At 52.6% G+C, this 112936-nt stretch overlaps 27 protein-coding genes and 7 non-coding genes across 34 annotated transcripts; 18 read left to right on the top strand and 16 right to left on the bottom strand.

Annotated features, from left to right (window-relative positions):
* Window positions 1-922: 922 nt before the first annotated feature.
* BZA05DRAFT_199739 (uncharacterized protein) lies at window positions 923-2801 on the bottom strand. Its single transcript, XM_051479481.1, has 2 exons — window positions 2508-2801; window positions 923-2448 (listed from the first exon to the last, which is right to left on the bottom strand). Exons 1-2 carry the CDS (start codon window positions 2629-2631, stop codon window positions 944-946), a joined length of 1629 nt encoding a protein of 542 aa, XP_051342527.1. The 5' UTR covers window positions 2632-2801; the 3' UTR covers window positions 923-943.
* Window positions 2802-3683: 882 nt separating this feature from the next.
* BZA05DRAFT_199773 (uncharacterized protein) lies at window positions 3684-5736 on the bottom strand. The gene is made up of 2 exons (XM_051479482.1): window positions 4308-5736; window positions 3684-4250 (listed from the first exon to the last, which is right to left on the bottom strand). Exons 1-2 carry the CDS (start codon window positions 5418-5420, stop codon window positions 3786-3788), a joined length of 1578 nt encoding a protein of 525 aa, XP_051342526.1. The 5' UTR covers window positions 5421-5736; the 3' UTR covers window positions 3684-3785.
* A 1356-nt stretch (window positions 5737-7092) lies between these two features.
* On the top strand, window positions 7093-7639 carry BZA05DRAFT_199733 (uncharacterized protein). Its single transcript, XM_051479480.1, has one exon. It carries the CDS (start codon window positions 7233-7235, stop codon window positions 7587-7589), a length of 357 nt encoding a protein of 118 aa, XP_051342525.1. The 5' UTR covers window positions 7093-7232; the 3' UTR covers window positions 7590-7639.
* Window positions 7640-8735: 1096 nt separating this feature from the next.
* On the top strand, window positions 8736-10247 carry BZA05DRAFT_388340 (putative autophagy protein). Its single transcript, XM_051482663.1, has one exon. The coding sequence runs from the start codon at window positions 8994-8996 to the stop codon at window positions 10020-10022; it is 1029 nt and encodes a 342-aa protein (XP_051342524.1). The 5' UTR covers window positions 8736-8993; the 3' UTR covers window positions 10023-10247.
* Window positions 10248-11430: 1183 nt separating this feature from the next.
* Window positions 11431-12967, top strand: BZA05DRAFT_471474 (uncharacterized protein). Its single transcript, XM_051487963.1, has 2 exons — window positions 11431-11780; window positions 11839-12967. The coding sequence occupies exons 1-2, from the start codon at window positions 11501-11503 to the stop codon at window positions 12771-12773; spliced, it is 1215 nt and encodes a 404-aa protein (XP_051342523.1). The 5' UTR covers window positions 11431-11500; the 3' UTR covers window positions 12774-12967.
* Window positions 12968-14369: 1402 nt separating this feature from the next.
* Window positions 14370-15711, top strand: BZA05DRAFT_388338 (uncharacterized protein). The gene is made up of 5 exons (XM_051482662.1): window positions 14370-14858; window positions 14908-14997; window positions 15052-15129; window positions 15193-15333; window positions 15395-15711. The coding sequence occupies exons 1-5, from the start codon at window positions 14595-14597 to the stop codon at window positions 15692-15694; spliced, it is 873 nt and encodes a 290-aa protein (XP_051342522.1). The 5' UTR covers window positions 14370-14594; the 3' UTR covers window positions 15695-15711.
* A 1043-nt stretch (window positions 15712-16754) lies between these two features.
* On the bottom strand, window positions 16755-16840 carry BZA05DRAFT_t62. Its single transcript has one exon. It is a non-coding gene; the product is annotated as a tRNA-Glu (tRNA).
* A 957-nt stretch (window positions 16841-17797) lies between these two features.
* On the bottom strand, window positions 17798-18829 carry BZA05DRAFT_199678 (uncharacterized protein). The gene is made up of 3 exons (XM_051479479.1): window positions 18375-18829; window positions 18019-18102; window positions 17798-17955 (listed from the first exon to the last, which is right to left on the bottom strand). The coding sequence occupies exons 1-2, from the start codon at window positions 18788-18790 to the stop codon at window positions 18084-18086; spliced, it is 435 nt and encodes a 144-aa protein (XP_051342521.1). The 5' UTR covers window positions 18791-18829; the 3' UTR covers window positions 17798-17955; window positions 18019-18083.
* A 2477-nt stretch (window positions 18830-21306) lies between these two features.
* Window positions 21307-23167, bottom strand: BZA05DRAFT_199657 (uncharacterized protein). The gene is made up of 3 exons (XM_051479478.1): window positions 22555-23167; window positions 22018-22498; window positions 21307-21949 (listed from the first exon to the last, which is right to left on the bottom strand). The coding sequence occupies exons 1-3, from the start codon at window positions 23048-23050 to the stop codon at window positions 21469-21471; spliced, it is 1458 nt and encodes a 485-aa protein (XP_051342520.1). The 5' UTR covers window positions 23051-23167; the 3' UTR covers window positions 21307-21468.
* Window positions 23168-24200: 1033 nt separating this feature from the next.
* Window positions 24201-25266, bottom strand: BZA05DRAFT_416079 (uncharacterized protein; the record flags this gene model as incomplete). The annotated part of the gene is made up of 6 exons (XM_051485358.1): window positions 24201-24300; window positions 24344-24497; window positions 24559-24594; window positions 24674-24867; window positions 25048-25153; window positions 25215-25266. 6 exons carry the CDS (start codon window positions 25264-25266, stop codon window positions 24201-24203), a joined length of 642 nt encoding a protein of 213 aa, XP_051342519.1.
* A 3129-nt stretch (window positions 25267-28395) lies between these two features.
* Window positions 28396-29376, top strand: BZA05DRAFT_471471 (uncharacterized protein; the record flags this gene model as incomplete). The annotated part of the gene is made up of 1 exon (XM_051487962.1): window positions 28396-29376. The coding sequence occupies one exon, from the start codon at window positions 28396-28398 to the stop codon at window positions 29374-29376; it is 981 nt and encodes a 326-aa protein (XP_051342518.1).
* Window positions 29377-30081: 705 nt separating this feature from the next.
* BZA05DRAFT_199605 (uncharacterized protein) lies at window positions 30082-31120 on the bottom strand. The gene is made up of 3 exons (XM_051479477.1): window positions 30981-31120; window positions 30500-30919; window positions 30082-30441 (listed from the first exon to the last, which is right to left on the bottom strand). The coding sequence occupies exons 2-3, from the start codon at window positions 30898-30900 to the stop codon at window positions 30345-30347; spliced, it is 498 nt and encodes a 165-aa protein (XP_051342517.1). The 5' UTR covers window positions 30901-30919; window positions 30981-31120; the 3' UTR covers window positions 30082-30344.
* A 2735-nt stretch (window positions 31121-33855) lies between these two features.
* Window positions 33856-35426, top strand: BZA05DRAFT_388323 (uncharacterized protein). The gene is made up of 4 exons (XM_051482661.1): window positions 33856-34113; window positions 34190-34269; window positions 34335-34586; window positions 34646-35426. Exons 1-4 carry the CDS (start codon window positions 34075-34077, stop codon window positions 35112-35114), a joined length of 840 nt encoding a protein of 279 aa, XP_051342516.1. The 5' UTR covers window positions 33856-34074; the 3' UTR covers window positions 35115-35426.
* An 11933-nt stretch (window positions 35427-47359) lies between these two features.
* Window positions 47360-49244, top strand: BZA05DRAFT_442081 (uncharacterized protein; the record flags this gene model as incomplete). Its single annotated transcript, XM_051486724.1, has 3 exons — window positions 47360-47437; window positions 48723-48948; window positions 48997-49244. The coding sequence occupies 3 exons, from the start codon at window positions 47360-47362 to the stop codon at window positions 49242-49244; spliced, it is 552 nt and encodes a 183-aa protein (XP_051342515.1).
* Window positions 49245-55939: 6695 nt separating this feature from the next.
* On the top strand, window positions 55940-56672 carry BZA05DRAFT_442079 (uncharacterized protein; the record flags this gene model as incomplete). Its single annotated transcript, XM_051486723.1, has 4 exons — window positions 55940-56272; window positions 56357-56427; window positions 56491-56541; window positions 56603-56672. The coding sequence occupies 4 exons, from the start codon at window positions 55940-55942 to the stop codon at window positions 56670-56672; spliced, it is 525 nt and encodes a 174-aa protein (XP_051342514.1).
* A 2955-nt stretch (window positions 56673-59627) lies between these two features.
* On the bottom strand, window positions 59628-60172 carry BZA05DRAFT_442077 (uncharacterized protein; the record flags this gene model as incomplete). Its single annotated transcript, XM_051486722.1, has 5 exons — window positions 59628-59767; window positions 59820-59828; window positions 59894-59974; window positions 60036-60092; window positions 60154-60172. 5 exons carry the CDS (start codon window positions 60170-60172, stop codon window positions 59628-59630), a joined length of 306 nt encoding a protein of 101 aa, XP_051342513.1.
* An 893-nt stretch (window positions 60173-61065) lies between these two features.
* Window positions 61066-61661, bottom strand: BZA05DRAFT_416072 (uncharacterized protein; the record flags this gene model as incomplete). The annotated part of the gene is made up of 4 exons (XM_051485357.1): window positions 61066-61196; window positions 61324-61419; window positions 61494-61568; window positions 61631-61661. 4 exons carry the CDS (start codon window positions 61659-61661, stop codon window positions 61066-61068), a joined length of 333 nt encoding a protein of 110 aa, XP_051342512.1.
* Window positions 61662-68601: 6940 nt separating this feature from the next.
* On the top strand, window positions 68602-68689 carry BZA05DRAFT_t78. Its single transcript has one exon. It is a non-coding gene; the product is annotated as a tRNA-Gly (tRNA).
* A 1544-nt stretch (window positions 68690-70233) lies between these two features.
* Window positions 70234-70331, top strand: BZA05DRAFT_t79. Its single transcript has one exon. It is a non-coding gene; the product is annotated as a tRNA-Asn (tRNA).
* Window positions 70332-70668: 337 nt separating this feature from the next.
* Window positions 70669-71434, bottom strand: BZA05DRAFT_442074 (uncharacterized protein; the record flags this gene model as incomplete). Its single annotated transcript, XM_051486721.1, has 4 exons — window positions 70669-70978; window positions 71037-71046; window positions 71103-71178; window positions 71243-71434. 4 exons carry the CDS (start codon window positions 71432-71434, stop codon window positions 70669-70671), a joined length of 588 nt encoding a protein of 195 aa, XP_051342511.1.
* Window positions 71435-72281: 847 nt separating this feature from the next.
* BZA05DRAFT_t61 lies at window positions 72282-72378 on the bottom strand. The gene has a single exon. It is a non-coding gene; the product is annotated as a tRNA-Asn (tRNA).
* A 764-nt stretch (window positions 72379-73142) lies between these two features.
* Window positions 73143-73229, bottom strand: BZA05DRAFT_t60. The gene has a single exon. It is a non-coding gene; the product is annotated as a tRNA-Asn (tRNA).
* A 1067-nt stretch (window positions 73230-74296) lies between these two features.
* Window positions 74297-75429, top strand: BZA05DRAFT_388313 (uncharacterized protein). Its single transcript, XM_051482660.1, has 3 exons — window positions 74297-74567; window positions 74633-75294; window positions 75363-75429. The coding sequence occupies exons 1-3, from the start codon at window positions 74528-74530 to the stop codon at window positions 75411-75413; spliced, it is 753 nt and encodes a 250-aa protein (XP_051342510.1). The 5' UTR covers window positions 74297-74527; the 3' UTR covers window positions 75414-75429.
* An 11-nt stretch (window positions 75430-75440) lies between these two features.
* BZA05DRAFT_t80 lies at window positions 75441-75536 on the top strand. The gene has a single exon. It is a non-coding gene; the product is annotated as a tRNA-Asn (tRNA).
* A 435-nt stretch (window positions 75537-75971) lies between these two features.
* On the top strand, window positions 75972-78157 carry BZA05DRAFT_471468 (uncharacterized protein; the record flags this gene model as incomplete). Its single annotated transcript, XM_051487961.1, has 2 exons — window positions 75972-76143; window positions 77498-78157. 2 exons carry the CDS (start codon window positions 75972-75974, stop codon window positions 77716-77718), a joined length of 393 nt encoding a protein of 130 aa, XP_051342509.1. The 3' UTR covers window positions 77719-78157.
* On the top strand, window positions 77061-77165 carry BZA05DRAFT_t81. Its single transcript has one exon. It is a non-coding gene; the product is annotated as a tRNA-Asn (tRNA).
* Window positions 78158-83402: 5245 nt separating the features above from the next.
* Window positions 83403-84943, bottom strand: BZA05DRAFT_416067 (uncharacterized protein; the record flags this gene model as incomplete). The annotated part of the gene is made up of 6 exons (XM_051485356.1): window positions 83403-83476; window positions 83564-83588; window positions 83692-83789; window positions 83863-84000; window positions 84406-84527; window positions 84678-84943. The coding sequence occupies 6 exons, from the start codon at window positions 84941-84943 to the stop codon at window positions 83403-83405; spliced, it is 723 nt and encodes a 240-aa protein (XP_051342508.1).
* A 555-nt stretch (window positions 84944-85498) lies between these two features.
* On the bottom strand, window positions 85499-86501 carry BZA05DRAFT_388308 (uncharacterized protein). The gene is made up of 3 exons (XM_051482659.1): window positions 86176-86501; window positions 85952-86124; window positions 85499-85893 (listed from the first exon to the last, which is right to left on the bottom strand). Exons 1-3 carry the CDS (start codon window positions 86372-86374, stop codon window positions 85516-85518), a joined length of 750 nt encoding a protein of 249 aa, XP_051342507.1. The 5' UTR covers window positions 86375-86501; the 3' UTR covers window positions 85499-85515.
* Window positions 86502-88892: 2391 nt separating this feature from the next.
* Window positions 88893-89733, top strand: BZA05DRAFT_199482 (uncharacterized protein). Its single transcript, XM_051479475.1, has one exon. The coding sequence runs from the start codon at window positions 89144-89146 to the stop codon at window positions 89633-89635; it is 492 nt and encodes a 163-aa protein (XP_051342506.1). The 5' UTR covers window positions 88893-89143; the 3' UTR covers window positions 89636-89733.
* Window positions 89734-92303: 2570 nt separating this feature from the next.
* BZA05DRAFT_416066 (uncharacterized protein) lies at window positions 92304-93021 on the top strand (the record flags this gene model as incomplete). The annotated part of the gene is made up of 2 exons (XM_051485355.1): window positions 92304-92366; window positions 92749-93021. The coding sequence occupies 2 exons, from the start codon at window positions 92304-92306 to the stop codon at window positions 93019-93021; spliced, it is 336 nt and encodes a 111-aa protein (XP_051342505.1).
* Window positions 93022-94803: 1782 nt separating this feature from the next.
* BZA05DRAFT_442070 (uncharacterized protein) lies at window positions 94804-95114 on the top strand (the record flags this gene model as incomplete). Its single annotated transcript, XM_051486720.1, has 2 exons — window positions 94804-94856; window positions 94922-95114. The coding sequence occupies 2 exons, from the start codon at window positions 94804-94806 to the stop codon at window positions 95112-95114; spliced, it is 246 nt and encodes an 81-aa protein (XP_051342504.1).
* Window positions 95115-98015: 2901 nt separating this feature from the next.
* Window positions 98016-98884, bottom strand: BZA05DRAFT_388303 (uncharacterized protein). The gene is made up of 2 exons (XM_051482658.1): window positions 98377-98884; window positions 98016-98311 (listed from the first exon to the last, which is right to left on the bottom strand). The coding sequence occupies exons 1-2, from the start codon at window positions 98702-98704 to the stop codon at window positions 98082-98084; spliced, it is 558 nt and encodes a 185-aa protein (XP_051342503.1). The 5' UTR covers window positions 98705-98884; the 3' UTR covers window positions 98016-98081.
* A 9-nt stretch (window positions 98885-98893) lies between these two features.
* Window positions 98894-99984, top strand: BZA05DRAFT_471465 (Mss4-like protein). Its single transcript, XM_051487960.1, has 2 exons — window positions 98894-99445; window positions 99494-99984. The coding sequence occupies exons 1-2, from the start codon at window positions 99015-99017 to the stop codon at window positions 99939-99941; spliced, it is 879 nt and encodes a 292-aa protein (XP_051342502.1). The 5' UTR covers window positions 98894-99014; the 3' UTR covers window positions 99942-99984.
* Window positions 99985-103645: 3661 nt separating this feature from the next.
* BZA05DRAFT_463555 (uncharacterized protein) lies at window positions 103646-104648 on the bottom strand (the record flags this gene model as incomplete). Its single annotated transcript, XM_051487710.1, has 1 exon — window positions 103646-104648. A coding segment is annotated over one exon (645 nt), but the record flags the coding sequence as incomplete, so codon positions are not given.
* Between the last annotated feature and the right edge of the window lie 8288 nt (window positions 104649-112936).

Here is a 112936-nt window from a genome sequence, read left to right as displayed (position 1 = left end):
CACACCAGCCATTTGCCATCAAGGCCTCTACAAGATCGAAGTACTCTATGTAGGATGTATCAGACTGCCTTCACAGCCTGTGCGCGGTGGCTCACTTCTGTGCTCACCAGTACTGTACATACGGCAACTACGGGCAGAGAGGCCGCACTCAATCAACGATCGGACAAAAAAGGATTAGATATCGGGATACCTATTCAGGATACGCCGAGTGCGTAGGTATGCCATATCGTCGAAAAAGTCCGAACAACTGGGTAGGTATCCAACCATCTAGGTGGGACTGGATGAGGGTTTGGTCGTTGGTGACTCACAAGCCCAGTGACGCGGAGTCTGCGCTTGGAAGGGGGCGAGGTGTGGCTTTACGGGTGTGAGATACCAGTATCCATGACTCTTCACCTTCACCTTCACCTTCACCTTCACATTCACATTCACATTCACATTCGCATTGACATTCACCTTCACATTCACCTCCGTCATCAGCACACCGCCACTGCCATTGCCAGTGCGACTGATAGAATACCCACCCGTGTCCAGTCCTGCCACAACACAGCCCTTACACTAGCCGGTGGGAGACGAGTAAAAGTGAATGATGGGATGATTTCCTCCGAGGATCTTGTGTGTTGTGACTACTCGTACGTGTGATGTGGCATGGAACCGTTTGCTGTACTCTACTCTCACTCGCTCGTCGATCCATTCAATGTATCGTAGCAGCACCACGCACTTCACCGCTTCCTACGGTATCGGTATTGGTATTGGTATTGGTATTGGTATTGGTATTCCCCAACCTACAACTTACAACGCGCAACGCACAAGTTACGCACAAGTTACACACAAACGCCGCAACGCCCATCGCCCTCCCACCCATCCCCACCCACTCCATCCCCACCCATCCATCCCACCCCACGCCCCGTCCCACCCCATCCCACCCATCCCATCCCATCCCAGGCTACATCCCCTCCGTCGCAACCTCGACCCTCTCCCCTGCCCCAACACGCCTAACCACGCCGCCGGCCACACGCTCTTGCATCCGTCCCTTCCACGGACTCCCCCCCTCCAGCCTCTCCTCCACAGTTTTCGCGACCTCCCACCGTCTCCTCAGCACTCTCCACGCCGCCCCATCCGTATCCCTTCCCGCTCCCAAGCTCTGTTCCGGCAGCTTTGCAAGCATCCCCATTACGCCGGGGGCGTTGAGGATCTCCTGCACCCCCCAGTTTCCCTCGCTGGCGGCAATGGCGGCAATGATATTCAGCGCCTCGACCGCGGACTGACCGTGCACGAGGGTCTCGGAGAGCGCGGTGAGGCGCTCGTACATATCCGACGACGCGGCTGCGTACTCGCGGTACAGCGGTTCGTGCGGTAGGAGGAGGGCAAGGGTGCGCAGGAACTCGGGGTGGGGTGGGGACAAGGGGAGGAGCGAGACGATGTTTTTGCCCACGAGAAAGGCGGGGGGGAGGGCGCGCAGCAGGGTTAGTGTTGGGCTGTGCGGAGGCGCGTAGGGCTCCGATAGGTGGTGCGTGATCAGCTTGAGCAGCTCGCCGCCCAGGGGCTTGTCCGCGGGCTGCGAGAGCCGCGACGGGAAGTGTGTGATCAGCGTGCCGACGAAGGCGCACGCCTTCGGCTGCAGCAGGTCCACGTCGATGGAGTCGTCGGTGTACTCCTCTGGGCGCAGGGCGAGCGCGACGACTTCGCGCACGATCCCCAGGTCCTCGAGGAACGCCAGCGCGCGCTTCTTCGACGCCCCGAAGAGCACCGTGTAGAACTCTAGCAGCAGCATGTGCATCATGACGTCCTCGCGGTCCGCCACCATCTTCGCGGCGACATAGTACAGCAGCCCACCATACTCCCGGCCATCCCGCTCCTCCAGCACCTCGAAGTACTCCGCTTCCACCGCCGGAAACCGGCTGCGGCAGACTAGCTCCCAGTCACACGCCGCAATCCGCGGCATCAGCTCGAGCAGCCGACTCTGCGCGTGCCCCGCCCTGCCCCCCTCGCCCACCTTCGTACTCTCAAAAAAAACCCGATAAACCCCCTCATCGCCAAAAACCCTCCTCCACACCACGCCAGCACCCCCAGTCGCGATCGAATCAACCTTCAGCAACTCTAACAACACATCGCTCGCAAACTGCGCCGTCGCCGTCTCCTCGCCTAGGAGTAACACCCGCAGCAGCGCCTTCATCACCGCCGGCCAGGAGGCCAGCATGCCGGCCTCATTCGGGGTCTTCGCGGCCTTGTGCAGCAGCTCGAGCCCCAGCCGCTGGAACGCGGCGGCGGGCGACGACAACGTCGCCAGTATCTGCGCCTCAGACGTGATCTGTAACACCTCGGTAAACGGGACGTCGCGTAAAAGTCGCAGGATGCACTGCGCTAGCGGTGCGGCGTCCGACGTGGTCGTCTCCAGCGCGAGGATGGTGAGTGGTAAAAGACCGAGCTGCGGGCGCGTCGCGGGCGTGTCTATAGTACCGCTGGGAGTGAGTCACAGCGCGAGGGCGAGTGGGGAGTGCGAGACAAACCGGCAAGTGACGAGGTAAACGTCCGCACGAGCACGGCGTCGAGCTCGGGCGGCGGTTCTTCCGTCACGATGGCGGTGAGGTGCTGCTGCAGGCGCACGAAGAGGGCCGTGGTGGGAGGATCCATTCTGACTGAGTGCGGTGTTTGCGGAGATGATGGGGGGGTGGTGAGATTGCTTCGGTGCGGTGGTGAGATGAGGTGAGGTCGCTGGCCTATGTATGTGCGTGCGTGCGTGAGGAGCGGGAGCTATGTTTCAAGGTTACTGGAGTACATACCCCGCCAGCGCTAGTGGCGGGGCGCCGGCCGGGGGCGGGCGACGTGGGGGCCACACGTTTCAGTTTCATGTGATTCTATTTGCGCTCGACTCATCGTCACAATCATCACGATCATCACGGGAAAGTAAGTAATGAATTATTGAAGCTTCCATTGTGATCCCGTATCCAAAATTGCAAACTGCAATAGCTAGCTAGAGCAACACAACACGAACACGGCATTTCGAAGAGCACCTCGTCTCGTCAACAAGACATGTACAAACAAAAGAGAAGAAAAGAGAAAAAGAGAAAAAGAGAAAGCCAACCCAATCAGCCAACACCATAAGTGAAGCAAGCAAACAGTAACTCCGCCATCCCATCCCATCCCATCCCATTCAAATGCTCCCGACCCATCCGTCCGTTGACAACTCCCTCCTATCAAGGAGAGCAGAGCTCCCAACGGAAGCTAACAGAAAAGAAAAGAAAAGAAAAGAAAAAGAAATAAACAGACAAAGAATAGTATCAGTACTAGTAGTATCCCATCGTTGTAACTTGTAAGAGACAGCCTATCTAGCTGTCTATCCCTCCTCACACTTCAAAGCCCAAAGCCCAAATATCCACCGCTCTCCAGAGTGTTTCCCCCAAGAATCACCTAAGTCTCTTGCTAAAAACGCAGAGAAAAGTACAGAACAGGGGAAAAAAAACCAAGCCGTAGAACGTCTTTCCAATCCAGCCCAAATTTTTCTCCCCCCGCCCATCTCACATTTCCAGATGTCTCGGCGCTGCGATCCGCAAGAAAAAAAAGACTTTTTCCAGAACACAGCATTTCTGCGCCGGCATCGTAATTGCGGAAAAGTAACAATTCTGCTGTCGATGATCGTTGTTTGCCCCTCCCCCCCCTCTTCTAGTTGTAAAATGTGCCTTGCCGCCAGTAATTACCTTTTTTCGTTCAGTCCCATCTCTTCTTTGTCGCCCGATTTCATCTTTCCTTCCGGTTCTAGCGATATAGGCATCTAAGTGGTGTCCGCTCTACGTGTGGAGACGGTACATGCGACGGGCGCAATCCTCGCCGATGCTGGAGGCCTCGTCGTATTCGTCGCGGCGGCGGGGTCTATGACGACGACGCTTCTCGGGACGGATCTTGGAACCGGGCACGAAATAATCATGCTCGATTGAGGGTGTGCGGATACTCTCAGTGACGTAGACCGGCCTCTCCATATCGGCGGGGATCGGAAAGTTGCGTCCGTTCTTGATCTCGGGGAGGGTAGTAGGATCGCAGGGCTGGGTGTAAGGATACTCATACGGCTCATCCTGAGTAGGGGGATCTGGCCGCTCGGGGTGAAGAGTTTTGATGTAACGCTCGCAGCGTTCACTGAGAGAGGTCGCCGGAGCCAGAGTGTGAATGCTGTCGCCGAGAAATCTCGCCTTCGAGGGACCGAGGGGAGCAGCAGCAGGGTATGCGCGCGGCTCGGCACGAGTGATGAACTGGCGAGACTAGTGGTAGTGGTTAGCACCGCATACGGCAGGGGAGGGAGGATGCGCAAAACATACACCATGTTCCTCGACGAACTCGTCACGGCTTTCGCGCGCGCGTTCTCTCTCGCGGTCGGGATTACGCAGGATGCGTACGGGCGCCATCATTGGGCTCGGAGCCTGATACTGCGCCTTACCTCTGAAGGTGGGACGAACATCGCCGTAACGATCGTCGTAATTGCGAGCGCTACGTCCGAGATGCGATCCGTCGTATTTTGTTGCATGCGACAGACGCGGAGAGCTCTCGATGCGGTCGCTGCGGTAAACAGGGAAATCGTTGGATCTAAGATCGCGGACCTGTGCGTCGCTAAAGTTAGCTCTGTCATATTGGGCGTTGGGAGTTGGGTGCTGCGTCGACTCTGAAGGCTGCACTGCCCTACTGCCGCATGTGGAGTTGGGCATGTCGTGAGGCTGACGAAGCAAGTGCAAGGCTGGGTTCGGTTGGGGAACGGGCAACAGCCTGATAGCGACAGGAAGTGCAGAACATGCCGCGCCAACCCGGCAGCAGAAGCAGCAACAGACTATGCCAGGAGAGAGAGACGACGACGAGAGGGCAGCGTATGTAGAAGGATAGTAAATTACCTCTACACGGTGATGACCGTTTCCAGGGGCAATTCCAACATCGTAGGAGTCGCGACGCGGGACGATGGTGCGCATGTGCGGTGAAGGATGGCCGGACCGCATTGCGTCGGATGTGTATGTATTATTGTTGGTAGTGGTGGTTGTATTTCGAGGATGGGTGTGCGTGTGTGGTGGAGAAGCTGGGGTGATGGACGATTCGAGATGAGAATGTGTCGAAGGTGGTGGTGGTGAATATTGTTGAAGTTGTGCGTGTGCGGCGGCGTGTGATGTGGAGGTTGTGGGGTGGTTGCGGGAGTTGCGAGTGGCAGATGCGGTATTGATATAGCTCGGGGTATGCGCAGCCACGGTGGGACGCAGGGGGGCCTGAGCGAGGGGGGTGGTCGTAGAGGAGGGAGGAATGGCAGCAGGTGGAGGTGGCGCGATCCTGGGGGTGGTCGCGGGTGAGTGGTGGGAACCAGCAGCGGCGGCAGCCACGACCGAGACACCGGGTGTTTTGTGTGGGCGGCGACCTGGCGGGACGTAGTGGGTTTTTTCGGGACGTTTACTCATTTGTCACGGGACTCGTCTGCTTTTTTTCTTTTGTTAGACGCGACTTTGAACCGGGTGCTCCTGGGCACGGTAGTGAGCGAGTGTGCAATGTGCGTAAGTCGAGTAAGTGCGGTGGGTAGGTGGGGAGGAGTGTACGAGTGCCGTACAGCGATGGGCTGGTCAGGCTTAGAATGGGGAGGGGGGGGGCGGGCCCGCGGGTGTGGCGAATTTCAGGTTTCCGCCGCGAGTCCTTGAAGGTGTGAATAGTGCGTGCGCTTGAGGCGTGTTGGTCGCTGGTCAGGCACGGGTTCAGCAGTCGCAGGCGGGGATTTCGGAGGATGGGACAAGATATGGGGCAAGGTCTGCAGGCTGATCGCGGGTGGGGTCGAGGATTGGGGGGCCTCTGGGGCTACCGAGTTGCGTGTGAGTAGAGCAAAGCTACAGCGGGGGGAGGGGGGAGGATGGTTGGCCGATTGAGGGCCGTTGCTGGAGTGTAATTGGAGCGATGATGGTGTTGGTGTCGTGTGGATGAGTGGGGTGGTGCGGGTGGACGTGAGTGGTGGATGGTGAACAGTGGACTGGAAGGGGGAGGGGTGAGCGAGTGGTTGGTGGTTTGGGGTGGAATCGTTACTGGACGGGACGATGCTCTGACCAGTGACGGAGTGATTGGTCGGTCCGTACACAGCAGTGTCCTCCGCCGACGAGCTCAAGTCTCTGCTGGTTGGTTCGCGCTGGTTCGAAGTCTTGGAGTTATTTTTCTTCTTCTTTCTCTTCGGTGAGGACGACGACCGGAGTCAGACAGACAGACAGGCAACAGGGACCCGGAGAAGGAGCGACAGGAACAGCACAGAACGGAACAGGGACGAGAACAGGGACAGCACGACCGACAGACAAGACAGCAGTGCGTGACGGGAGCGCGGTTGATCGGCACAATTGATCGCAGCGATGGGTGGAACAGCATGGTGGGGGTGGGTGGGGGGTGGATATGGATGGGGCAGGAGGACAAAGTGCTGGGATGCATGCCGCTTTCGTGCTGAGCGGGCGGGCGGCGGCGATGGAGCGGGCACTGGACGGACGCAGGCAGCACGGCACCGCAGCTCGCTTGCACGGTCGCAGTCTCCATTCGAGCCGACGATGCCGATCGGAACAAGCTGAAGATCTATGTATGTGCTCTACCTCCTGTGGAAGGGGTCTGTAGCGTAGCTACTCTATACAGGCAGTGCTATAGAGTGGAAGCAAAAGCGCGCGAAACATCCACTCACCGTCGACGTCCAGCTGCACTCCTCACAGCTCACACGAACGAATCACATCCACCCAGGTACCACATCGTCGTTCGCCAACCATCTGCGATCTCGGAATGGCACACGCCAATAATAACCACCGCAGATTTCCTCACAGGCTCACCTTACTCACGCTCCGCTCCCTGCGCCCGCTGGCAATCAATCGATGCGCCCCACTCCAACTGTGTATCACATCACACCTACCATACCTATCCTACCTGTCCCACCTATCCTGCCTCCATCAACCTCTCCACTCTGGTTTACTCATCCTGACATCGGCTCGCACGAAAAATATATTCCCGCGATAGATTGAAAGCGAAAACAAGCAAAACCTGCAGACGGAGGCACGGAGGGAGAGGCTGACAGCGACAGAAAACGTCGCTGCTTGGACTTGCTGCTCGAGCTGCCTTGATGCGGAGACGGACTGCTCTAAGCAGTGTAATAGAGCGCCGCACCTCACTAGAGTAACTAGAGTACTCTACTCACTCTGCACCCGCGCACCGAGCACACGGACTCTCCCCCATCCCCCCGCCCCCCGCCCGTTCTCTCCCGTATGCACCTACTGCACTGCATCCCCACACTCCTCCCCCTCCCTCTCTCTGACTGTCTGCGGCTTACCGTCCTCGCCGTCCCGCGTTACAGCAAAGTTACATCTGATGGAGCGATAGCTATCATAGTCCTCACTAGTACTTGTCAAGGGGTCGGGCCCGGGTTCCCGCCTGCCTACCTGCCTGCCTCCCGGATCCCTCCCACTCCCTGCACCACAGTAACAGTTACCAAGAAACCGTCTCACCTGCCCTGCCTGCCCTGCCTGCCCTGCCTGCCCTGCCTGCCCTCAGTGCCCTGCCCTGGCTCCGTTCCGTTCCCTCCCCGGGATTCCCGATATATGTATATGCGCGCGTGGGTCTAGAGGGGAGTCCCCCCCCCCCGAGGTGGATACAGCGCATCTGTTGACATCACATCGTAGCCACATCCCCCCCCCCCCGTCCCTCCCAATCGTGGCGGTCGCTGGGCGGTGGGTGTTTGTCTTTCTTCTTCATCTTTCTCCTCCCTACTAGTGCCGTGGAGTAGAGTAGAGTAGAGTGCCTATTCTATTCAGTTCAGAAACAAGTCCATTCATAGCATTCATAGCACGCCAGTGTTTCGTCAACCACCCCGACACTTTTCCCGACACTTTTCCCGCCGACCAACCGACCGACCGACCGACCGACCATTGCGACCAGTAATCGCGCAGCAACGAAGACATTTATTTTCTATGCAGGTTATGTTTCTCGCGTAGGCAGTGCAAACACCTCAGGCTGCTGGATATGTAGAGAACCTAGGGTACCTAGGGTATGTAGGTAGGGTGGATGTATGAGCCACTGAGCCATTGAGCCAGCCTGCCTACCAGGTGCCTACCTTTTGGCCAACGCCTTGCGCCGACGCCGACGATTTTTTTTGTAAGGCTGACGATCGTTACTTGGCGGACGTTGAGATACATACTCTACTCTAGATACTATGATGTAGGTACTTTTTATAGTAGTGATGTGATACATATGATACATGAAGCGGATACGTGGGCGATTCCCGGGTGGAGTGACAACGAAGCTGCCGGTCCGATGATGATGATGATGATGATGATGATGATGATGATGATGATGATGATGGTGATGGGGGTTGGTTGTGTAGATGATGTAGATGGGGGGGAATGCTGCGAGTCTGCGAGTCTGCGACCGGTGGATAGTAGATATCATCATCGTTGAATTACTTATGGTTGGAATGTTGAGAGAGCGAGTGAGGGGTGGAGGGCTACTGACTTCGTCTTTTGAGACTTCGTCTGTTGGATTGTCTCTGGCTGAAGCCTTGAACGGAGGGCGTGCGGGAGGGCTCCCGCTTCGTCTATTGAAGCAGCCTGGCTGAAGCCTTCCTGCGAGCCAGCAAGGCTCCATGCCGATATCGAAATATGATTGCGAGCCTCGTTGCGTGCATGCCCTTGGTCATGCGGATTGCTTACTCATCCAGCTTATCAGCTCTTAGAATGCAAAGCTCTCGTTACCTGTGTCATCCCCCCACCCCCGCCATCGTCTCCAACCCAGCCTCTCAGCACAGAGCTCCCTTCCACGCACCTTCCCCCTAACCCGCAACCCAACCAACCACACGAACCCCGCGAAGAAGAAAGAAAGAAAGAAAGCAAAGAAGCTTCCAACTATCCTCATCATCGCCCACAACTCCCCCCCGCCCAAGCCGTAGAACAACCGATAACCCTTCCGACCAGTATCTTCCCCGTCCCCGCCGCGAGCAAAGCTCTATAGCTCCACACCTAGCTCCTCAACCCATGATGCTGCACTCGACGTTCTCCCGCCTGCGCGACTACCTGACGCCGGCGTCGCACACGTCCACGTTCGCGTCGACGGGCGAGATCACGCCCGAGGAGTTCGTGCAAGCGGGCGACTACCTAGTGTACAAGTTCCCAACGTGGGCGTGGGCAGCTGCGCACCCCTCGAAGCGCGTCAGCTACCTCCCGGACGAGAAACAGTATCTAGTGCTGAAGCACGCGCCGTGCCGCACGCGCCTCGACGATAACTTCTCGACCTGGAACCCGGGCGATGAGGAGGGGTGGGATGGAGGCGTTGCTGCTGCGGGAGGCGACGAGGCGCACAAGGCAAGGCCGATAGAGCGCGTGCAGAGCGTGGGCGACAGTGGCGATGTCGAGGACGAGAGCGACGATGAGATCCCAGATATGGACGATGAGGAGGATGACGACGAGGCGATCATCCGCGATACGGCCAGGAAGGGGAAGGGTGCGAAGACGCCGATGAGGTACTATAACCTCTATCTTACCTACTCGACGTACTTCAAGGTCCCAAGACTGTTCATCTCCGGCTTCGATGGCGCTACCAATATCCCCCTGCATCCGCCCACCGTCATGTTTGAGGATATCTCGTCGGATTATAGCCAGAAGACCGTCACTATCGAGCCCTTCCCCTGCCTCGAGACCCCATTGCAGATGGCTTCGGTTCATCCTTGCAAACACGCTGAGACGATGAAGCGCATCTTTGACGGCATGGCGAGCAGGAAGGCGCGGAGGGATGCTGCGGCTACTGAAGACGCGCTGCCGGCGGACGAGACCGCCACTACCACCGCCGCTACCACCACTATCGAGACCTCCGCCGCCGCCATCGAGCCCACCACCACCGCTGCCACCGCTGCCACCACTACCCCTAAGGAGACAGAAGAGTGGGAGCAGGTTGGTGCGGAGGAAGATGATGGCGGACTCAGGGTCGACCAGTACCTGGTCGTCTTCGTCAAGTTCATGGCCGGTGTTATGCCCGGTGTAGAGATGGACTATACGATGGGCATCTAAGTGGGGTGACAGATGAGGGAGGGTGTGAGGAGGGAGGAAATTGACGTGTCAAGCTCCCGACCGCGTGTATGGGTTCGTTCTATCTAGACAAGGCTTGTTTGCTAGGCTCACTTTTATTTTATTATTTCTATCCACTTCTATTGCCTGCTTTCTTTCTTTCTTTCTTTCTTTCTTTCTTTCTTTCTTTCTTTCTTTCTTTCTTTCTTTCTTTCTTTCATTGCTTCTGCTTCTGCTTCTGCTTCTGCTCTTTTCGTACACGGAGTGCTAGGTGCTTTCCTCGCGCATGCATGTTAGGTAGCTTTGGGGGGGAGGGGGGGGGGGGGGGGGGGGTCCTGTCTGTCTGTCTGTCTGGTCTGTGTTTCTTTCTGTTCTGTTCCCGAGCTAGGTACCGGTATTGATGTAGTTATTTACTTTGCGAAATTATTTGGAGACCCATCTCTTCTGTTGCTTCCTCCCGACGTGCGGCGGGATGATCGTCGTCTATACAGGTGCGGGATGACGGTGATGACATGATCGTCGCGGAACTACTCCGTAACTCTGCTAGTATATAGTGGAGTGAGCGGTTAATTTCGTGGACTGGACTGATCGGTGATGGATGCGTGTGCTGGACGAACTGCTGTGCTGGCTGGACTGGCGGACTGCTTGGACTGGCGGACTGCTTGAACTGCCTCGACTGGATGGTTGGACTGGATGGACTGACTGGACTGGAATAGGATTTGCACGGTGATGCTGGGATGGTAACTATGGTATTGCGGGGATGGTGTTGCGGTGGCTGGCTGGCGGCGGGTGAATGGGCGGGGCGGGAATGTGCTGGCGGCCTTCTGCCCAGTGGGGGTTTTTGCTAGTATCGATGGTAGTATGGTAGTGGGAAGTGAGATATGATGTTTGCGGTTCTGCAGGTTTGAGAGAGAGAACATCAATTATTATCGCATGCAGCCTTACTAGACTACCTGTGGCAACCACCAACTTCGCAACCATTCCTGCTAGCTCGGCGGGGATGAGAGAGAGTTCTACCACCACGGCCCGATGCTGCGCCGCCGCCTATATACCAACCAATTTTTACAAAGGAAAATCACACTCATTATCCACACACTCGTTAACCGCACCCTCCGCACACGCAGTACCTGCCTGCCGGGCACTCCTGTTCCGCCCCAGATTCGTCGATCCCCTCCCCGTATTCTGCTGGTTTGATCTGATATATAGAGTACAGTGGGAGTTGGGAATCTACTGTAAAGGCTGGCACGGGTACTAGTAACCAGGTATATAGTATGTTGGAGGAGACAGGGCTCGTTCAGTTCCAGCCTTACTTGCTCAGCCGAGCTCGAAACCAGAGCGCTAAGTCACGTGCACGGAGCCGCACTATGCCAGCTAGCGTACTCTAGTTAGTTAGCCAGGACCTCAAGCTCCCCACCTCCCTCACCTCCAAGCTCCCCACCGCACCTTGCTCACATTCCCACCACCGCCCCACCACCACCACCATGACCACCACCACCCCCGCCACCTCTCCGCTTGTATCCTCACACGCCTCCACGTCAGGCCTCCAAATCGCGCTGCACCCGTTAGCACTACTCACAATCTCGGACTACATAACGCGCCACACGCTGCGGCAGCAGTCGGGGCCTGTCGTGGGCGCGCTCATGGGCTCGCAGAGCGGCCGCGAGATCGCCATAGAATACGCCTTCGAATTCATGGCGTCTGTTGACGACGACGGGAATGTCATCGTCGATAAACAGTGGTTTGAGACGAAGTTGCAGCTGTGTGAGTACCTGTGAGGGGGGGTCTGGGGCGGGGAGTGCTGATTAGAGGGCGGGGATAGTCAAGGAGACACACCCCACATCAGACCTGATAGGCTGGTACACGTCGAGCTCGTCGCTGCTGTTCCATCCGCAGGCGGCGCACGTGCCGGTGCACCAGGACCTGCTGAAGTACAACGAGTCGCTGATTCTGCTTTTGCTCAACCCGTCGCCAGCGGCGGCGCTCAGCGGTGGTGGGAAGCTCCCCGTCGCGATTTACGAGAGCATCTATGAGGCCGCAGAGGACGAGAATAAGCTCGGTCTCAAGTTTGTCCCGCTGCCGTATACCATCGAGAGCGCCGAGGCGGAGATGATCGCTATGGATTTTGTCGCGAAGGGTGCTGGGAATGCTAGCTCCGTTCCGCCGGCGGAAGCGACGGCGGGCAAGGGCAACGGCAATGGCAAGGGCAAGGGTAAGGAGGAGGTGATGGTGAAGATGAAGGTGAAGGAGGGGGCGTCGGGGTCCGGATCGGGATCGGGCGCGGTGGAGAAAGTGGACGTGGTGGAGAAAGTGGACGTGGGCACAGCCAACGACGAGCTCCTGTCGGGGCTCATGGCGAAGAAGAACGCGATCGTCATGCTCAACGCACGGATCAAGCTGCTACTATCGTACCTGCAGAACCCACCGAACGGCGTGCCGAACCACCAGATCCTCCGCGAGATCAAGTCGCTCACCCACTCCCGCCTCCCCCTACTCAAGCCCGCAAACGAGAAGGCGTTCATGTCAGAAAAGATCGCCGAGGAGTCGGACGTAAACTTGGTCGTCCTGCTCGGCGCCGTCACCAGGTGCATCGAGGACGTGAGGGGCGTCGGCCGTAAGAGTGCCGGAATCGAACATATCGTCAAGACCGGAAGCAAAAAGTCTGCGTTCGATGATGACCTGGAGTTTACGGGAATTGGAACGCCAGGTGGTCCTGGTAGGAGAGTCACGAGGGGCATGGGTGTGTTTGGTTTCTAGCGCGCAAGGTACACATGGGATACGGATTACGTATGATGCGAATGGGTTCTGGTTTTTTTCTTCTCGAGATCATGATGCGTGATGGGTGATTGCGTATGAATAAAAAACGAATTTATTGAGTGATGTTGTTCGTTCTTGGGGACTTGACTGGTGCCCTGCTGGGTGGTTATTGCGCGGTCCTAGTTGTGACGTTTTGGATTGTTTTTCTCCTTGATCCGAGGTTTGATGATTGTCCTCACTGACAGTGCTTTTTCCGATAATATTCGGGACCTTTCGTCCAACCGAGTTGATTCTGACGAACACGGGAGAATCCAGTGAACAGATGATATTGGGAGATCGGGGAAGCGAGTGTCTTGACTCTTGAGTGACGGTTGGAGGAGCTTGCACATTCATGTTCGATAATTGCTGGTGAAATGTATTGGAAGATGCAGGTACATACATAGGTGCGAGTTTGTTCCATACCCAGGCCTGGTTGGTTGGTTGATCTGCTAAAGAAGGACTCAGGAGAAGAGACAGGCTCGCACTCGGGGCAGTTTGATGATTGATCCCTCGAATCCTCAATTGGTTTCGATGCCGATGCCGATGACGACGAGCGCCGTTTCGGAACTACTGGAAGTTTGCCTGTTGAAACGGTGCAATGGCTGGTGATGTGAAGGTGTCTGGAGAAGTGTGAGGGCCCGGGGGAGAGAGTCTCATTGGGGATAGCAGCTTTCCTCATGGCAACTGTCAATTAGGGGCCGGTGGATGGACGGAAGTCTGATGGATTGGCCGGAGGTTTGCGGCTACAGGATGGGTGGGTGGAATACTAGCTCACGGCTTGGGGGGAACCGGCGGGGAAGGAAGTGACGAAAGTGAAGGAAGTGACTGCTACGGCTTGGAATATTCCAGGCGGCAAGTTCGAGAAGAAAGGCTACTACTATAGCTATACGAAAGATCGGGTTCGGTGCCGAGTGGGAACTTGGAAGAATATCGGCCCCCGCCTTCCTCTCACCAGATCACTCGTCTGTCTCTAAATTGGGGTTACCGATTTGTTTGGAACATGGGTGGAAGTTGCTTCTCGCTGGATGCTCCGGAATCTTAGACTGTAGTGATGGATGGATGGACCGGTGGAATAGACTGGAGTGATTGAATCTTTGATACTTTGCACACTGACTCGCTCATGTAGGGATCGTGGAGATGCAGAATCCGCGGCTTTGGTGGATTACTGCAGTTTGACATCTCCTAGTTACCTAGCCGTTGGAATGAACAGCCACTCACTATACATGAGACCGAGTCTGATGCCTCATGGGAGCTATCGATATCTACCTTCCATCCACACAGTCAATCGATTTCAAGCGAGGAGCAACCTCGTTCAGGGTTGATATACTGTATGCAGCAGGCATCTGAAACCGATTCAGACTCCTCACGGGAAGGGCTTGCATGGGCGGTCGACATCTTCCCCTTGATCTAGCCAGTGAACATTCTTCTCGAAGGCGGTCATACAGACATGAGCTGGCTGTTTGCTCTTCACCTTCCTTCACTGGTTTTACACTTGCATCTGGACTGATGGATTCTGCACAGGAATGTTACCGTCACACCCAGCTAGGCAGGTTGCAACTCTAGAGCTCAAGCTCGAGGTTTGCGTTCCACAGGACGATGCGGATCTCAGGCAGTGTCCCAGTCCTCCTTCTTTCCCCACCCTTCCAGCAGAAGCGAGAGAGGAAGTAGAAGTGATTACCTATATAACCCTGCTTGTCTCGACTATTCTCTCCGCATACTTCTCTCCTCCTTCTTTGAACGGACACTTACCCAACTCCCCATCCTGCGCCTTTCGCCTCCTCTATGCAAACAAGAGCAAGGTCTCAACAGTCCCAGTCCTATCCTTTGAAAGTCGTACCCAACGCTATTCTACCCGACATCGTCATGACCGACGTCGCTGCAGCACCCGCAACTGCTGGCACAGAGGATACCACTCCCTCGGACATTCCCACCTCCAGCCCAACTTCGTCCTCTCTGTCATCGCAGGAAACAGTTTCCCCCAACACCACCATGATATCAGACGAGGAAGAGGGGGAACCGCCGTCTTCACCGTTGACGGAGATTGATGTGCCTCTCCTTCTGCATTTCTCCGCCGAGGGTGACTAACAGCAAGCAGGAATCCCCTTCCAAGCCCGTGCGCGGCAAAGTGCCCAAAACGAAAGTGCGTGGGGGAAACTGTGAGGATGATGAAGTTGGGGTACATGAAGTACTATCTCCTCGTGCCCCTCTCGCTGTTACGAAGTACTGACATAAAACATAGGAGAAATCAATGCCCAAGCGTGGCCGCGGTAAAGCGGCGGCAAAGACAAGGGGTGGGGAAGATGGTGAAGCCGAGGGAGTTAAGATGCCTCTTCCCATGCCCCCAACCACGTTACGCTAAATACGCTGACATGAAACATAGGAGAAGCCCACAGTTACCCCTAAACGTGGCCGTGGCAAGAAGGCTGGTGACGGGTCGCCCACTACGCCCGCCAAACGTGGACGAAAAAAGGCCGAACCAGCGGTAGACGAGGACGGCGAACCCGTCACCAAAAAGCGCAAGGTACCCATATACTCAGCCCATACCCATCGTGACTCATGAGTGATGTTGACACCCCCAGAAGGCGCCGACCAAGTCCCAACAAGCGGCCCTAGTATCCGCTGATGCGGCGGAAGCATCCGGCGCCCGCTCCTCGCCATCGCGCTCCTCGTCAGCCACGACCTCCCCCCCGACAAAGTCTTCGACGGCAATGACCCGCGAGGAGTGCGGTTACATATTCGACTCCATGATCGATATCGGGAAGTGGAACGACTGGACGAAGGATCTGAACAGCAAGAATGGTACCGATAGGCAAACGTCAAGCGTCAAGCGCCACTGGAAAACTTTTGTGCGCGGCGCGGTCATGAAGCTTTATAAAGATTAGATTGGAGCGCGGAGGGGTGGAGGGGGGGGGGGGGTTGTTCGAGGGCGGGATGTTGGGGGTGGATATATGGGATGGGATGCGATGTTACAGAGTATTCTTTCGGTACTGGGGGGTATTCTCTGTATTCTACTTATGTAGGTTTATTATCTGGTTACTTGGCTACTCCTGGGTCGGTGTGCGAATCCATATGTCTCCTGGGTAACTGCGTTCTTTCCGTCCCGTAGCGATTCCAGAATACATGTTGAAGAAAGCAGTATCCAGCAGTATCCAGCAGTTTCGTGGTGTAGCAAGTTATCACTTGTAAGATGTGTCCAACACAAACAAGATCACCAGCTCACCAGGTCGAGCCTGGGTGAAATCATAGCCTCTTCTTCTCTTCCATTTGATCTTGCTCCTTGCGTTTGGGAAGTGGGAAGTAGGCATGCGAAGGTTGGAACTTGGTGACGGAGACAAGTGATAAGTCATCCGCAACGATCGCATTTTTCTTTTTCGAAGGGAGGCGGTGGACAGGTTACCTATCAATCAATCATACACAGCCATCGCTCAAGTTTCCAGCTTCCAAGTTTCCTAGGCCGCGAATGTAGCCTCCTCCACCATCTGAAGACCGTGCGTGCGTGTGTGAGATGGGAGGAAGCGCTGGTGCTAGGGAACTGCGGCTGATGCTAGAGTTGGTGATTTATGGAGGATTTGGAGGATTTGGAGTTTATACTATGAGACTGGCGTGAGGGTGTATCAGTATAGTATCGTGAAGCCCCATTCTAGCTAGTATCGCCATTCATATCCAGACGTATTCACCTAGAATGGTCATTCATGTCCGCAGGCCTATCCACAGACCTGTTCACCTTAACATCGACATTCATATTCCGTAGGCATAGGCTACCCATCCCAGCATCGCCGTTCATGTTCACAGACCTCTCCACCTAGCATCGCTATTCATACATATCCACCCCAAAATCCCCATTCGCTATCTGCAGGCGTATTCAGCCGGTCCATATCCTCTCGGATACCTATCGCAAAACGAATGACGTGACCGCCCACTGCACGGGGGCAAAATTTGCAGTTCCGTTACGGGGAATTGAACCCCGGTCTGGCCGGATTAATACTCTAATTGAGAGCGGCCGATGCTAGCCACTACACCATAACGGATGTGATCATGTCCTTGATGGATACTACCGCCTATGATGTGAAGTACTAATGTATGGGCGGCATACTTCACTAGTCTTTTCAGTAGCTAGTCTACACTCTAGTTAGCCTAGATGGACGCATACGGCGGCTGGCAATTGACGCTCAGTAGAGTAGCCTACATAGCGCCGGCCTTGCCCTGGCGATCGCTTCATCACTCTGTTTCAGTAAGTACAGCGAAATCTAGTAACATTTAAATTGTGTACATTTTCACCCGTCACCTGGTGAGTCCCCGCTTTCCTCCGCGTCCCACCAAATCTAGGCAGATAACATGTTCCTGACCGGAGCCCTTTGCTATAGTAGCAAAGGATCATCTAACTGCAAGTTCAAGAGACATTGCTGCTCCCAAACTACCATATCCAGCAATTTCTCCAACTTTTCCTCCATCATACGCATAAGTGATTACCTCCTTCAAAACGCACACTCAATGGCCGCACATGCAACATCTCCACATCCCAACCCATATTCGACGTTAATTCGCTCCCCCTTCTTTGAGCATTAACAACATCTCCACTTATCGACCCATACTCCACCATTATCTTTTCGCCCTTTTTCGAGCATTGCGGGTTCTCGCCTTCCGATATCCGATATCTCCGTAAAAATTGTTTTTCGATAACAGTCCGACTCAAACAACATCTCCACATATCGACCCATAGTCGACGTTGATTTTTTCCCCCTTCCTCGAGCATTAACAACATGCCCAATCGCCACACTAATGCAAGCACCAATAAGAAAACTCTCTCAACATTCCCCTCTGCAATGTTTGCATGAACAATGCAATGAACACATAGAATCCAAGTGTTGGATTGATTCGGTTCGCGGCGTTCACGATAGTGATGTTGCCGTGAAAACCAATCGGATTTGGCTCTTCAAGCTGCTGCCAAACGGCACGATCGTGAGTGGTGTCGCCGGCTTCGGTCTTGTTGTGAAAGATTCGAGATTCCGAGGTGTAGCGCTTGGTGGTTACGGTGTAGCCTTCAGGTAGTTCGCTCAAGGGATCGCACGCCCCCCATACGGTAGGCAGTATGGGACGAGCTAGTTGACCGCAAGTGACGATTTGGGCCGTCCGTATCGGCGGCCTAGAATTACCTCAGCGTCAGTAAGTATCCAATATCAATGTAGAGTAGGTATTGGTGACTCACTGGAGCAGTTGGCTATTGTGGCTCATTAGCTGTACTGATACTGCCAACGGTAGTATATGAGCTGCTCAGGCGCTTCTTTCGAATCTTAAAATCAATCAGTGTGATCGTGCTTAGAAGCGTAGGAGAAGTGACGACTAACCGAAGTGGCAGCCAGCTCGACCGCCGCTCAGCGTAGTATGTTTCGCGGGTCAAGCTTTCGGTGTATGCATATCGCCCACTTCGCAGATTGGGTGATAAGGGTTGGAAATTCGTCATTCACCTAACGAGTGACTTGGTGGAGGGAAGAAAGCGGAGCGAAACGGAGGCCCGAGGGCCTGACGAGGAGAGAGCGTGGTAAAAGTGGAGCCAGAACATACGGCAGGTGCGTAGTAAAGCGGGTTCCACCTTGGACGAGTAGAATGCCGCCGAGGTCTGAGAGTGAAATGGAGGGTGAGTGAGGTGAGTGAGGTGAGAGAGGTGAGAGAGGTGGGTGAGGAGGTCGGTGAGAAAGGAGGATGCAGAAGGAGAGTGCAGAAGGAGAGTGATGAATGATTGTGAGGAGGTTGGTGTAGAAGAAGGATGCAGAATGAGGGTGCAGAAGGGCGTTAAGAAGGAGAGTGAAGAAGGATAGTGATGAATGAGGGTGAGGTGGTGGGTGAGGAAGGAGAGTGCAGAAGGAGAGTGCAGAAGGAGAGTGCAGAAGGAGAGTGCAGAAGGAGAGTGCAGAAGGAGAGTGAAGAAGCAGAGTGAAGAAGCAGAGTGAAGACGGAAAGAGAGGACGAAAGGTGAGCATGGGGGGTTGGAAGACTATTTATAGCCGGGTGGATGGAGCATCGAAGAAGAGGGAAACGAGATGTAAGAAACCGACTCGTATCACCGTTGGCTGCCCCGGCTGACCCTAGAAACAGGTGGGCCCACACCAGATCGAAGTCGAAACTCGAGCAGGCGTTGCAAGCCCTGCTGTAGGCTACGTTGAAGAGCGATGAGCTCGATATGATGCGATATCCACCAGTCTCGAAGCTCTTGTCTAGATCGGACGACAGGCAAACATACATGCATGCGACAAGTTAGACCAGACAGACACACTCCTGACAGCGACGATGGATCGATGCATGCGCTTCTATCTGATTAGCAGGCAAACACATCGCTGCCACACTCTCACACGACGTTGAAGAGGCCACAGCAAGAGCACAGAGACCTCCCTTGTCGCCATGCCTGAGTTGCGCTCTTTTCCAACCCCTCCTCGAAAATACGATCGATGAGCTGTGACGTATGTGCTCTGTTCAGACAAACAAGGTTGCCTCTAACATGCTGGGCTTGCTCGGACCGAATAGCACATCCTGACAGAAGCAGGACCATGCGTACGATTTATTTTTATTTTTCCCACTTTGCAGTTTCTCTTGGTGAAGCCGTGTTTAGTGTTCATCGACAGTTTCCGATCTCAAATCGCCACTTACTACCTAAAAGCCCTCAAGTTCGAATAATATTCTGGCGAAGTCGCCCACCCAGCAAATTTCATCATACCCACATTCATAGTATATCCTACTCGGTACTTATCTCGAGCCTCACCGAATATCATTCGGTACGGTGCCGTATGATCATTCATGTAGTCTCGCTCGGACTCTACGGGCTCTGTTCCTGCAGGATTGAGAAGTCATAACGAACTAGACTTGCTCAGAGATCCTGTGTGAGGTGTAGATGCATTCCGAAGAGTCCTGCGGAGAACGGCTGGTTTTTCACCACTGGCGAGTATGAGGACTCCCAGCGCTAATGTGTGAAAATAAAATAAAAATAAAAATTGGAAAATTAAAAATGGAAACTTTCAGCAAAGTGATGGGATCCTTGGGTCACCAAGGTGATTGTCTTAGAGGTGCTGCCTAGAGGGAGGCCGACAGTTGCGGCAATTGCAAACAAGTGCTCGATCGAGAGGACATGATGTTTGTTTGCTCGATCAGGATAGCTGACCCCCTGCTGAGCTGTCATTGCTGCATTGCTCCCCTTCATTTTTGTGCCTGCGAGGGTGTTGAAGCAGGTATATAAAGCCAGCCCCTCCCCTGTGCTTTCGTTCCTCTTTCTCTTTTTTTCTCCATGATTCAATTCCAACAATAAAAAGCCCTGCCCTCCATCACTGCACTTCCTATCCACCATCATCTCATCACTCTTTCTCTTTCCCTCCTCTTCCGACTAGCCCTCGGTTGCACCTTCCCCCAGAGATTCAATCTCTCGATCTCACTTTTTCTGGTTGCTTTTAGAGAGGAGGAACTTTGTGCAGCATGCTCGACTGCAAGTGGCGAATACTCGCAGAAAGGAGGGGGGGAAGGAAGGAGCTGCTGAGACAATGTAACATCGTGATGTTAAGAATTCAAATAATTCAAATTTCTGCTGAATATCATCTTCGTAATTCGGCCGTACACTAGTTCATCACCGCATCTATACTCGGATCAACCAGCCAACACGTGGCGGGGACCCAGAGCATAATACGCAGTAAGTAAAACAAGCTTCTCTCGTAGGCGGGGGAATGATGTCACTGCCACTGAAACCAACGGGTTCATATGACATTCGCTATGAAGACGAGGTAAGTGTGAAGAGCAGCCTCGTGGCACCCTTCGTTGCAACTACCACGACACGTCGGGACTCGCAGTGACCACTGGCCTTGCGGCTGGTTTTTTTTAGGCACCGCAGCAGCTCAGCTACGGTATGGACTGGAATCAGCCACAGTCAGTCAGCCACATTCAACTACGGAAAACTAGCACGCGTGCACCTACTGCCAGAAGAAAAAGAAATAATCGCGAACCAACCCCTCCAGTGAAGGAGAGCCCTTCCGTTCCCTCCGTCCCCTCCGTCCCCGTCAAGTCGAAAACTTAGGAACAAGAAGGAGGCTCAATGCCTCAAAGCCTCTAGCTCGCGCTCTTAGTTACCCAACAACAAGAAACGGAAATATTTCGATGATGCGGGATCACTATATCGAAGATCTAAGTAGGTACTTACTAGTAAGTCTGTCGTAGCCCGAGGGGCGATACGATGCCGGATCATCCTTTTCCTCATCGCCTTGTTGCACACGGCATTCATGCGCATGCGCGTACTATCACTCGGTTTCGGATGATGACGTTACGACGGGTTATCTAAGTCTTACGTTTTGGATCATCTGTAGTTAAGTTAGTGGTGTACTCTACCGAGATTCAGAGTCCTGTCGAATAAATACATTTCTTTTTTGCTTGCTGCCGTGAGTAGGTAGTGCATCATTGTACGGTATTCTTCATCACCGGTGCTGTGTTATCATATGGAGAGCAAATCGTACAGAATCGTAAATATCGCAGTGTACATTCCGGTGGACAAGTGTCCACCCATTAAAATTTACAGCGTGAAATCGATCCACCTCCCTAACGAATATACAGTAAAAAGACAACGTCATCAAGACCAAACTTCAGAAGCAAGCAATGAACCACGAATACCCCACACCTAAGCCAAAGACTAAAACCTCTGCGCACGATGCCACTTCTCCTCCCAGCCCTTAAACATCGGATACTCCTCGAGGGTGCCCACCTCCCAATCCTTGGGCGCAAGCCCATTCCGCACCTGCTCCTCGGCCCACTCGCGCAGCGCCGGCTTCACCACGTGTTCCACGTGCCAGGTACTCTTGTACTCCATGAGGCTCTTCTTCCCCTTCTCAAGGATCTCGAGGACGAGGGCGGGGATGCACGGCTCGTCTGCAAACTCCGTGATGGGCGTGAAGAGGGCCTTGAAGTTGAACACTATTGCGCCGCTGAGTGGGAGGCGCCGCAGTGTCTGCCAGTCTACGCGCAGGCGGACGTCCTCCAGTTTTAGCAAGGGGAGCTGCAGGTTCCGGAACCTGGCGTGTGGGTCGTCAGGTGGCATATATAGTGGCTCCTTGTACTCGAGGCCCCATGAGCCCCGCTGGATGGGCATGTTTGTCGGCATCTTGCTGAAGTAACTATACGTGATGTTGTAAGCACACTGGTTTTCTTCATGTATTTAGTCTACGGGGGGATGGGCACGAACCGGTCCATCGACTTCGACATCTTCTCCTCGTAATCCGGAATCGGCTGATGAATCTCCTGTAGAGTTTTCCCAATCTTCGAAGCGACGTTCCAGCCCAGACTGCTGCAGATGATGCCGGCGTGGAACTCGTACGCACCCGTCTCCTCGTTCTTGATCGTGATGGCAAAGTCCTCGGGCACGTTCGTGAGCAGCACCACCAGCGGATGCATCTCGCGGATCCTGAACCTGCGGCCTAGGATCTGGTTGACGAAGGATTCCGTGTCTTCGCCGGCAGGGTACTTGAGGGCGAAATACTGCGGGTACCGTGCGACAAGGAACTGCAGCACCATCTCCATCAGCTCGGTGCATGCCGCCTCGGCGCCCGGGAGACATTGGAGGACGTCTTCGCCGTGGCGGTTGTAGAGCTCTATTCGCTGAGCGATGCGGCGGCTGTAGGTGTTTTCGAGCTCTAGCCACCAGTCGGGCTCCATCTTCTTGAACGCTGTTGGAGTTAGTATATTTTGCAAACGTAGAAGTGATGGTGGTGGGGGAACGAACACATGGTCTGGTGGTACGCCCACCGGAACGGTCGGTACGGTCTCGCCCGGGCCTTCGATATATCAAATTCCTCGTACGGCTTCGGCAACAGCACACCGCTGAGCGCAGCGTAATCCGGGAATCGTCCATACGCTGCGATCTCCGCATCGGTACGGGTTGTGTTGGGGAGGTACCGTCCGGGCGTAGCACCTGCCGGCGATGATGGCGGCGGCAAGGCAACCGTAGAACCTCGACGTACGGAAAGGATGCTGGTCAGGATCCCGGCGATCTTGGATGGTGCGTCTGCCGAGTGCTGGTGCTCAGGCCGAGGCTTCTGGGATGTGTCAGGCGACACCGAGCGGAGGGGTGTGGCAGCCGAGTTTCGGGTGTGTAGGGTGCGGAGGGGTAGCAGTAGTAGTAAGACGGCTGCTATGGTGATCAGGATGCTGCCGACCGTGAGGTAGACGGGTGATACGTAGAGTGTCAAGTATACGTTCGTCGTCATTGCTGGGATCATGGCGAAGCTGTAGGATGGGAGTTGACTCGGCGGATAGCTGCTCTGTTTGATGATGATCGAAGCAAGAAGCCAGCAGACAGGTGGATCGGTGTAGAGACCACGTGGGGAGGAGGAAAGCTGCTGTGTTAAACTATAAAGCACTCTGAGGAGATAGCCCGTCCGCCACAGAAAGCAGAGCTTGAGGGCCGGGCTTTTCTATTTTGTCGATGGAAGACTGCGTGGAACGGCTCGCTGCTAGCATTCAATGTAGCGAGATCGAAAGCTTCGACAGCGGCCTTGCCGTAGCTGTATCGTATCGCGGGGAATGATTTCCGGAACCGAAGCAACCGTGGGAGTTGGTAATGTCGGAAGAAGTAGATGTTTACGGAGATGGCAGGTTGAAGGGTATGTGATAAAGATGGTTATGATGGAGGTGATGGTGATGGTGGCTGTCGTGCTGAGCGGGCAGACAACTATGTGCTTGGTCGTGGGATGCTTCGATAGGTACCCTGCTTGCGAATGCTGTTCCGGGGGGTCTGTCTGAATGCTCGAAGGCCACCGGGGAGCAGGAGGAGGAGGAGGATGCGAATCGAAGTATCGACGGTCGACGGTCGATATGTGTAGGGGATCGCACGGACACGGCTCGAATAAATGGCGAAGATCAGGGCGGAAAGAAAAAGAAAAGAAAAAAGCAAATAGGGAACAACAGGCATTTGTCGAAGTCCAATGTCGGTAAAAATCCCCCCATATCGTGAGTCCATTATCGATAGCAGGCTGCTGCTGCTCGGAGCCTTTCCAGCGCATACTAGCGACTAGATGCCGGTAACGTAAGAATCTAACCGTACGTGCGTCTGCAGGTCTGGCTCCGTCTGTCTCATACATATCGATCGGAATATAGCGAACGGCGGCCAATCAGCCCAGTCTCCAGGGGTAGGGATATCGACGTCGTCATCGAGAGAGCAGAGCGAGAAGGCAGCACGAGAGGCGATGATCGTGCGGACGGCGGACGAGCGACCAACGAACGAAAACCGTATGTACTCGTACTAGGTATGAGCGCGGCAATCTCAGCCATCCTCTATTTTTGCCATCCTCTTCTTCCGCTGCAGAAGGTTTCCTTCCGCGGGAAGCGATTGCGCCTTCCCTCGATACCTCATCCTTCCGAGGGTATCAATCAACCCTCCCACCCCCGCGCATCGATCACGCCCATCCCCCCGTGCCGGAGTTTCATCTGTCGTGATTCCGGAAACCCCCATCTGATCACCATGCGCATGCTGATAGGTACCGTAGGTATTTGCTTATTCCAGGAGCACGCACCCTGCACCTGTATCATCATCACCACGTCTCGCTCGAGAGTCGAGAGCTGAAGCCGCAACGAAAAGCATGGAAAATAGCTCCTGTTTGGGCCTAGGGCTAGGCAGCTTGCCCGGGTTCCTCGACGTCAACATCGATTCCGCGTCCGGCAGCCTTACTGGTTTCAGAGTTTCAGTCGGCCTGAACTATACGTAGCAGCCGATGCTTGTGCTACATACTTCCACACGCCGTTGATTCTGGAAGCTGGTATGTACCTGATGTATAAAGTACATCAGATCACGACTCTCTGCCAAGTAGCTAAATAGATAGTAGAGTAGGTACCCAAGTACCTACATCGCACTGCGAATCCGATGAGTTCGTAAAGTACCTCGCTGCTAAGAATCCACCGAAGGTCCGAAATCACCCCGTCGAATCTCGATACATAGTACTGGTATCCCCACTTTTGCACAATATTCCGATAAGAAACAGACGACGACTCAAGAGCAAAGAGCAGGTCATCCACGATCCCACCCGTAGGTGTCCGCGCACTGAAGACGAAACAGGCAAAAATTTCCCGGCCAATCAGATCAGATCTCGCTTCGCTTGTGGCCGGTTCGTCGATCCCTTCCACTTTCCGCTTGTGGTGCGGAAATCCTGTGGGACTTGGCCGTGTGATCCCGACCTGCCGATATCGAGAAACTATCTGCGTAAGGTGAACGATTACATACTTCGAACACGGTACGGCTGAAGCCTGAAGGATGATGGCGGCGGCGGCGGAAGATAAGACGCTGATCGTCGTGGATGGGAAGCACGCTACAGTGCCTGAGCACCTAACTAGTTCGAGTTAATTAGAGCGTGTTAAGCTTCACCCAAGCTCGAGATACCTGGTACATACCGGTAGGTACAATACCTCTGTAAACTGTAGGCGTCGAATTCCTTCCCCACATTCTTGGCAGTAGGTATCGAGACTCGAGTGCATGCCAATTAGTTATTGCGATAGAAAGATCAGCGGACTCCGGAGTTCCGGAGAGAAGAGAGGTGTGCCACGGCTTCGATGGGCCTGTACATAGCCGGCCGCCGGCCGCTGATCCACCAGTCGATCTTGTGGAACCAGCAGGTCGATCTCGCGCCGGTGATGAAGGAAAACGCGGAGTCGTCCTTCTGTATCGGAGTCCAAGGCTGGTGGCATAACGGAGTGCAAATCGAGCCGAAGGATCTCACACCGGGGTCCGGTCTCGTAGACTCGCAGTAGAACTCCGATCCGAACGATCTCTGCACACATCCCTTATCTCCGACGTCGGTTCAGGGCTGGACAGGGGTTTTTGGAGTGAAAGCGAGTGACGTCGGAGGCGACGCCAAGTAGGTATCCTATCCCACCGAAGCCACTGAAAGAACCTGCGTGATCGATGGTGGACGGAGTGAGTAGTTATGGCATTCCCCGTGGCTGCCATGCCTTGTGTATGCGTCTCTAGGAGACGAAGGATCCATCCACAAGATATCCCACCAGCAGGAGAGCCAGAACTTGAAGTTGCGAAATCGAAATCGAAATCTCTGCGGATGACGCCGAGAGCTGCCCCTCAGGATAACTGGCAGCATAGGTAGGTAAGCCGTGAGTATGCCACGAATCGAAGAATCCTGCCAGCTCGAAGCTACCTATCGAGAAGAAAAGTAAGGAGGAAACCTTAAACTCTCTTGGCAATCAGCTATGGGATTCTGTCTCGTGGGATTTATAGGAATCGAGAGGATTTCGTTAGGACTTACCTACTAGCAACGGTCTTCGTAATTCTCGAGCGCTCAAGTCTGGCCGGCTGGCGGAGTGCTGAGTCCAAAATTTAGTCTGTAGGTATCACGTTCCGCCGAAGCCACAGAACCTGCGTGATCGATGGTGGACACTGGGCTGGCATGCCTGGTATATATGTCATAGAAAACGAGGGTCCGCTCGCAAGATATCCCACCAGCAGGACAGCCAGAAGGTGCGGTTTCAAGTTCGAGATCTCCGGGGATGACGCCGAAAGCTGCCACTCGGGATTGGCGACAGAATCAGTAGGTACCTGGTAGGTAGGTACGCGGCGAATTGAAGAATCCGGCCAGCTCGAAACTACCTATCGAGAAGAAAGTTAAGGAGGAAACTCTAAACTCTCTTAGCAATCAGCTCTTGGGATTCTGTCTCTTGGGATTTCTGGGGATCGAACGGATGTCGCTAGGACGTACCTACTAGCTAATGGCCATTTGGCAGGCCGCAGCCACCGGTCTTCAGAATTTCCGAGTGCACAAATCTAGCCGGCTGGAGCCTAGCCGTGAGCTGAGCCAAGTGAAGTGTCTAAGGGTACCGTAGACGGTGAGATACCTAGAGCATCCATAGTTAGTTTGTGCTCATGAACCAGCCCGTGAATCGGAATTTTGAACTTTTGAGGAGGTCGTGAGCAAACACGGGACGGAATCCGAAACTCACACTACTCCAGCCTTCCAGACCATGTACACCTGGCAGCCCGCATGTGTCATGCTCCTTGCCGGGACCTCTGGACCCTTGGGCTAACAAGCGATCGTGTATTGCGGGTGGATGAAGGACGATATGGATGCGGTTGCTGGGGGGTGCGGGGCCGTTCTCCGGGGGAGTATGTAGGTTGATTATGGGGTTCGCTCGCCACAAATTAGTCTCGCGAGACTGGAGACGAGTGACGTCGGAGGTGACGCCAAGTACTGTCCCAATATAGCCACAGAACCTGCGTGATCGAGGACGAAGCGTGTTTGGCGTTCTCGTGGCTGTCATGCCGTGTGTATGCGTCTCCACTGCCCAGCAGTCCAGGTGGAGGATCAGCCCGCAAGATTTCCCAGCAGCAGGAGAGCCAGAACTTGAATGTGCGAATTCGAAATCTCCGCGGATGACTTCGTGAGTACCACCTCGGGATGGGTAACATCACAGGTAGCCCGTACGGACGGCACGAATCCAGGAATCCAGCCAGCTCGGAACTAGAGTATGGGAAAAGGTAAGGAGGAGGCTCTAAACTCTCTTGGCAATCAGCTATTGGGATTCTGTCTCTTGGGATGGGGATCGGCCGGAGATCGCTAGGACGTACCTACAGTACTAGCCATTCGGCAGGTAACGGTTTTCGTAATTCCCGAGCGTTTGAGTCTAACTGGCTGGCTGAGAGCTGAGCCCAAGTGTCTAGAGTACCGTAGATGGCGAGCGAGCTGGCTTATCCACAGTGAGTCGGTGTTCAAGGACGAGCACGCCGTGAATCGGAATCTTGAACTTTGGAGGAGGCCGCGAGAGAAACACTGGAGGGAATCCGAAACTCACACTGCTCCAGCCCCCCAGCCCATGTACCGTACACCTGGAAGCATGCATGTCTCGTGCTTCTCGCCGGGACGTCTGGCGGCCTGGACCCCGAGGGCTAATAAGTGACCGCGTAGACTGTAGTGCGGATGGGTTGGATGAGGGACGATAGGTATGTCTCCGGTTCCAGAGGCGTGTGGGGCCGTTCGTGAGGAGTGTGGGGCCGCTCTCAGGGAGGGGAAGTATGTACTAAGTTTGTGGGGATAGCTCGCCACAAATGTCTCCGTGGGCCGGAACCACTAATCAGTCGGTACGGGTTGCCGGTCAGTGTGTAATAGACTTTGGGCGATCGAAGGTTACCGGTGACACCTCTCAGATCGAGGTGGTAGGTGCTAGGTAGGCTTGGTCTCGCTCCCCCTCTTCGCCACTATCTCTCCTGACTGTACGCAGTGGTCTGTTAGCGTCTTCGACTCTTGGAGGCATTACCTATCGGTATCGTGGCTACCCTACACAACACACACATACACATCAGACCATTGATCCAGCTAGGGACTCGCGAAGAGGAGGAGCGTTTACGGTTTACACACGAGGACCTCCCGTCCAATCGATTCGGTATAACATCCTCACCGTCTCTCTAATTCATCCTCCCCGTCCCTCTAAACCATCCTCGCCGTCCCTCTAATTCATCCTCACCGTCCCTTTGATTCATCCTTACCGTGCCTCTGATTTTCAATCCCGATCCTTCCACCATTCCCGTGAACACTTCTACTTCCTGAGTCCCTATATAAAGCATCTCAGCATGCCGCGATCCATTCCAATATTCGAATTTGCCCATCTTTCGCCCAAGGTGCAGCTCTCATTGGCCTCGCACATGACGTCGAAGGCCCTCCTGGACTACGCCCTCGAGTGTCTCCCGTTCAGGAACTTCCTAGTCGCCAACATCGGGACCGTCGTTCTCGCCTGTCTCCTCACGCAATACGGCTACATCCTCGAGCTCCGTTCACTCACCGAGATCCCGCCCATCCAACTGAACCTCCACAACGCCGAGAAATCCGCACTGCTGGAATCGATCCCACTGCTGATGTTTCTGATGCACGAGGAGAACCTGTGGGAGCTCCCGGAGCACCGGGGCATCCTCATGCTGCTCTCCACCTCTCCATGCGACCCCTGGACCCCCGTTCCCCCACTCTCCCTCGAGAACACCTACGGCACCGGCATCCGCGGCCTGCTACGCTACCTATTCCGGTACAAGATGCTGTGCCGCGCGATGACGTCCACACAGCGGCGGCGGCGAATGCAGCAGTTCCTGGAGCGGCACTACACGGCGTGGGCGGTGCGGGACATTGCGGACGTGTACGAGGCCCTGCGTGGCGTGATTGCTCGGCGGCTGGGGTGGATCCAGGGCCCGGAGCTCGAGGACGTCGCTGCGTACCTCATCGCGGACCTCCGCGTGCTGCAGATGCCGCAGACGGGCGCTCATCAATGGCTGGCTCAGTTGGAACGCGAGAAGGGCGGGAGGACGGAGCATAGCGGGTTCTTTTGGGGGCCGGTGGTGGGTGCTCTCAAGAGTGCGGACGACCTGGCGGCTGGAGAGTACGAAGGGTGGGAGACGGGGTTCGCGACGGCGGTCACGGAGCCGGTGGTTGAAGCCTCCATCGGCGAGGATGATGTCGACACCGACGATGGAGTCCGCGTGGTGTGTTGTGTTCCCTGGTTGGGACGGGCGGTGAACCGCAAGGCTGCACCTGTAACTCTTAGGAGACAGCAGAAGGTTTTTTGAATGGGGATTAATGGAAGGATAGAGCCGGCAAAGTTTAATGGATGAAGATTACCGGAGGGATAAGGCCGGCGTGAATCGGGACTTTGGAAGTGTATTTTACTCATTGGCCGGTTTTTAATTGCGTTGCTATGGTTATCTTTGTGGGTTAATTGGTTGTTACGGTAGGTGCTACTGTCTATAAGGCACGTCTGGTGCAATGGGAATTATAAATATTGTCATTTTTTACTCTTGCCAGGCGTAAATTTTGATGGTGAGGACGAACTTTGTGTTATGGTATTGTTCGGACTATGGTAGATCTCCTCCGAGTACATGTCACGATCCCACATGCCCACATTCCCACCGCCTCTTCTCGGCTCACTACAGTACACTTCGAATGAGCTGTACCGTATGCTGTTTCCCATCCAGCCGTACGCTCGGAGGCCTACAGGATGGCTAGGAAGCATGGCTACGGTCGTCTCTTCGAAAACCTGAGCATACCGCGAAGTGCCTTAAACAAGACCCTAATTCAGCGTAACACGCGGTAACTAGTAGCCATCAAAACCCGGCATCGAAACTCGCCGTAAGCCCGTAGGTACCGCGGGAGTACTAAGTACCTACTAGGTAGCCGGACGAGAACTCCAAGCAACCAGGTCTATAGTATACCGGTACCAAAACACCATCAAGCCCGAGTCCGAGTCCTTTCATCCGAGTCCTTCTACCCTTACGGCTCCGCCGTTCCGCGCATAGCCGCCAATGCTTGCCGTCCCGTTGTGCGGCCAAACGTTGCGTCATTGCAGCATGCTCGATGGACACGACGGTTGGTTCGCATCCGAGTCTCGGAGGTTCCCGTGCGGCGAGTAGATCCGTTCGCCGTTCGGTGGTGGTTCTCGTGACCACTAAACAGCGTAGCTCGTACCGTCTTCCTGCCCCCCAACCTCCCAATATTCTTCATGTAATTTCCCCACCCCAGTGGCCAGTCGATCCAACCATCAACACGCTATTGATTGTCCCACTCGGCCATCCGCCATCGTGATTCGTGGATGTAAATAGCAAAGCCGAGCGAGTACCCAACAATTTCTCTGACCACTATTTCCGTCATCTACTAATCAAATGAAGCTCTTCAAATAGTTGGAATAGACATTACCTATATTTTGCGGAGATGCGTTTCTGGCGAACTGGAATTTGCGAGTGATACGGCATGAGTGGCCATGTCGAGGTACTTTGGTGGCAAGTGGCAAGTGAAAAGTATTCCCGCTCAACGCAGATCAGCTGCAGGTCTTCTGGCTCCGTTGAGGTCCTCAATCTGAATCCCCTAGCTCTACGGGCCGCGGATAATGCTTCTTTCGGCTCGTCCGTGAAGAGTGGTGACTTTGCCATGGAAATATTCTTCGCAACGACGGTCGACGGTATCAGAACTGAATTTTCGATGTATCTTTTGAAACGCTCGCTGATTGGTTTCGGAAACGTCCGACGTCCTTTGGTAAATGCCAAAGGGTGATCTGGATGTCTTCGAAGCTTCGACAGTTGATTCCGCGCTTTTATCATCGAGGGCGAAGGTAACGCACTGGAAGAACCTAAAGATGTTAGTGAGAGAAATAGTAGGAGAAAAGAGAGTCTCTCACTGCTTGCTCGATATCCATTGTCCACATCGGCACGACTCGCAAATTGCAATAAAGATCTTGACGGCAGTGCCGCCTACAAGGCTGCAGGGCTGAAATTGGTTGCGGCGCTACATGAGCCGCGAGCGGAGGTATTCGAACAACCTGCTGCAGGTATTGATAATTGAATCGGGGGAGCACGTTCGCCTATGCGTGGTAGCATCCCCGGACGTTTCTGGAATTACCCGTTGTGGACTCGTGCGTGCTCGCAATCTGCTCTCGAATGCTAAGTTCAGTACATATCGCACCACGGAATAGTAGGGAGTTGTCTCGAGTCCTACCACTTGAAGGAAGAGTCAAGACTCCGATGCTTCCCCATATGGGAGACATAAATTCAATGCTTCTTTGGGCTCGTCCATGAATCATTGAAGTGTGGTGACTTTCCACAGACTGTCCACTTGGAAACATTCTTTGCCACGACGGTCGACGGTATCAGAACCAAATTTTCGATTTGTCTTTTGCAACGCTCGCAGCTCGTTGATGGGCCTCGGGGAGGTCCTTTGGCAAATGCCGAAGGGTGATCTGTATTGGAGGCCTTTGAGTCTTCGACAGTTGATTCCGCGCATGTATCGTGGAGCGTGAAGGTATGCAACGCAGAGGTACTTGAACATTTAGTGAGAGCAATGGTGAAACTGTAGGAGGAAAGAGAGTATCTCACTGCTCGCTAAATGTCCACATCGGCACAACTCGCAATAAAGGTTTTGCAACTGGTTGCGGCGCTATAAGTGTGCGTAGGTATTCAAACAACCTGCTGTAGCCTGTAGGCATCAAATCGGGGGAGCATTTCGCCCATGCGTGGTAGTGATAGCATCTCCACAAGTTTCTCGAAATAACCGTCATGGTCCGTGGGTGCGCGCAATCTGCTATTGAACGCTTTAGTACTTATCTCACCACGGCATAGTAGGGAGTGGGCGGTCTTGAGTGACGAGTCCTACCACTTAAGTTGAATCAAGATCCCGATGCTTCCCTATACGGTATGAGAGACATATTCGACAACGGGGCACTCCCAAGCACATCCAGTACTTTTCCGTACTATTGCTCTGTACCGACAGCCAATGGACGTAGACTGTAGTTTTCGAGTTGCAGTCTTCGTGGTGCAGTATTTTTCCTGCGCTGGTCCCCGTAGGTCGAGATTTCTCGTGGAAGCGATCGAGAAGAGATTTATCTCTTTGCCGTTCGAGATTTCGAGAGATATTGCTGGTATGCAAGCATTCCAGAATATATGCTCGGAGGTTGAAAGAGTGTGGATTTGCAATTATCATAAGAAGACGAGTTTGCGAATGATCGGCGCATGGGCCAACCGGCGCTCAGATATGTGGAGTGCGGTGCAGCCTTGCAGGGGTTTATGGTCATGGCTCGTTTCTGGCTGTGCTGTGCTGTGCTGTGCTGGGAGGGTTGGGGTTGGTGTTGATTGGCCGCGCCATTTGCTAACTAACAACCGATTACGAGATCGACAGACTGCGCCTCATTTCTGGTCACGGTGGTGGAACCGCACCACGAAGAAAAATATAGACATGTTCGTCGCGATCGAGAACACAACACAAGGAAGGGACGGCGACGGCGGCAGGGTGCAAGGTCGGTGCCATGGTTCACCGTTCGGGCCGACTGGAAACTGTTGGAACTTGGGAACCACGGCGCACAGCATGGTGGCGCTGCGTCAAAGGAGGTCGGTCTCCAACGATTCGGTCAGTCAAACACGGCTGCTGCGCTAAGCTTCTGTAGGCCCCCCCTCCCCCTATGTAATCTGTGGTGCTGTGTCCAACATAACAAGCCAGAGCCCAGTATCAGTGCTTCGCGGTCCCAGGCTCGCCTGCGCATGCTAGGTTCTCCTGAGGGGATCCCCTCCTGAGATGGATGATGGATCAGAAGACTTTGCCTCAGCCCCGGCTCCTATCCCAAGAGTCGCAGGCGTCGAGCGACAAGCGTTAATGACTGTGATAGCTGGATGGATGGTGTGGTGGCAGCGCTCAAGATTTTAATGTCGACTGTTCACATGGAATCGTCGGCTGCTGGTACCGGAGTAGTATCTACCATACATAGAGTACTTGCTCAGAATGATAGTACTTTACTCCTTCCAGAAGGTCGTGACTCATCTGTTTGTGTGGTTCCCACCAGTTACTGGTATGTGGCCCCGCCCGCCTGGAGGTTTTCAGTTTTCCAGCTGCACAGGTGACCTCACTATCGGACCATAGTATCCGAGTTGTATGATGGTGTATCTCTAGATACTGATGGCGGCAAAATCGTGCGCAGCGCTGCTCTTGTCTCGTCTCGTCTTCTCTCCAAGAGTACCGTAGGCGAAGTAGAGTTACCCCCTACGAGAGGATGTGACGGAGATTAGCTGCATGCGGGCACGGTGCGACAGGGAATGGCAAAACGAGCCAGAATGGGGATAGTAAGCGAGCGCCGGCTCGTACCCGCAAGCGAGGCGTTTCCAATGCCAAACGCTAGTTGGGACCGGGCTCCAACGATGGTGAGCAGCAGCAGCACTCCGTGAATAATCCGGCATGCGGTATGCCATTTTGGCGTAGAGCACGGCTGGAAGAGAGTCGAGACAAGCTTCTCACCGTCCGATAAAAGTGGGCCGACCAGCATTGCGGCTGAAGAATTGGTGGAGTGCCATAGTTAGTAGCGTCCGATGATGGGCAGGGTGCTAACTAGCGGGGTTGGTTGGTTGATTGGCTGGTTGATTGGTCCTGTGAGACCATCGTCCACACCACGGGGTGTCCTGCTGTGCATGTTCGATCCTGGAGCCTGCAGCAACCTGCGGTGCAACATGATTTATTCTCTGTCACCTAGTTCGAACGCACAAATACAAAAGGGACGGCACGTCAGAGGCAGTCCCGGATTCTTCCTCGTGCGATTGTCATTTCCAGCCATTCGAGATTATATGCCACGGTGAAAGAAAGACACCGAACGGACGAACGGACGAACGGACGAACGAACGCCGAACATCAATTATCGCACTCACGTCTGCTCAACCCTTCACGGCCGATCTAGAATCGACAAGCCTCCTCAACCCATCACAACCGCTCGAGAATCGACAAGACAAGCCTCCGCAAATATGGTGCAAGACGACCGATGGCCGATGCTGCCTTTCCTCGTACGACTCACCTCCAACTTCCCTCCAACCCCGTGGGGTCTTTGGTGAATCCTTTGGTTAACATGCTTCGTGAAAGATTGTGCGAGCAACTCAGACGTTATTTGGCGTCATACTGCTGGGCATGACGGCGTATATTTGCTCACTGGGCCAAGTATGGTATGTTGGACTCTTCCTTACCCGTGCGACGACGACGGAGACGCGTTGCTGATTCTGTACCATAGGTGGGCAGGCATGGGGTTGTTCATAGCGCTGATCATTCTTATCTGGATGGCTGTGAATTTCATCCTGTTCTTCATGGGGATGCTACTACCGCTGGCCGTGGTCATCGTCGACGCGTTCTGCACCCTTTTTCTCCTCATCTCCATGGCCGGCACCGCCGATAGCGGCTGGTTGGCTCTCGACTGCTCGTACTTCTACTCGGGATCGCTGTGTCCGACCATCAAGGGTGCCTTCGCGATGGAATTGCTGGCGATGTAAGTGCATCCCGCCGCCACCTCCCGTTCGTGAGCGTCGACTCATCTCGCCTCCACAGGTTCCTCTTCATCGCCTCCCTCGTCTTCGCCTCCATCACGCTCTACAAGCACCGGGCGGACCTTCTCGGGCGTATCCACGCGAACGGCGGCGTCGCACCCGTCACGACCTCCGCCGAGCTACCCGCGCAATCCTCGCAGACGCAGAAGCCACAGGAACAGTACTACCAGCAGCCACTGCAGCAGATGCAGAACCCGCAGCAGCCCATGCAGCCCACCGCGTACCCGACACCCGTCTACAACACCCAGCAGCAGCAGCAGCACATGCCCCAGCAGCCGTACACACAGGGCCCCGCCTACGACGGCTTCGTTAGCCCCCCCACCAGCCCCCCGCCCGCGGAAATGCAGCACACCGGAGGGTACTCGACTGTCAGCAGTAATACTCCTCACCCGCCGGCTGCGGGATGGCCCACCGCCGCCGCAGAGATGCCCGCCTCGTCGCATCCGCGTCAAGCTGAGCTGCCGAATTAAGCACCGCCTACATCATAGGAGATGAGGGAGTTGGGGATGTATCATGTATGTACTTATGTGTGTGTGCGTGTGTGTCGGCGGGCGCAGTTTTGCGGGTTTGCTTTTCTTCCATGGTTGCCAAATACTTACCCAACACAAAATTTAATAATGTACTGTACTGTACTTTAACGATCGCTTATCATGACTGGAAATTTTTATCGCTCCGTTCGACTTATAGGTAATGGGGATCGGTACGGCGGCTCGGCCCGGTAGTGAAGCTCTGTACTATGTACACGACGGACGTGCATTTGTTTGTCGGGGAGTCGGACGGCACACCCGGCTCTCTGAGGTATGCAGCGGGCTCGTATTCAGTGACGAGGTCTAGCTCGCGCAGATCACGAAACTGCATATCTACTCTTTTTTTTGGTCCTTCATGGGTTCCAAACTGGCCTGCGACCTACGGTAGAGTGGTGTAGAAACTTGTACTGTGCCTCATTGTGCACAGCTGAGAGGCGAAGCCTGCCGCCTACCTATAGGTACTTGCGTATGTGGGTAGTACGTACTCTATCGAGCGCTGTATTCACACGCCTTCCTCCTTGAGGCGCCCCCATCCGCGAATTGGAGCAGACCGAGACGCCTCAGGAGGTTGTTGGTGCTCCACAGGAAGGCCGTCAAATCAAGACCGCCTGCCGGCATACCGGTGGAGAAGAAAAAAAGCAGCAGAAGACTATTCGTGAGTGGGACTGCGCCTGATGGAGTAGCTGGCAGGGGCTGAACTGGCGTTGTCAACACATCCGAGTACCCGCCACTAGCCGCGTCATGCGCGGATTGTGCTCACTTGCATACACGCCGCTATCACGTGTGTGTCTGTAATGGTGTGTCTGTAATGATGTGTCTGTATGTGTGTGTGTGGGTGAAGCCACGGCTGCTGTGCTGTTGGCTGTTATGTTGGAGCCTGGGAGGCAAAGGGGCGTATTTGAGATGACGGTAGCCTGGTAGGGGCAATATGGAGGGGTGTTTTTTTTCTTCAGAGTTCAGGCGAGCTCCTGTCACTGACCTGTTACTCCCCTTCCATTGAAAGGCTGCCGCCGTTAGCCACATAGGTATCCTCAGTCCTTCTGTTGTTGTAAAATGGTGGGTATCCGGGACGACAGGACGGCACAAAATCTGCGAACAACTCACAGGAGGACTTTCGATAGCACCGGAAGAACCGAGCTAGCGAATAAGTGTCAGGTATCACCCGTTCTCGCAGGTAAACGTTTGACCCTTTTGGATAACTGCAGGGCTAATCAGGACTCTCCTACTCCTAGAATCTCACGAAGACGGTCAACACCCCAACCACAGCTATAATCCGCCCGTCCATGCTACAGCCCCACAACCCAGACATAGCGACCACACTCCGCTACTCTCCGTCCGAAGAATTTCTTGATCTCTAGAGCATCACATCGACGCAATGGTTTGCTCCCGCGCCTCCGGATACTCCTGTCATTATGATAATCTAACGTCCATCCAGACCGCACCAACCAACCAAGCGGCCCTAGCCGACTTATCTCTCCCGAACGCCGCCGCGCCGAAGCCCACCTACAAGATTCTCCAGCGAACTGGTTTGTCACGAGGCCTACAGGAGATGAAGGGACAGACACCCACGGGCCGCGGCACCATTTCACCAGCGATGCAGAGATTCCTGGGGGAGGGACACCGTCAGCAGTCTTGCTTACTCGCGCTTGGAGACGGAGTCGGAATGCTGAATATCTCGCCGCCGCCGCAGGGGAGGCGTAGCTTCGAGTTTGTGGGGGCGGGTACTAAGCAGGCCAAGGTGGCGGATACTACGTAGATGAGAGCGAGGGCTGTCTGCTATATCCGTTGGATTTGGTCTGGGGTATTGTACTTGTGTGGGCTTGAAAGTTGAGGTGTTGTTTTGTCTGTCGAAACTGTTTACAACGACAAATGGTTTTTCTTCATGCCCGTGATGAGTGAAGCAAAGTACGGTCGGATGTGGCAGGCATCGTGAAAGAGTACAACCACTTAGCAGCAGTTGCAAGCGAGTGCTGTGCGGAACTTTACCCAGATACCGAAGCCCAACTAGAGGAACACTCATGCGTCACTGCGTCAGTCAGATGGTGAAGTGAGCAATCGGAATACCAACCAAGCTGGTTCGACACAATAGTGCTGGGAGAAGCTGAATCGGCAAGTGGAGCAACTTGCTACTGCCCTGAACCAGCTGAATTCTTCAGCTTTCGCCCTGTACCAATCCATAGTCGCTCGACGAGGGCGGAAGAAAGACTCCAACGGCGTCGGGATAACTTTCTCGTCAGCGACTCACAGCCCGTGTTGCAGTGCCGGCTTTGACTCGTCACTCGTGCGGCCTGTCGCTCATTTTTTTTGTTTCATCATTCATTGCGTGCGACCTTATCTAGATCATGGCAATATACAAGCGCCGCTTCCTTATCCATCGTCCAACTCGACCGCGAACAGTCCGCTGCTGCCCGTGATGGCTCCCTCTCTTGCCCCCGCCCTCCGCCTAGACACCCGGAATACAAAACAAAAACGAAACCACTTCCACCTTCCTCTCCCACTATTCTGTCTTGTCCGAAGAGGCCAAGAATGACGGTGCGAAGTGGAACAGAAGCTCATGTCCCCTCTCCCCCACCATATCCCCTTCAATTTTCAGGCTGGCGGCGTCCAGCGCTCTCATTCGCCCTGTCGCTCCGGCGTCTTACTATTTCCAGTCACTGTTCTGTAGATTTCTTTTCCGTCTTCAAGATCCCCGACAATCCTCTGTTCAAATCGGGAGTACCGGTTTACGTTACCTCTCGGGATTCTCCCTGTATGTCAAAATGCTGCTGTTTGGCCATTCCTGGGTCTTCGTTTCCTGTCGACACGCGAGCGGCCGAGCCGGCCATTTTGACGATTCAGAGTAGTCCCGATAGTTTCTTTCTTGCTGATCAAGTGCCGCTCTGGGTGCGGATTCAACACCTTGAAGTGGCAACTGAGTGGCGTGGGGAGAAGCAGGAGAATATCAAACGTCGAGTACGCGACCAGCGTCGTGGAGACGGCAGAGCCTCAGAGGGAATGGAAAGGCACCGAGGGATGAAGCTGCGTGCTCGTGGTGGCTTTGGGTCGGAGTATGTAGGATAGATGACTGAGGATGATCAAATGACTGTACCTAGTATGTAGTCGGATTTGAGAAGATAAGGGGAGATATGCGGAGAAAGAGGCGAAAGGAAAAGCGTGCTGTGTCGTAAGGACGGCCTGATATTTACATGGAAGGCCAGGCTCATTGAAAAACGGGCCGAGACGTTGGGCTCAATTGAGGGATAACCAATGTCTCCCAGAGCACATGACCCACTCTTTCCCATGCGTTGTGTACCCACCCATCTATGAGCTTTATCGCCTCAACAATACCGAAACCACCTACGAACTCTCGACCGATCGCTCCGGGTTCATCAGCCTGCCAATTCCTGCCGTTCACGGCCCACTCTTTCCCATTCGTTGTGTACCCACCCATCGAGAGGCTTCATTGCTCCAAAAATAGCGAGATCACCTACGCACTCTCGAGTCTCTACCTATTGTTCCGGGCTCATCAGACCGCCAGTTCCTGCTGTCCACGTACATGTCTGGTAGGCAGCTGTGCAGGATCAAGCCGTGACGATGAAGCTTTCTCTCTACCTGCTGCGGAGCTAGTAGGAAAGGTCGGGACACGGGTTGTGGTCGCCATCGTCCAGTAAGGCCGTATGCGACAATAAATGATCTTCTCTCTCTCGATCTTCACAGGTAGTTACGAACCAATCATCCTTCTTCGTGAGTCCACACTACATCACACCAACTCTGTTATCCTGCCTCACACCAGACATTGACAGTACATAATCCGCGCGCAGGATGATTTATTCACTCATCCTCCTCCATTGGTATGGGAACTTTGGGCAAGCCTTTCCCTCCCACAGAAACACCTCTCGGCTTCGCTCCCTCGTCCGAGCATACACCCCATTCGCTCATATCGCTCGCGTGCGCACTCTCATGACTACAACTGTGTCCTGTTGAAGTGGGGAGGGAAGAATATTTGGCTGCGAGGGTTGCAATGATCCTGGGGCAGATATGGCTCGCCTTCGAGGTATGCGAGTCATCACTTCTCACATCTATTCTGCATCGGTTTTGCTAATCGATCGGTTAGTTCCTGATGATTCAAAAGCCCTGACGAAGCTACGGTACTGCACTGCAACCACCCGGTCGAAGCTGCGGTCGGTACGAATAATCCGCAATGCGCCCACACGCCTATACGTCCGCAATACCGCCGGTTATGCTCTGGGAGGAAACATTTGTGGGTTGCACCATCCGCTCTGGGTCATCATTCGCCCACCGATCCGATCTCTTATATCTTGGCTTTTTCTTCATCCCGCAGACCTGGAACCAATTGCGACGAAAGGGCTCATCCCTCACTGCCTCGGGCCATGGGCTATATAGCAATCCCGTTGTTCTCAACAAAAGCAAAGACACCAAAATCCCGGCCGCCACTGGGGGCATAAAGCCATTTACCCCATGTATGCATTGCGTTCTTGTACGTCGCTCAAGAAGGAAGCAAACGTCCCAGAGTGTGGAACGACAAACATGTACACACCGGATGCGGCCGAGCGCGATAGATCCTCCGCGACGAGCAGGATCAGCGGCGGTGTGTGCTGCAGGCGGTGATTCGTGGTGGGAATGCGTGAAACACCCTTGCATGTGTGAGGAATTTCTACGTCTACTGGACGGTTTGAAGGGCAGTTCGGCAACTACCCGCTGCGAGATGAACCGGCGACCTCACCGCATATTGCAGGCTGCCATCGCAGACGACTGCAGGTACCTACATACATACGGGATTTTGAAGGGAATGCGGTGTGATGATGGGTTTTCAGTGGTCGATGGTTCTCTCCATGTGGCGGCAAGGGTATCCACTCTCGAGACGCGATAAGTAGGTGGGGTTTAACATATGGATACGCGTTTGGCGCGTTTGCTTGAGTTTGACACATATGCAGCGTTGGAGACAGCTCCACGTTGCATGACGACAGGAGGTTTCTACCAGTACCGATGCGGTACCGAATGTCGGTATGTCAAACCACCCTGTAGTTTCCTGACGTTTTGTGATCGATTAGACGCGGTGGCTAAAATAGCTCGGGAATTTAGCGGAAACTACGGCACATGGGGGCCAAAGCTCGCCGAGCAGGAGTCTGGGATATTTGCAAAGATCGCCGCTCAAGGACTCTCTCGCATGACGACGAACTCTCGGCAATTCCAGACTTTTGGAACGTTCTACAAGATCTGATCGAGAAGCAGTACCGCAACATACGTATGATCTTGTGCGGCGCACCAAGTTCGTATTAGGTACGACGATGGCATCGACCGGACGGAGAACAGAACGCCGTCATCACCAATCGAAGATCCACAAATCACAATCTGCCACAAGCAACTCTGGGTTTTAACAAAGTGCTTCGTCCGACGACTGGTGGCAGCAATAGCTGGTGGCTATCTCCCGAGCAACGGTTTCGACAGGTGGGGCGCTGGGTGGAGATCCCCATACGAACGCTGTCATACCAAGCAATATAAATTTTGGTGTCAACTTTGGGTGAGTGAAGGAGACCGACTGAACCCAACGGTACGACTATCTCCCGCTTGGGGAAAGAAAACTGTTGATTCGCCACATGGATTCGTTCCCATCGCAATGGTTGTTTTCGGAGCGTTGAGTTACTTGATCTCATCCATTCCACGGAACTTTGCAGGAACATAAAACCTCCACGTATCGCTTATGATACCGATGGGCATCACCAGGTCAGATCGCATCAGCATGCTCTGGAATACTGGGCCTAGGCGTTCCAGAGACGAAGAACCGGATCACCGGACCACACGGAGGAGTCCGCCCCCCAGACGGCTCGCTGGATTGGAAATTACCGCGAACTTACCGATAAAACTTCGAATGCCTGCTGCGTAATATGGAAGATTGGGATCGTATTCCCACGCATAAATGCTGGGGCGCGCGGATCAACCTGGATCCAGGGGTGTCATTCCCAATGTCTCAAGAACCGCAAGCTAAGACATTTCTGCACGCCTTTCCAACATTAACAGACACTCACACAACACGAAATCTTCAAACCGCACAAAAGAAGCCATCACAAAAGCCTACCGTATGCGATTTGGCATCCAGAGATCTGATTGAACGATTGACCAATTCACCGAAATGAGGCAGCCCGATCGACTGGGCCCTCGCAACGGTTCTATGGCCACACGTCCGACTTGTTGGGCACCAAAAAAGGAGGGAGTGTATGCAACGGCATGCCATACACTGCCGAACGCAAGGGCGGGAGCTGTGCGACACAGGAATCCGGGCAGAGCATCATGAGGGATGGGCATTGGCCATTATTAGCCAGTGGATTGCAGCTGTGGACGCCACCGTCACACATGCGCTGCAGATCCCGCGGGTAGCAAGTTGTTCGATGCAAGGACGCAATCAGCAAAACACACCTTTCCCGAAACAGCATGCAGCCACTGTGTCGGCTCGCTTCAAATAGTGGACAATCGTTTTGCTACCATTCCTCATTGCTGAACGGCCTTTAAGACTGCATAATCTCGCCGACCGTCTTCGCCTCAGATCTGTGTCCTCGGCAGACTTGGTCCATGCTTTACCGCGCTCTTCACTTCTGCAAGGGAAGCTGACAATCGACAAGTTGCTGAGGCATTCACGCACCCCCTCGATCTCGACCTCGTCAAAACCCACACACTCCTTGATACTTAAACCCCCAAGCCCACCCATCCGACACCTTTTATTCTCCTCTTAATGTCAACAACTGCAACCACGACCAGCACCACCACCTCCACCTCCACCACCACCTCCACCACCACTACAACCACAAATACCACCACAACCAATACCCCGAGCGCAGACCGGATGCGAGCGATGTCATTACCGCAGACGATGTCGGTATCCGTTTCGTACGAGCCATCAACCATCCAGATGGGCACCGACTCGACGTCGCATACGCGCAATCCATCGTGGGATTTCAAATGCGTGGGACTGAACGACGATCCGGCATGTCCGCCGGGCGCGCGCAATAAGAATGGCCAGGCAGCGGCCTCGGAGGCCACAGGACAAGACCATCTTTTGCTTTGGGGCCAGTGAAGAGATGAGCTATGGTGTGTAACCAGACCCTTACTTCCAGACGACAAAAATACCCTGACATCGTCTGCGTCACAGGTTCGCATTAGAGGGTATCTTCATTACGGCTACGGGGTTATTACACGTGCATCGCCGACTGCACTACATCGGGGAGCGTTGCGTAGAGACCCGGCTACTTACTTCACGCTTCACACTTAATTTATAATGGGTTATACCTGTTCTGTCTCTCTGGCTTTCATGATTTCTTTTGGGCTGGAACGCGGTGTTTGCTCCTTGCTTTTTTAATTTACAGGATCATCAGCATGTACGGATTCCTCTTTCTCTGATTTTATATTGCTACGTTAGACTTGCGGATGCCGAAAATTTCAATACTACTTATACGACGTTACCTGAATGTTCTCCTTTCGTTGTTTCGGAACGCCAAAGTTCTGCACTGCATGACGTTTGAAGCGCTTGTACTTTGCCGGTGCCACTGGGTACACCGTACATGATGTGTAGTTTGAGAGGAGCGGCCAAGCATCGGGTGAAAGTGCAAATATGAATCGTGCCTCATCACTCATGAGTGCTATATGTAGAGTAGATGCCAGAGCTCCGAGTTATCGGAGTTTCGGGGGTGTTCAAGACCGCGACTGGAGTCTGGAGCGTCATAGCTGTCCATGCGTCCTGGTTTATGTAGCTCGGCCATCGGTTCCAAAATGGCCCTGTAAATTTCCCGCCAGAGCCGAATACATAGAGGTCAGCCGCCAACAATTCCGAATATGCAGGGTGTGCGCCGTGCGGAGTTTGCTTTTTTTTTTTTTTTGCACCTCAACTCGGCCGTAAATCGCGTCTAGAATGCGGCCTAGGGAGTTTGTGCTCACCACCCCCGTAAGTTGGCGTGGGTAATGAGACGTGGGCCCGTTAGGCGGCAGCTCCCTCTGTACCATAGATGAAGACACTACCGAAGGCGTGACGCCGTGACAACATGGGTAATCTTTCTTCTGCGACGTAACTACATAGGCTGAATCTCATACATATCATACACGCCCCAACTATTTGAGTGATAAACTGCTGTGAGCAGGACCAGCCGCGCTCCATAGGATGTCACCCGCCCATGTCACGTGTTTCGGCGAATCCCGGAGGATCTTCCGCCGTTCCCTCGAGATGGAACCGTGGCATAGCAGAGTGTTGCGCTGAACACGCTTCTGACGACCTTTAGGGCTATGAATGGGTTCGCGGTGGGATCACCCTGGGACGGAAGCACAGAATGTTGCTTGATTTCGTGGGCGCGGTGTCGGCATTTTGTAGACTTTGAGGTCAACGACCTGCATATCAATCCATTCTGCAGCTATCATCTATCCAGTCGCGTGTTCATAGAGAAACGTAGAGAACGTATCATATATTGAACGGCAAAAGTCTGAAATGCTATAGTTTTCGGCTCTGTAGTCTAAAATGCCACAGTTTTTTCGATTGTATTTCTTTGGGTACCGGTAGGTCACCGCCGGATGGTTGACAGGTGCCTAATAAGACCTCTCTCTATTCTCCCCTTCATGAATGTGCGATCGACTGCGATAACCCCACGCAAATGCCGAAAGCTAGGGAACACGTGAAAGGTCAGATGAAAATTCGTTGGAATCGCTTGGCCACAGGGTCACGTACAAACGTACAGGCGGTGCTCGGATCTGCAGCCCTCAATCGACAGGTGATATCAAGTAGCTGCCGATACTGCTTCGCGCGGTCCTCCCCTACTCCCTCCCAGAGGATGATGCTCAACACGGCGAACTATTTGATAGCTAACTTCCGCTTGTGATTCGTAAATGATGACTACCTAGTTAACAGTCCAGTCACCAGGTAGTAGGTCCACTGCCTTGCGCAGCGCGTATTCCCCATACGAGCTGCACTGCTTCAATGATTGCCTTAGGCTTTGAGAACGACGTTGAAAGGTTCGGGTAGTCTTCGAGATTGGATTCTTTGACCGTCGGACAGACTTCGGCTGCCGCCGAAGCGCTTGATTTCCGGCCCTTCTCTTTCCCCTTATCCTTTCCTCCTATCTCGTTTCGGCTGCCTTTCCCTTTTCTTTCCCCTTCCCCCTCCTATATCGGAGATGTGGCGGCTTCAGGGTATCGCTGTTGAGTAACATACAGTGGTCGCGAATCGAGTTTCGTGTGTCCGTACAAGTAAGTGTGCGAGGATGAAATCCCGGCATCGCCGGGCCCAAAGAACGTACTTCCTCCAGCAACTCGGAAACAGTAAGCGTCCCCCGTCTCATAGTGTAGAATAGTGAAATTCACCATTCGTCCCAGGCGTTCATCTTGGCGTCGGTCGATACAGGCGGCACATGGATAATAATGATGGCCTTCATCCCCCTTTGCCTCATGTAGTTGAGCTGTACTTTCCACCATTCCATTTGGACGTACCCGGGCTCCGATGGCGTGTCGTAACCGTCCTCTCGCTGAGGTCGGAGATCTCCGCCGAGGTACGAGAGATCCTGATATCGATGGGGTGTCTCACCGCATCTCCGGTTCAGATGACGAATTCGATTTGCTAGATCAAGTAAAAACCGTTAGCATCATCAATTTATGGAGGCAATTCACCGTGAGGGGTAGGGTAGCCGCCATACATCTTTCAGGTTCTCATCGATCCATATGAACAAATTTGTTTTTGCCATTGTCTAGGGCGTATCGCAAGAGGGTTTTGTATCCGATGCGCAAATTAACCGTGCCCGGAAGAACTCCGTGCAGCCGTCTGCGCGAATGGCTAATGCTCCTCGACTCTCGGGTAGACCATTGTTTGAGAGGTGGGTTTGAAACGTCGAAAAAGAATCATGGAATTATAGCCGTTTGCCGTGTATGCTGATACTCCCATAAAGCTACAGCCATCGATCAATGCACAGTCGAATCATTGTCTTGCTCCTGGTTAAAGTAGTCCAAAAATCGAAGACGTCGAGTCCTGTAGAGAAACAGTTGGGCCTGTGGTATACGATGAAGCGCTTGGCGTGTGCGTACTGCGAGGACTGGGGGAATATCGTGCGGCGTAACGGCGTGGTGGATTGCAGTGTTCTACATAGACAAGACCGGTCGGCCCATGTCGGCCGACGTCAGGTTAACTGCTAATTCTATCAGCCGCAAAACATTCCTTAGTTTCTAGCGTTTTTTAGAGCATTTCCGGCTTCAAATGTTGTTTCTTAGCCCGACCTATCCCGACCCGACCTGAAAGTTTATGTTCGGGATATAGCCCGACCGACCAGGCCAGAGTTTCTTTTGGTCGGGATATATCCCGACCGACCCGACCATACCCAAATTTTGTCTGGACTGGTCTATGTAGAACACTGGTGGATTGATGTTTTCGACTTGGTGATATATCGTTGGGGGATCCTGCTGAGGTTTCAGGTTGTATCCAGTTTTCCCCAGTATTGTATCTGGTTGCGAAATAGGAACTAACGAAGAAGGTGGAGCCGGCGGAATGTAGCCGCCCTTTTTGACCTGCTTTAAAGAAGCCATCATGTACCGAGCCATCTGCTTGAGCGACCCTTGTGCTGCAAGCACCGTACAGCTCTAACGCCGTCATATCCTATACCTGCATCTTCCACTGGCCAGGGGCCACAACCGAAGCTCCCGGTTCGATCCCCTTTTACCCCGGGGCGGTGACGGCAGGCTCCTATGACTGTCGATTGTGGTCCCTTGAAAGACAACACTCGCAGTGATCCCACGTCTGAGCTGATGTAGAAGACCGAATGCACTTTCCGACCCGTCTGTGGATCTTCCGAGAGCACATGCCACATATTGCATTTGTGCACACGATGTCACTCGCTGATGCCGTCAAACACCGCGAATAAAACTTGCCGGCGAGGGCTACCGACGTAGCTCAGATAGTCCCAGCTCCTTCTTTGATTATAATAACCGGATATTAATTGGATATCATAACTGGACGGCGGTTAGCATGGCTGCAGAAAAAGGTAGACGTTTCTGCATGTCTCTATGGTGAGAACGTACCCCTGTTCCCCGCACATGCAGGTTGACTTCAAGTGTATAACCCCGTAGATATATGGCTCGTCGTCTTCTCTAGAAGACATTGGTCTATCCGCCTCGTGTGGTCCTGAGCTGTGCATACGTCAGCTTTAATTCGAATCCACTGCCCAATTTCCCGGTTCACGTACCAGCAGAAAACCCATACCGTACCCGGGGAAGCAGGAAAGGTTCAGACGTGAATACTAGAGTATACTGTTCTAGACTGCGATCGGACAGACTGATACCGGCGGGTAGACTGTCGGGCTCCGACTGAGGTCTGCCGTTGTGCGAAGAGCTCATTCCTTCCCGACGAAACGTAGGTACCAAACGTAGGTCAACGGAGCAGTGCTCAGCTTCGCGGCTAGCAATGAGCAGTTGAAACACAAACTCGCCAACTGGAGAGATATACTCAACGCAATACACAGTCCCAAAAATAAACCGGCGGGCGACGGCGGCGACTGAAATCCAGGTAGCTTGGCGGAAGCTACGGTCTACCTCCTTCATCCAGGTTTCAAACAGCTCACCGTAGCTGGCACCTCCCTGCTGAGCTGAATGAGAAATGAAACCCCATCAAGCATATCCTGAGCTCAAGTGAAGCGATAATCGGTCGTAATCCGAAGGGGCAGCGAGCGTAGCGTAATCGACAGAAGGATTTTTCGACCGATTTGGCGTGGGGATCCGAATACTGAAGTAACTCAGCGAATGGTAGGATTCTTCTATGACAGCGGGCTTGAGAGTAAAAGCGTTATAGACAGGTGAAGTTGTTAGCATGGAGGAGTCGCGGTGTTGAATTGAGGAGTCGATGTGTTGCGATTGGAGGGCTGGGATGGGGATTTGCGTAGGCACTCTCCTAGTAGTCCTTTGAAAGCACGTAGTTGAGAGCTAACAATGCCTGGGATAGGTACATAGCCGGATGCGTCTCTGCTGTGGTCGGCCCACATACGCAGCCAACCACTCCACCAACACACACCATTCCCCTCTCATTGTTTTCCATGACCCGGGCGCAGAGGGCCGGCGCCATTCCACACCGACAAATACGGATTTTTCGGCTCCTTCCGAGGGAAACACAAGCTAGCAGTGTTTTCGAAAACGCCGCCGGTGCTCACCCTCCGAGTCTCCGCCTGGTTCTTTACGCGATGCTGATATCGGTATTCGTTTCGTTCATCGACGGCGCCATTCTCATCCGTGAGGTCTTCGGATCCATCGGCGAGATCGTTTGAGCCGGTTGGTTCACCTTACTGTCAGAACGGGGGGAACATCAGTAAGAACCCCTCTATGTTGCACTTCTACCCTGCCCATGGGATTGGATTCATACTCTACGAGATGCTGGCCTTGCCTCGCAGGAACGTTTGACAGCCCTCCCATGAGTGTGAAAGGTGTATTACATTGCTTACCAGAATGGTATAGATAAACGATTTAAAAACGCTCGGAGAGCTCGAGTTGCTTCCGTGATTGTACTAGTCGGAAGAGCATAAAGAGCGAAGTCACTGAGCGGTATGAAGATGGCGAGGAGGATGGTGACGATTGGGGAGCCGTGGGCAGCTACTAAGAGGAATACTACTGCATCTCCGATGGGAATGGGTTTCAGAAAGAGGGTGGTGGTGATGAAGAGACAGGGGAATAGGTAGTCATGCTGTGTCGATGCCTGGTCAATTAGAAGAATCGGGATCTATAGTCGGAGTAGTTACAAGAAGGCGAGGGTGGCACTTTTTGCGGGTCGGTTCCTCATGCAGTAGGGTGCTGAAAGCTCCCTCCTTGAGTAGTTCCGGTAGTGACGGTCATGGTCGTCATTCAAACAATGATGAGACTGGGTCTCACTACGCAATGCTGTTCAGCAGCTTTGAGTGTTTGCTTCTCTACCTCTGCCGTGACTAGGGAGCGGATGTAGCAGTTGACACGTGAGATTATTCTTCATTTACTATCGGTCTTTGACTACAGTCGACTGCAGGAGTCCGTCCTGCTCTCGATTGTTTCTCTTCGGAGTAGGCCGTCCGAACACTGACCCCCCTGTAGGGACTACCAAGCTACACTCCATTTCGAGGTTCAGGACAGACGGACTGGACCATGTCGAACACTGCATGAGGACGCTTGGAAACGCAGCGGGATGGATGAAATGGGGGTTTCTGACGTTCAAACGGCGTTGACTGCAAGGCTCCACATTCAGACGCAGGTGACACAATCCGATCGGCCAAACCATCCTCTGTCTACTATAAGAACACCCAAAGCCCACCTACGACATCCTCCATCAACTACGACAACTTCCACAGCTTACCTACCACATCCTGAATCAACTACGACAATACCGACAGCCCATCTTTCACATCCTCCGACGGCTTCAATCGGTATGCAAACCTCACTCCTCGCCTCTACCCTCAACAGCTAACTCTGTAATAGAAGCCACCCATATCGCCTTCACAGATCTCACATTTGTTTCCAACAGAATAGTATTCAAACTTCAGCTTCGCTCTAACGAAGGAATGCTAACCGTGATGTACATAGATGCTTCAGCTCTATCATGTCGTTCGCAGGTTCGCCTCCTCGGTTATCGCGGCCCTTCAGTTCGTCCTCAAGGTCGGATTCGTTGCCTCGATCGTGATGGCTTTTCTCGGTAGTAGCCTCTACACCTTCGTTATCGACCGAGCCCGCCGCTTTCTGGCAGCCAGAAACGTGGGCGGCTACCAGCGTGTCCGTATCAACGTCCCTCTGGCCCCCATCTCTCCCGATGGTTGGTTCACACTACCCTTAGCCCAGGTGTTCTCTGACAAAACCATAGTCACGATGCGATACACCGTTAACGATGCGCCGGATCGTGTACGTACCTGGTTCAACCAACAGGGCGTCCCTCAGAGACTTGGAGTTTTGGTCGGACCAGACGCTGTTCCGGAGGAGGAGGAAAACGTCGTCAACGACGAGGAAGATGAAATGGCTTGGGTTGATAGGATTCGGGATAGCTATTACGAGGTTGACTTTTCTGGTGAGGAGGATATCTCTTCTGATGACGGTGAACCCTGGATCTTTTAAATCGGGGGGTACATGTGAGGCTTTATGAATTGAGGGCCCCGACTTTGTAATATTTGAAAATCACACGTAATGCTTCTCTAATCGAAGGAAAAGGTCCACTCTGATGTCAAATGATCGCCTTCTTCAGGCTCTACTACCATTAGTAGCAAAATCTATTATACCTTCCCATCGATTCATTAATCGTTCCATATTCCAATGTCGTTCGAGCGGACATTCCCCCGACTAGTAATGCCCAGTTCGCGTGCGTCGGGGATGCTGGATAGTAGTAATCGAGTAGGCTCTCTTGCTCGATCACCAGGACAACCCGAGTCGCATGAGTTCCAGCATTGTCGGTTCTATTCTTCTTGGTTTCCGTGGGGCTTCCGGACTATGGTTTCCGACTTGCCGCTGACCTACCCGGTATTGTTTCTGTTGGTGTTTCTTATTCTACTGAGGACAGTTCTTGTTTTTTAATATCACACTGCTTCCTGACGAAGAGCCGCGACTGCAGACTAGTAATTCAGGCTCGATCTATAGAACGAGTATGTTGTTGGCTTTTCTTTGACTACTCCTACCACCATCATCCGAATAATTTTGGGGTATCGCCAGTTTATCTCACAGAATGCATGCGACGCCGGCTGCTCCATGATTGAACACCTCGAAGTGATTGGTGATTCAGGACACGATCTGTCCGGAATTCACACAGCCGATTCGGGTTGCAGGCGAACCCTACGCCCATCGGTAAAGTCGTAGGGCTATCCAGGATGACCCCAGTCGATTAGGAATGCAAGCGAGCCCTTAGCCGTTCGATTACGCTGTAGGGCTGTTGAAGGTAGGGTGGGGAACCTATTGTCCCCTGTAGAGTTCTAGCGAAATAGGTAATGTTACAATACAGAAGGGGAAACAGCTGCACACGATGAAGTCATGGATGGTGGTGACGGTTATGTATTGGCATAAAAAAATCCCGAGTCATTTACAAGGCCGTCCATGTTCAGAGATCTTCTATGAGCCTAAGTAGCGGGTAATTGGTGGTGCGAATTGATGAATTCTGAATGTCCTAGAAGGAACACAACCGTGCGCAGTCCACTCAATATAATTTACTCGCTTTTGAGATTCTGGGTCGTCGTATCGTGAGCCAGATGGGAAGTGATTCATATCAGCCTGCCACCACGCGTGAATGCCTCTCCCTGTCGCACTCGTTTGCTTGTCCTTGCTGTCGTACGAATGACGGGGATCGTCCTACAGCCTGCATCGCTTCTATTCAACGGTACTATTACCTCCATAATTCAGATCGCACTGTACCCGCAATTCCTCTGTTCATACGTTTTTCTACCCGTCTCAACACCGAAGAGAAAACTAGCAGCCGTTCTCCTCCGCTTCACCTATCAACTTTATCACGAGCACCTAGAGCGACGCCGCCACTTCAAACCCCAAAATTGCGTTCCGCCTCTTTTGCTCCTATCGGCCACGAGGCTCAACCCGCCGACGAAAACGCGGTCGTGACATCTCTTCAAGTGAGTGAATGCAGCTCTAGTGTCTACTCGGGGTAGATCATGCGACACGTTAGCCGCATCATTGGTTCTTCAGAGATCTTCAGAACTGACGATAGCACTATCTTTCATCAACACTGCGCTTGTACAAACACGGATATTGGAAATGGTTCTCATCACCTGTCTTGAGAGGAAGACACATTCTGCGAAGACTTACTGACAAACTGTGAGGTGAGTGGCAGTTTCTGTATCTAAGCGGTTCTCTGGGGGAAAGTCGTTTGTTGCATTGCATGGCCTCTTTGGATTCCACGGACATTTCAACACACTAGACCAAGGGCGTCACGATTTCAGCGGAGACCGCAAAGGCAAATCTTTAGCAGATATCTAACCACTCCACAGGAAGAAACCTGGATCGTCTTCACTTCCGGTTTGTGCGAGGAAACCAATCACTAAGGTTTGGCAGTGCTGACATCCGCTGTCCATCTACCATAGACTAGAGAATTCGAAAGACGATACGGCGTCATATGTAGTGAGAGGCGGACGGCGTACCGATTATCATCCACGAGCCCTAGCCTCATTCAAAAGTCGCACCGTCACAGTCCCACAATCAAGGCACCCACAGCCCCCAAAATCCCCAACAAAAGCCCCCTCCGTCCCACCACCACCTCTCCCGCTTCCTTTCTTCACTCACACTTCTTCCACCATTATTTATGCTACTATTACCTCCTCCACTATCACAACTACCATCACGACGACTACCGCTCCGAGACATTCGGCTGGTCCGCTTCCAACGACAACACCCACGAGTTCTACAACGCAGTAACGACCAAGTTTAATCGGTTCTTGCCAGAGATGCCGGGCTTGCCCCGGCCCCCACTATCACCCCCCTTACCTTCACTTCTCGACTGCCACATCTATCCCTATTCACACCTCCTCGAACTTCAGAACCCGGACAGTCACCTGCGGCTGGTCCGCTGCCGGCGTCCAAACGCGGTAGTTTAGCTCATCTATTCGGAGCTCAATACAGCACTTTGGTGCACAAGGAGAACCTTTTGACTCTCCCTACTTTCTCAATCCCCAGCATCAGTAGCAGCCTGACGAATGCGGCTGGTGCCGTGTAGGCACCAAGACCCGGCAATTGAGCTCGATATTTCGGAGCTCAACAAGGCACTTAGGTGCCCAAGGAGGGCGGGCCGAATCTATTCGACCGACAATTCGACCACCTTCAGAACTGCGGTTGGTCCGCTTCTGGTGTGCAGAGCGTGAAGCTCAGCGCCTTCAATTCAATCGCTACCTCTCACCCGTTCGGTATGTAATACGCTCAACACCTGCATCCCTTCCGCAAAGATGTAAATACGGATCCCGCCTGATTAGCATCACCACCATCACCTGCCATGCAACTTCACCCTCCCGCGCCGCCGAACGATTCAATTCCCAACGGCGCTTTTTGCAACTCAACCTAATCGGCCCGATTTACACAATCATCCTTCCACCCGATCAATATCGGACTAGTTCCCGCTGATAACTACGTGGCGCCGCCCGGAGCGCGCTAATATGAGACGGTGGCGAGCTCCACAGAGTACGCCTATGGGTTGCGGGAAGTGTGCCAGTCTACGCACAGCAGATTCAGCACGCCGTGGACCAATTCAATCTGGACGGGGAGACGGAAGATTCCACGTCGCCATGCACACAGGAATCGAATGCGGTGGCGACACTACGCTTCCATTATGAAGAATCCGGCCGGCCGTCGCCGGCTGATTCTGAGATGGGAATTTTATGGTGAGTTTCTCTACGTCGTCTCCGTTTGTCTGACGATGTCTTTGACTTCATGTGCTGACATTTGTCGGGTTTTTCTAGTCCCTTCGGGGAAACTGGGAAGTGGACGCCTCCCCACCTTTAGTGGCAACACCAAAGGTGATGCCTACCAGTTGATCTGGTAGGCGGCCGTCAGCAGGACCTGGAGCCTATCTCCGCGGGATGTTTGCCTGTTGATCTGGTCAATGTCCGCCAGAAGGACCTAGGTCCTGCCTTTGGTGTCTGGCCGGCCAGTTGATCTGGTCTGGCCTGACACCACTGCGGCGGCGATGAGGATGGGCCAGCTGGGCCCAACCTCACGACCATCGTGGTGCAGGGGGTGCGGGGGTGCGGGGTTTCGGGACTATGCTCGAATCCATAGCGTCGCCTTCAGGAGCAACACCAACCGTCGTGAGATGGTTGTGACTGTTGCACACTGGATCGCCGCCAGAGTGAAGCTTGAAGACGCGGAGGCGGCCGCAAAGGGCTATGGTGTGTGCATCTGGCGAAGGCGAGAAAAACCATCTTGAGCTTCGCCGATACCAAGCTGTCCGCCGAGGGTTACCGTGTCCTGGTCGAGGACAACAATATCAAACTTCCCAACGGCGAGATGGTCACTAATGGTACTATCTTCCGCAACACGAGGAACTTTTCTTTTGGCCGATTCTGAAAGGGGAATTTTATGGTGAGTTCCTTTACGTTGTCTCTGCTTGCCTGACAATGTTTTTGACCGCATGTGCTGATATTCTTCGGGTTACTATAGTCCCTTTGGCGACATCTGGAACGTGGACGCCTTCGGCGCTGCGCCTGCGATAACGGGCTACCACCTTTGATGTTAACACGACCTGACTTTGTCGCGGATTGACTCTGATTAGATCCTTGGCTTTGGGTATATACCCAGCCCTATTTCCGCCAGTTGATCTGGTAGATGACTGTCAATGGGACCTGGGTCCTGTGTTGGTGTTTTGCCAGACAGATGATCTGGTTCATCATCCACACTGTGTCCACCGTTTATCGGGCTCCAGTGTCCTCTTCACGCGCCAATATTACGAAGCAGTCAGCCAGAAATATGTGCCACGAACATTTCATACCTTTGTTAACCCATACACTCTACCTATGATGGGAGAAGGGGGAAGAAGAACGGAGAATAATGGCATATTCTAGCAAGTAGAATAATGAGATATTCTAGCAAGTAGAATAATGAGATATTCTAGCAAATAGAATAATGAGATATTCTGGGTTGACGAATTCTTCAAATGCCACTGATTGGAATAAGTGGACCCCGCCGACGATAGAGATTGAGCCGGGCAATCCTAGCCCTGTCTTCTTGGGTTTAACGGGCGTTTTCCGAGTGCAAGATAATTCTTACTGATCATCGGCATTCCCTAAGTACCGAGTGCGCTGGAGCTCTGGAGAGTATCAAGGGGTTCAATCGCCGTACTCCCATGGGTAGGTAGCATCAGAGTAGTAATTATAAACTAGTAGTACTGTGCCCATCTTCTATCGCTCATTCCGTGCCTATTAGAATTTCTTTCACCCACTTTGGCTGCCCTAGCCAGGCCCTACCTGAACTGGCAGTTCATTCGCTGAACTGACAGTACTGCCAGCTTTCCCGTGAACAACTGCCAGACTTATCTAAACCAACTGGGAAATAACAGCCTCTGTTCCCAACTGAACTGGGAACAAAATGAACCAGAACAGAACTGTTTAAACCAGTGTGGCCATTTCAACCGGCTAATTGTTAGAGGTTCTGGCCTGATTCTCCCTCTTCCCCCTACTGCGCCAAACGCGACTGCTGATACGGCACCCCGCTGGGGCCCTCACACAGCCACACTGCGGATCCTTTGTCTGACTAAAGGAAGCGTCTGCAAGTGGCTATACAGCCTCACGGTCGCAAAAGAGCTGTATAAACTGTAGGTCGTTGGGTTGCCGTTTGCTATCTAGTCTGGCACTTACGGTCTCATCGGACTCCGACTCGCAAGTTTAGGCAGAACACAATGACAGTTACTTGCAACACTCGAAGCCCCGTGGCGACGCAATATCTTATGTACATAACCCCGCCACTGTGGGAAACACAGCAATACTCTTTCGTGGAGAATGAGCGCCTAGTCAGCATCGTCCCTGGCAGTACCGACTCTAACAAAGCGGCTGCACTTCTGCCGCCGAAGCCTTGGGAATACGGTACACCGGCAGACGCAAACCATAATAGCGGGAAGTGGACAGTCCGAGATTGGCGGATATCAGGAGGAAACGAAATGGATAGACCAGCCGCCAGATAACGGCCAGAAGGACGCTACGGGCCTTGTTGTTCATGCTCTTTTTGAGGGCTGGTGTCTTGTATAAAGATTCCATCTGGTGCCAATGGCTGGGTTTGTGGGACCAGTGCAGTGGCTCCATAGATTGTATTTGTTTTACAGAGCTATGGTGTGGATTGATTGAATTTCATTTGCTTCTCCATTATTTACGACGGCCATGCTGGCGAACCTATGTAGCTATACCTGGTATTGAAACCATTCGGAAATGAAGAAAGCCGTCAGTCGGCGATAGATTACTGGGCCGGTAAAGTCGTGCCATAGTGTAGCTTGATTAGTGAAATTGATCATCTTCTTCGGAGTTGCCTCTATTCTGCTGGACGGTGTTGAGGTATCTTTAGCGGTTACCTGGGGTGTTGTGCTCTGCTACCATTATATTGGTGCCATGCCAGACCGTTTCTACTTTCCGACAGGACCATACCCATCTTCTGCCACCACACTCTTATCTTCTGCCACCACACTGCCATCTTGTGCCACCGCACTCCCATCTTGTGCCACCATACTCCCATCTTCGGCCGCCACAATCCCATCAACTACTACCACACTCCCATCAACAGCACCAGCCCGCACCTGAATCCTCGCTCCGTCGCCTCTCTTCGCTGGCGTCTCCATACACAGAAGATACAACCCGTGTTAGGAGCTACTTCATAGTAGCTAATGATCAGTACGCCGTTTTACTGAGCATTTGAGCACACACACATCTACAAAACCCGAACCCACTCCGCCGGCAACATCGCAAAGTTGAACAACGACCACAGTGTCTCCGCTTTCGCATCTTAGGTATCACTCAAGTTCACCGTCGCACTCAATTCCGAAGAGTCGTTCCAGCGCCTGCACAAAATACCACCATAATCGCTTCATCATCGCAGGTCTTTGTGCGGTCATTCTGGTTCAAACGCTTACATTGTTTGCAGGGTGTACTGACATTCGTTCAACCGTTGACGATCTCCCGCCACGCACCAGTTCACCTTCAACCAGTCAGTTTTCCGCGCACGCGCACCCGCGCGTAGTAAATGGATTTTATTGCGCTGGTTTTGAAAATCCTAACGAACGTGGCAGGCCTCTACATAACAGTACAGCTTCTCGAGCTCGTCACCACGGTCCCGCAGACACCATCAACATGATGTTGAAGAACGCCCTCTTGATCGCCGGACCCCCGCTGGTGTTGCTTGTAATGGCCGCTTATGGATGGGGTAAATGGGCCGCCGGGCGTTACCGCAAGGCTCTAGACGAGATTGATGTAGAGGCGGGGGGTTCTGCCCTTGCCGGTGCTGCAGAGAGTATTTCCATGACAGCTTCCGTCACTACGCTCGCAGTTTCGGGGTCATCCGCGGCTGTTTCCGACATACCTTTGGTAGAACAGGTTACCATTACTGGAAATGAGGGACACCCAGAGCCATCAGCGGACTCCCGGATGATTCCTCCCGTATCTCACAACGCAGCGTGGTGGAATGTAACTACGAGCTCCGACTCCCTTCGCTCGACGCCCTCCCTCGCAACGGCTTCTACTTTGTGAAGCTAACATTGACCCCATTAGCCATTACACATGATACGTACGTTTCCCCACTACTCCTACGGCTCGCCTACATTGTTTCTGATACCGATTCCGTAGGGTTTTTTTCCTCGCCATCGCTTCCAATTTCACACAGCGTTGTGTTTTCGATCTTTTAGCTTCTACTTCCTGGCGTCAGCACTGACACCACTTGACATCACGCACCATACGTATGTTTCCCTGTCTACTTCTACGGCACCGCATTCATCGTATCTGACACAAATTCCGTAGGGGTTTTCTCACCAATGCTTCCACCTTCCCACAGCGCTACAGCGCTGTCGGCTCGATCTTCTGGTTTTAACCCGCTTGATTGTCTGCTTTTCGAGCGCCCCCTACCTGTCCTTTCGTTTGTTTTGCTTCCCAATCGTCCTTCGGTCTATACGCTTGAGACGATCAATGTTCGCTCTGCTTCACCAACTACACATCTGTTTCTCGTTGCATGTTCGTGTCTTTTCGCTGCTATTTGTTACTGTTTCTTAGGATTACGTTTCGCGGCATGGCTTTTTCTTCTGTTTCGGAGATATGGTGGGAATCTAGGAAGAAGGTATAAAAATTTGTTTCTTCGAGCAGGCAAATCTCAGCGGCCATCAACGAATAGGCTTTTCTTTTCCGCATTGATTGCATGCGAGCTATCTAGATCATGGCATTGTCCACCAATATCCTCCGTTTTCACGCCCCAGTCTAAAACACGACTTTCGTCGAGCGGCTCGGTGTCGCTTCCCCTACCCTTCGCCCGCCTCTCCTAGGAATGAAGATGGAGCACATCAGGGAAGTGATAGTAAGCGCACCACCTTCCTCTTTCTCGCCCAGGAGTCTCCCTACTCCACCTTCCCTCATGCCTCATCATCAGGGGATCCCACCAATGATCATGAACGAAGGTCCGGGAACCCGGGAGGAACAGCGAGTGACCCCGGCTACCTGACCTAAGCACCCTCCTCATCCCACTCTTGCTTCACCTCCGCCTCTCACTCTCTCCGCTCCCTGAGCTCCCACCCCGTCACTTCTCTTACTGCATCTTCCTCAGCGGCCTCTAGGATCTGTCTGCTCACAGCACTGGAGGAGAGAAAATCTAGGATGGCCTGATTGCACCGCTCGTCTGCGAAAAAGCCTCGGATCTTGAAGCACGCCTTACCCCGCCCTGGCTCTGTCGGAAGATCTGCCCACAGTCTCTGCCAAGTGGTGTCGGGTCTTCCAAGTCTCCTGGGCTAGAATCATGCAGTTGCACCATCCGAAGCGGTCGTCAGTGCGTCCCTTTGCCGCACCTCCAGGCTTCGGAGGACGGTGTTGTGTCTTCAGCTGGTCGAATCTTGAGGCCGGGTGCTTGGGGGCAATGGCCCATGGCTGGGATCTGGTCGGGTCTCTAGCAAGGTCTATGGTGTTACCGATACATCTTGGTGACTCAGGGGTCAGCCAATGCCTTGGGGTTTTGCAACTTGGATTTCCTGATTCCGTGCCTCAGGTATGCGAGTGATGGGGGTGGTACCATGGCAGTGATCGGGTGCCGTACTGGTTCAGGTAGCGGGGGCCCTTCAGTCCGCGATTGGTGGGGTCGCTGGCTGCTAGCTTGGCCCATTCGTTCGCCTTTAACTCGTGAGTCGTGGTTCCGGGATCCACCCGTGTACAGCGAGAGCCCTGGGGGTGAGGGCTCCCGGCATTTGCGCTCGGTGCTCTAACCGTGAGTTCCTCGTCCATGGTGACTGTGAAGTCGAGTGCTTCTGCTTCGTTGAAGAGCACTGTCTGCTTTGTCTGTCCCAGGTGGTCAGCGAAGAGGTGATGATGAGGAAATCTCCGAAGACACACCTGACGCGTGCTCATACGTGACCCCACTCTAATGAGAGCCGTGGAAGTCAGCTTCAGTCCGCTGTTTGATACTTGACGTCGCTATTGCTATCGTTGATCATTTGTTTGTAGCTTTGCTGGTCTTGGGGATAAAGCTTTCGATCCTCCCCTATTCCACTAAGAACCACACGCTAAGGAGGTACTCACTGTGGCGGGTCAGCAACAAAACCTGCAATTTAGCGGGTACCCAACTTGAACTACACAGATCGCCCACCAATACTGCATATCTGACTGAGGATTCCTATGGCAGTAGGCATGCAGAATCAGAGACTTTCACCGGTGAAGCTCTTTGTAACCATCCATTGCAGTGTCTCGTTGAATCCGGACTCATAATCCAGTCATGATCCAGTCACCATCTTCAAATGGTCTCACCTCCAAGATGTAGCTGATGGAATCCAGCCATTGAAATATCGAATCTAAATCGTGCTCGTGACTATTCTATTGCGCCGTCTAAATCGTCCATCCAATTGTTCCACTGCAACAGGATAAAAAACCACTTGATCCTTTCTTTCCCCTCCAGCATCACCACTTACAAACTAAACACCTGAAACCCACTACGAGCTTGCAAGAAAGACCAAATTTACCGACCTCACCTCATACAGACGCAAATCGATACGCCTACGATCTCGATTCTCTGGCCGACATATCGCAAAAAGACTTAAGCACCGAACCGAAAGGACAAACGTCGACAATGTCCAAGCCGCAAACGAAAAATCTCCGCCCGACGTCAAAGGTGGCTCAGTCCAAGAAGCCTCGCAAGCCCCGAGCCAGGCCGGCAGAAGAGCCGGCCAAGTCTCAAGGAGAGGCAAAGGGGACTACAAAGAGGACCCAAACGCGGTTTAAACTCCCCATCAACACCGCGAGGGGTTAGAGGGCTGCCGCCATCGCAGCAAACGTCTTTTCGACTCGGGGCAAGACTCGACTCGGCAGCGATTGAGGAGTTCATGTGGGGCAGGGTGTGAGGAGTGTTACAGCGTCAATGGGCTGTGGTCTTGTTTTCCGTTTTTTCTTTTTGTTTCTTGGGTTGGGTTCTGGTGTTTCTTGTCATTTATGGAGTTAGCTTTTGGTTTTCACGGTGGGATTCTGCGCATTTAAATGCTGGAGATAGATCATCAATGTATCTCCATTAGCGGTGTCATTGATCACGAACTCCGCATCTGTGCCTTTTCCTGTGGATATCTCCCAACGTGTTCGTAGGCGCCAGTTCTTTCATGTAGTAAACTCCCTAGCATAGATGATCGTATAAGCGTCTTGTCGCCAACGGCTGAATGTCCGCTTGCAAGGTAGTGGTATTCAACAGTTCGTCACTATGGGCCTATGGCAGGTCACGATGCGGGAGCAGATACGTCGGTGAGGACGTTTGACTACTACTTGTTCGTGAATTTCGTTTAACTAGTAGTCCCAGCACCCTGTCGATCTACTTGGTACAGAAGGAAGTGTGTAGCAGAACATCGAGTTCCTCGCGACCCTTTTTATCCATGGGTTCATGGCGGTATCCCCAGTAGAGACCCAAGCCCAGGCATCCAGCCGGAATGACGACAATATTCAGCCACGCGACTAGTCACGGTCAGTAGATGCGCTTCAACTCAACGTCGAGGGGATAACTGACACAAGCGAGCTGTCAGGAAACACCGTCAGTGATCATGAATGCCTATGATTCAAGTAACAAAAGGATAAACGTACCGTCGATCTTGTCATGGGAGTTCTTGTAGCCGTCTCCTCCCTTGTATGAAGTGAGACGACTTGGGTGAGGCTTCTTGGCCGCTGGTGGTCATTAGTCCTCGGATGAAATTGCAGGCGATGAATTAGAAGACCGGGAACTCACCGAGGCGGTAGCCATGGGAGGCCAACTTGAAGACGCTCTTGCCGTAAATGCGAGAACCTGCGCAGCGAGAACAAGTTCAATGAAGCTGCTACTAGCAGTCGGAGATATCATAAATTACCTGGAGTCATGATGGGCATCTTGAGAGTGATTGTCGTCGGTGTATTTTGTGGTGTTGTTGAAGACGTTTCTTGTCGGGAGGAAGAGGTTGGGGGGATAGAGGAGGAAGCTTGGGGGACGAAAGGTTGGGTTTGGTAGAAATGTGTGTCGTTGACCCGCTGCTCAAAAGACCAAAACAGGAAACATCCAGCGTCCTTTCAATAGCTGTAGCGCACCTGATGAGCTCTATCATGAGATCACTGGAAAGACCGCGTAATTTTTAGATATTTTATTTTTCTCCTTTTGAGGCTCTCCTTGTGAGGTCACAATCCAGCATCATGATCTCCCCCTCCGGTAGGATGAACTAAGATCACCCCATATAATCAGCATCGCTGTTAGGAGCCTTTTCTCCCATTTTCTCGCCCTCTAAATGTCAATATCACCCATTCAACCAGATCTTATCCAGCAAGTATCTTTCATTCCGGGGCAGCTTCAGGTACTCTGAAGTATAGCAGCAGGGTTACGCCTTGAGGCTTCGACGGCGGAACGCTTGTTTCGGATGCATGGTGATTGACATATCCTTTGCGTGTTGCTTCCCGTCCTTCTTCTCTTTCGCCGCTAGATTCTACTCAACCAGCTATCGTTCCTACCTGTGGGGGTTCAGCATATTATGGAGGGGTTCCTCCGCCCACCTACTTTAAGATTTGACTGACACCGACTACTATGGCGGTGCGTAGAACCGTGACGTCTGTGGCAGCGACTGGCACACGTCTAATGGCATCTTCCGAATTCAAAATTCGCATTGCAAATCACATGGGAGAGGGCCTACGAGAAAAAGTAAAACAACACGGAAAGAACTTAGAACTTTGACCCAGATACTCGTTTTCCAGATTTCGCTTTAACGGTGACTAAAATTGACCGAAATGTGACGATTCTAGGCAGCGATTTCCGCCTCCGACTTGCCCTTTTTGTTGTCGTTGGCATGCTTCTTGTCTAGGAGGATGCACGAGTAGAGGCCGATTGCCATGCAGGCTCCGGGAATACCGAAGCCGACGAGGAGGGCAGCTAGACGTCAGTTCATAAGTATCGCGGAAAAAGCGGAAGTGTGGTGGTACCCAAGCGTCCTGTCAATAGCTGCATCAGTGACCCTATCTCAATAAGGAGTGCGGGATGCTATGGATAAGGCTCTTACCCTTGTGGTCGTCATCGTGTTTCTTTTTGAGGTTCTTGTCCGGTCCCGAGGCAACATAGCGAACGCTGCCGCGGCTACTGAGCTTGTAGTAGGGAACTAGCACGTCCATACACTGCATAAGCTTCCGAATGGTGATCCATATAGTATGAGCCGGCGCAGCTGGGACTCACACTTGATTCCATTGCGCGACGCAATAGAGACTTGCTTGAGCTTGGGGAACACCTCAGCTACCGCGCAAGAGGCACCTAACGGAGACCACATCAGTTTTTAATCCCGTTGAGAATTCTGACTGTACGGAAGTAATTACCCATGCCAAAAAGCTTGGAGAACATCGGCATTATTGTTGTATCTGGAGGTTGGGGAGTCGAGTATGTTTCTGGGGATGTCGTTCCTGATGATGTAAGTTGTTTGATGTCGATGGTGTGGTGGAAGGGTCTTGGTGGAAAGAGGTGGGGCACACAACTCGCAGTTTCAACGCTTGCTTCAATCTATCGCGACATTGCTAATGTGTCCGGAACCGGTCTTTTGAGCCACGAATTGAAGGTATCACTAGCTACCGTATTATCTCAGATAACTGTTCGCTTTTTGAAATGGAACTAACGCGGAGAAGTGCACACTAGCGTGAATATGGTTAGCGCCGGCGCAGCAACAGAACATCAGCCGATTAGGTTAATGCGGCTGAAACTGCGGAAGCATCGTGGGAATGGCAGATGTAGAGCTTTACAGTACAAGTAGAGTACACCCTACAAAGATCAAGTCGATAGAAATCACGGAGACAATAATGGAGAACAACGAGGTCATTTTTCCTACGAAAGTAGCACCTGCCGACACAGTCATATCAGAATTCGCAGCTCTTGTTCTTACATCTACGGCTCAAGATGCTCCCGACAACGACAGACAACAATATCAGACTGATCGCTCGTCAAAGATGTCTACAAGGCACAGTGAGCGAGCTCTCGACATACTCGGTTGACGCGTCATCAGTAGCAGACTTAGTGGGCGCGCTAATGGCAGGCTCAGTGAGCGCGCTCATGGCAGGCTCAGTGGGCGCGTTATTGTCACAGTGGGCGCGTTCTTACGAGGCTCGGAAGGCGCGCTCTCGGCCGGGGCGCTCTCGGCAGGTTGAGTGGTGTACTCTTGACAGGTTCGGTGGGCGTGCCCAGCGAAGGTTCAGTGAACGCATCCTCAGCAGGCTCATCGGCCACTCTCTCAGCGCGCATGGGGAGGATGCCTGTTCCAGGTGAACCAGTATTAGCGAGAAGAAACAAGCGACTGGAAGGAGTAGGTAAGCGGTATATGATTGTAGAGCTGTTTCCCAACATCGGCAACACTGAAGATGATGATGTTGTGGCAGTCTGCTGGAGAGACGAGGTCTGAAGTGGGTGCTGTGCATGTGGAGAAACATCACGGAAACTTTGCGCTAGTGATTTTGATACTGACTAAGCGCCAAGCACCCGAAATGCGGCGTGTAAGAAGCGCGCCAAGCCTGCGTGTAGCGGCGCTAACCACTCAAAAAAAGCCAACAGTTATCCGAGATAATACGGTACACTGAAGTGAAAAGTTCCCCGTCTTTTCATCTTATCGTATCGGCTTCCAAATTGACGTTTTAGATCTACCCACACCACACCGAGAAAACGACAAACCCTCGGAATCGTAGTATCACGGTACCTCCGCTCAGATAATCGACCTAACCTAGCTACTATCTTGAAGTAGAGGCAACCCTGGGGGTGGTTTGTGGGCCGGAGCAGTAGGATATTAGAGGATCCACCAGGTCAGAGGGAGATTCTCATCATATCTGTCTATCGGTCACCTAGAATCCGCTCATACCCAGACTTCTTCGTCCATGTTTGCGTCAAAGGCGTTGTCTATTGCATCGGCATTATTTTAGTAGGTACTCCATGCTCAATACGGCGTATAGTGCACCAGCGCTCAGACTAGGGCACGCCCTTTCTCCATACCTGAGAGCTTGACGCCTAAAAATCACCATGCTTGGGAGCGTGCAGTCTAGCAACGGGCTATCGGCTGTGCTTTCGGTAGACGAAGCCGAGTTCACACATGATTCACCATTTAGTATTCCACATGGCTTTGGCATCACGCACGTTTTTTCTCGGATGGCATTGAAGGTACCGGGTAGACGAAGCGGGTTTCACACATGATTTACCATGTATTCGAGAATGCTTCATCATGCTCGTGAACCCCCTATAGTATTGAAAATCTACGCCTTCTTCGATCAGGTACCAGATTCCTTAGCTTTTTCCTCAGCAGCCTTTGCAGTCTTCTCGCGGACGTATTCATAGTAGAAACCATAGCCAACTGCCCACAGTGGGAATGCAATCAACGTGACAGGTGAGACTATTCGACGTCAGTTCGAACACAGCAGCGCATAAAACGTCAGGAGATCCATACTGTCGGAGCCTATTGAAATATCTGTCAGCTAAACCAGCGTAGGAAGCGCGGAAGGTTTTAGAGACTGTACCTTGCTTGGGATCATTGTTACCACGGTCACCGCCACTGTGGCCGCGATTCTGTCCACGATCGGGCTTGTAGAAGTCCTTGTCGAGGTAATGGTAATTTCTGCCAAGGATGGCCTTGCCGTGCACTGGTGGCGCATGTGAGCTTTCGAATGGCAGTATGCATGAGCAAGAACTGGTGAGACATACAATGAACGCTCTTGCGAACGAAACAGGTGCAGCGATTGGGGCTTCCGACCAGGCGCAGACACTATTGGGAAAGGAACATCAGTCTCTAGTCAGCTGTCTCTGAAGCGGAGGCATACTGGCAGTGGCGAATAGCATGATGGGCATGATTTCTGGATTTCGCTACTGGCGGATCGCGAATGTTCGTTTCGTGCTTCGGGGTGGTTCGTGGGGTTGCCGTTGGGTGGACAGTGGATTTGTGTGTGGTTGTGAAGGAAGGGGAGTGGCAGCCCAAAGTCTGGATGGGCGATTTCCATGCACGACACCCGATTTAGAGAGCCTCGATCGCTGAGTATTTTCTGTGCGAATAACATCAACTTTTACGACAGAGGCTTTGGCTCCTTCACAACTTTCTTTACACGATCGACTACTTATGTACTTAGTCACTGGTACTATGCCAGCACGTGGCATTGTTTGTGATATTTTTGTCTAGCAGACCGCTATCCTGGTAACTCATTGACAGGTATTTGCTCTCATCAAATACCGGACCATGGATCTTGATCTCTTTCTTGACCTCGCCCCCCCCCTCTCTCTTCATCGATACCACATATAAGACTCTTTCGTCGCGCCGCTTCCTGCGTCTTCACCTAAGGCGTTCTAAAGCTATTCGGTGCGAGAGGTGTCCTTATTTCACGCCTCGAATTGCCAGTGGTGGGGTACATCAACATCGCTGTGTGGACGGTGACTTAGGGCAAGCACACATTAGAGATCAGGGGCGGCTGAACCATAACCAATTCATCGAAGCCTGGAGCTGGGACTATGCTACGCTGATATTGAACAGGAGTAATGAAGACATTCCCAAATCGACGCACCACCTGCGTCGTAGTGCTGGACTGATGGTACAAATCCCAAAGAGCCTCGAACAAAAGAAGTTTAAGGTGCTGGAAAGCCTATCGATTGGGATAATCGGATGGGAAACGAAGGTGGGATACCAGCGATTTGCGTCCTTCTAGTTAAGCTGGCTCTTCAAAGACAGCGATGCGACGCATGGGTATTATTTATGTTCTAGCCTGCCGGGCAAAACTGGTTTTTATAAATAGACCGGCCAGCGGGGCAAATGACTGCATATGCGATCTGACCGAACAGCCGAGTCAGAAAATATTCTGGGTGGAACGGGCAAATTTATGTGCATATACGCGGACATCACAATAGTTTTCTATCGACTCAACACTCAAATCTTTCCACACAGCTCACGCAGTCAATCTACGAATCATCACCTAGGTTTTCACCCTCCTTCGCTTTCTCAACCCCCGTCCGGCTTCCCCACATCCTTTCTCTCCGACTTCCCCCCCGCTCTCCTCCCTCCAGCATCTCTCTGGGTACTACCACCGCCCTGAATAACCTTTTTTGTGTTGCTTTTAGCCGTAGGCCGAGCCATTATCTGGCTAGATTCTGTTTGGATACCTGAGCGGAGACTGTGGCGGCCTGATGTTGGTGCTGGTAGAACAGCAGTAGCGGGTGGTGGAGTGTTCCATCCATCGATACTGAACAGTTCGGAGGAGGCAGCTGGAGCTTCTGCTATTACTGATCGTAATGGTTGCGTTCTAGGAGGACGATCAATTAAGGCAGTTTCCGTACGAGTTTCCAAACTCGACAGATTATTGCAGTCGAATTCCGTTGCATGGCAGTGGACTGAACATTTGACGTTGTTCTTCATGCATACAACGGCACTTGCTGGTACAGCGTGAGGGCTTGCAATTGCAGGAGATGGATATTCGCTCGCTAGTTGATGGTTTTGCCGCTGCTGCGTGAAGTGTAATCGTGCCGGATAGCTCGGCCTCGGGAATCAGTTTGCTGGCTTCTATACAGGACTCGGCTGGGACTCGATTGAGTTTTACTTGCCAGCGCCGGAAAGTTTGTGGCCAGACTGACCTGCTCACAAATATGCCCAAAGACCGGTCTGTCCGTGAAAAGTTTCCCCACTGTCCGGTCACTTCCTATATCCAGTCACTTCTTCGGGGGCCGGTCACTTGGTCGGGTGGCCGGTCCATTTATGAGATACTAGTTTTGCCCGGCAGGCTAGAACATGTATATGGCGAACACGCAGACGGTATATTAATTTTCGTCGCAAACGGCGCCTCTTACACCACCAATACTTAGCTAGAAACTTGTGGCATTAACTGCGTGCGGATCTGATCCGCAACACGGGTTGTGCTAAAGTTCTACGGCTCGTCTCGTGAACTCACGCTGGAAGCTGCGGCGGTGCTTATGCCGGTTGGCCACCAAAGCGTATCCTATCGACCAAATTACTATTGCATCTGCCGGGCAAACAAAACACCAGCAGGAAGATAATTCCATCAGTGGATGATTGAATGCTCAAAAACCTGAGGGTAATTTTGTCAAGCGGATCTGAGCGAACGAGTGAGAGACAGATGGTGATTTGACTGCTTGACACAGAACACAATAGCCGACAACAGAGAGAGTATTTAAAGGGATATATAGAAGCAAAACCCAAATCTCGCTATATCCATTCCCCAAGATATCCGTCCGTTCCCACCGAAGTTATTCCCCAACTCGGTCTATTGATGCCTGAGGACATTAAACTGCATCACTGACAGGTAAGTCGTACCAATATCCTTAGCTATTGGGATAATCAGTCAGTAAAGTGAATACAAATTGGTTAGTGATGATGTTAGAAGAAGCTACACCCTTAGTGTCCGGCGGCGGGGTGTCACTAGGATTCGGGGGGATGAACCCTATAGTAGTTTTTGACTACTAATGTTCTTTGTAAGTATCTGGACGACAGCGGGAGGGGCGACTTCGATTGCCCCTCTCGCTGCCTTCGGGCGCCGCACCCTCCTCAGACCCTTCCGTCACGCAGTATATGCGTGCACCATTTGGCCGCACCTCTTCGACGACAGCGAAGGCATCAACCTTCGACTTGGTTACGAACATGTTCGCAATCCGATCAAGACGCGATCAAGACGCATAACCTCTCGCTTCCTGTCGGCAGAGAAACTCTCTCTAGGCTCTGACATTCCATCTCTTATAATCCACAGAAGCGGCGACGCTGAGCGAGTCAGCATGTCATTTGTAGCCATTGCATACGGCTGCTGCTCGGTTTGGGGTTCTCGTTCGGTCTGCAAATTGATTAGTAAAAGACGATCCACGTGAATGTGGGAAGTATAATACACTGACCTCACATAGATGCCACCCCCGCTACTAAGACGTACACCGAGCCCGGCAATGGTGATACCAGCATTCTACATAGACCAGTCCCGACCAAATTTGGGTATGGTCCGGTCGGTCGGGTTATATCCCGAATGCTCTAAAAAACGCTAGAAACTAAGCAATGTTTTGCGGCTGATAGAATTAGCAGTTAACCCGACGTCGGCCGGCTTGGGCCGACTGAGCCTGGCAAGGTCTGGTCGGTCGGGATGTATCCCGACCAGAAAAAAATCAGGTCTGGTCGGCCGACCGGCCTGGTCTATGTAGAACACTGGGTGATACCAGAATTCCAATGGTTCTAAGTGGTGAAATCAAGAGCCGTGACCTCCCTTCCTCATTGGAGTGGTCATTCCGACCTGTCGGACACCTAGACCGAGATAAAATATTATTCGTGAGCTCCTGCCAGTCGATGTAGCATATTACTTACAGGACTAGATCACGCTGAAGACGTTCATTTTTTGTATTGTAGTCCGTGCGGGTTCTTTGGTAGTTGTTGTAACTTGTTTGAGGGTGATGGTTGTGGAGATATGGTTGGTTCGTTGTGGGTGTTTATAAAGGAGTGGTGTTTGTGTCGGTGTCAGAATATTTTCGGTGCACATAGAAGAGGAGGAGTGAGTGGGGTGATGACGTGGGGTAGATGCATCGGGAAAACAGGCTTTTGCTTCAGGTGCGTGTTGACGCTCCAAGTCATGCACCGCACCCATCGAGCAACCCCTTTCCACGATGCAAGACGCCTAGTCAAACCCTTTGCATCGAGGCAATCCCTCCTGTACGCAGCCGATCGCCGTCACCCTGAACTACGCAGCATCCTTGTCTTAACACACCTTACTAGCCGCCCCTACTGAGTCCTGAGTAGGATCTCCACACGTGTGAATGAGGTCTCCTGCATGGCGACGTAGGCGTCCACCGTTCCCTTCACCAACGAAGACCCCCGTGAATTAAATCCAGCCCTGTGAACTCCGTGCTGGCTCCGCCGCGGGTACCTTGTCTCGCTATTGCTCCTTGCCATGGATACCAGGCTGCCTTCGCTGTGGATACAGCGCTGGCCTCGCAGCGGATCCATCACTGGCTCCGTCATTCACGTGACACCTCGTTTGCCCCTACTAGTCCTCATCGTGGCCACAACACTCACCCCGCCGTGAATACCGCAGGCACCCAACTTGGAACCACGTATGCATGCGACCAAGTGTAGGGTATCATAGGAGGCTAACTGCGTCGTGCATTGCGCAATGCCCGACTCTAAAAGTATGGACGCACAGCGGCGCTAATATGAATGAATTGCACCGGCGTTCATCAATTCCTTCTGCATTACCACAGCAAACAAGACTGCGTATGATCAGCACTACCTGCCCGTTCTGGCACAACGCCAAGGCTACAGTTCATGTCCTGCAGTGTCGTCCACGTAATATGCGAAACACGAGTAGTGCAGTAGTTAGCATGCCGTCCTCCCAACCGACAGGCGAAGGCCGACGGAGACGTGGGTTCAAATCCCGCCTCGTGTATTCTTTTTTCTTGTTTTGTTATGCGCGACGTATTATACAGTGTTCTCCATTGTCCGGCCCGTCCTGGGCCTCATAAGAGGACGGACGGCGTGCCTCGCGCCTGACCGAGCCTAGCACGTGAGGGCCACGTTTCTTTCAGCAGGCAGACGAGACGAACAACGCGCAGACAGCTGTCGATGGCAGTCCGTCAATTGTTGGGTAAAAACTTGATTTCAGGCGTGTACCTTGGGTTGCCGAGTATGATATGGTGCCTAGAGCGCTCAGCGCTGTGATAAGGCCCGGTCGCCGCCGCACATTAGGCGTCCGAGTCAGAATACTATTACTTGTCACAGCTAGTGGAGCCGTGAGGAATGAACTGTTGAGGTGGTGCATAGGATATCGCTGCTAAGAAATCATCAATCAGGCAAATCATTTCACGTGACTTGGACGGTCATCCTCCACCGCCGGACGTAGACCGACCCGTGGGCCGTCCGTCCCAGGCTCGAACTGTCCAGCATTTTGGCCGTCCGGACCGGACGATGAAGAACACTGGACGTATAGCAATACGCGAGACAGGTGTTCAAGGCTAACCCGAGACGGATGAACCTTCTTAGGGTTGACCCTGGTAGGGTCGAACCCTACCATACCTTGGAGGAACCCAGCTTTGCATTGAAGAAAGCGCGGCCGTACGATCCGTAAGGAAGTATTAATTTCGTGCATAGAGAGTATGTGTCAGGATGCACGCTTTAATATAGTTATACAATTTGTTTTCACCGTTCATGTATTTTGGGAATCTATCTCCGCAGGAGTGGACTGTTATGGGCGAGTGACTCATAATGGTACACACATTGAACAGACTATTAAGATCCCCTGAGTGATTCAGCGTGAGTGACCACCACAAAGATCAGTAGTGTAGCACCTCATGATGAAAGTGACTGCGTGGAGTCCTCTGGAGGCAACACCGCAACGAGGGTTTAGTTCCGCCTTCGTCGCAAATGACAGGACTGTCGCGTCCGATTACCATCGACCTCCAGGGCCACGGCAATCGGCTGTATGTATGTAGAATCAGTGTTCAAAAGTATTATTTGCCGACCGCTCGAACAACTATAATAGCAGACGTTCCCGCGATACAGCAAGCCCGGTCCTGGAAATTCGGACTATTTAACGTGGATGTCGTTGCTTAAAAATGAAGTAACAGAGCACCACCGAACCTTGAACGACAAACTTTCCATTGATTCCAGCAGTCAGGAGAATAGAACGGGTCAGGAAGAATCAACATGAGCGGAAAGCTAGGAAGCAGATTGAAACTCATCTCGGCTTAAATATTAGGCTCGGTGTCCATCCTCTCCGACACAATAACCTGGCTGGCTTTGCCGTGCGGTGTGTAATATTCACACCAACTATTCGCGGCATACCACCTTGTGTCAACTGTTCGTGCATATTCGGAATGTTTCTGCGGCAATTTCTTCTTGCTCCCATGGTTTCCAATCAGATCTAGACGTTATAATCAAGCTTCTGAGCTAGACGTTTAATGGCTGTCACTCTGCTAGCTCCAACATGCAACATCCTCCGTGGCGCAATTGGCTAGCGCGTTCGACTGTTAACTTCACTCTGGTGAATATTCGACATCGAGAGGTTGGTGGTTCAAGCCCACCCGGAGGAGTTTCTCTTTTGTTTCCGACGCGGAAGTTCATTTTTTGCGCCTAGGGCGGGGGATATCAACGGCGATGGAGGTGGGTGTTTCTGGGCGACTGGTGGTTCTGTTGCTCGACATGAAGAGAAAACACTTAAGACACAAAGACTGGAGATATTCGAAGACTAATGAATCGAACCACGCCGTTATTCTTGAGGGAGCATCGGTGTGGTATCGCATCGCCTCGTCAGTCTGTCACGCCGATAAGATACAACAATCAGGTCGCACCCATTTGAGGGTATTTGAGGGCATTCACACACGTACGAAAACTGTATTTCGGAGCATGAAAACTCCTAGATCGAAGTAACTAAGGATCCAGATCCCATTCGACCACAGACCCCGGTTCAACGTTATGCGGCGCTCGACGACATTCTTCCAACGATGACACCAACTCCCAGGCGGGATCATCCGTGGAAGCGGGTTGGGATTTCTCATACATGATCGAAGAAGATGGTGATAACAATTCCGATTCTGGAGACAGCGTCGAGGAACCAGCGCGAGGCGCGGTAAAGGTAGACGGTCTCCTTGCGGCCTTCATCAGCTTGGCTTGCTCTTGGTTGATGAGCAGACTTATCACACGCATGCAAAAGAGCGGGGTGACCTGGAGGTCTTCGGCACTATGATGTTTGTTTGTTAATAATCTTCTATACTAGCGGCGGAGATTCAAAGCCATACAGCTTGTTCCCTAGACAGCGATTAGCAGACCATTCCGAAGACGCATTGGCAATCTCGAAAACTTACAATCGATAGGCTGTGTGCGGTCCTCTCGCATAACCGTACGCCAGAGATGCCGCTCCTTCTGTTCATTCCAGCACACCTGATCATGCGAGTGTCGGTAAGTATTGTGGTCTGACTGAGGATATGAGTGGGGCTTGTCATACCTGGGGAGGGTTGACGAAGCCACGCCGCGGAAAGGGCAGCCGTACATAAACAATATACTCCAGTTGCGTATCGGAAACTTCGCTTGATACAGCATCTGTCGGTAGCTCGTGGGATCCTGTTGAAACACCAGCAGCGGCCGACGCATCAGTTGTAGTCGCGGCGCCTGGGCGGTGGGTCCGTGGAACGGACATTTCGTGGGCGAATGTGATGCTGTCGCGCGGTTAGCCTGGCGGATGTGCTGTTTTCACTTTTTCGGGGGGTGAGTTTTCTCGGGGTTTCGTTTGTGTTGTCGAACGACCAACACCAACGACCACCGAGGCTGGTTCGAACGATTAGTGCACGATCAAGGGATGGCGAAGTCCCCTGGTAGGTAATTCCTGCTTCAAAACGTCGCAAAGGGCACCACACGGAATAATAACCCCTCATCACACATTTGTAGCCACTACCAAAGTGTGTAACTGGGTAGAAGCAGGAGCACAAACCATTGGCACATATGATCACTCGATCCCTCGTAACACGTGATTTCAGAAGCCACCATTTGTTAAGCAAAATCACGGCGTGCTGAAGTTTAGACAGGCCGCATGCGACAGTAAATTGATTATCTCTCCCTCGTAAGCGGGCAGGAATGCTTTCTTTCGAGAGTTCGTTATACCAGGTACATAGTCTAGCAAGGCTGCGCGCGGGCGGCGGAACAAAATGGATGAGCCCCTCCCCCGGCCCCAAGCCCCACAGTGCAGGATACAGCAGTGATAGGAAACTTAGAACATGTCAAGCGGGACGACTAAAAGCAGGGCGAAGGAACCCATGCAGACTTCGTACACTCTGCAGCGCCGACAGCCTATGTAGAATTAAGAAAAGCAGCTGAATCCTACTTGGTAGCCACACGTAACCGCAATAGGTGGCCTGCTTACATACACGATCGAGGTTTTGAAGTTAGATTCTACACTCGTGACACATCTTGGCTCCTCCATCTAGAATATTCTAACTCGCACCTTCAAAACACAGCCTTCCAGCAGAACAGACATGAGAAAAAAGAAACTCCTCCGGGTGGGCTTGAACCACCAACCTCTCGATCGCCGAAACTACAGAAGTGGGAATAACAGTCGAACGCGCTAGCCAATTGCGCCACGGAGGATGTTTGATGTCTTGGATAATACTGTAATCAATTGACCTCCAAAATTCTCTTGGCACCACTTTACAAACCACACGCAGGGCGCGGCTGTTCGCTGCTGCGTGGTCGTCCACGTGATTACCAGTAACGTGGACTCTTTCTACTACCTGATAGTGGGCCAGGTATCGAAACAATCGCGCGTTTCCGACTCGCTTCGAAGATGTTCCCTCACCCCGGAACTCTGCATGATTGCTATTAACAGTGACCCTACTTCACTACCAGTTGTGGCGGCAGGCTGAGTGAACGCGGCGATATGTTGAAGTTCCCTCGAAAATTATCCATCGGCCGTTAAAGGTCTCTCTTTCCAGAACTCCGGTGTGTGATTTTCACCTGATAATTACAAACTTTCAGCGACCCCGTGTGACATCCGGCGGAAAGCGAGCGGCCATCCACCCCCAACAGCGTACCTAGTTGGGTTAGCATCTTGAAAATTCACCTCGTGGCATCGGGATTCTTGCCTTGGTTTGCTTCCCACTGTCTTTTCTGCAGCTAAACGAGATCCACCCCTCCTCTTCTCCGTTTCAGACTCGTGGCAGTTATTCCCACTGCCATAGATGTATGTTTTTCTCCCTCGAGTATTCAACCTTCTCGTCATTAACCAAACGGATCCGTCCCGTCTCACGTAGCGACCCCCGCGACACATCCACTGCCACGCAGTCCGAATTCTCTGTCACCCCAATATCCCGCCGAAAAAAACATTCCTTCTCAGCCTGAAATGCAAAAGATTGCTCCTCCGGGTGGGCTTGAACCACCAACCTCTCGATTGCCTTTGGGGTTTAACAGTCGAACGCGCTAGCCAATTGCGCCACGGAGGACGCTTGTGAGAGAGGCTTGTGTTGCACACTATTAGGTTTTTGGATGTGGTCGACGATGTATCATACCATCAATGACTACTGAGGGGAGAAATTGGTGCGTACGATATTGACGGTGTAAGCTATGGTGGTCATTGAATTAGTACGGTCATCACAGCTGATGAAGGGGGGAGATTGTACACAAGTAATGTAGTATACAGAGGTTGATTTGCGCGCACTGCGAATTTGTTTGGAGTTGGCAGAAATCGCACCTACTCTCAGGCATCGTCATCCGTAGGCCAGTCGGAAATTGACGGCACTACTCCCGCCCGTTCCGGCCCGAATGAGCGAAGAATCCGGAGCCAGGGAGTCACTGCTTTTGGCATGATGGGCCTGCATTCAGACGCGTGCATGGATTTTCTGCCACGTTCGTCCTAGCTTCTGAGGCGGGGTTGGAGGTCGTATGTATTGCGCATATCAACCCTCACCACCATCTATTACTACCCCACTTCCACCGATACAAACACTCACATCGCCGTAACCACAGAATTACGATTCACACATCCAACCACCCACCTGTCAATCTACGACGGCTCATGCTATCCCTTCCAGCTCGCTTCATCTAGCGATCCCCCTTTCAATCCCTCCCCGCCGTTCTCCAACTGTGGATCCTTCTCTCCCATCACTTCACCCCAATCGCTATCATCGTTGAACTTTAATGACATCACCAATCTTCATCCCACACGCCTTCTGGACATCATCTCTAGCACGGACCGTCAAGTGATAGGTGCCAGCACGGAAATTAGATTACTGACCTGGACGTCTGTAATTTCTCCGAGGATACAGAATCACCGAACGGGAACGGATGCTGACAGATTAGTGAAGAAGATATTAGTATCCCACCACATCAACGTCTGCGTCGAATGGTGTTCAACGATCGCCGCGGCGTTCGAAGTCCTGGGCGGCCTCTGCTTGTGTCCTTTCTAAAAAGATTGTGCAGTGGATCCACAGCCCATCCACTAAGAACCATACCGATAGTGATGTGGGAGTAGATCGCCGGTCGAGAGAGAGAGAGAGATCTTCCTGTTTTATTTCGCATACAGCCTATCTAGACTTTGACGAAGAGATCACCGGTCGCTGGCACCTTACCAACTCGCATTCCACACGGACCGACTGCTACATCGATGGATCTCCTCAGATCGCGATGTCGTCGACAACTGTACCTGTGTTCGCCGTAGAGTACGAGTCGACACGCATTGTCGGAGTTTAATGAGGGTTCCACAAACTGCACTTGTCCATCAAGTAGGCGACATCCCGCTAAGATGGATTGGATCCGACGTAACGCTCTTGAGGAGTATCTGAGTATGTTTCGAAACTTCCTTCAAACCGAAAACTTTCACACGTGGAGCTAATATGATACGGAGTAGTTCTGATATATTGTTACGTGTTGCGGCGATCGTGCCAACTGTGGCGTAAAGGCAGAGATCAGACACCTTCAATATTCTCCCTCCCGCGGGCCGCGGCCACTCGTTCACTCGTTTTCCCGCCAGCCACTCGCGGTTATATGGAAACTACTACACCGGCACGCGCGCTACATCTCAATAAGCTCCGGCCTTGGAAGGAGATCGGGGCCACCATCTGTGTTGGGCTGTGCCAACAGCCTTACCCTTCGTCAATCAACCGCGAGAACTCCACGCTTGACGCATTCATACTCCGACGCTCCCGGGCGGACAGAAGATGTGCTCGAGTTCCCACAAGCACGCTCTACTTCCGAGTCATCAACGCGTTTCAGCGGAGCCGGGGTGTCAGCAAAAGGTCATATTCTCCGTCACCCAGTAGCAGTACGAGTAATATCGTTCGGAACATTCGCCAAGTCACGTCGACATCTCCGCTGCTACGCGCTGGTCCCATTACAAGGACGAGTTCAAATGTCTCTGAGCTATTTCGAAGCCGCTTTCGGTTGATTGTTGGACATCACGCTTTCCTGTACTGCGAAGAAGCGCTTCAGTGCGGACGAACTCCGGCAGGTTGGCGGCGCTGGACGTGTGGCGAAGTCACTGTGCCATTGTGGCTTATCATCATGATCATGGTTAGCCTCACTCGATGAACTCTCCTAGTTAAGAAGCCCAATCTGACTTCAAAATCTTATTCAACCAGCCGCGGTACAGCCTCCTTCTTCGCAGAACCGTCTTACAATACGGCATATGAGCCAATTTCGAGCTGGAACATCGAACATCCTTCGTGGCGCAATTGGCTAGCGCGTTCGACTGTTAATTCCACTACTGGGGTTCGGCGATCGAGAGGTTGGTGGTTCAAGCCCACCCGAAGGAGTTTACTTTTGCTCGTGGAGCATTTCGTTTTGCTGGGGGCAGTGTTCCAACTTGCCGGCGCTGGGAGATGCAAATTTGGTGTTGGCCATCGCAAATACCCAGCAAATGTGTGGGTGAGTTGGAGGGCGTATCGCATAATACCCGAGAATTTTGTCCTAATAGATTCTAGATCAGGCAAATTTTTCGAACGGCTGCGCTTTATCTCCTGAGTCCTCATAGGCGGTCGGTGGTTTGTGGAGGTCAATGTTCTCCTTTTCGATCTTGTTGCGACGGCCGGATTGGAAGCATTTACTGCCCGGTCCGGTGAGACAGAGTACAAAGGTATTCCGAGGCTACAGCAATTCCGTCAGTTTCGTAGAACGCTTTTTTGGTCACCAATAAAACGGGACGTGGCGGTGGAGAAACAATACCTGCGATTATAAGCAGCTTTGCAACTATGGGAATGGCCACTTCGATGGGAGCATCGGGGCCTCCAAGTGAGAATCTGAGGGAGATCATCTTCACCTACAATTGGGACACGACCGTGGAAGGAATTCCCATGCCATACGTTCTCAGCTTGTGGAAAATTCAGAGAAGGTCTCCTCTTGCGAGATTCCACCGGCCGATCGGTAAGCAAACAACTCTTATTTTGAGCAGACGCTGATTGGCTACGGTGCCGAGGGTTGGAATAAACACAAGCCGGACTACTGGAGAAAACCACTATTCGGATGAAACGAGACAAGATTTACATGGAGAGATCGATGCACGAAGAGCAGAGGCCTATCTTCGTGTGTGGGTTCCTTGCCCGCAGGATCTCACAATACGGAGGGAAGCGGACGGTTTCTGTGCGGGCATCCTGAGGGATAGCCCCAGGCCACGAGGAAGATCATTCGGAAGCACGAATTTTGTTACAGAAGGGGCTGGTGCGCTCTGAGCACAGTGTACTAGAGAAGCAGGGTAGGTGAGTCTCTTCCTGAGAGTCTATCATTGAATGCTCTTAATGCAGACGAAGAAGCTGCGTGCTAGGGTTTGGAGCTTGGAAGGACTTTGCAATCGAGCTTCGTGAGGATTTCCAAACGCTTCTGCAGGGACTTCGCGGTTTCGGCGTCTCCTCCATCCAAAGGACCGACAGGACATGCTCATCTCCGTCACACACGGCGCGGTTATTCTTCGATGAATGGCAACGCCGGTGCAATGCAACGGAAGTGGCGGGTGTCGGGAAGTCCATTCGATAAGGCCAAAGGCCTAGTCACCGAATGCTGTTTGTGGGCTGTAGGTCCCCGTCGCGGGCTGCATTTCGAGATGGCGAAACAACATCAACAATGACGCCCCCTCCAGGAAATGCCGTCGCACCTCTCGAGAATAGTTACTTCGGGTGTGGAGACAATTATAGCGACGATCACTCCTCGATGCTGCCGTCTTCAGCGATAAAACGATAACAATTCTCCCGTCGCGGGGATGTGGGACCACACGATAAGTGGTGAATCAGAAGTGGCTTATCTAAGATTTCTCTGTAGTGGGCTTTGCCGACAACAGACATGAAACATCCTTCGTGGCGCAATTGGCTAGCGCGTTCGACTGTTACCTTAGTTACCGCATCTGTGGTTGTTCGGTCATCGAGAGGTTGGTGGTTCAAGCCCACCCGAAGGAGTTATCTTTTTTGTCTCCATCCATTAGAATATGGGTGACGCGACGGAGAAACGGTGGGGGTCAGGGTTGTTTCTTATTCTGTAGGATGACAGGGATGAGGTTGCGTGGATGGAAGGATGTGCGAAGAAATGCGAAAGTGAAGGTTCTGCCGTTGGTGGTACAGTTACGAGCCTTCTACATATATTGGGTGACAGCGAGCTCGAAACGCTACGAAGTCCTGATGATGCAGTCATCTGCGATACAATTAAAAGAAAGAAAAAAACAAATCCATCGGCAACCTCCTCATGGTGCTCGCCTTCCTCCCCGTGGCCGTTATCGACTCGCTCCCCCTAGTCACGTTGGCGCTCCTCACCGTCGTCGTCGCCAATTTGGCGGTCGAGGTATCGTTCTACCTCAACATCTTCGGCCTCCTGGCCCTACCCGTGGCCAATTTGGCGGACGAGAACGACTCCCTTACTGCCGGCAATGCGACGGCCCCTGTTGAGGAGATGGAATTTCCCATGACCCACAATGGTGGCGAAGGGAGATGGGAGAGATGCAGGGGATGGAGGTGATGGAAGAATAGGAAGAACAGGAGGAAGCATCCTCCTTCGAACGTCGAAGACACCACCGATGGGGTTGCAATGAAATGAATGGAGGAGGGGAATCGCAGCCTAGAACTTGGAGGAGGAAGCCTCCACCTTCGAAGAAACCTCCGAGGATGATTCTAGAGACTCACCTGGAGGAGGAAGCCTCGGGCGATGATCAGGAGATGAGAAGACGAGAAGACGAGAAGACGAGAAGGACTTGATGATGATTGAATGAATGGGAAGACGAGATAATGGGAAGATGAGAAGATGTATGATGAATGATGAATGATGAATGATGAATGAATGGGAAGAGGAGCAAGCAGATGAGGACGATGGAGGGGAGGAAGGGGAACAGGATGGTGAGCACGAGGAGGAGGAGGAAGTTCACTTACTGTATGAGGCTATGCATATTGGATTGAGTGGCTTGACCTAATTATGATAATGATTTAATTGCTCACATTGGTTTCTCTGCACAATCATCTCTGTTCATATTTTTCAGATCATCTGAGAAGTACAACATCGATGTCGACTGTTCGAGATCTAGAGTTCCCAGAGAGGCCGACACATAGCTCGAGAGTCAGAACGCCCCCATTAAAAAGCCAGAAGATCTCATCAAAGACATCCCACATCCCACAGCCTAGAGAAGGATAAATAAAGGTGATAAATACTGTGTCAGATGTACCTGATAAATCGTGAAATCGAGGCTTCGCGCACTGCAAAGTACTTTTCCATACTTCCCCCGAGGGTGGGCTGTCGCGAGCCACACAGAGTTACTTGCCAGATGTCGGTGTTTTTGAGTTGAGCCTGATTCTAAAGGGATAGAGAGATCTTCAGTTTATTTGGCATGCAGCCCATCTAGACTATGGCGAAAGTTCAACCGCGACCGAACTTCTGCTCTGCCCAATTTCCAGCCGAGTGATCCTGTGTGCCCGTGTCCACTCCTCACCGGTAATCGTTCACGCCCACCGCCAAGTGGTAAATGTTGCTCTTTCTACCATATATAACCCCACTGCCCATCCGCGCTCTCGTCGGCATCGCCACGGTGCTGCACTGCAACATTCTGCGAGTATGTAGACGATTTAGCGCGGAAATCTCATCAGTTGGAAGTTTGACCGATCATGGTGAACAGTTTTCGGTGTCCCGAGGGAAAGGTCAGGTTGGAAAGCCGGTGTTGAGGCTAATCGCGCTGAAATGGGGCGTATGTGATCATCGGGGAACGAGGAGATGACGTGTGATTCGGAGCCCGGCTTTCGATGATTTTGTACGAAGCTATCACGAGAGTACTTGTTGAAACACTGGTCGCTTTGGAGAGGCCAGCAAAGAGCCGTGTCGGCGAAGGTTGGGAACCATACAAACAGGAGGAAGGAGAGATGGTCCACAGCGGAGCTGTTGGCTGATGAGCGGTCACCGGTGCAAATATGTCGAGAAAATCTGGATTGGACAATGTAGATCACTAGCTGGCTGCGAAGATACTATTTGTTGCGTCGTCAAGAGCTCGGGAGAATACAAAATTATTGATGATGCAGTTATCTGCGATAAAATTGAAAAACAAATAAACAGCACCCGCAACATCCTCCTGCCATCCTTGTCCCCACTGTCCTGCTCTCCTTCCTCCCCTCCATCATACTCATCTGCTTGCTCGTCTTCTCATCCATCCATCATTCAGCATTCATCATCTCAAAATCCCAACATCTCGCCTTCACATTCATTCATCATTCATCTCATCTTCTCGTCTTCTCGTCTTCCCATTCATTCAATCATCATCACGTCCTTCTCATCTTCCTCCTCCAAGTTCTAGGCTGCGATTCCCCTCCTCCATTCATTTCATTGCAACCCCATCGGTGGTGTCTTCGACGTTCGAAGGAGGATGCTTCCTCCTCTTCTTCTTAGTCTCCCATCACCCCCATCGCCTCCATCGCCTCCATCTTCCTTCGCCACCATTGTGAGTCATTGGTAATTCCATCTCTCGAACTGGGGCCGCCGCATTATCGGCAGTGCGGACGTCGGCTCGACCGCCCAATTGAAATTTGAGACCTTCCAGAGCCAGAAACCGCTGCATCATCGCTGGTTGGGGCGGCGTCCTAGACCGCCAAACGACGGCGAGTAGTGGAAGAGTGATTTCGTGTCGTTCGTCAGATGATTGGTGATGGATAGTTAGGGCCCGGAGCCGCCGCATTGTAGACGGTGGTAGGGCGTAGTCGTGTCGCGGGCGGAGCTGGGAAAACAATGACCGGGGTGCAGGCGTGGATGACGGTGGCGGCCATACGTTCTGGGAGCGGGGTTGCACAGAGGTGGAGGATAGTGTTGGAAAGAGATAAGCAGGTTGTCATGAGGATGATGGAGTGGGGATATTGTCGTCAGTCGAGACGATGGAGGCGTGGTGATGGTAAGAGATACGGGAGTTGCACATCTCGCGGATCAGTGGGGGATCGATATGCGATTGATCGGGGGTGGTATTGGTTTGGTGGAAATGGCTGGGGAGAGGAAATTCGGGGTTGTGTGGGGGAGTGGGGATGTGTGTGAATGTAGAGAGGTGGAGGAAGGTTATGGTAAGAGATAAGGGAGTTTTCGTGAGGATGGAGGGGTGTTGATGGTAGAGTAGGAAGAAGGGCGAAGGAGAGCGAGGATGAAGATGGTGGGTTGGGGAAAAGGGGAGGAAGATATAGAAAGGGGGGGAGGAGAGGCTTCGTTTGACATAACCTACGCGGTGCTTGGAATCTGGATTTCAATCGGCGTTCAGTCGTTAGTGATGATTGTCGCTGCCGTCGAGGCATGCAATGCTACTTGGCACTCATCGATCGACGAGTGAAACGCTGCCCGAGAGCGACTGCACAACGGGGCATGCCCTCACAGCTACTATGTAGTACGTACCTGAATTGGATCATTTAGCGAGATGATGATCAATGCTGGTGGTGCAACAGAACTACTAAGCTATCACGAGAGCACTTGTTCATGTCAGAATATGGGACGTCCGGAGGTCGTGATGTCCCTAGTGTACTCTGGTGAGGTACCCGAGCACGGGTAACTGGTGACGGGTCCCGGGTGACGGAACACCGACATCCTGAAGGGATCGATGCAGAGATTTCCTAGTCTATGAAGCTTGTATATAGAGAGAGCTCGCTGCTCGCGATGTTGCTGCTGTATCGAATACCATTGTCATGTTTATCTACCTCATATATTCAACAGTTCAAACACTGGTCATTGTACATTGGAGAGGCCAGCAGAGATGATCCATATGGACGAAGGTTGGGGAGCATACAAACAGGAGGAAGGAGATATGATCCACAGTGGAGATGTTGGCTGATGAGCGGCCACCGATGCAAATATTTCGGGAAAGTCTGGGCTGGACTGGACAATGTAGATCACTGGCTAGCTGCGAAACCACTATCTGTTGCGTGGCCAAGAGCTCGGAACAATACAAAATCATTGAGGATGCAGTTATCTGCGATAAAATTGACAGAACAAAACAGCGACCCGCAACAGCCTCATTCTCTTCCCCATCACCCTGCTCGTCTTCCCAATCATTCATCATTCATCATTCATCATCTCAACATCTCATCATCTCGTCTTCACATTCCTTCATCATACATCTTCTCATCAAATTATCTTCTCGTCTTCCTATTCATTCAACAATCGTCAAATCATCTCCTCGTCTTCCTAAACCATCTTCTCCTCTTCTCCTCTTCTCCTCTTCTCGTCTTCTCCTCTTCTCCTCTTCTCCTCTTTGCCACCATTGTGACTCTCTTGTGCTTCAATATCCTACCCGGGAACCGCCGCATAGTGGACCATGCGGCGATTATCCTCGACCGCCAAACAGACGGCAAGTAGGCCCAGGAGACCGAAGATGTTCAGATAGAACGAAACCTCGACCGCCAAATTGCTGACGAGCAGCGTGAGGAGGCTAACATGAATAGGAGTGCTAGTCGGTAATGACTTCCAGGGTCGGACCCGTGGAGCACGGTGTAGTCGTCTTGGAGATCACGCGGACAGAAGTAGGCCGGAGGGCTGTGTGTGGGTAGTAGTCGTAGTGGCGGCCATAATTTATGTGAGAGTGGGTTGTGGGAAATGTGTGTAATCAGGACAGTCGAGAGGGACGGGATCGGGGCTGTAGAGATGTGATTGATAGTGATGGTAAGATAGAATGATGTATGCGGGATCTTGATCCAGAGGGGGTTGTCGTGAGGTATGATGAGGGACGATGAGGGGAAGATGGATGAATTTCAGAAGCAAAGGAGGAGGGGTGGGTTGAGTAGGAGCAAAGTAAGGGTGGATTGGGTAGAAGCAAAGGAGGGGTGGGCCGGGTAGAGGGTGGATGGGTTGTGGTAGTTGTATAGACGCAGCTATTCAAAAGCAGATGTTTCCCGGCCATTCTACCCGTAGAGGGGTGATGAAGGATCGTGATGTTAAGAGATAAGGAAGTTTTCATGAGGTGGGCGGGTGGGGGGTGGGGGGGGGTGATGGAGGATGGTTGAGTGGTAAGAGGGTATCGTAAGATTGATGGTGGGGTACATACGAAGAGGGGAAGGGAGGGAGAGCAAGTTGAAAGTAGAGTAGGAAGAAGGGAGAAGGAGAGGTGGTTTAGGAAGAATGAGGAGGAAGATATACAAAGGCGAGAGAGGGGGGGGGGGGGGGGGGGAATCGGAGCCCGCTTGGGAGACTCCACACCGGTACGTAAGGCGCGTTTCGGGTGAATACCAAGATGATGTAGCGTGGTGTAGTGGTGACACATTTGCTGGCAGCAGCAGAAGACGAGGATTCAACTGCCACTGCTATCTCTTGTTCAGAAGTTGGGGCCAACTCCTCACCCCCTCGTCACCTGTCTCTTCCTTAGGAGATGCTATAAAAGACGGTATCGGGAGCAACAGCGTGAGTGACCTTGGCTCCTCAACCTCAGCCGCTCAGCGCTCTCCGCCCCTTCTCACATCCTTACCGCCTGCCTTTTCCTCATTCCCTAGGTTCCGACTCCGATACCTCACATGCCACGCCTCCTCGACGACCTCCGGGATCCGTCTGCCCAATACCCACATGGGTGATGGCGAGGAAGCCCAAGAATAACTGGCTGCATCGTTCGTCTGCGAAGAGACCGATGATCGTAAAGCGATCCTCGGCGCAACCTACCCACGAGCGCAGGCCTGCCGCCTGTGCCGGACCCATATCACTCCTGCTCTGAATACCCCACTTCCATAGTATATTGCTGCGCTACCCCAGTCTGCTCCTGTCCCGCAGCGTAGCCTACATCAGTGCCGCCAGATCTCCGTCCCAAACCCGCTTCCGCCACCCCTTCGCACTCCGTGACACTTCACTCTTACCCAAACCATGCTCCCAAAGATTGGAGGCTAGCAATGAACTCTGAGGGCTGCTAGCAACCTCTGATATCAACAGGGTCCGCCCTAATCTACGACGACCCGGTTAGGTGGTTCCGGCAGCCAAGTGATACACTGAGAGTACTCAGGAAGGGGCAGCATTCGTGAGCCGTGATACCATTGACCGCCCTCTATTTCTTCTCCTTCACTCACGTTTGATTCACCAACCTCCATTCCTTCTCTTTCCCACACTTTACATTCGTCGCCTTTTATTTCTTCTCTTTTATACGTCTTCCATTCACCGCCTTTTCTACCAACATCATTACTTTTCACTCACATTCATACACTCATTTTCTCTCCAACCATTTAGAACGCCCGTAACTTCTCCCAGCCCCTCTCCTCCCAATTGCCCAGTTCCGCACCTGCCTTTTCAACCACCTCTGCATACATCCACCTACGGCTCATCTCATTGCACATTTCCTCCGTATATCCTCCTCCCCCAATCCAAACTTCCACTACCTTCATACCCTTTTTTATCAGCGCCTCTAGAAACTGCAGTGCCAACGGCACCATCCTCATGTCCCTCTACTGTATAGCCTGTGGTTTGGCTACATTGCTAGGATCATAAATCCCGACCACACCACCCTTCACATACCACATATGTATGCCACTCCTGCACCTCATTCGCACGTCGGAGCTTGTTGGATCCGCAGTCGTATGCGTGTTGTTGGAGAAGAAGAACCTGGGACCTCTCTTGGACTTGTAGTTCGTCACTGCCGTGGAAAGCGTATCCAAAAGCTTGGTGTCCGCAACACAGTCCTCCTACTGCCCGATTCGTCCGTGAAGAATGAATCGTTGGCGGTGGGAGCGATGTTTTCGAGCAATGCCATCTTGTGCTCCTTGGCGAACGAGACTTGATTGTGGTTGACGTTACCGACATCGTCCGTAGCCAGCTGGTCCAAAGCTGTCAGAAATTGGGTGATGATCGCATGTTTGGTTTGGGAAGTGAAAATGGTGGTGAGAATGGAGGCTATGGCTGCCCGTTCGGCGCGAGAGAGGAGAAGTTGTGAGTATGGAGAAGAAAAGACGAGAGGAGAAGAGGCGGAGGAGGACACATTGCATAGTGTCTGTGGTGTGTGGGTTCGTGACAGCTTGTTTCAGACTTCTCGTTTCCCCAGCCCATGGGCTTTTCGGGCTGTTGCCTGCACTGGTCTCGTCACATACATTCGATCTCGATGGTGATCTCTGGCTCCCTCCGGCGGAGGGTGGCGATGTGCTTTCGTGCCTGGGTTTCGTATTTCTTTCCGGGGCCGGAGGCACAATGGGTCACTATTCTAATGGCCGCCTGCGCGTCCGTGAAGATGGTAACTCTGCCAAGGCCCCAGGGTGTGTTGCCTATGGACGTCCGCTTGCAGAGCTTGGGCAATGGCCGTGCACTCCACGTCGTAGGCCCCCTGGTGAATACCCATGAGAACCTTATTCTTGTCAGCTCTCGGTTGCAGGGTGGGGGAGCACATCCACGGTTAGTTGTCCTACCATGACGGAAGCTGCGAGTGCTAAACCAACGTGCTGAAAGATATTCTCGTTAACCGCCGCTCAGGAGTGTGGGGTCAGGGTCATGGGGGCAGACGGATGACTTACTGTCCGCGAACGAGCTGGCCGTTCGCCTTCGCCAGTGCAACGATTTCATCGCCGCGGGTGAAGGTGAAGGTACCGCGGGTCCCCTCGGTAGCATCCCACTTCTGCGAGTTTCCCGGTGTGAGCTGACCGAATTCGGAATTGTCGCTGAGGATTGCCGACGCAGGTCGCTTTGGTGTCTGTCCGAGATCCGTCGGTGTACCGTGTACATCGACTGCCTTGGGGGTTGCGGGCCTTCTTTGTGGCTTTAGCTGCGAGATTCTGACCATGGAGACCATCCAGTGAAGTGCTTGGGTGGATCTCCAGCTCGGCTTGCACTGTAACTTTCATCATCTTCAATCAATCTTCTCGCCAGATATTTCGTCATGTACCGACCTTCTCCACCGCCGAAGAGACGCTTATGCGCCAGAGTGGAGTTGAGGAGCCAGAGAGGCCACCATGAGTTTGATGACGTGAGGACGGAGGCTAACACGCCTCCAGGCTGCAGGCGGGATATAAACGAAAGCACACACGGTGAAAAGAGATTATGCGAGGGTTGATTGTCTATTTTGATGCTGGTAAGAGAAATAAAAAGAAAAACAACAAGAAACAGAAATAAAAACAATCGGCTAACAAAACAACCGGCCGGTCCCTCTCAAGCCGCGCCGGCCCACCTAATGCAGTAATTATAATTCTGCCTAGTGGCATATAAGGACACATACGACCCCGCTAAAAGCAATGAAAGCATTATCATAATCAGATCAAGCCACTCTATCCAATATGCATAGCCACATTCAATAAGTTACCGTGCTGCCAATCTCTGCTATCTCCACCCCCCCCCCCCCCCCCACCCGACTGCCACCTAATGTAAGTCTACACCGAGCCTAGCTACTGGCTGGAGTGGGCTGGCGTAGCAGTGCTGTTGAGCCCACAGTGGGACAACGGGGTGATGCGTGATGGCAACCGCAGTGGGACAGTGGAGTGATGTGCCGTGATGGCAGGTTACAACTTCAAAAAAGCAGGAAGTTGAAAAGGAAAAGGAAAGGAAATGGATGAGGACAATTATGAAGGGGATTTGAATGAGATCAGAGAGAAAGGAGTGAGAAGAGGAAGAGATGAGAAGATGAGAAGATGAGAGCTTTATTCCGGGTTGTCGGGTGGGAGTTTCGATCCTATTGGATTCTTGGTTGCAAAGTTGATACCGCGGAGAGCTGAATCGGTTCTGGAGCGCGTCGTTGAACTTGAGAATGATGTTAGCCCTATCGTTACGAACTGAAGGGGACGAGAATGTGACTTACGAAGTGGCCGAAGAGCTCGCCAAGAATCATTGCAACAATGGGTGCAAAGTAGATCAACCCAAGGCCGACCGTATCAAACCCATACCCTCCTTTTGAAACTGGGGGTACTAGGTAGGAAATCAAAGTTCCATTGCGTCCGACAGTCCACATGTACGTCATACCGTGGTAAATGACTGTAGAAGACGTCAGTTTTCTTCAAAATCAAATAGTTGACGAGCACTCACATAGCAAGAGAAATTGTGGCTGTCGGGAGACCAGCCAGATGTCAAGAACCGTCTGAGAAAACTTTCTCCAGCCTCCCGCCTCATACCCCATCCTCCCCGAGAGGGTAAATAGCTTGTTTTCGAAGTAGGCTCCAGGGTGAAGGGGATTATTGAACCGATTGACACGGTCATAGCTCGTTTCTTCGAGGAGTAAAATCATCAGAAGAAGCCCAAAGGCAACCGCAATGGCGTGATGGCTGTGATGGCAAGTTGCAATTGCAAAAACAGCAGGAAGTTGAAAAGGTGGGTAAATGGATCGGGGGTGGAAAAGGAAAGGAAATGGATGAGGACAATGATAAAGGGGATTTGAATGGGATGAGAGGGAAAGGTGCGAGAAGAGGAAGAGATAAGGTGATTCGAAGATAGGAGCTTTGTTCCGGGTTGTCGGATGGGAGCTTCGATCCTAGTGGATTGTTGATTGCAAAGTTGATGTTGCCAAGGGTAGAGTTGGTGGTGATCGTAGTTTTTGTGTTTAGAGTGGGGGTGGGGGGGCGAGGGTTGGAAGTAGGTGAGGTGGAGTGAAAGTAAGTGAGATGAGTGAAAGTGAGTAAGGGGGAGTGGAAGTTAGTGAGGTGGAGTGGAAGTGGATGGGATGGAGTCGACGGGAAGAACCAGATGCGTCAGCGCCATGTCCAATCAATAGAAAAAATACAAACAGCTCCCCTCTAGGTGGCAGTCACATTAGGTAGGTAGCAGGCAAGTTACGTCATTGGCGGACCATCCCAGGTGGCTCCAGTAACGCTGCTGATGGTATCAAACACCTTGCGAGTCACTTACGACTATGGAGCGAGACAGCCCCTCATCCGAAGCCCATGTTTATGGAGTGACTGTCGGGATGAACGCGCAAACTGCGATGAGACTTGCAGAGCTGATCGCGAGCTCGACTGCATCCTTTCAACGATCGAAGTGTTTTTTGGTGTTTGACCGTGGGGTTGTCTTCTGTAGCGCAGTGAAGAAGAGCACCCAGCATACAGCACTGAGATCGGTTGAGTACGGACTGTGCGGTCGTCATCGGATGCTGCTTCGAGCTACAGGAACATTCCTGGCAGTGACCGATCGCCTGGCTTTACCCTGATCCCGCACAAAAGTACAGTGAAGCCCCACATCCCAATGATATAAGGAGCGCCAATTGGAATTCCTGCTTGCCGTTGGCGGATCGATCGGACCTCAAAACCAACCAGCCGACTGCCATGTTGCTCGACCAGCATGTCCGGACCCAGATGCTGGGTGAGGACATGGTTCTGGGCCCTGGCGTGTACGTCATCTGTTCCTCCCAGATGTTCAGGAAATGAAGTTTTAGGAGGACGTCATAGGACTAGGATGTTGTGCGCGGTGGACTGGTCGAGTGCCATGGGTGCTCCTTGGAACTTTGGGTTTGGCGCGAAGGATAGAGAAAAGGGGCGGAGCATGAGCGACAGGCTGCAGCATATCCTCCGCACTCTGTGAATGAAAGTAGTTCGTCCCAAAGGAAGCAGCTGCATTTACCATTTTCCGGAGCGATCGATCGTGTGGTTTGATCATTGATAGGTTGAAGCCTAAACCCCGTAGGTGGGAGAAAAAGGCGTTTAAATACTGTAGGTGTCGCTGCCAGACACTGGCCCCATATCTGACGACAGTATTCTGCGCTCCGCTTGAACTTGGAGGAAGGAAGGGCCTGTGAAACTTATAGTTCACGTGACTGTGTGATCGAGTGATATAGTGAGATATTGTAACAGGGATGACTGTTCTCATGCTCGCATAGTCCTACTGTATTAGTACTAAGTATCGATGACTTCGTGGAGGAATTGCGAATAACGAATGGCTTAATCGTGCTGATACAATAGCCGCCATTCGAGTACCGAATAGCGAACGGCTTAATCATTCCGGCACGGTAGCAGGTATTCGAGTGCTGAATACTTCAGGACAATAACAAATGCCTGCAAGATCTTTCCGGCGCAAAACCTAATTCATGGGAGAGAGAGAGAGAGATCTTCAATTTATTTCGTATACAGCCTATCTTGACGATGGCGAAAATATGATATGTACTCCGCATCTATCTGGCGAGTCCGAGTGCAAGCTGCAACATCAGTCGTTGCAAGTTGCTCTTCGAGGGAGAGGGAGTCGTACTGGGGACCTAGGGCAGGGGGGTTCGGTGTAGTAGACATTGTTCATCGCAGGAGTATGGACTCTGCTGGGTGATGAGAAGGATGCTCGGGCATGAGCGTCCGTAGGACGGAGAGGGAGAGCAAGATCTTCAATTGTTTTCGCATGCAGCCTATCTACAATCTACACTATGGGGACCCGTGTCACTTCTTTCCTGCCAACTCTAGGCTCTAGCCGGTCGGGAGTTGGCACCTCGCTGCCAGCCAGTCGAGTGTGTTTCTCGGGCAGCACTTCAGACGTCATCACTCAATGAGCGAGTAGCATTCCATGCCTTGACGGCAGTGACAATCATCACTAACCACTCAAAGTTTGTTCTCCCCCTTTCGTCTGTCCACCTGCCGTTCCCTCCCAGCCCACCATCAACATATTTTCCCTCCTTCCCCCTTCTTCCTAATGTGGGACCTAGCGGAAACGACGCCTTGGCGCGTCCGTTTCGGCCCGGAGGTGCAGACTCGGGCGGGACCGATTGTAAAGAGGTAGTGAACAGACTGGGACTCGCTGAGACCAGCTCTGCCTGCCGGTGTGACCGAGGGCGAAGAGGTTTGTTGTGATTCGATTTGAAGGCGGCCATGGCAGATGCACGAGCGGCGAAATTTCGCCGACCTGGCTACACCAGATTCGATCGGCCAAATTTTCGGAGAGCCCTTGTTTATAAAAGGCAGACCTCTCTCTTCTGTCGGCCAGTTGTTTGTTTCCTCATCATCTTTCTAATCACCGTTCTCAATGATCTCATTGATTTCATTACTTTCCTGTTTTCATCGTTGTTTGGTTCACTACCCTACCATCAATGCCCCTCCAATCTCACGATACCTCCCTTATATCTTACCATTACCATCCTCCACGTTTCTGCACACCTAATCCTGCACCGTTCTACTACCCTCCCCTACGAATCTCTCTAACTCTCTACAACTCCCACACCCGATCCTGCACCGTTCTACTACCCTTCTCTACACCTCTCTATCTTTTCTCTTGCCATCACGACCCCTTCATTACCTTTCTCCATCACCCTTCCACCTCACGACAACTCCCTATGGATCAAGATCCGGCGTACATCCTTGTCTGTTACCATCACTATCAAACACATCTCGACAACCCCGATCCCGTCCCTCTCGACTGTCCTGATTCCACATATTTCCTACAACCCACGCTCCCAGAAAGTATGGCCACCACTGTCGCTCTGGCCCACAAACGGCCCTCCGGTCATCCTTCGGCCAGCTCCAACCGCAAGACGACTACGCCCTACTCCACGAATCCGGCCCTGGAGGCCGTTACCGACTAGCTCCCCCATTGAAGTTGGCCATCCTCGCCCTACTCGTCGGCAATTTGGCGGTCGAGGTTTCGTTCTATCTGAACGTTCTCAGTCTCCTAGGCCTACTTGCCGTCTGTTTTGCGGTCGAGGATGAGAGCCGCATGGTCGACTATGCGGCGGCTCGCGTGTAGGATATTGAATTACAACAGAGATGACATTTGCAGAAGCATTGGAAAATTTAAGGGTGGCGAAGACGAGACGAAGGTGGTGGAAAATGAGGAAGAAGAGAAAGACGCATAATACATCCGGGACATCTAAGACTCACTTGGTCGAGGAAGCCTCGGCCGACAAAGACGAAGACGACTATGACGACGATGACCAGACGAGAAGACGAGAAGACGAGAAGAGGAAGGAAGGGAAAGATGAGGAGAGGAGAAGTCGAAGTTGAAGATGACGAGACAACAAGACCAAGCGGCAGCGCAAGATGAGGAGACGAGAAGATGATTTGATGATTGTTGAATGAATAGGAAGAAGACGAGGAGATGATTTAATGATTCAATCTATGATGAATGAATGGGAAGATGAGCAGGGAGATGAGATAGAGGGAGGGGAGGAAGGGGAGAAGAATTGCGAGGACGGGGAGGAGGCTGTTGCGGGTGCTGTTTTGTTCTTTCAATTTTATCGCAGACAACTGCATCATCAATGATTTTGTATTCTCCTGAGCTCATCACGACGCAACAGATAGTAGGCTCGTAGCCTGTCAGTGATCTACTTAGTACAGCCCAGCTCATGTGGTGCCGTTGCTGCCCTGCCTCCCAAACAAATTCAATAGGAAATCGAACCAGTATAGTATTGTCCGCACCAAGAACAAACAATCACATCGTCAGCCACGCGTCCGCACCTCCCTACATATGCTGCATACACAGTATACTGCTGGGCACTCATGTTCTGCCGCTGGCCGATGCTTTGCTTCCCTCCTCATCCTCCTCCTCCTCCTCCTCCTCTACGTCTGGTGGCGCTGTCCTCCCTACCTCCGTCGTTCCTGGGAACTCCAGGGTCACCTAGCCGCACCGCTGATCGGCGAACAGCTCTTCTAGTGACCTTCTCTCCTACTTTCTTTTTGTCTGCTCCCCAACGGGGTGCTGTGGGTTTCAGGCAGCGCTTCACGGGGGACGGGTGATCGCTCGATGTGCGACTGACAACTCAAGCCTCGATGGCAGCGACACGCCTCAGCAACGAGTCACAACGCTACGGCAATTCAATCCCACGCACCATGTAGGGTTCCGCCACTCCCCCTTTCCCTCTCTCCCCCTTCCTCTCTCCCCCTTCCTCTCTCGCCCTTGCTCTCTCTCCCTCCCCCTTCTTCATCATCCACCATCAACTTCGCCTTTCCACATCTCCCTTCTTACAGCATTCATCCTCTACCATCTACCTTGTCTCTCTCCCTCCCGAACGTGACCGCCCCTCGCTTTATACATACCCCCATCCATTCACAACCACCACTTCCACCAAAAACCCCAACAACTTCCTCTCACTACCTCCCCTCCTCCTAACCCCAACCACGACAACCTTTTGCGGCTCAACAGGTCGCAACTAAAAACTATTTAAACCGACCACCACAAATCACACACTATTCCAACCTATGGCCGCCGTCATTATCCCCGGCTCCACACCAGCCATCCCCTTCTGGGGATCCACGTCTGCCACCCCCTTCCCCGCTCGGCCTCAAAGCCTAGAGCCGCCTCCTCCACAATCATCACTCCAACAAGCGATACTGTTACCGACGACCTCCACCTCAACCGACCCCACGTTGCCCGATCCTAAGAAACGTAAAAGTCGCAGCGAGGCACCTGCTGTCCCAACGCACAGAACGAGATTGTCCACGAGCACGACCAGCGTCACCTCCTCCCTCACCACCTCATCCGTTCGTTCATCGCCGATTTACCTGTCGCTGGGGACATGGAGTTCTTGTCTCAGCAGGCCCCGGCGGTGCCTCTTCTTCCGCCGGACAACACAGAGTCACCCTCTTAGCCGCTTACGAAGAAGACATCACCGAGATGGAGAACGAGGGAGAAGAGGAGGGAGAAGAGGAGGAAGAACCCTGCTCGGAGAAAGACCGGGAGGAGGAAGGGAGGAGAAGGAAGGCGCGTGCTAACGCTAAGAAGCAACGATTGATGGTGCGGAGAAGACGAAACCGATGAGGATGAGAAAGGCGAAGAGGTTGAGAGCTGAGAGATGAGAGCTGAAGGAGTTGTTATTTTTCTTGTGTACTGGCAAAGGAGATGATACCATCAGGGAACGGATCGGTGGAGGATGAGGATGAGGAAGATATTTAGAGCTGAAGGAGTTGTTATTTTTCTTGCTTTTAATTTTATCGCAGATATCTGCATCTTCAATGACTTTGTAACCCTTCGAATTCATCGTGACTCAATGGTGATTATGGTACATGGCTCGCAGCCAGCTAACTAGTTTTCGAACAGTCCTGCCCAGCCCAGTAGTATTTACCAACCCATTGCCGGAAATGTAGGAACTCCATTCATCAAGACCGTCCAGAGGTCTGTATTGCACGGAGTACTCCGTCCACCAGTACGTTAGTGCTGGATTGATCGCTCTTGACCGTAGCCGACAGCCAACAATTTTACAGGTACCTGCAGCGGAAATACCATGAATCGCATCACAAAAAGCTCCGTGCGGCAAAATGACGGAAGGGACGGACTACTTTATCCTGGCCTACAAAAGGAATGAACGGGAAGGGACTAGAGTAATCGTGCCCATTCCGTCCGCACGATTTACAACACAGGTGCTGTAGACAGCCGTTCTGGAGCAGGACTTCACGATACGTCACTCTTTACCCAAGTGACATCAAATGTCACGGCTGCAGTGACAAGCCTATGTATTAGGCCACGGCGGGGACAGGGAAAGCCATATCGGGCTGCCTGATGATAGTTGAATTGGACAGTGGCGGGGAAACGGGGGCCGAACGGTTAGATATTGCCATGATCTAGATAGGTCGAACGCAATCAATGAATGAAAAAAAACAAAAGTGATAAGCCTATGCAACGACGCTACAACGATTCAATTTTAACAACCGCGTGGGGTTTCTACCTGTAACGTTTCTTCTTCTGTGTGGTGACGAGCGTCAGGATCTACTGTTTTACGACGCAGAAGCTCGCGTCCTACTCGCCGCCATTTTGGTGGTCGACGAGGAACACTCCTCCGAAGAATACTTCTCCGAGGAAGACGAGAAGGAAAAGGAAATCAACGACCAGATCAAATGGAGGTCAACAACAAGATCAAGAACGAAATCAAGAATGAAATCAAAAATCAACGACCAGAACGACGACGGGAACGATCCGTCAGAAGAAGAAGACTGCTCCGAATCTTCCTCGGAGGAAGAAGAAGACAACGAAGAGTAAGATGCCTCGTAGGACAACAAAGACAAGGCAGAACATGAGCAGGAGGAACCGGGGGAAGGGGGGGTTGGACTCGTGGAGTAGGGCGTAGTCATGTCGTAGGCGGAGCTAGGAAAAGGATGACCGGTGTGCAGGCAGGGACGATAGTAGCGGCCAAACTTTCTGGGATCGGGGGTTGCAGAGAGGTGGAGGATAGTGTTGGTAAGAGATAAGGGAGTTGTCATGATGAAATTGAAGTGGAGACATTGTCGTGAGTCGTGACGATGCAGGCGTGACGATGGTAAGAGATAAGTGGTTGTACATCTCGCGGATCAGTGGGGGATTGATATGCGATTGATCGGGGGTGGTATTGGTTTGGTGAAAATGAGTGGGGAGAAGAAATTTGGGGTTGTGTGGGGGAGTGGGGATGTGTGTGAATGTAGAGAGGTGGAGGAAGGTTATGGTAAGAGATAAGGGAGTTGTCGTGAGGATGGAGGGGTGTTGATGGTAGGGTAGGAAGAAGGGAGAAGGAGAGTGATGATGTTGATGGTGGGTTGGGAAGAAGGGGAGAAAGATATAGAAAGGGGGGGGAGGGACGTCATATGCGATGCTACTCACTCCTCTATCGATGACGTGTGAAACGCTGCTTGAGAGCCACAGCACAGCGGGGCACGCCCTCACAGCTACCTAGGTACGTACTTGAACTAGATCATGCAGCGAGATGATGATCACTGCTGGTGGTGCCACAGACTTAACCAAGATAAAAGCTCGTATCTCGGTGGAGAACCGGTATGCTTCTTCGGCCTCCCCTCACAGTGCCGCCTCACGTTCGACATACACCCAGCGAGAGGAGAGACTGAGTGAATGCAAGATGGATTGTTCTCTACCGGCAGAGAACTGAAATAAGCCTCAAAAGATTACAATTTCGAAGCAACTTCAGAAAGTACAGATTTACAGCAATTTTTTCAGTATCATTTTCTAACGTGCGGGCGCTGTGGCGCAGCGTGGACAGGCGCTTGATGTGGAATATGCTACAAGACGAAGAAAACAGTAAATCAATCTAGCAAAAAGTATGGGTCGAATTTTCGAATCTCGCCAGCCTCAGACATGGAAGTTTATCCTCAACCCTAGGGCCCGAACAAGCCTAGCGCACCAACGCACCTATAAACCCCCACCCCCCCCCCCCCCCCCCGCGCCCACCCACTTCTCTTCTCTTCTTCTCTTCATCACACACATCTCGCTTTCACACAACTCTCTACGTCAACTTCAACAACACCACATTCTAATATCGAACCTTCACAAGTCTACCATCTCAAGTAAGTAGATCCGTGTTATACGTTATCACACACACTCACTCGCAAATAATGAATTTTAACTGTTAGGAAGATGAGTGCGATGTTTCAGTTGCTTGATTCATTCGCAAAGAACAGCGGATGACCTGCTACTGGCAGCTAGACACACCAGACAGCAGCAAGCGTAAGTTTGAGAATAAACAGGATTCCCGAGGCGCACTCGAGGAGGCGCAACGAGGCGCATATGACAAATACGCAACACTAACTTGGATACCAGAAATGTCTGGAAGAACTTCAAATCTCCGTAAAGGCACCCCCAAGCTCACTACTGCCACAACGGCTGGCCGCAGGGCCGCCTAGGCAAGCACGACCAGCACTCCTATCGCACTGCATCTGACACCGCGCCCGCAGAACTACCTAGGCGGCCAGCTTCCAAGCCAACCAGGAACAAGACGGCTGGCTTCGAAGCCAACCAGTAACAAGACGGCCGGCTTCGAAGCCGGCCCGCAATAAGATGGCCGGCCTCTGTTCGCTCGCGCCCAGCACCATGGTGCGGCTCGCCGAGACGTAGCTTTCAGAGTACAATACGGGAAATTGAGGGAGCCCGCCTTCACATTCTGCCGCCTGCCTAGAGGCTCGAAGCGCGCCCCGCACGGCGTGGTGTCGGTGAAGATCCCCATGCCCACTAGCGTCGACGTTCAGTGGCCGGAGAAGAAGGACTTGGAGGAGATCGACGTGGAGGAGAAACAGGAGGAGAAGTTGGACGAAGAGATGCAGAACCTGATGGAGGCGCACGAAGGAGGAGTAGGAGCTGCGCCGTTGTAACGCCTCATAAAACAATTTCAGCAGTAGCCACCGTTTGGGCGGGGTTGCTTTAGTAAATCCCCCAACAGTGGTTACTTTCTTTTCCATTTTCCTTCCTTTTTGCTTTTCGCAACGCATCCGAAGCGGCAGCGTGTGGTTGAAATTTGAATTGCTATAGTACAAGCGGATTGACAAGAAGAATATGTGCTTTTGTTTTGTTTTTGTCCTTTTCCCCCTTCAATTCCCAGATTGCGTGAAATGTCCATTGTCAGTACGTTTCCAACTCCACGGCGGTGGTGCAGCTTACGTTGCGAAGGCCGGATACTCAAATAACCCCACACAGCATGTTGTGAGTGCGTTGCAACAGACATGTCGTGATTATCCCACAGCGTGGGCTTTGTAGTAGCGTAACTGTGTTTAACTCCTCGCGAATCGTGGTTCATGATAGGAAAGACCCGGTGTATGTTTCGCAAACGTCCCCATCGCTGAGCCCCCATGTTTGAGTCTTCCCTCTCCAGCAACGCCATCGGCGGTGTGGTGGTGATTGACGGCACAAAGCCGCCGCTGTTGCTTGCCTGACCACGTAGGGATATGGCGTACGTGCAGACCGCCGGGTGCCGTGATCGAAGAAGCCGTGGAATGCCGTTGCGCTGACACTACGAGACACATCGTTAGCTAACAGCCGGAGGGGTAGCAGTGGCTGCGGGCGGATAACTACCTTCGGAGTAAAGGCCGACGTGGGTGCTTCCCACTCATCACGTTTATCCCACACTTCAGACGATCTTTCCGCCGTATTTGACCGTCATCCGGTGGGGCTGGCCGTTCTGGCTTTCTATTCGAAGAATGGGTACACTTCGGGAGTACCACGGGCCAAGTCGATGGGGAAGATCCAAAGATGCAGAGATAATGGTGGGACTGCCGTCGTGCGGGAATGGGGTGATAGTGGATCTCTCTCCAGGGAACCAAAGACGTGATTAGACCACAGGGACTGACATCTTCAGGGGTTTGAATTTTGAATCGAGGTCGATAAAATTGACTTCATGCAGATACCAATTCCACCCATTCCACCCATCATCCCAACCCCCTCCGCAGCGAGGTCCCACATTCTCACCAACACCAACCTCAACTGGAATCTCAGGCCGGCAATCCACCCTTCCTTTCTCGTAAAAGGCTGGTCGTGGCATCTCGGCCTTCACGAAATCCGAAGACACCATTTGCATTGCATCTCTCAGGATCCTCTCGGCACGGCTATCCACTGGTTGGAACAAATTCCGAAGTGGCCTGTGCCATAAAGCGGGATTGTGAACAAAAAGATGATTTGGAGTGTTCACAGCCTTTGACTTGTGCCGCGTGTGGTCGCGGTGAGACTAGAGTCGGCATGCAGGACCCCATCGCGGCTAACACCTGAAATCAGGGAGTCGTCCGGAAGCCTAGGGACTCCCATCTTTACTGCAAATTTTCCCTCGTTGTCCTCGTTCTTTTAGTGCTTGCGGATGCCGAGTTGGAGATCGAAATGAAGTTGTATCCACCTTTCTCTCAGTCAGCTTCACGTTACTGTAATATAGAGAATGAAGCAGTTTTACCGTGAGGCAAACAATAATTGTATCATCCGTCCTCTCATAAACATATGTGCCAGGTGCAAGAGTAATGTAGCAGCTCCCGAAGTCGCTAGCCGGACCGAACCGTAAGCAAAAGATAACCAGACCATGGCCAATATCGATGGCGATGTGCATGATTGTTCGCTCGAGAGTATCGGGAGTAACACGCATCTAGCCGTCCGATGTAGTCGTCTTCTGCACCAACCGTGCACTCGGCCTCACCGCGTCGAAGCGCCCTGTAGTCTGTCTCCTGGGCAGTCGATCTCCTGTGGGGCATTGACATTCCTAAAAGATCAGTAAGTCGTAATAACAGCGACATACGGGAGGTATCCATACATCCCAAGCCGCTTGCCTCTACCACCCTGATCCATTCCATCCGTCCTCTTCCGAGTAGACGATTGCTCATAACCCTGAGAGTCTGAGACCAGGGAGTCGTCTAAAAGCCAGACGGAAAAGACCCACAGAGGTGTAGCATCCCTATTACCTTCCGGGGGATTTCGGGATGGAATCGATCTCCTCCGTGGTGACGAATCGAAATGTACAGAACCAGGGACATTGCAGAAAGCCGAATGGGGATCGTTGCCGTGAGATTTGGTTTCTTTCCCGTGAACTCTTGAGAGATATCTCTTGAGATCGCGGATGATCTGCTGAAGCCTCCGAGAGGGTGTTGTCCCTGATCACCGCCAGCGATCCGCGGAACCGGCAACATTGTCGTAGTTACTGCGTAATTCTTGACCGAGCCGATATCCGCCGACGGAGATGCCGCTGCGACACGAAAGCTGTGTCCGCAGGGAGGGTAGATTCATGCCGATAAGTGAGGATACCGCTTTCGAGTCAAGTAATGAAGACAGGTTGGTCAGGCGCCGTGTTCGAGCGAACTCTGGACGATTAGACGGATAGTGGACGATTGGACGAATAGTGGATGCTCTGCTTTTGAATGAAAGTGATCCTCCTTTATCTTCAAGTGAGGAGAAATGATAGGAATTGCGACGGAGAAGAGTGGGTCTGTTGCCGTCTAGGGAGAAGGATTCGAGCTGCTATGGGAGGAACCGGGTGGGTTGTCGTTTCATGCAGGATGGAGCGCAAGTGACGAAGCAAGTAGCATGGAGCGGGTACCAACTCTACGCCTTTTAAACACGCATTTCGACCAATTCTGTTACATCAATCCATATACGATTGAAATGGGGCTAACAGACTACCCAAGCAACTATGAGGAGGCTCTTCGAACCTATCGAGGCTGTGCGCGATGTGAAATTTTCCGGGATCCATTGCGAGTTTGAAACATAACACACAGCAGGTTTCTACGTGCCTACCAGAGAAAAGAGCCACTAAATCTATTACATTATCAAGCCGGAACTCCATCACAAAAGAAAAACGCCTCCCCAACCCGTTAAACCCCCAAATTAGCAATCCGGATGAACTCCGCAGCTTCCTCCGGTGTCCAGCCATCTTCGTCCGCCAAGTCCGTTACCCTTTTGCAGAAGCATTTCGTACAGAGCAAAAACTTCTTGTACGGGCCCCCATCATCCACGACTTTCTTGCATCTCGAGCATTTGGTTGGCGATGTCCGTCTCGGGACTTTGGTTTCGCGAGCTGTCCGGGGACAGCGTCCCCATCGGACTGGGGAAAATATCAACACCCCACGTAGAATTGGAAATAGGAACGGGAGTGAAAGAAGTATTCACCCTTGAAAACTGGACCGGAGGGCCGCCCGGCAGGCTCACCGACGCCATTCGACAAGTCGTGGTTGATTTGCTTTCGATTTTCAGGATTTCCTTTCTCATTGTTCGAGTTTATTGAATTATCGGACTGAAAATTGGATTTAGTGGCACTTTGCAGGTCATGTGCTATCTTCATCGCGTCGGCGGTCTGGGCGGCTTGGTCTTCGGATGGTTGACGACTCTGCCCCTTCGAAGCGAAGCCCTGGTCCGTGACGGAGCCAGCGCTATGGATTGCGCTCCCAGTGCCTAGTGAACTTGCAAGTTGGTAAAGAGCGCAAGAATACACCCGCATAGTCAATGGAAGATGAAAATCGCAACTCACCGTTCAAATCGGGCACCAGAGAGGATGTTGATGCCATTTTGGTGAGTTTGGTTGTCGTTCTCGAGGGGTGTTCGTTGACGGTTGCACAATTGGGACAAACCACAGTCACCAGTGTCCCTAAAATTGGCGCTCTCGCCTGCGTACCTCCCAAAGCAGCAACACGAGTGATGGCCAATGCATGTACCGCATGACGTCACACCCTGCGTCCCCGCAATTCGGATGCCACATTCGGCGCCGGTGACAATACAATCAACCTTATCCTCACCTCGACCATCAAAGGATGCCTCCGCTTCATCTCCTCTGCCACTGTCGCAACGTCAGCTTGAACCTCGTCACCGACGATAACGGATATACGCTCGATCACCCCGCTTACACCTTCCTCACCACTTATTGTGATGCCGGCGGAGCTGAGCTGCTGTTCTGTGGATACTGCGGCGCGCGCTTGGCGAGACACGAGGGCGGGGGCAGAGTCAGCCCACTGATCGGCTGCATCGACATTCCAAAGGACGCTGCGAGCGCCGCTGTGCTTGGGGGAACTACGATCAGATGGGAGCATGGGATGAAGCCGGAGCCACTGTCGGCCGGCGAGGGGGATGATCCGCAGGAGGAGGCTCTGAAGGGCCGCTGCCTCTGCGGCGCCGTCACTTTCAGCGTCTTGCGCCCGCCAGAAAACTACAAAGACGATGCCGTACTGAAAGACTGGATCAAGCCGTATCTACTTCCCCGCACCCGAACTTCAAGCCGAGCTAACAATCGCAGTGGTCGCAAATTCGCCACCACCCTCTGCTTCTGCCGCACCTGCCGCACCACCACCGGCGCTCCTTACTGGAACTGGACCTTCGTCCCGCGCTCGCTCATCGATATCCCCGCGGCCTCGTTGGAAGCGCTGCGAACGTACGAGAGCTCGGCGAAGGTGGAGCGGCTGTTCTGTGGAAAGTGCGGGGAGATGTGCTTCTACAAGCACTCAGTCGCTGGAGGCGGGGTGATGTGGGACGTCGCAAAGGACACGTTGCGCGTGGAGGGGAACGAGAAGGAATGGTTTGTGGGAGTAGATGATGGGGTGGAGGAGACGCGCGTGGACAAGTACATAGAGGGCTGGCAGGAAGGGAAGTGCAGCTTCGAGGAGGAAGGATGGGCGTTTCTTGAGAAGGCTACGGTGGAGCATGTCGCGCAGGGCTGGAGAGAGAAGTGGAGCTCGGATAATTGAGAGAGTAGTATTGCGTTTTGAAATTAGCACCATTATATCCGTTCGCTGCTGTCCCCGTCGCGGAGTCTTCAAGTGCTCGTGGTGCGAACCATTCCTTGCGACCAAACGCGAACTTTGCTACCCGCGTGCCTGTCTTATTGAGCGTCCGTTCTTGAATGATACCGTGCACTCCTGATCGTCAATCTCCTGTCACGGACGCGCTGCTCTCCCCAGCCCCCCAGTGAACCTTTACACGATTAGGCAACGACACTGGCGAGGTGATCGATTAAGTCGTGTTTTCTCAAGATGCTTACAGAAACGAGGCTGACGACTTCTCCGTGGCCGCGACAGATCCAGCTGTTCGCCATCAAGACTGTCGTATGGGAGACAACGGTGGTGATGGTGCGACGTAGGCATGTAGATTGGTCAACCGTGCCTGGTGATGGATTTGTTTTACGATCGAATATACAGTTCTGCCAAAAGCCTACGGTCGAGCGGAGACAGAGAAGTGGTAATTACATATCTCCTCGTCTGGCATAGCCTGGGGCTCACGGAAATATACGCACAAGCAGATGCGAACGCGTGTACAGAGACTATTGTATCACGGCACCTAATTGACCCCACACGGCATTACGAACGTTGTGTGCAATTTGATCGATCAGATATACATAGATACCTGGCATATGTAGTGTGTTTGCTTGTGGGAAAAAGCTGAAAGGTGGGGTCGTAACTAGCCGACGAAGCGATGCAATCACCTCGACAAATCATACGTCACGTGCAGTGTCGGTATAATATACTGAATTGAAATATTCTATTCCAACTTGCCCCAAACAAAAAATGATTCACGCTACGGCGCGCCAACTATAAACACATCAGGAACTTCCATCGTTCCGTCTTCTTCCTCCTTCTTCACAATACTTCAACTTCTTGTCTTTACAACACCAACTTCTTTGCAACACTGCATCAAGGACTTTAAGAGTCAGAGTTTTTACTTACCATGCAGTGATTATCCCCGAGCATATCCGAGTTTATTTCCTTTCTCTAAACACAGTTCTTTAGATCCGATGTCGAGTCCTCGTGGCTCCAGTGTTTGCTCACACACGTCGGCGACGTCGTGTGTGAGCATCGCTGCAATCGCCGATACCATTCCGATGGATGTCGGTTGGCCAACATTAGATTGGTCGCTATTCTTGGTATGTTTTCATTATCTGCTGCTCCTCATCATCAATAGGATCTAACTTACAGTTGAAAACCCTGCAGAATCAGCTCTGGCCATCGCAGCTGAGGATTCGCCATTGGGCTGCAGACCCGCAACCCCACCACCCTTCGACTTTCCCGTTATCGCCGAGATTAAAGACCTGGAAGGAAACAACGAGGTTGTGCGATGCCCACATTGTGGAGCTGTGAGACACACCAGGACTAATGCAGTTCCTGGAAGATGCGCCGAGTAAGTTTCCGCAGACTCACTACTCCCACTCCCACTTGATGCTTGCTCGAACAACCGCGCTGACGATGTGATTTGTTGTAAAAGTCAGTCGGTGGATCGATATTCTCCATCTGTCTAAGACAGATGGAGAATCTGGGTGATGGGACAGACTGTCCCATCACTCAAGAGAGATCGACGTGGGCCTAGTCCAGCCGTTCTGTGGGGTTTACCACTTATGTGGTAACCCCCATTGCGGCCGGTTCCTCCATGAATGGCGGAGGCCTTTGCCTCCCCCATAAATCCCACGACAAGTCGACAAGATTCTACGTGAGATTCATCCACGATGATCTCTGCTTTTTTCGAGTGCTGGTTACGGCCACATTTGGTGGTTGTTTCTTCTGGTTTGATTCTTGATCACTCGGCGTCATTGGTCATTGGTCGGTGGAGCTTCTGAGCTTGGCTGGCTGGCGGTTCAGTGTGTTTGATTTCGAATTGCGTGTTTCTTTTCATCGTCAGGTTCCTTCGATTTGTGTGTGGTTGGTATCTTTCCATCATCCGCTGCTCCTCATCAATATGATCTAACTTTTGACCGGAAACCGAAACAAACCTCGACCATGCACTCGGCGGCGTCTTCAATACCAGTTATACCGGTTAGATCCCTCGGCAGCTCCTGCCTAGCTCCGGAGCTGAACAGCTGAAAAAGCTAAGGTATCAGCTCCGAAGTAGCTGCCGCCGATGCCATTCCGATGGAGGTGGATTCGACCAGAATTGCAATATTTTGCAAAGAATAGCCTATACAGAAAGAAAAAGGCTTAACATGGAATGGGTTGGCAATGAAGGCGACGTTTATAATGATAGTTGTGTCTCTGTGACTTTTTCTCGTGAATCGTAACGATATCTGCATCCGAAACTTCTAGTACCTATCTCAAGAGATTATGATACATCCGACGGATCCTGTGACTTCCAGAACCCCACAGTAGTTACCTCGATAGTATGTACAAACACAGTTCATCGTCTACAGCTAAGCCAAACCTACTCTAACGTACCGCTCGGCATTCATCCCTCTCGCGTACGCGACAAAACGAATCCCCTTTTCCCTCAACACTCACACACAAGTTGTGTATCTTGTCGAATCACACTTCCGATCGGACATCTTTCACAAGGGAGAGGAGTGTTTCGGCGGGCAGAAACTGTAATCGTTCGTCAAATCTATCCGGCCTCGACGAAGCTCCCCCGGGCCCGGCGATGTTTCGATCGATTAGCAGTAGTGCTGAGGTGAGGAAGAATTCGCAGCTGGGCGCGGTGTCTTCATTCATTGTACCTACAACAGTGCAGTGGGACGCAGTGGCCGTCGAAATCACGATTACCAGTAATACATTATTTCCGAACGGGTTAGATGGTCGAGTCGAGTGATACCCCGTGGATACCGCTGAGGGTTGCGGTGGTAGATCCCTTGTCCGATCCTATATAAGACATACGACAGGACGTCTGACTGCTATGATGTAAGAATAGTGTCGTGATGGAAGTGGAGGACCGTTCCTATCTAAAGTAGCTACCCATTAACCTTTTTAGTAGATCCGTACAAAGCGTACAGAATTCAGGCCCCCCACACGGAAGAAGCGGGAGGTTCTATCATATGCGCGGTCCGTATTCAAGTCCCGCTCCCTTCCGGCAGTTAGATCTTGCTAGTTTTTTCCAGAGCGATCGGAGACTCGTTTTTCCGGCCCTGGGCCTGACTTCACATCCTACTTGATCGTGTCACGTGAGTCCGTGTGCTGGGAGAGGGACGGTCTACGGGTTCTCCTCGAGCTCGCTCGGCTCATGCGTTACTTTTTCGTGACTTCGCAGTTCGGAAGTGAAGTCTCCCCCTACAACTACTAAAAACTCAACTCCCGAGTCCTGAGTTCAGTCCCTTGTGTTTTTTATCACTTCATAACACATATTCACAATCAATATTGTACAAATCCCTTTACAATAATACAATCCACAATCCACAATCCCTCCAATTATCCCATCCAAGTTCCAACACAAGCCCCAAGTCCGAATCGAATCTGTAGTCCGAACTCGGTATGCAGAACAGTAGAAGTAGGTACAGTAACAGTAACGATGGTTCTGTAATAATCCGCCGGGGCTGCAAAAGCACATCATAATCGGGTATCAACGTCGATCCGTAAATCATTCATCCGCAAGGAGTATCCGAGTGTGTTGGTGCACTCAATCTGCCCTTACCTCCTGCGTACCCGCACTTCCGCAAGTGCCTGAGCACAAGGCGTGCAGGAAACATAGGAACACACACAACTCATGGCTCCGGCTCCCCCCGCGAGCTATCACTCGTCGCCCACGTTTCCGTCGTAACAGCTCTGTGCAGCGTCGGCGGCGGTGGTGGCGGTATTGGCGGTATTGTCGCCGTCGCCGGCGCAGGTGTGTTCTCGACCCAGCAGCCGATACTCGCCCTCCTCCTCCCCTCGGCCATCTCGCGTCCTCCTCCCCTGCCTCCTCCACGCAGCGTCATGACGCTCGCCAGGTCGATATCGATATTGAGGTACGGCGCGAGGCGCGGGTACCGCCGCACGAGCAGGTGGCCGAGCAGCGTGAAGAAACAGGTTATCATTATCGCGCTAGTGTAGGTAAGACCGACGATGTACGAGGCGTAGATGTCACGGTTCTGGAACAGCGTCGCTTCGAGGATTAGGATTAGGAAGGACGTGAGGAGGCCGATTATTACCCAGGCGGGAGTCGGGCGGTGGTACGTGGGGGGTGGGTAGGGGGGCATTTTCGGTGAGGTCGAGGCGTGGTGGCGGCGAGGTCGAGGCGAAGTGGCGTGGGGGGGACGGCCGTGGAGGTGAAGGAATGTGAGGTGAGGTTGTGGATTTCGATGGGATGAGTGAAGAAAAGTGCGCAGTTTCGGCACCGGAAATTTCGGTGGTAGAGACGTTCGACGTTGCCGTTAACCTTTGCAAATCCGCGCGCGAATCCGCAAGCCAAGTTAACCGCGTCCGATTTTCTTCGCGGGTGTGTGTATAGTGTGGTAAAGATGAGATGATGAAGCGAGGGAAGATGCAATGTCGAGACTTGAGGACGGAGGAGAAAGAGGGGAGAAGAACGAAAGAAAGCATCCAATATCCAGATGAATAGGGCAGGCAGACATACTCTATGTACATGCATGCATGCAGGTCGAGATGACAGCGCCTACTACCAAACACCCACCACCACCCACCTACTCCAGCACTTTCACCATAATTCCAACATGCAGAAACAACAGCGGTAGGTTCGTAGAGTGTAGGGCTTCCTTGATCAATGATTGCCCGAACCCGATCTCCAGGTAAGGTTACTCCCAGACCTCACGGCCATCCATCCAGAGGTTAACCCGGCTTGAGACTCGAGAGGAGGCCAGGGAACCTTGAAACTGCCCCATGAACTGTAAACCTTCACCGGTACTTCGTATCTAACCTACTATTCGCTCTATTTTTGGTACCGCGATCAAGGTCGCACTTGCAACTGGGACTCTGGGAAGCTGTCGCCGACTCGTCGGTAACCCTAAGCGTGGCGGGCCTCCTGAGCTTTGTCTGTAGGAAAGTGGCGATCCGGGCGCGCTGTGCGGGATGTGGGCAAGCTTCCGTTGCGAACCGCCGGCGCGGCCGATTTTACCGAGAAGCTGTGCGCCCGACGTCATGCGAGATCACTCGCCATCCGATAATTCGCTCACGATCTTGATAGTGCACTGGTGCTTCAGGCCCCCGGGAGACCGGTACCAAGAATAGTAGCGAAGGTAAATTTATTTGTGTATGCTTGAATCTTTCCCGCTCGAACCTCCAACTGCTAGAGTAACCGACCACAATCAACCGTCGCGGGTAATGCACAGTGCAGCCACCCTTTGATACACACCTCGTGCCTACGCATACCGCCAGAACCACGCCGCCCTTGAGATCCTTTGATGCTTCGGTTCTACACTCGAGTCTCGGCCCGCTAGGCGAAGCGAGCAACCCCAACAGCGATGGATCCGAGAACCTCTAGGGCACATACGGACACGAACGCCGGGATCGCAGTGAGGAAAGGACAGCATTTCCAGTAGGTAACTTGAGTGCATGCTGTAAGTATCTACTCCCAAGCCCCTCACAAATCATCCAAGCTGACCACCCCCGCGCACACTGCATCCGCACCGTGCCGGGCCGCACGCCCAAGACTTACTCCGTCATCTCCATCACGATACGACGTCGGTCCGCCTGTCCCGCACTCCTGTTGCGCCCGGTCCGCAGAGAAGCCAAACCCAAAGGCGACCGTCGTGTTCTCACATCCAGTCACGGACTCACGGTCAATCCAGCACGGTCGATCCAGAACGTAAGTTCCCGGTCAAATCGATTCCGGTTTTTATTGTCGAGGACTCGAGGGTAAGTAAGTTTTCGCTGTTATTGCTGCGGCCGAACCTGTCGCATTCGGAGATTCGTGGTTCGTCGTTGGCCCGTGTGTGAGCGCGGAGAACTAGCTTCTGTGCCGTGGTGGCGTTCGCCTTTTGTGCCTCGGGCTTTGAGATGAATATCGCTGCGCTGTGAATGCTGTTGGCTGGAAATACCGGTATACATGGCTGTGCATTCGCTGGTCACAAGGGTAGGAGGATCTATCGATGTGAGCGGCACCAGAAGCCGGCTACACGGCATGCAACCCAGGAAACGAAAGATCTTGATACGAGAGAATCATTAGTAGCAGGTTCTCGAAGGCTCCAGGAGGCAATTCATAATCGGATAGGTGGGAAGGTCTGGCGGGTGAGAAAGTAGGCGAATAAGGAGGCGAATAAGGAGGCGATCATACTTTGGAAGTAATAGTCGAGCGGGCATAGTATTCTAGGTATAAGTCGCCTCATACGCACTATCTATATCATCGGTTATCATCTTGTCGTGCAGAATTACGGGTGGGAATCAGGATACCTACTCAGTGTCGGCCATCGGTGGTGCTCAATGCTCATGAGCCTCAGATATCGTATATGCCATGTGGGCTAGGTACTGTGTCCACGTTTGACGAGTTTTTTCCGATGTGATTCGTTTATCGGCGGACGTACACACAGACGTGTTCCAGCTCAAACCAGATAGATGCTACTGTAGGTTGCCGTGTTGAAAGTTTCGTCACTCGTTGAATGTGGTGGAAGAGAGTGTTGTGTGACCCTTTCAATCGGCGACCCTCCATCATCACACATCACACCACATATCACCAGTTCAGCCACGCCAGACACCCAGCGCTCGGCCCACAACTCAATCGAAGAATTCGAGGTCGTCTGTTTGAGTAAACGGTTACTGCCATGGGCTTCCAATCTACCTATGATGAGTCGATGACAACAGAGATCCAGAACCCGGCCAACCCTTCTCCCATAGGAGCTGGGTGCTTGAGACGGTGTGGCGGAGCGATGGAGGAGCTGTAGCTTGTCGGCGGGAGCAAGAAGTGAAGAGGACTCCTGTCGGCGGGAGGGAGCGAATGCGGTTAGTAGCGGTGGGCATCAACGTTGGCGGGCATGGCGGGGTCATCATCATCATCATCTTCTTCTTCTTTCTTGATCATCATCTACCGAATACACGATCAACCTCAACCTCCTCTTTCTTCCGTGTGTGCTCTCCTCTCGATCCCGCCTCCGGCCCAGTCTCCAGAGGAGTGTTGGCAAAAAAGCCGTCTGCAAAAACGGTCATTGGTGAGGCACCAGGTCGATGTGTACACGTACCAGCGTGGCGCACTAACAAGTTGCGGAATACCTAGTCCCACCGGCAATTGCTGCGTTTCTCGGTCCGTATCTGTGCCATGGCGGTACCGGTATTCAACAGCTTCCCCGTCACTGGATTTGCCAGCTACCTATCCGACCGCACCCACAGTCGAGACTCGAGTGCGACTGCCGCTGTGCTAGACAACCGTACGGCTTGGGATACACCGCCAACGGTACCTAGAGGTTTATTGGGTGGCAGTTCTCAAGATAATCGACTTTGCGGTTGGCACTCGTCGCCCACGGCCCAACATGCTTCCGGGTTCCCGCTGGGGTGAGTGACGAATTCCGCAGAAAAGGAGAGTTCTAACTTATAAGCATCAACTGTGGTGCAGTGGCGACTATACGTGGTAGCTTTTTGTCTTCCATTCGAAGGTGTCTCTTCCCAGAGGCTCGGTACGAAGGGAGGATCTCGTCAATTACTACCGTACGGCTTGCGGCCCGCCACCAACGGTACCCACTTAAATGGCAGTGCTCACGATAATCGACTTTTGCGGTTCGCTCCCGTCGCCCAACGTGCTCCTAGGTTCTCGATGGGGTGAGTGATGCACTCCGCAGAAGAGGAGAGTTCTAACTTATGAGCATCAACGGTGGTGCAGTCGCGGCGATAGGTGGTAGTTTTGTGTCTTCCATCCGAAGGTGTCTTTTACCAGAGGCTCGGTCCGGTCCGACGGGAGGATCCCGTCAGTTCCCGGCCGGCTTGTTGCAATCCTTCCGATAGCGGGGAAACATCGCGAACCAATTAGTTAACGTACACAGGACACCTGCACACGGACCTACTGCAATCCGAAAACCGGACTGGCCGGCAGAGGATTCGTCAATACCCAGTCCCCGACATTGAGCCTGGATTCGTGAAGTGAGTCTTGATCAGATCTGCGTGATAAACCATGAACAAACGATGGCTGATTGCTTGATACTGCCTATAGCAACTTAGCAAGCCCCACGCGCGCACTTCTAGCCGCTCGGGCTGTCGGGACTCGGAATATCGGCACTCCCCTACCTAGTCCGCCGCGCTCGGAAATACGCAGGACTCAAAGCATGCCCGGTCCAAATTCGCGCGGAGCTTGTCTCCACTGTGGCTGTCATCCGATACCGATAGTGCAGCGCACAGTACAAACTCACACGACTTCTTTCGAGGCCCAGAGCCACCCGGAGAAGATCCCCGATTCCTCATATTCCGGTATATGCATGCAATCCAGTCATGTGTTGTCTTCAAAGCTGCTGCTTCTTCCGGCAGGATAGCTCTGCAAGGAACATAACCATCGTCAGGATTCGGGATGGGAGAAGAAGTGTGTTATTCGTCCCCAGTCTAGGCATGCTTTCTTCGAAGAGGAAACCTACAGAAAAGTGAACTGGAATTGAAACTGGCCGCAGGCCAGGACACTCGGTATCTGGATTCGAGTCATGTGATAAAGCATGAACGAGAACTGTCGACCGAGTTGCGACGGCTAGCGGAGCACGGGTATTCGGCCGTCTTCACTCGGGCGCGATCAGCATTGAACCGGTCCCGGAGTGTTAGATACCTACCTCACTCCAAGATTGCTCGAAGCCAGCACGACTCACGAATTCATCATCGGGATTAAACTGTGGTGCCGAGCGAAAAACAACCGGAAGAAGGAAATCACCAGGCGGAAAGAACGACGGAAATCATATGTGCGCGAGTGCAAGTGGCCGAAGTCGACAGTGAAATCTACTTCCATAAGCGCATGATGTAATGCCTCATCTGTGGACTTTGCTGGCGCGAGGGGTCGGTCGACACTTGCAACAGCTATTTGCAGATCGCTTCCCATTCGGCGAACCTCCGTGGTCGGACTAACTACCATATAATCTCGGATATCGGTTCGCTTTTTGTCAGTGGTTAGCGCCGTTTCACGCAGGCTTAGAGTCCGCTCTAACTGATTTGCGTCGTTATGCGCCGGTTTTGGAGCACTTGGCGCTAAGTCAGTATCAAAATCACTAGCGCAAATTGCCCGTGATGTTTCTCCACATGCACAGAACCCAACTTCAGAACTCGTCTCTCCAGCAGACTGCCACAACATCATCATCTTCAAATTGCTGATGTTAGGAAACAGCTCTACAATCAGATACTGCCCACCTACTCCTTCCAGTCGCTTTCTTCTTCTGGCTAATACTCGTTCAACTGGAACAGACATCTCTCCCATGCGCGCTGAGAGAGTGACCGCTGAGCCTGCTGAGGATAGGCCTACTGAGCCTTCCATGAGCACGCTCACCGAATCTGTCAAAAGCACACCATTCAACCTGCCGAGAGCGCAACGGCCGAGCCTGATAAGAACGCGCCCACTGAGCCTGGCAAGAACGCGCCACTGAGCCTGCCGGGAGCGCACCCACCAAGCATGCTGCTGAGGACGCGCCCACCGAGTCTGTCAGAAGCGTGCCCACTGTTCCCGTAGACATCTTTGGCGAGAGATCAGTCCCATATTGTTGTCTTCATTTCTGTCGTTGTTGTCAGGAGCATCTTCAACCATAGACGTAAGAACAAGAGCTGCGAATTCTGATATGACTGTCGGTGTGTGCTATTTTCGTAGGAAAGGTGATCTCGTTGTTCTCCATTATTATTTCTGTGATTTCTATCGACTTAGTCTCTGTAGGATGTACTACAAAGCTCTACATCGACCATTCCCACGATGCTTCAGCAGATTCAGCCGCAACTGATGTTCTGTTGCCGCTCCGGCGCTAACCGGTTTCACTTTAGCGCGCTTCATCGCGTTAGATCCATTTCAAAAAGCAAACCGATATCCGAGATTATACGGTACTGCTGGGCCGAAGTGGGCGTTCGGGAAAGCCAGCAAACGGTACTCTAGGTACTTTCCTAGACCGACCGGGCCGAAGGAGAATCATCCACCTCCCCGTTGCCTTGGGGAAACAAAACGTAAGAAGCTTTTGAAGTCAGACCCTAAATATGTACGTGATTTGACATTTGACAGCACTTGGCAACAGCCAGCCCCACGGCTAGAAATCAGCGATACCTACCTGCCTACATACCTATCCATCCTCTTCGGCGGATCTAGAGTGTGTATGGACGCGAGATCTCTGGGGTTCGTTCATTCGTCATATATATGTCTGCATCACAGGTGTGTTCGCCACACAGATCCGGGGAATCCTGGAAAACGTGCTATGCTAAAAGCGAGTTTACGCTAACCAAGCAACTAGTAAGCTATTACTCCACCGTTGCACTTCTTCGGCGCTGGTCCGTATCTGCGGTATCGTGAGGAACCATCGAGGGAAACGATTTGCCTACGATTCGTGCACGTGGGGCCTCTCCCTCCCTCTGCGGAACGCAGTTCGTTATCTATCTCGACAACGGGCAACGGGCAACGGTAACGGTAACGCGAACGGCTGCCGCCCGATCTGAGGAAACTGTTGGGCTGCCGCACGGCATGCCATGATGCCAGGCTTGCGCCCGGACGGGTGGCCGTTTTTTTCTTTCTACCCCCGCAGAGGTATGTACCTACTCAACATGAAAAATGCAGCTCGGCGCGTTGCCTGTGTGCTTCAATGGCCACGCGCTCGTGAGGCTTCAAGGAGCAAGAGAATTGAAAGATGATGACTGGTTGCGCCCGTGCCTGTGCCACGGAAAGATAAACAGGTATGTATTCGCCACATTTGCTCGGAACAGCACAGCACATTGTTCGCAACTCCTGCTCCTGCGCCAGCGCCGTTACGTCTCGATAATATGGGATGGTTGTACATTTGATGTACATACGCATGCACATGAATTTCAATGAACATGAAACATCACCGCCCATTCCTCGCCGTCCTTCCATTCCGTTACTCGACATACGTCTGTGCGCCGGCGACGGCGGCGGCGGCGGCGGCGGACATGTCAAACCGACGGCTGCAGCGTCAGAAGGGACACACACATGTCCATGCTGGATACCGTACCAACCGCCGTTGGGGAAGAGGGGCGGACGAGCACATTGAATTTCCTGCATGCGACTCCGAGAGACACCTCCATTCTTCATGCCTCCGATTCCGTTAAGGATGGATACATCATACATGAGTTTTCCGAAACAGAATGTATTCATGTGTACTGGTACATACATCGGAACCCGCGCCGCCGCCGTGAGGATTGGATTGGATTGGCATCGCAGAGCGAGAACGGGAAAATGGTTTAACCTGGATGTGTCCGGGGGGAGGGGTGGGAGGGACATGAACCTTTGAGCTCGCCTACAAAAACGCCAGGGTTCTGGGGTAGGTGGTTGCGCTCTGGACTCCAGTCTCTCCAGGGAGTGGCTAAAACCGGACTGGAGGCGGCGAATTCGAATTTTGAACGGGCGGGGGAAACGGAAATCCACATTCTCCACATCCAAATCCACTTCTGCACCAGCTGCTGCTATGGACCTACGGTTGTCTCTTGGGTGTCCAAGAGAGAGATTTGAGAAGGAAGCGACTCTAGAGGACGGGGACGAAGACGGACCCGACTCGATACTCTAGATTTTGGTTTCTGGTCTTTAGTTTTCGCCATCGAAAGTCGCAGATTCGAAGTCGCACATGATGCACATGCACGCCTCGTCGCCTCATCGGACGAACTGCAGAGAATAGGAAGGCTTCTCAGTTGCGATAGGTAAATACCCGATTCGCCATCCACTTTGAGCAAAATTATGATGGTGCAGCTGTCAGCTGAGGGATTCCCTCCTCTTTTTTTTTTGTTTGGCCAGCCAGCGCCGGTGGGGCTCGGAATGTTTTAGCTGAAAACTCCAGCTAACTAGCCTCTAGCGTGTCGTGTGATACTCTGCTAGTCGAGGGAGGGTCCTCGAACTCCTCGTTTCGTTTCGTTATCAGTCTACTGCTGCTCAGTGCTGCTGCTGCTGGACGCCGCAACCGCGTTTATATGATGATATGTATGATGCCCAGTGCCCAGTGCCCAGTGCCCACTGCACGGTCACGTCCCGATCGAAATCGTCCCTGCATCCTGCGACCTGCGCTCCACAGTTTCCAGCCTTCCAGGCAGGCCCCAGGAGCTGAACGCAATCTCTCTCTCTCGTTGCTTTTTGCAGAAATGGCCACTGGCGAGCTCCATCACCGGCGACGACGGAGAATGCAGGATCGAAGACGCGAACTTGCACTTACGGTCGCGGGCGCGCGACAAAATCGAAAGTGTGTGGTGTGTGTGAGCTGCGACTCTGCGACACTGCGACCCTGCCAGAGCGAGAGGACGGGGGAGGGGAGGCTTTCGTTTGGCTGTCTTTCTCGTGCCGATAGCTAGCAGCGGCGCGGTGCTTGTTGGGCAACAGCACGGGCGGTCGCCGGTCCCTGAATGCACTAACCACCTAACTAGACGGACGGAAATGGCGGTGTTGACCATCCAAAGAAGATCACCGTCATGCTGCAGCGACCCCGGCGGTGCCGAGAGACCGAGGCTTCCCTTCCGTGGGGAGGCAACCCCCTTTTTGCGGTGGCTTCCTATGTACTGGTACGGCTACCTATCATATCATACGACGAGCGCGAGTCTCAGACAACCAGTTGTTTCTTCGTCCCGTCTTGCTGATGATGGGAAAAGACTGGAATTTGGATGCTGCTGGGTGGATGCAGGTACATAGGGAAGTGCAGGAACACTGTGCGATGGATAGTTACATACTTCGCATTAACTACCGATTAGTTGCGAGCGGCAGCAGCAGCAGTCAGCTTCCAGTAATGTTGCATGGCGAACATCTGTACATGGGTGTAAGGGTAAGTGGTGCACCCCATTAAGTGACATTTGGTAGTGATGGTGGTGCACGACTTTCCCTCACACCCGAGTACTCTACCATGTCGATACATACTTGCTGCACTCCTGCGGGCACATCTTCGGAGTCGCCTCGCACGCACGCTCCAGGCTTGTGTGGGACC

This window comes from Tricharina praecox (genome assembly GCF_024521635.1).
Source record: "Tricharina praecox strain CBS 144465 chromosome Unknown BZA05scaffold_4, whole genome shotgun sequence".
NCBI classification, from domain to species: Eukaryota; Fungi; Ascomycota; class Pezizomycetes; order Pezizales; family Pyronemataceae; genus Tricharina; species Tricharina praecox.
The sequence above is the reverse complement of the archived record's forward strand: the minus strand, read 5'-3'. Positions and strand labels throughout refer to the sequence as shown.

Excerpts from the sequence above, each read along its gene's own strand:
- BZA05DRAFT_471465 (XM_051487960.1), top strand. The coding sequence starts at position 99,015 with ATGCCTCCGCTTCATCTCCTCTGCCACTGTCGCAACGTCAGCTTGAAC. Across the intron at positions 99,446-99,493 it reads CTGAAAGACTGGATCAAGCC|TGGTCGCAAATTCGCCACCA; the intron begins GTATCTACTTCC and ends TAACAATCGCAG.
- BZA05DRAFT_199739 (XM_051479481.1), bottom strand. The coding sequence starts at position 2,631 with ATGGATCCTCCCACCACGGCCCTCTTCGTGCGCCTGCAGCAGCACCTC. Across the intron at positions 2,449-2,507 it reads GTTTACCTCGTCACTTGCCG|ACACGCCCGCGACGCGCCCG; the intron begins GTTTGTCTCGCA and ends GCGGTACTATAG.
- BZA05DRAFT_388340 (XM_051482663.1), top strand. The coding sequence starts at position 8,994 with ATGATGCTGCACTCGACGTTCTCCCGCCTGCGCGACTACCTGACGCCG.
- BZA05DRAFT_388313 (XM_051482660.1), top strand. The coding sequence starts at position 74,528 with ATGGATTGGATCCGACGTAACGCTCTTGAGGAGTATCTGA. Across the intron at positions 74,568-74,632 it reads CGCTCTTGAGGAGTATCTGA|TTCTGATATATTGTTACGTG; the intron begins GTATGTTTCGAA and ends GATACGGAGTAG. Across the intron at positions 75,295-75,362 it reads GGCTTATCATCATGATCATG|CCGCGGTACAGCCTCCTTCT; the intron begins GTTAGCCTCACT and ends TTATTCAACCAG.
- BZA05DRAFT_199733 (XM_051479480.1), top strand. The coding sequence starts at position 7,233 with ATGCACCTACTGCACTGCATCCCCACACTCCTCCCCCTCCCTCTCTCT.
- BZA05DRAFT_199605 (XM_051479477.1), bottom strand. The coding sequence starts at position 30,900 with ATGATAAAAGCGCGGAATCAACTGTCGAAGCTTCGAAGACATCCAGAT. Across the intron at positions 30,442-30,499 it reads CGCATCTCCGCAAAATATAG|TGGTCAGAGAAATTGTTGGG; the intron begins GTAATGTCTATT and ends TGACGGAAATAG.
- BZA05DRAFT_199773 (XM_051479482.1), bottom strand. The coding sequence starts at position 5,420 with ATGAGTAAACGTCCCGAAAAAACCCACTACGTCCCGCCAGGTCGCCGC. Across the intron at positions 4,251-4,307 it reads AGTTCGTCGAGGAACATGGT|TCTCGCCAGTTCATCACTCG; the intron begins GTATGTTTTGCG and ends CACTACCACTAG.
- BZA05DRAFT_388323 (XM_051482661.1), top strand. The coding sequence starts at position 34,075 with ATGGTGCAAGACGACCGATGGCCGATGCTGCCTTTCCTC. Across the intron at positions 34,114-34,189 it reads GGCCGATGCTGCCTTTCCTC|ATTGTGCGAGCAACTCAGAC; the intron begins GTACGACTCACC and ends GCTTCGTGAAAG. Across the intron at positions 34,270-34,334 it reads TGCTCACTGGGCCAAGTATG|GTGGGCAGGCATGGGGTTGT; the intron begins GTATGTTGGACT and ends TCTGTACCATAG.
- BZA05DRAFT_388338 (XM_051482662.1), top strand. The coding sequence starts at position 14,595 with ATGCAAACAAGAGCAAGGTCTCAACAGTCCCAGTCCTATCCTTTGAAA. Across the intron at positions 14,859-14,907 it reads CACCGTTGACGGAGATTGAT|GAATCCCCTTCCAAGCCCGT; the intron begins GTGCCTCTCCTT and ends AACAGCAAGCAG. Across the intron at positions 15,334-15,394 it reads CCGTCACCAAAAAGCGCAAG|GCGCCGACCAAGTCCCAACA; the intron begins GTACCCATATAC and ends CACCCCCAGAAG.
- BZA05DRAFT_388308 (XM_051482659.1), bottom strand. The coding sequence starts at position 86,374 with ATGATTTTACTCCTCGAAGAAACGAGCTATGACCGTGTCAATCGGTTC. Across the intron at positions 86,125-86,175 it reads GCCACAATTTCTCTTGCTAT|TCATTTACCACGGTATGACG; the intron begins GTGAGTGCTCGT and ends CGTCTTCTACAG. Across the intron at positions 85,894-85,951 it reads GCGAGCTCTTCGGCCACTTC|TTCAACGACGCGCTCCAGAA; the intron begins GTAAGTCACATT and ends ATCATTCTCAAG.
- BZA05DRAFT_471474 (XM_051487963.1), top strand. The coding sequence starts at position 11,501 with ATGACCACCACCACCCCCGCCACCTCTCCGCTTGTATCCTCACACGCC. Across the intron at positions 11,781-11,838 it reads TGAGACGAAGTTGCAGCTGT|TCAAGGAGACACACCCCACA; the intron begins GTGAGTACCTGT and ends GGGCGGGGATAG.
- BZA05DRAFT_388303 (XM_051482658.1), bottom strand. The coding sequence starts at position 98,704 with ATGCGGGTGTATTCTTGCGCTCTTTACCAACTTGCAAGTTCACTAGGC. Across the intron at positions 98,312-98,376 it reads CTCCGGTCCAGTTTTCAAGG|TCCGATGGGGACGCTGTCCC; the intron begins GTGAATACTTCT and ends TATTTTCCCCAG.
- BZA05DRAFT_199657 (XM_051479478.1), bottom strand. The coding sequence starts at position 23,050 with ATGATCCCAGCAATGACGACGAACGTATACTTGACACTCTACGTATCA. Across the intron at positions 22,499-22,554 it reads GGCGTACCACCAGACCATGT|CGTTCAAGAAGATGGAGCCC; the intron begins GTTCGTTCCCCC and ends TAACTCCAACAG. Across the intron at positions 21,950-22,017 it reads ATGTCGAAGTCGATGGACCG|TTACTTCAGCAAGATGCCGA; the intron begins GTTCGTGCCCAT and ends CATCACGTATAG.
- BZA05DRAFT_199482 (XM_051479475.1), top strand. The coding sequence starts at position 89,144 with ATGCCCCTCCAATCTCACGATACCTCCCTTATATCTTACCATTACCAT.
- BZA05DRAFT_199678 (XM_051479479.1), bottom strand. The coding sequence starts at position 18,790 with ATGCTCACCTTTCGTCCTCTCTTTCCGTCTTCACTCTGCTTCTTCACT.